The sequence below is a fragment of the Panicum virgatum genome, chromosome 6N (genome assembly GCF_016808335.1).
Source record: "Panicum virgatum strain AP13 chromosome 6N, P.virgatum_v5, whole genome shotgun sequence".
Classification (NCBI taxonomy): domain Eukaryota; kingdom Viridiplantae; phylum Streptophyta; class Magnoliopsida; order Poales; family Poaceae; genus Panicum; species Panicum virgatum.
In genome coordinates, this window is record NC_053150.1 from 41,186,534 (window position 1) to 41,327,089 (window position 140,556).

The following is a 140,556-nucleotide window of genomic DNA, read 5'->3' on the forward strand; positions in this document are numbered from 1 at the left end:
CTCGCCACCTTCGCTCGTCAACGAAGTCCACGTCGTCACGCCGCAGCTGCTCTTGCATGGATTCATCAAAAGCCTGGACCCGTGGTGAGCCCAGGTGAATTCTGGGGGAAGGCATGCTTCAGCCCCGTAGACCAGGAAGAACGGAGTCTCCCCGGTGGCCCGGCTGGGTGTGGTCCGGTAGCCCCATAGTACACATGGAAGCTCATCAACCCATTTGGCACCATGCTTTTCAAGCAGTTGTAGGTGCGGGTCTTGAGTCCCCTGAGGATCTCTGCATTCACTCTCTCAACCTGTCCATTGCTGCGGGGGTGTGCCACGGACGCAAAGCATAGCTGGATGCCGATGTCCTCACAGTACTCTTGGAAGAGTCTGCTTTTGAATTGGGTCCCGTTGTCTGCGATGATGCGGTTTGGGACGCCAAATCTGCACACAATGGACTTGAGGAATGCGACTACTGATTTCTTTGTGATATTCACCACAGGGGTAACCTCCGGTCACTTTGTGAACTTGTCGATGGCGACGTAGAGGAACCGGTACCCGCCGACGGCCCGGGGGAATGGCCCCAGGATATCCACACCCCACACGGCAAATGGCCATGAGGGCGGAATCATTTGCAGAGCTTGAGCCGGTGTGTGTATTTGCTTTGCATGGAACTGGCATGCTTTGCAGGATTTTACCAGCTCAGCCGCATCCTGGAGTGCTGTTGGCCAGTAGAAACCATGCCGAAAGGCCTTGCCAACAAGCGTGCGAGATGAGGAATGACTTCCACACTCGCCCCCATGGATCTCCGCGAGCAGCTCGCGACCCTCTCCCTGGGAGGTGCATCGCATGAGGACACCATTGGCGCCGCGGCGGTAGAGATCCCCTTCTACCACCGCGTAGCGTTTAGCCAATCGGACTATGCGCTCAGCGGACACATCGTCATCAGGGAGGATGTTATCTTTCAGGTAACCCCGGACCTTGGAGATCCATGCATCGGGAGTTCCCTGAGCAGGTGGGGGTGGCTCTATGAGGTCTCCAGGATCCTTAATAGAGCACACAGCCCAGGTCGGGAACCATAGGTGGAATGCCGTCGGGACTGCTAGCTTCGAGGTGCTAGTATGATCCCCTTCACCCAGCTCGGCAGGCTGGGCGGTAGGTCTCAGCAGCCGTCTTTCGAAGACGCCCTCGGGCACGGATGCCCAGGTAAATGCTCTCGCAGAGAGATCATCCGCTGCTGAGTTGAGTTCGCGGGGAATGTGTTGCAGTTCCAAGGCGTCGAAGTCCTTCTCGAGCTTCCTCACCTAGATGAGGTATGCCGCGAGCTGGGGATTGTTGCAGCTGCAATCCCCTCGGACCTGCTTGATGATTAGCTATGAGTCCCCCTCCACCAGAAGCTGCCGGACCCCCAGAGACAGGGCTTGCGTCAGACCAAAGATCAGAGCTTCATACTCCGCCATGTTGTTGGTGGCCTTGAACTCAAGGTGCACCATGTACTTCAGCTGATCTCCGTCTGGGTCAATGAGGACCACACCAGCTCCGGCCCACTTCTCGCGGGCAGACCCGTCGAAGAAGAGTGTCCAGTGGGGCTCGGTGAAGACTGGTGTCCTGATTTCCGGCTCCAGGGGTCCGGCGTTGAAGTCCGGACCCCCAGAATTGCTTGGGGAAGGAGTCCATTCCGCTATGAAGTCTACCAGGATCTGGCTCCTGACTGCGTGGCGAGGCTGGAAGTCCAGTTAGAACTCAGCCAGCTCTGCCGCCCACTTGGCGATATTGCCTGTGGCGTTGGAGTTGTGCAGGATCGCTCTTAGCGGATAAGAGGTCACTACAACAACTCGGTGTGCCTGGAAGTAGTGGCGTAGTTTCCTGGACACAATAAGTATCGCATAGATAAGCTTATGCGTCTCAAGATACCTGGCCTTCGCCTCGTGGAGGACTTCGCTGACGTAGTAGACTGGCTTTTGGATGGTCCGGACCCTGGTGAGCGGGTCCGGTTGGCCTTTATCCTCCACGTCAGGTCCTTGGGCCCCCAGCGGTCCTGGGCTCCCACTGATACGAGGCTCCTCCGGACCCCCTTGTCCGGGTTCCGGAGCTTCAGGCAGAGGTGAGGCTGACGGGCCCCCGTGTCTGGGGTCCGGCTCACCATCCTTGGCCGGGGAGACCCTGGTGTCCCCCCGGCGAGTTTGCTCCGTCCTTTCGGCGACCAGCACCATGCTGACCGCCTCTGCAGACGCAGCAAGATACAGAAACAACGGCTCACTAGGCTCTGGAGCCACTAATACTGGCAGTGAGGTGAGGTGTCGCTTCAGTTCCTGGAAGGCTTGCTCAGCCTCTTCGGTCCAAGAGAATGGACCGGACTTCCTCAATAGTTTGAAGAAGAGGAGGGCCCTCTCAGCCAGCCTCGATATGAAGCTGCTAAGAGCGGCGAGAGATCCAGTAAGCTTCCGGACGTCTTTGATACGGCCGAGAGGCCTCATCGCTTCGATCGCCTTGATCTTGGCTGGGTTTGCCTCGATGCCTCGATGAGAGACCAGGAAACCCAGTAGCTTCCCTGCTGAGACGCCGAAGATGCACTTCTCGGGGTTCAGCTTCGTGCGCGTGGCGCGGAGCCGGTCGAAGACGAGGGACAGGTCCTCCACTAGTGTAGACCCTACCTTGGTCTTGACCACAATGTCATCAACATACACCTCAACAATATCTCTAATTAAATTACAGAAGGTTTTGTTCATAGCTCGTACAAATGTGGGTAAGGCATTCCTTAGACCATACGGCATGACAATGTAGCAATAAAGCCCATCTACTATTACAAAGGCAGTATGCTTCCTATCCTCTCTAGACATCTGAATCTGGTGAAAACTAGAGTATGCATCTAGGAAAGACAAAAGGTCACACCCGGAGGTGGAGTCCATGATCTGATCGATACGTGGAAGAGGATAGGGGTCTCTAGGACATGCCTTGTTGAGGCTGGTGTAGTCGATGCACATCTGAAGCTTCCCATTGGCCTTTGGGACGACGACCGGGTTGGCCAGCCACTCAGGGTGGTGGACCTCCTCGATGAAGCCAGCGTGTAGGAGCTTGTGGACTTCTTCGCGGATGAAGTTCTGCCGCCCCAAAGACTGCTTCCGAGGCTTCTGGCGCACCGGCATGGCGTCGGGGTAGATCCTCAGATTGTGCTCGATCACTTCCCTGGGAATCCTAGGCATCTGCGACGGTTCCCAGGCGAACACGTCGACATTTGCCCGGAGGAAAGCGATGAGCGCATCTTCCTATTTCTCCTCCAGGTTCCCCGCGATGCGGGTGGTCCCGGAGGAGTCCGCCCCGATCTGGACCGTCTTCACGGGGACATCGTCCGGATCGGACGGCTGAACCCTGGGTGTCTTTGCAGGCGCCCTGGGTTGCGAGGGGGATGGGTCCTCCTCGGAACGCGCTACCTCTGCCGCCAGAGCATGCAGTCTCTCGACTGCAGCGACAGCAGCGGTGCGGTCGCCCTGCACGGTGAGGACACTGGCAGGGGAGGGCATCTTCAAGACCAAATACCCGTAATGAGCAATGGCCATGAAGCGGTAGAGTGCCGGCCGGCCAATGATGGCGTTGAACGGGAGGTTCACCTCCGCAACATCGAACAGAACGCTCTCTGTGCGGAAGTTGTCCTCGGTCCCGAACGTGACCGGCAGTGTGATGCTCCCCAGAGGGAACACCGGAGGTGGGCCCACTCTGGAGAATGGGCGAGAGGGAGTCAGCTTGTACTCCGGGATCTGCAGCTGCTTGAACGCTGCATAGCTGATGACGTTGAGGTCAGCCCCCCCCCCCCGTCGATCAGCACGTGATAGAGCCTCACGTTGGATATGACAGGGGCGGTGACTAGAGGTAGTACACCAGCCCCAGCCATATTCTCCGGGCAGTCGGATGGCCCGAAAGAGATGGTGGTGTTCATCCACCTCTGGTGCGGCGCCGCCTTCGGGACCCCTGGCTTCACCGAAAGGACCTCTCGGCGAAGGGTCTTCACGTCCCGCCGGGAGACAAGCTCCCAGCTTCCGCCGTACATTACGTACAGCTTCTTGCGGCAGTCGCCGTTGTCGGAATCGGAGTCGTCGTCGTGGTAGACGCCCTTCAGCTCCCGAGCGGGGGACTGGTACCCCAGCTCCTTCTCCCCAGCAGCGGCTCCGCTGTCGGAGGCCTTCTCCTTGCCAGGACGCTGGCGAGGAGGGGGCGATCCGTCCTTGGAGGACTGCTCACGCCGCCCACTGACCCGCTTCGCGAGCTTCTGGATCTCGCGGCAGTCAGCGGCGTTGTGGCGAGCGGTGGGATGCACTGGGCATGAACCTCCGCTTCCACCTTGTGGGCGAGGGCGTTTACCATGTGCATTCTGGCCCTCGGCCGCTGCTGCAGCCGCCGGCGCCGCCGCTGGTGCAGCCGCTGCAACGACTGGTCCACTAGAATGCGGCTCCCCGCGACTCCGGTTCTTGTTCTTCTTCTTCTTGCCACCGCCCTGAGCGGTAGCACCGGAGCCACCAGCCTTGGTGTCTCCGTCTTGGGGGGCTGAGTGCCATGCACGGCCCTCAGCGGCCCTGGCACACTTATCTGCCAGGGAGAAAAGCGTAGTAATGCTTTCCACCTCGTGCGTCGCCAGCTTCTCGAGCATCTTCTCGTCACGTACCCCCTGGCGGAAAGCAGTGATAATAGATGCATCGGAGATACAAGGAATGGTACCCCGTACCTTGGTGAAGCGCGAGATGAAGGCCCGGAGCGTTTCTCCGGGTTTTTGCCTCACGGCGTGCAGGTGTGCCTCCACACCATGCTGCTGGTATGCACTGGCGAAGTTCGCTGTGAACCTCGCACAGAGCTCCTCCCAGGACTGGATCGTAGCAGGTGTGAGGTTCATGAGCCAAGTCCGGGCTGGCCCAGACAAGGCTACATGAAAGTAGCTCGCCATGACGGCGTCGTTGCCACCAGCTGCGGTGATGGCGGTAACGTACACCTACAGGAATTCTGACGGGTTAGTGGTACCGTCGTACTTCTCCGGCAGGTGCGGGCGGAACTTGGACGGCCATGCCACCGCGCGGAGGTGCTCTGCCAGCGCAGCGCAGCCCACCCCAGCCACCGGGGCGCATGCCTGTATCTGGGCGTTCACTGGAGGCTTGGGTGCTGCCACGTCCAAGTCGGCGTTGAGGTTGCGTCCCTCAATGTTGAGACGGCGCTCTCGCACCCTCTCGACGGAGATGTGGGCATCCTCTCCCACACGCCGGCGGTTGAGCTCCGCCCGCAAGTCTTCTGTTCGTGCACCCCTCACAGTGGGGGAGCGCACAGATGCCGACGCACCGCCCTGGCGCTGGTGGTAGGGTACCACCGCATTGCCGGGCGGAGGTCGTTGCCCAGTCCTTGCAGAACTGGGGGAGGCCTGTGCCAGATGGAGGAGACGATCAACATCGTCCTGCCACTGTCTCAGGACGTCTGGCGAGGCTGCAGCAGCTTGAGGGTTGCGAAACAACTCCCTAGCCGCCGCCAGCGCTCCTCCGCTCGCAGCCTGCGAGGGGGCCTGTGACGGCCGCCCTGTCCCTTGTCGTCGAGCTGCGCGCGCTGTCGCCGACGGTGCCTGCCCCACAGGCACAGTTGCCCCTGGAGCAGGAACTCGAGAGGCGTGTGGCGTGGAGGACGCCACACCCTCTGTCATCTCCACATCGTCCACACGAACCATGGAGATGGGGAAGAGATGAACTGCGACCAACCTCCCCTACCTGGCGCGCCAAATGTCGTGGCGTGGCAAGCCACGACCGGGTGGCGGAAGGCACCCGCCTAAGCCCAAAGGGTGTGTACTCAGGGGTTAGCTAGTCCTAGTTCGATCTTGCTCAAGAACACGATGAACACAGCGGGATTAGAGTGGTTCGGGCCGCCGGAGCGTAATACCCTATGTCCACTGTGTGTTGTATTGCCTTGTCTCGAGAGAGTTCGCGAGAGCTTGTGTGTGTGTTTGGAGAGCCTGTTGTGTACAGCGAGCGTCTCCCTTTTATATCTCAAGGCGGCGCGTACATGGCCGTTGGGTCCCCGACAGGTGGGCCCAACGATGAAGTACAAGATAACGTACTGTTCATAATTATGGCGTTACAGGCGAAGGAGATCCCTCTCTTGGATTCCATGCCTGCTCCTGGAATCCTCCGTCCGGCGTGTCCAGGCGCTGTCTTGTCGGAGTGGTGCCAGGCATAGCTAGCGGCGTTGCCTGCCACGTAGCTGAACGGGTCGCGTAGCTTGCGGCGTAGGAGGCATGATGGAAAAGTGCCGTGCCGTCGTATCCAATTAATGTGGCAGACGGGCTCTGCGCGGGTGCGCCTCAGGCGGCTACACTGTGTACCTTGGTAATACGCGGTGCACAGTGAGGCCTGACAAAGGCTGTCCCGCGTGCCGTGGCGACAGAGCACGCCTCAACCATCTGCATTAAATGCGTTGGGTGGGCGAGTCTTCCAGCGGAAGACTCGCGCACGATCCCGCACCCGTGCCTCCGGGACACGTGGCGGCTCCGGACCCCATGCGGTAATGGGAGGTCCGGATGGACGCAGGAGGTCCCGGACCCCTATGGGGGGTCCGAGGCCTCGGCTGTCAGCTCGGAGCTTCCCTTCCTTAGGGACACATGGCGTCTCCGGACCCATCCCCAGGCGGGGAACGGGTCTGGGGTCGTTGGCCTGGTGAGGAAAGAGCCTGACCCATGGGGCCTGGCTACTTTGCCCTTTGCGCGCAGTTACGGATAACTACGCGGGTCCTGCCTTGCCGCAGTAAGAGTGGGTATCCCTGTTACAGGGTACCGACAGTGAAATGTCGTGGGCTTTTGGGGGTACCCACTGCCGGGTGGCGGAACGCACCCGCCTATTCCCCGAGGGGGAGTACTTGGGGAAGTGCTAAGCTATTAGGCCGATCTAGCTTGGGGGCAAGAACGCAAGAACACACGGATTTAGAGTGGTTCGGGCCGCCGGAGCGTAATACCCTACGTTCACTGAGTTGTGTATTGCACTAAGTATGAATGAGACTATCCTCTGCCCCGTTCGGGCTTGAGTCCTTCCCTAACGGGCGTCTCCCTTTTATAGAGCAAGGGGACGCGTACACAGTCGTTGGACCCCGACAGGTGGGTCTAACGTGGATGTATAGTATACTGCACGGGAAGCTTCAACGGAGCTACAGTGGGTGAGGATCTTTTCTCGGATATGCTTCATCGCCCTGTAGACTCTCTGACCGAGGGGAGTCCTTATTGTTCCATCGGCAAGGCGCCTGTTGGGATGATGTAGCTTGCGGCGTAGACCGCTGGGTCTACCGTGTAGGCGTCATTACGGGCGAAGCCCGAGCCGTCGTGTCCAACTGGCATAGTAGACTGACATACGCGGCGTGGACGGTGCCAGCGACTGTACCATGCGCCTTGGTAACATGCGATCAACAGTGCAACCTGGCAAAAGCCGCCTCGGGCTCTGCTGTGGCAAGGAGCACTTCCGTCTACCGCATTGAATGCGGTAAGTAGGCGAGTCTTCCAGGGGAAGCCAAGCGGTACCGTGCGCGTGCCCACACCTGTGGACACGTGGCGGCTCCGGACCCAGGCGGGGTGTCGGTTCCACCCGCTGAGGGGTCCGGATAGTATATGGGGGTCCGGGACCCGGCTGGGGTCCGGGGCCCCCAGCGGTTCCGGCGGAGGGCTTCTTCTTCCCTGGACACGTGGCGTCACCGGACCCTCCCCGAGCGGGGAGCGGGTCCGGGGCCATTTGCCGGGAGAGTAGGGCTCCGGACCACAGGGGTCTGGCTGCTCGGCTGTCAGGGCGTAGCTAAGGATAACTACGAGACCCTTGCCTAGACATAGCAAGAGGGGGTACCCCAGTCCTGGGGTACCGACAAATTTTTTTGCACAAACGGGTGAACCTAATGAGCCTAACTAATTCTTGATTTCCTACAGTAAATATCCAAGGATTGATTGCTCTCAATATATTCGTCTCGCGAATTAGCTCATGAGTTCTGCAATTAGTCTTGTAATAGATTTATTTAATATCTGTAAAAAATAAGATCCTCTTTAATATGATAGGGCTAAAGTTTAGCTCTCCGAAAGCGAACAACATAGAGAAATAGAAGAATATTTGAAGGCAAACTTGCTGATGCAAGGTTTGTGCTGCAACTTTATCGAGGAGGAAGTGCTATGGCGAACAGCGTCTAACCGAATGTGAACAGACACATGGAATACATGCTCCCTGCATCGGGCCCCGGCCATTGTTTAAGTTGTTTAGCAGGCCGCAGGGAGTACTGCGTCGCCGGGGGGGTTCTAGCATCATCATCACGCGGGACGAAACGCACCGGTACGTACGTACTGGCGCCGTCCCGGCCGGCCCGTTGTTCGCTCGCCGCGCGCGGTTGGCTGGAGAGCGCTGACTACGTCGCGTCTCCATCATCTGCTCCGCAATCCCTAGATTTTGCATCGATCCATCGGTCGAGCTCCTGATCCTATAATTCACAAGCCTGCGCGCATAGGCGGGGAGGGGGTATGAGCGCACGAGCAGCGGAGCAGCCGCAGCCACAACCGTACCTCCTCCGATCCGACGACCTCCATAGCCAGCAGCAGCAAGCGAGGAGGGCTCGGCGAGCATGGGGGCTCCACTGGCTTCCTGGCCATGGGAGAACCTTGGCACCTACAAGGCATGCACGAGGACACGAGTGGCCGCCGCCGCCGCTGCTGCTGCATCTGTCTTTATTATCCGCGTGCACCTTCGATCGATCGTCGCCGTCCCTGATTTGTTTCTGGTCTGGTTGTTCACTCGCCGCAGTACCTGCTGTGCGGGCCGCTGGTCGCCAAGGCCGTGGGCGGCAGGGCGTGGGAGCGCGCGAGCCCGGACCACTGGTGCTTCCTCCTCCTCCTCTTCTTCCTCCGGACGGCGACCTACCGCCTCTGGGGCGTCTTCACCAACATGCTCTTCCTCAACCGCCGCCGCGTCATCGCCCGGGACGGCGTCGACTTCCAGCAGATCGACAAGGAGTGGCACTGGTAAGGATCGAGCTAGCCAAGCTAGAGCTAGAACGCCGTGCGCTCAGCCGCTCACCGCTCATGGTTCTGGATGCCTGGGTGTGTGCGCGCGCACCTGCAGGGACAACTTCCTGATCCTGCAGCTCTGGCTGGCGGCCGCGGCCCTGTACGCCTTCCCTTCCCTGAGGCACCTCCCTCCCTGGGACGCGCGGGGCGCGGCCGTGGCGCTCCTGCTCCACGTTGCGGCCACGGAGCCCCTCTTCTACCTGCTGCACAGGGCCCTGCACGGCGGCCGGCTCTTCGCGGACTACCACTACCTCCACCACTCCAGCAGAATCCTCCAGCCTTACTCGGGTAACCACTGACCGATGGATGCTGCTCAGCAATGCTTATAAATCTCTTGACGATCTCGATCGATCGTGGCAGCTGGGTTCGCGACGCCGCTTGAGATCCTGGCGATCAGCGCGCTCATGGCGGTGCCCGTCGCGGCCGCCTGCGCGGCGGGGCTCGGCTCCGCCTGGCTCGTCTTCGGCTACACGCTGGCGTTCGACTTCCTCAGGGCCATGGGGCACTGCAACGTCGAGGTGATCCCCGGGTGGCTCTTCCAGAACGTCCCGGCTGTCAGATACCTCATCGCCACCCCGACGTGAGCACTCCTCGGAACTGAACTGTCAGAGTTCACACCATTCTCCATCATCGTTAATCTTTCGTGTCGGTTCTTGACTTCTAGAAGGGCTCGATTATTGAGCGTTCATGTCTGGCTAATGCTGTGAGCTGAGCAGAATATTTGGATTAGAATTTTCCAGGTGAATTAAGACACGAACGACACAAATCACGGGTAGAGTGGGTAGACAGATATCAGGTAGTGGGTAAACGAGTCTTTCCGAGAGCTCCTCGTGTTAGCAATTGGCTGCACGCCTGACCGACTAGAGAGGGTATTTGTTGGCATGCAAAAAACAAGAGCAACAAGATGGAGCATGCTTCTGTGCACATGTTTCAGATATAGAAAATAAACCACATATTTATAGTCTGTATTTATTATTCCTATATGTTGTTCTACATCTTAGATGTAGCAGTTTATTCTACATCAATAGCTAAAACTGACAGAATTACTGAACAAGTTTTCAGTAATTTAGTAATCGGCGAGCTATGTGATTTGATAAATTTAGTTTAGTATTTTGATAATTATTTTTTACTAATAATAGAAGGTAGGTGTAGAATAGCATTGCCGTTATTTATTTGTATAGTTCGGACAGTTATATATTTTTTTCAAATCCACACATGCGCATACACAAACTTAGCTTATATAGTTCTCTTTTATTTTTATTTTTTTATTAAAAAAAATAAAAACTCGGTGAATTTGCTACTGATTTTTCTCAGTATATTTTTTTACCTCGTCCAGATACCATACTATTCACCACACCGATAAGGACAGCAACTTCTGTCTCTTTATGCCATTATTTGATCTGCTGGGAGGAACACTGAATGACAAGTCCTGGGAGCTGCAGAAAAGAAACAGCGCAGGTAAGCTGCAAGAACGTGAATAACTGAATCGGTTCATTTTCCAAAATGATTGACTCAATTGGTTTATGAAAGGACGACATAGATTCCTATGAGAAATAGTCGCCTTCATTTACCGCTTGACCTTGAAAGGTCCTTGTTCTCTGCCAATAATATAATGATAGATCTAGTGAAAGTGTTAGAATTTCAGTGTGATAGCAAGTTTCTTTTTTCATGGCATAAAGTGATGATCAAATTCTTTTTTTAACGCCATTGTTGACGTGGGCACTTTAATTTGTGCTCAGTTGCCTTAAAAAAAATCAACACCTTCAGTTGCTATCAGTATATACTGAAACCATATTATGTTTAAAAAAAAGACTAGGCAGAGTAGGTATGCCACATCACAATACAGTTGCATGATGCCTCCATCGACGACTAGTTTTTTTTTCAAAATGTTCATACACATACATTCAGAAGGGATTAGTTTCCCTTCTAGCGCAAGTACTTGTGTTGTCGTTAGAGACTTTTTAGAGAGACACTGTACGCCTTCCTCTTGACTGATCAAACCAGCTTTATTCTCCGGTAGGGGAATTTCCTGAGGACAAATGGCGTGTGTTTGCATGTCTCTCCGTTCAAAAAGAAAACAAATTATTTTAGAATTTAAAATTATTACAAAAAATAAGTGACTTTACCCTATTTAGAAAAGCGCATGTGCATGTAATTATCAACTACAGCAAATATGAGTAATAAATCAGGGCAAATATGGTTATTTTACTTTCTTTTAATTTGTTCTAAAATTTTTAGAATAGCTTGTTTTTGGGACGCATGTAGTATCTAACAATTTGACAACGAGAAGCGACCACTGAACTAGTATGTGTTTAATTTTCAAGATAGAAAAGTTAACTAATATAAGCTCAAGCAGAAGATGAGGAAGCAAATAACGCTAGTTAAATTATTATGGAATAAATGCAGCAAAACGTGAACATCGGTGCTAAGTTGAGAACTCGAACCTGAGTAGGCAGATTTCACTACAAGTCTACAAGTGATCTTAGGATGTGCTTGGTTCGAGAGCGAGGTAGGATGGATTGGCTCCGTGCCAAATTTTAGGAATGAAATAGTTTTAGGAACGAAATGATTCTATAGCTCATGTTTGGTTGGAGGGATGGAGTGGCTCCATTTATTGTTTGGTTGTAGAGATGAGAATCGAATAGCTCCACTTCCGTCACTCTCCGTTTACGTGCGACTCGTCAGTCACCGTTCCTCCTCCTCTTCTCTTCTTCCCCTTCCCTCCCTGTTGCGCCGCCTATCCCTACACCGTGCGGGCTCCGCACCGCCGCCTGCTCGCCTGCGGCCTGCCCCCGCCCACCTCTGTCACGATGCCGAGATCCTCCTCCTCACCTCCGCCGCGCCGCCGAGGCCCTGCCCCCGGTCCGCCGCGCCGCCGAGGCCCTTCTTCCCCGGTCCGCCGAGGCCCTCCCTCCCCGGTCCGCTGCCGCGCCGCCGAGGCCCTCCGCCCGCAGTCCGCCGCGCCGCCGTGGTCCTCCCTCCCCGGTCCGCCGCGCCGCCGCCGAGGGCCTTCCTCCCCTGTCCCGCTGTCCGTCGCGCCGCCGAGGCCCTCCGCCCTCAGTCCGTCGCGCCGCCGAGCTCCTCCCTCCCCGGTACGCTGCGCCGCCGCCAAAGGCCTCCCTCCCCTGTGCCGCTGTCCGCAGCGCCGCCGAGGGCCTCCCTCCCCTGCCTTGCTGCCCCGAGCTCCAGCGGCCGACTCTAGGACGGAGCTGATGGCCGCCCAAGTGGGACGAGTGCGTTCGGTCATTTTTTTTGCGAACGAGCTCGTCCCAGAATCTGAAGGTATATTCTTCCAGCGAGCCGCTCCATCCTAGCAGCTCCTCAACCAAACGCGGAACGGAATGGCTCCATTATAGTCCGCTCTCGAACCAAACGCATCCTTACCGGCTGAGCTATACTCGTCGGTTTCCCACTAGCATTGACATTTCGTAGCGGTCTCTGGAACATTCACCCTTTCTTGAACGAGGAGTATGCACGTTGACCTATGATGTTATGGCACAAGGTTCATCTATAAAAACTGTTCATCTAACAATCTAACATCTATATACGCACATCCACCTTAGGCTTAATTGTTGATTTCTATGCTGCGTTTGATAGAACCTTATTAATCAAGTTGGACCACCCTAACTCAAAATCTTGGATATGCTAAATATACATGGCTGATCTTAAGAAAATGTGCCGGCTCATGCATGGTGTCTCTCGATCGGTCTCGGCTACGCTCGCGCAGGGACCGACGAGATCCCCGGGTTCGTGTTCCTGATCCACGTCGTGGATGTGACGGCGTCCCTGCACAACAGTATGATGAGCAGGAGCTTCGCCTCGCTGCCGTACCGCGGAGCCACGCCGGCGGCCCTGCTGCACTGGCCCATCGCGTTCGCGGTCATGCTCGCGATGTGGGCGTCCTCCAAGACCTTCGTCGCCTACTTCTACAGGCTCCGGGGGCGGCTGTTCCAGACCTGGGTCGTCCCCAGGTACGGCTTCCAGGTATTGCCACGCACTCTCACCTTCTTATTACCCTGCTGCAGCATGCATCCTCGCAGCAATTTTTTTTAATCTCTTCGCTTGCGCCTTGCAGTACTTCTTGCCGTTCGCGAAAGATGGCATCAACAAGCAGATCGAGGCGGCCATCCTGAGGGCCGACAAGATGGGCGTCAAGGTGGTCAGCCTCGCGGCGCTGAACAAGGTCTGTACGTGCAGTCGTCGTCGTCGTCGATCTCACGTCGGCTGACCTCGGTCGTTTTTGAATTGAGAGACATGATCGAGCAGCAGCAAGGTTAGTGATGTTCATCGTCGAGGTGCGTTGTTGCAGAACGAGGGGCTGAACGGCGGGGGCACGCTGTTCGTGGCGAAGCACCCGGGCCTGCGGGTGCGCATCGTCCACGGCAACACGCTCACGGCGGCGGTGATCCTGCGGGAGATCCCTGAGGGCACGGCGGAGGTGTTCCTGACCGGCGCCACCTCCAAGCTCGGCCGCGCCATCGCGCTCTACCTCTGCCGGAAGAGGGTCCGCGTCATGGTATGCAAGTCCGCTCGTGCAGTCAAGCCGGCGGCGAGCGTTTCTGAACTTCTGATGGTGGCGTGGTGGGTGCAGATGCTGACGGCGTCGGAGGAGAGGTTCCAGAAGATCCAGGAGGAGGCGCCGCCGGAGGCCCAGCAGTACCTGGTCCGGGTCACCAAGTGCCAGTCGGCCCAGCACTGCAAGGTGAGTTTGATCCGGCCGGTTCTGGTCTGCTAGATTGATTGGAGCGAGGTCGTGGCCCAACCAAATGCTGATGCGCGCAGACGTGGATCGCCGGGAAGTGGCTGTCGCCGCGGCAGCAGCTGTGGGCGCCGGCGGGCACGCACTTCCACCAGTTCGTGGTGCCGCCCATCCTCCGCTTCCGCCGGGACTGCACCTACGGCGAGCTCGCCGCCATGCGCCTGCCCGACGACGTCCAGGGCCTCGGCGTCTGCGAGGTAAGTAAGACCGGCCGCGGCAGCGCGGCCACCGCCGACCAGCTGCCCCCACGCGTGCTGTGCTGACTGCTGACCGATGGGTTCGTTCTCTTCATTCCTTGTGCCGCGCAGTACACCCTGGGCCGCGGCGTGGTGCACGCGTGCCACGCGGGCGGCGTCGTGCACTTCCTGGAGGGGTACGAGGGCCACGAGGTCGGCGCCATCGACGTCGACCGCATCGACGTCGTGTGGGAGGCCGCGATGCGCCACGGCCTGCGCGCCGCCTGATCGATCGGGAGCCAGCCGGGCACGCCGCTGCTTCAGCGCGAGGCGATCCCTTTCATTCGCATGCCAGTGCAGAGATGTCACGTCTGATCGAATTCAGTGAACAGCCGTTCATAATAAGTACACTATCAGTGCAATAAGTGTAACTAACCCCTTGTTTAGTTGCATAATTCAAAAATCCAAAACTATCACATCGAAGAGGAATCTTACATGCATGGAGTATTAAATTTAAACAAAATAAAAAACTAATTGCATAGTTTGCTTGTAAATTACAAAACGAATCTAATGAGCCTAATTAGACCATGATTAGACACTAAATTGCTACAGTAACCATACACTAAACATGGATTAATTAGACTCCTTAGATTCATCTCGTAGTTTACAGATGAGTTCTATAATTAATTTTATAATTAGTCTATATTTAATACTTCAAATGTGAAAAAGATTTCATTTCAAAAATTCTACACGTGCAACTAAACGAGGGCTAATATATACTATCTTGCAGTTTTTCTAACTTCTAAGGCCAGTATCAGTGCAGATGTCATGTGAGTTTCATCAGCGTTTAATTATATCTGCAAAAATGATGGCTTGGCAAGAAAATTAATAGAAGAGAGGGTGGGGGAGGGATGGGCGTTTCATCTTGCCCAGTTACCAAGTCGCCTGACGCGCCATGAAACTCCCATTGAACCCGATTTCGTTTCATCCAGAATCCGTTATGCTCCCCTCCAAATCCACTGCCTCCCCAACCCTCCCGGCGCGCTCAGATTCGCTGCTGTGCTCGCACGCGCCGCGTGCGCCCAACCCCATGTGCTCCCTGCGCTCGTTGCCCCTGCCTGCTTGCAGGCTGCAGATGCTTTAGACCAGTCTCCGTGGAAATTTCATGGACACAGTTACCTAGACTAAAAATTAGGTAACTATGTCAGATGTGTTTCATGGTGATGAAATTTTCTTCACATTTCATAAAACTTCATCTTTCTCTCTTCTTACCATATCAGCAAAATTAATAATATTTAATGCCATAAAACTCTCCATAAAACCCCATTGAAGCCGGCCGTAGGGCGATTCGGCGCTGCGCCCCCTTCCTCCCCCACTCTCCGCTAGTGCGTCACATCCCCGGATAAGAGGCGTTTTGGGTTACGTGCGATAGTTCTCGATGAGCAATGGGAACCTAGCAACATCGGTTGAGGCCGGTGCCAGAATCCGCACTTGAGTTGCTCGACAAAATGTCCTAGTGGTATGTCAAAGCGCAAGAGCCAAGAACAGAGGATATTTCTCTATGGTAAGCGTTGCTGACTAGATCTTGTAGCTTTTAGCAGCTCGATAGGGGAGTATTTCTTTTACAGAAAGGTTAGTGAGAAAATGTCACTTGAAAATTTCCCTTCCATTCAAAGACACTAGTGTGAGTGTTGTGTGTCCTCTTCAGAAAATGCAGACACGGGAGAACGTGATGAAAAATTGTGTTGAGTGGAAGTTTGGAAGAGCTCGTCAAGAGTCCGTTCTTATTGCCATCATGCCACCAATGCATGGGTCAGGAGAGTAGAACTAGCTTCATGTGATCCTTTAGCAATTACTCTATGTGAATGCTCTGTCAAACAAAATTACTGGAGAAATTTAAATTTGCTCTGGCATGTTATCTTGGTAAATTTACATTTGACTGTTCAAACAGTATGTTCTCACCTTAAAGTTGTACTTAGTTCGGCAATGTTGGTACATTTGACTGTTCCGCTTCAGAGAGTTCTAGGGGAAGATGGTGAAATTCAAGATCGTTCAGCTCATTCAAAGCTTAAAAAGGATTTGATGGAGCATATTTGGAACAAGAACGGGATTTGCTGAAATGTACCTATAATTTGAAATATGTTATAGGCATTCATTTTCATATATACAATTTTATTTTAGGGAAAAGTCCGGTTTACATCTTCAACTATTGCAAAAGTCTGATTTTCAACCTTCAACTACGAAACCGGACAACATAGGCCATCCAGCTGTCAAAACCAGGTAAATTTGGCCCCTGGGGTGGTTTTGAAGGTGGTTTTCCATTTTGTGAGAATTCAAAATATTCAATTTTACACTAAAAAATTTATAAGTAATTCATTTTATGTCAAAAAAATTATAAAATGGGTATCAAAAGTTTTCTAAAAATGTAACCTATCTATTGTCACATGACTTATGAGCTATTCAGATCTAATTTTTTATGTTCATAATATTTGGCTACTTGCAGTTATGCCTATTTTTTAATAACTAAGATTCAAATGGAGCAATAATAGATAGGTTACTTTTTTAGAAAAAATTTGGTACTAGTTTCATATTTTTTTTATTTAAAGTGAATTAGTTTTGATTTTTTAAATCTAAATAGAATTATTTATTTTTTTAGAAAATACAAAACCACCTTCAAAACCACAGTTGGATGGCCTATGTTGTCCGATTTCGTAGTTGAAGGTTGAAAATCAGACTTTTGCGATAGTTCGAGGGTGAAAATTGGATTTTTCCCTTTATTTTAATACCATATGGATATTGAAGTTAAATGAACCATATTCTAATAGGTTGTTTTAGAAATGGTTACATAGTGGTTCTCATGGTATATTTGATAACACTATTATTGCACAATTTAATGCTGTTTCAAGAAGTTTTGGGAAGGAAATCTAGCACTAAATGGACAGAAAACAAAGTAGCCACACATGCACAAGGGAACCGAGCATATGAGAGTGTGTGGGTGATGTGATTGTTATACGAGGAGAGCTGCCACCAAGGCGCGAGATTCCGGCGAACCCTGAGGCTCAAATAAAAGGCAACAATATAGAACAATTCCTATCACAAGAACACATTCAGATAAATTCACATTCAGATAAATTCCGTTGTTGCATTCACGCTAGTACTAGTAGCAAGGCTAAGGCGGCGCATGCAGCGTCCACAATTTAAGGATTACATCTCACAATCGGTGGCGAAGCCGAAATCGGAAGCACGGTAGGAGTAAGTTTCGTGCTCGTCCTCATCATCAACCTCGCGACGGAGGGGAGGAAGCACCAGCGACTTGATCCCGGCGCACCTCGCCCGCAGCGCGTCGTCGGCGACGATGTTGAAGCAGTCGCGCAGGTCGAGACTCTCCAGGCGAGGGCAGCCGTCGAGGACGGACGCGAGCTCGTCGTTGGTGACGGCGCTGCCGACGAGGGCGAGGGTCCGCAGCTCGTGCATCGCCGCAACCCCGAGCGCTTCCCCGGGCCTATCACTACAGCTAGCGAGCAAGGATTCGATCATCCTCGTGCCCAGCCTGAAGCGCTTGAGCCGCGGGCATGCCCTGCCGATAGCCTCGTAGACATCACGGCCGCCGATCCTATGGCAGAAAGCAAGGTGGAGGTCCTCTAGCAGAGGGCACCTGGCGATCAGCTGCGCGAACCCTTGGTTGGAGACGCCGCGGCATGAGAAGAGGCCGACGGTCTTCAGAGCTGGCGACCTGTGTTGACGATGTTGTCAGATGAGTACATCGGATGGCGAGCTTTCAGAGAGTTGGTAGGTGCAAACCTTTCCCCTATGTAGTGCAAGAGCTCGTCGGTCACGAACCGCCTCCCCTTGAACACCTCCAGCCGCCCGCCGGAGCGGTCCACGGCGACCTTCGCCATGGCTCGCAGGACATCGACTCTCTCGGCGTCAACCGCCCTGTGCCATGCCATGTCCACGGACCGCCACAGCTCGGGCAGCATGGCGGCCTGGAGCCAGGAGCGGCACACGAGGCCCGGGCCCATCAGGATCTTGATGGCGCCGAGCTTGACGAAGATCGACGCGAGGGCATCCAGCGGCAGCACCGACCAGTCCCTGGCCGGCACCGGCGGGTCGCCGCCTGTTCCGGTTGGCGGCGCAACGATTCCCTCGACGCACCTGATGAAACAAAACAATAGATAATTTTGCTAGTAATTCAGCATCAGACCCCAATAATCCATGTTGAGACGGCGGCCATCACCGGTACCTTCGGTCGTGAACCGGCGAGGCCATCTTCCACAACCACCGTGCCAGCTGCCGAGGAAGGAGATGGGGAGCTCTGCGTTGTTGTGACAATGGATGGAAGGTTCTTCCTGGTGGCGCCGTAGTTTATAAAGACGACGGGAGAGGCTTTTCAGTCCCGGCCCGACTCGTATCCTGTGAGAATTAAAGCGTCACATTAAGGCCGGCGGCACAGATACAAAAGGGCGTGTTGACCAAAGAAGAAGACGAGAGGTTTTTGAACAAAGAAGAAGACGAGAGGTTTGGCGCTGCTTGCGGAGTGGAGGCGGTTTGGCACTGCTAGCGGAGTATATTTCTGATTTATCCGTGAAGTCCTATAGAATTAAATTACCATCTAAAATATCGATATTTTAAATTTATAGTCCTCTGAACAACCAATCTAAGGCTATCCGCATTCAACAACCTAAGGCTATGCGCATTTGTGGTCCTCTAAAAAGAATATTATGTCCGAAAGGAATCGGGTGTTCGTAGCCTAGGAGGGGAAGGGGTGAATTAGGCAAACTAAAAACCTTAACCTCAAACTCTAATTATTTTGCACAAAAGGTAAACTAGATCATGCTATCTAGATATGCAACTAAGGTTCATCTAGTGAAAACTCTCATCCCAAAAGAATTATGCAATCTATAGTCAATCCTATCAAGATTCTATTCTATAAAAGTAAAGGCAGACAAGATTGCAATAAGTAAATGCGGAAGCTTAAAGGAGGGATGAGAGAAAGCAAACTCCTGTGACACGAGGATTTATCTCGTGGTTCGGTTAGCCACAAAGGCACACCTACATCCACGTTGTTGAATCACTCACAAAGAGTATTCTTTCTCGGCAATCAAGTCTCTCCCGAGGACACCGAGCCCACGGCCACCTTGATCCCGGGTTCCACTAAGGAGCTTCTCCACCAAGGAAGGGGGTCTCCACATCCCCCGCACAAAGCTTGTCGCCGCCGCTCCACACCAAGCCGGAGGGTCGAGGACGTGCCGGCGAGTCACCAAGACTCCAAGGATGGCCGGCTCACCGAGATATACTTTTGTTCACTCAAGAACCAGAGCACAAGGCACACAACCTTGCTCACTCACTCAAGAGCTAAACTAGTGCTAAACCTAAGGATGCAATCACTAAGCACTTTGGTTGGCTTGGAGGTGTTCTTGGATGTGTGTGGAACTTTTCTGAACTCCAGCAAGCTTTAAATGACCGGAGGAACCCATATATATAGCCCTCAAAGTTAACTAGCCATTTTACAGCCGTTAATCTTTTTCTATGTAGGGCTTCGGATAAACCGACCAGGTAGCTTCGGATCATCCGGTCACTCACAGACCAAGGTAGCTGTTGGGTCTTCAAATTCCTGATGCAGCACGGGTCGGATGATCCGGTGTATTAGTCCGACGGGCATCGGATCATCCGGTCCTGAGCACTTTTCTTCTTCTGCGCTTGCCATGTGTTGGCGGTCGATATCAGTGATTTTTGCCGCCAACGCTCCGCCTGATTTCATGAAAGACAAGCCATAATCATGCCAAATTCACTTATATTAACGAGTTCCGCAAGTTTTGGTTAGTATTTGAATGCACGAACAACATGTATGAAATTGGGCAAAAATGGGAGAAAATCCAGGCCGGCCGGCCTATCAACCTGGCAATTCAGGCTCATCTTTGGCCATAGTTCTCATGAGTGCAAATACAAGCAAACCCAATGTGGTTTTATACAACATGCACAAACCAAGACTGAAATGCTTGGGCTATGACAAGTTGGGTCCACCTGCAGTGAGCAAACTCAGAACCAAGTCCTAAACCGACTTGAGGAGAAAAATACAAGCATTGATTGACATGTCGGTGGAATAGAGGGCTGAGAAGGGACAACCCCAGACCGGCCGGCCTAGGCCGGGCCGCCCGGCCCCTAACTGCCTCATTTCAGACCGGCCTCAGAGCAACCGACTTCATCAGGCAATCAGAAGCATCCACAGAAAAGGCGGCACAAATTTAACAGAGATCCTAGGCCGGCCGGCCTAGGGGAGGCCGGCCGGCCTGGCCTTGGCGCGCCACGTGTGCAGCCTTCTAGAGGGAGTTTCAACCGTCATGTGTGCAGCCCACAAGTGGAGGTTACAACCGCCATGCATACGTGGGCAGCTTTGCTTTCAAGACAAGCTAACTATAGCTTAGCTTATAAGCCAAGCAACCTTAGCCTTGCTTACAAGCTAAGCAACCCACCTTGGAGGCCTATAAAAGGGAGCCCCTACCTCTCATTCAGCACACACCATTTGGAGAAGAGAAGAGTCCAAGCAAGATGTAGTCGACTTAGTAGAATAGGGAGAGTGTGAGGTGAGAGTCTTGGCGAAAGCCAAAGTAAAGGAGCGGTGCCGAGTTCTCTCGGCCTTACTCCACTTTGTAAGCCACCTCATAGGAATGGAATATCTTCGGAGTGAAGTTCCTCGTCTCTCATCGGTATCTCGCTAGTCTTTCTCTTTACTTCAGTTACTTGTTTACTTTCTGTCATTGATCTGTGGGATCCCTAGTCTGCGTAAGTAGCAAGCTCTACTTATTTGAGAGTGCTTTCTGTCTTGCCGGGAGGTAGGAGTACGTAACTCGATAATGTTAGGCGTGGTGCCTAGACTTGGTTAGTTACATAGGGTTGTGTTCCACCCCACGGAACCGTTGTGGTAGTCGGCAGGTGGTGACAGCCATGTCCGTCCCTTGTAGTCCACCACGTTCGGGTGTTTTCATAGCAGTAGTTGCAGGTTACCGTTGGACTCCCCTCTCATCTCTTTCTGAAGTCCTTCCTCTTTCAGCCGCCGAAGCAGATCAAGATAGTTTAGTTGCAAGTCTTCCGGATAATAAGTTGGCTAACCGACGTTAGACCCTCTACCCACTTATCTTTCTTCCCCTGGTGGGTCTGGTTGAACTAATTCTAGGATTGGTTGAAACTTTACCGTTTCTTGGATTCGATATCCCAGGTATACTCCCTGGTGAAAACTACATCGGTCTCTGTGCACTTGCGGAGTAATTCGTATAGGCTAAGGAGTGCCAACAAGATTTCTGGCGCTGCTGCCGGGGAACAGTAGCAACACTAGTCTAGAATTCGTTCAGCTGTACACCTTTCCGCCCATCCACATGGAGTTCTACTCCTAGTTATCCAGCAGTTCCATCCCGCGAGTATTTGGAACGGCCACCATTCTACCATCCCCCCTTTTATCTGATGGTTACGAGATCAGTCCCAGTCTCGTAAATCATGGTTCGTGCATAGTCCTTCTCTATGAGAAAGGACAAGAATCCCTGCTGGAATTCAACCATACCCGGTTGGAACCAAAACACCTTACGGTGAAGCTCTCCCCGTTCTCTCTGACGGGCGAAGCGAAAATTTAGTACGACCAGACGGCAGGGAGAGCTGGAGGAGATTGGATCAACTTGAAGGATGAATTTTGCTCCCCTGCTACCAGAGTGTTCCCACTTGGAACAGCATGGGAAAGATCTTTGCTGACCGCAAAATCCGGGACACCTCATCGTATCCCGGAAGATGCTAAAGCAACACCTCGTTGGTTTTTGGAGCCCCGTTTTCCACTCAAACCAACTGAACACCCTATCAGCTGCATCCTCTCACCTCCACCACATATAGTGGAAATTACCGAACCAATCAAGTCCACAAATTATGAGCAATGCATTGATGATACGCCAATGCTCATCATGACCTCGGTCATGTTTCAAACATGCCGAAGGAGCATAAGTGCATATGCTCAAGATCTGAGGCATTCATTCTAGATGCTACATCACAGATTGAGGGTCTTACTGTGATCACTAGCAAGGAATGGATAGAGGAGCAGAATTCGATTCTTGAAAACTCCTCTGCACTATTGGGGACGCTGTACCACAAGAGAACTTCTACAATCCGAAGGAAATCATGTCCTTCTCTCGTAAGCACCCGAAGTGGATCGACGGCCAGATGATGGAAAGTAAGGAGATTTTTCCATGTTATGTCCCTAAAGATGGGGCGTAACAAGATCTTTCCGGATTTCCACATCTTCGATATCCCCGAAGGTGATAAGTTCTCTTGATCGGTCAGCCAATGGAGCCACTTGTCAACTCCTATGGATTCCGAGCTACTCTTCATAGCTCGAGGTTGACAAAAAGAAGATCCCGGTCAGTCTAGTCTATTCAGGCAATACAAAATATTAGACCGGAGCAAGACCCAATGGAGAAGGCAATAAACATCTCTAAAGAAGATGCCTTTCAATTCACTTAGGAAATAGATCTGGGCGGCCACCTCAAGCTCAACGAAGAAGAAAAACCGCAACATTTTCTTCTTGGGCTGAAACCGCTGCCTACTAGGCTGAAGAACGCCTTCCTCCAACATCAACAATAGCATGCCAGTCTTCATCAGCGACAAGCTGATAGAGAGTGAGACTTGGCTGCTCGTTGCAGTCCTAGAGAAGTACCGGTCCGTCATCGGGTATTCTCTCCAGGACTAGAAAGGGGATCAACCCCGATTTGTGCTCCCATTGCATTTTTATGGAACCGGACCATAAGTCATCCTGAGAGCACCAGTGATGGCTGAACAATGCGATGAGGAAGGTAGTGAACCAAGAGGTATTAATACTACTGCACGCGGGCGTCATCAATCCCATGTAAGACAGTGTTTTGGTTAGCCTAGTTCAAGTGGTCCCAAAGAAGGAAGCAATCACCTCTGAGTAGAGCGCTCATATCCCAGAGGGAAGTCATCAAGGACGTGTATCGATAGTCAACAAGACTATCTGAAATGACCACTATCCTCTCCCCATCTTTGACGAGATGCTTGAACGGCTGGCTAAGCACTCATTCTTCCAATACCTTGACAAATATTCTGGTCATCACCAAATTCGTATGACCAAGTAAGACTACCTTCACTTGTCCATACAGCACATTCGCCTACCGGTGAATGTTGTTGGTCTTTGCAACGCACCTGCTTTACTTCAGAGGTGTAAGATGGCGACCTTCTCTGACCAAATTGAGAGCATCATGAAGGGTTTCATGGATGACTTCTCAGTCCTTGGCAAAGATTACCTTGAGAATTTAGACAAAGTTCTCAAAAATTGCCAAGAAACACACTTTGACCTTAATTGGGAGAAGTGTCTCTTTATGGTCAGAGAAAAGCTTGTCCTCGGACATTGAGTGCCATAAGACACTCGTTTCTTCACCCATCATGCATCCTCCCAATTCGAAATTTCCTTTCGAGACCACGTGCGGTGCAAATGACTACGCCGTCGAAATAGTGCCAGGTCCATGCAAGGATAATCAGCATTAGGACAAATCTTATGCAAGTAAGACATTGACCGGAGCTCAGTTATGCAACAATGGAGAAGGAATTTCAGGCATTGGTATTTGCCTTAAGTTCAGATCCTACTTGGTTGGTGCTAAGGAGATAGCATACTCGGATCCTGCTACACTAAAGCACATGTGATCAAGAAGGAAGACAAGCAACGACTCATCCGTTGGATTCTGCTCCTACAAGAATTTGATCTGGAAATCAGAGATAAGGAAGGAGCAGAAAATTGTGTGGCTGCTCATCTCGCAAGAATTCAAGAAACCGATTGACTTCTCAAGAGATGATACTCTTCTGGAGATCACTATATTCAGTCCAAGGTATTAGAACTAAGTGAATTTTATGGAGACTGGATATATATCTCTAGATGAAGACAAGAAGAAGTTATATTCACCTCAGCAAATACCACCCTTGGGAGAACCCCTATCTATTGAAGTCTGTGCTATTGGTTTACTCCAATCGCTGCATCCCGCTTTGTGAGACACGCGAGACTCTTGAGCGTGCTACTTCTTACCATAAGGATGACACTACGGAGTATTCCGTATCCATGCTTAGGTTTGGCAGAATGCATAATTCTAGCCAACCAAGTTTTAAGACGCTAAAGAATTGGTACGGTGCCCAAGATGTCAGATGCTACGCCACTGAAGAGCAACCTTCAGTTGGAAGTAATCGACATATGGGGAGTTCACTTTGTGAGTCTTTCCCTATATCAGAGCACGTGCATCTTGGCAGCCATGGACAATTTGTCCAAATGGATGAAGCACTTCCTGTGTTGCGGCCGACTCGAAGAATTCAAAGAAGATGATACAGGAAATCACATTTCCTTGCTTTGAATTTCCAAGAGTCATGTTTGGTAGTGAAGACTCACACTTCACAAGACAAGACCTGCAAGAAGTGTCTCAGCGAGTTGAGAGTAAAACCATCGGGCTGCTACTCCATACCATCCCTATACCAATGGCCAGGCAGAAACATCTAACAAGAAGACCAGAAACATTCTGCAGAAGATAGTGAATGCCATGGGGAAAGGATGGAATAGCATGATACCCGAGGCACTCTGGACATATTGAACATCCATCAAGACACCAATAGGACAAACATAGAACCAGCTGATCTATGGCAAAACTTGCCATATACCAGTTGACCTTAAGTTCAGATCCCATGGGGCAATTAAGAGGTGAATAATGGATCTCCAATCAGCCAGGGTTAAAAAGAAAATCCAATAGGCTGAATTGGATGAATGGAGGAAGAAGGCCTGCCACAGCTCCAATCTCTACAGGAAGCAGATGAAAAGATGATACGATAAGCGGACTAAGATCAAGCATTTCAAAGTGGAAAATAAGCTATTCTTCTCTATTTCCCGCCTTCATTTGCTCGGTCTAGTAAGCTTAGAAGTAAGTGGAAAGGGCCTTGTCTAGTGAACCCTCCAGGACAATGACGGGAATATTGAAAATGTTCCTCAAGCCCAAACCACCGGAACTCAAAGAAATAGACGTCTTCGAGTTATCCGAGCTAGAGCCCCTGTCTATGGTCATCGCCAGACCTTAAATGTGCCTTACCCTAGTCTAGGATAATGGGTGCCAATTTATTTCTCAAATTTTGTTTCAGTAGCGCCCAGTTATGTTTGAAAAAAAAACTAAAATAAAATGAAATAAATGCTTCATGCTTGTGCTTTGGTTGTTTGGTGCACATTTGTGTGCCAACCAACCTCCCCTATTCTAATATTTTCATCAAGTGCATAGATGAACATCATGAACAACACTGAGACGGACTTCTTGGTAAAGTTGAGCAAAATTTGATGCAACTTAAGATCAGGTAGCTAGATTAGACCTGTGCCTAACCAAAACATCGACATGACAACTCGTCACGGAGGTTTGTGACCCCATATTTCTTTTCCTTCCTGATTTTCATTCAAATTAGTTCTAAATGAAATAAATTAAAATTTGAATGAAACTCTTGGAAAGATGAATTCTCACATGACTTCCAAAGGTGCCTAAGTTTTATTTTTTATGCGAGTACTCGTTACCTTTGGAACTTATTACATGATAGGATCACTTAAATTTTTGTTTATTGACCATCATGATATAATGAAATGAGAGACATGTTCTTTCTAATTCAAAGTCTTGGTGTGTTTCTTTAAAAAGCTAAAAAGAGGCAACTCTCATTCACTTTTAACTATATAAAGTCCTATCCAGAGCCATACACGAATAGAATTGAACCCACATAGCTATCTTTTGACATTTTGAGCTTGATCAAACATCATTGCCTTTCGAGAAATGTCATGGTCATCGAGTACTTTGGTCATCCACTATGCATGTTCATTAATAAAGTCCATCAAAAGTGGTTCACCAAAAGCTCTCCATCCCCTTGAAAAAAAAGAGTGAGCAATAATCTTACTCGAACAAAAAAAAAGAGGACAAAGGGGAAGAATGGAGAGGCCAAAGTCAAACACCACTCAAAAGGACATTCATTCCTCACACACACATGCACATGACCAAGTTCTAAAGGTGACATGATCTCTCAAAGACAAGATCTTTGATCTTGCAAAATAAATGACAAAGATATGCAAGTTTATCCCTACCTTGAGCTACACAAAAGCCTTCTTAAACTTAGTAGAGGTTTTCTCTAAAGACCTTAGTGAGGTTCAAACACAAATTGAGGGACTAAGAGTGAGTTGAAAGAGATGAGAGCCTACCTCCTGTTTTGAAAATCTTGCAAAACCTCCAAATATAGAGAAAAGGAAGTGAATCATGTTCTCCATCGAGTTGTTCTGGGGATCAATATTCGAAGGTGATGGTGTTAGCCACCCGGAATCCAAGGTATGAGGAAAGTTTAGAAATAAATCTTATGCATTCTTTGAGTTCATGAAACCAGGCTTCGCTCTTTTCCGACCTTATTGCTCGTGGCGAGCAAAATCTGGCTATGGGGGTGTGTTGGTGGTCGATATTGGTGATTTTCGCCGCCAACACTCTACCAGATTCATGAAAGACAAGCCATACTCATGCCAAATTATCTTATATTAACAAGTTCTATGAGTTTTGGTGAGTATTTGAATGCAGGAACAACATGTACGAAATTTGGCCAAAATGGGAGAAAACCCAGGCCGGCCGGCCTATCAACCTAGCAATTCAGGCTCATCTTTGGCCAGAGTGCTCATGAGTGCAAATACAAGAAAACCCAATGTGATTTTATACAAAATGCACAAACCAAGACCGAAAGGCTTGAGCCATGACAAGTTGGGTCCACATGCAGTGAGCAAATTCAGAACAAGTCCTAAACCGACTTGAGGAGGAAAATACAAGCGTTGATTGGCATGTCAGTGGAACGGAGGGTCGAGGGGGGACAACCCCAGGCCGGCCGGCCTAGGCCGGGCCGCCCGGCCCCTAACTGCCTCGCTTCGGACCAAGCCAATGCAATTGACTTCATCAGGCAATCAGGAGTGTCCACAGAAAGGCAGCACAAATTTGACGGAGATCCTAGGCCGGTCGGCCTAGGGGAGGCCGGCCGGCCTGGCCTTTTTGCGCCACATGTGCAGCCTTTTAGAGGGAGTTACAACCGTCATGTGTGCATCCCACAAGTGGAAGTTACAACCGCCATGCATGTGTGGACAGCTTTGCTTTCAAGCCAAGCCAACCTTAGCTTAGCTTACAAGCTAAGCAACCTTAGCCTTGCTTACAAGCTAAGCAACCCACCTTGGAGGCCTATAAAAGGGAGCCCCCACCTCTCATTCAGCACACACCATTTGGAGAGGAGAAGAGACCAAGCAAGATGTAGTCCCACTTAGTAGAATAGGGAGAGTGTGAGGTAAGAGTCTTGGGGAAAGTCAAGGTAAAGGAGCGGTGCCGAGTTCTCTCGGCCTTACTCCATTTTGTAAGCCACCTCGGAGGAATGGAATATCTCCGGAGTGAAGTTCCTCGTCTCTCGTCGGTATTTCGCTAGTCGCTCTCTTTACTTCTGTTACTTGTTTACTTTCTGTCATTGATCTGCGGGATCCCTAGTCTGCGTAAGTAGCAAATTCTACTTATTTGAGAGTGCTTTCTGTCTTGCCGGGAGGCAGGAGTACGTGACTCGATAGTGTTAGGCGTGGTGCCAAGACTTGGTTAGTTACACAGGGTTGTGTAACGCCCCATGGAACCATTGTGGTAGGCGGTAGGTGGTGACAGCCCTATCCGTCCCTCGTAATCCACCACGTTCGGGTGTTTTCATAGCAGTAGTTGCAGGTTGCCGTTGGACTCCCCTCTCACCCCTTTCTGAAGTCCTTCCTCTTCCAGCCGCCGAAGCAGATCAAGATAGTTTAGTTGCAAGTCCTCTGGGTAATGAGTTGGCTAACCGCCGTTAGACCCTCTACCCACTTACCTCTCTTCCCCTGGTGGGTCCGGTTGAATTAGTCCTAGGTTTGGTCAAAGCTTTATCGTTCCTTGGATTCGATATCCCAGGTATACTCCCTGGTGAAAGCTACATCGGTCTCTGTGTGCTTGCGGAGTAATTCGTATAGGCTAAGGAGTGCCAACACTTGCAAAAAGAACACCCAAGTGAAGCAGAAAAAATCTTCAATAATTACAAGACCGTATTTGTTACCGCCAATGCTTATATATGTGATGGGTCCAAACAAATCCATGTGTAGAAGCTTTAGAGGCCTTGTCGAAGTGAGGATGTTCTTGGCGGGATGTGGAGCACCAACTTGCTTTCCGGCTTGGCATGCGCTACACAACCTATCTTTCTCAAAGACAACATTTGTTAGTCCTATGATGTGCCCTTCCTTTTGAAGCTTGGGCATGTTCCTCATTCCAACATGGGCGAGTCGGCGGTGCCATAGCCAACCCATGTCGGATTTTGCCACCATACAAGTCTTGGGCTCAACCTTTTCCGTTGAAAAGTCCACAATATAGACTTTGCCCTTAAATTGACCCGTAAAAGCAATAGAGGAATTGTCCATTCTAAAGACGGTCACACCCTCCTTAGTAAAGAGACAATTGTAGCCCATTCCACAAAGTTGTGAGACAGACAATAAATTTTACCCCAAGGTATCAACAAGATAAACATTTGTAATTGAATTCTCATGAGTTAAAACAATCTTACCCAATCCAATTACCTCACCCTTGCTATTATCTCCAAAGACAATTGTTTCCTTTGGAATGTTGTCATATTCAATTGAGGTGAACAAATTCTTCTCCCGGTCACATGATTTGAACATCCACTATCAAGCAACCAAGCGGTGCCACCGGAAGAGTATTCCTACAAAACAAATTATGCTTGGAATTTAGGTACACAAATAGATTTGGGTCCTTTTAGGTTAGATGGATACATTTTGGGAACCCACACACTCCTTAGAATCTTCTTCTTTGTGTTGGCCCCAACATATTTGACCACGATTTTACCATTGTGGTCCATTGTCACCATATAATCCGTAGTGTAGCTTGGTGAAGGCTCATGCACGGTGCTCTTGTGCTTGATGAAAGCTTCTACTTTCTTCTTGGCCAAAGTAGAGATCAAGGGTGTCACTCCATATGCTATATCCATCAATTCACCAAGATTACCACCCTTGGTGAAAGAAAGGACTTCCTTGCCCTTGACCATCTTCCTTTCTTCCTTGCCCTTGACCACTTTTCTCTCATTTACCTTTGCTCCCTTGTAATGACCAAGCCCGTCCTTTATGGTAGGATATCTACCATCCTTGTAGATGACCTTGGGCTTGGGCTTTACATTTTCTTCATAGCCATTCTTGACTATCATGTTTAGCCTCTTGATTTCACAATCTTTGGCTTTGTTCAACTCCTCTAGCTTTACCAAGTTAACAACACAAGCTTGTATATCAAATTTATAGCATTTAGAGCAATCTTCACTTGTGAAGACACTAGAGTTTGGAATTGTCTTAGAATGGGTTTTTGTGCTTTCCCAAAGGACATTATGATTCAATTCAAGGTCTTTGTATTTGACTGTCAAGCTTGATAAGCTATTTCGAAGTTCCTCATTAGTGGCCTTTAGGAAGCTAAAGAATCACTAGCCATGGTGTTCTCCTTTATCAGCCTCTTGTTAGAGTCATTAGCCAAAGACAAGTCAATGGATAATTTCTCTACTTTAGCTCTTTCCTCGGCAAGAGACTTCTCTAAGGCAAGGTTTCTCTCTTTTTCTTGGATGAGCAATTCTTCTTACCTATTGAGTGTCTCTTTCTTTTTCTGCAATTTCTTACCATTTGGAGAGGAGAAGAGACCAAGCAAGATGTAGTCCCACTTAGTAGAATAGGGAGAGTATGAGGTGAGAGTCTTGGCGAAAGTCAAGGTAAAGGAGCGGTGCTGAGTTCTCTCGACCTTACTCCATTTTGTAAGCCATCTCGGAGGAATGGAATATCTCCGGAGTGAAGTTCCTTGTCTCTCGTCGGTATTTCGCTAGTCGTTATCTTTACTTCTATTACTTGTTTACTTTCTGTCATTGATCTGCGGGATCTCTAGTCTGCGCAAGTAGCAAATTCTACTTATTTGAGAGTGCTTTCTGTCTTGCCGGAAGGCAGGAGTACGTGACTCGATAGTGTTAGGCGTGGTGCCAAGACTTGGTTAGTTACACAGGGTTGTGTTTCGCCCCACGGAACTATTGTGATAGTCAGCAGGTGGTGACAGCACTGTCCGTCCTTTGTAGTCCACCACTTTCGGGTGTTTTCATAGTAGTAGTTGAAGGTTGCCGTTGGACTCCCCTCTCATCCCTTTCTGAAATCCTTCCTCTTCCAGCCGCCGAAGCAGATCAAGATAGTTTAGTTGCAAGTCTTCCGGATAATAAGTTGGCTAACCGACGTTAGACCCTCTACCCACTTATCTTTCTTCCCCTGGTGGGTCCGGTTGAACTAGTTCTAGGATTGGTCGAAGTTTTACCATTCTTTGGATTCGATATCCCAGGTATACTCCCTGGTGAAAGCTACATCGGTCTCTGTGCGCTTGCGGAGTAATTCGTATAGGCTAAGGAGTGCCAACACCATGCTGACGTCATTACTCTGGTGCATTTGTCCGACGGTGCGTCGGTTCATCCGATCCTTAAGAGTGTGCCTTGATCCCCCAAACATGCTCTCTGGTACATGATCCGACCATTACTCTGACACTCCTCCCTTGTACACGTCGAATCATCCGGTCACACTTGGTTTTCTTCAACTGAGCTCTGAACCCTGTCATAGTTGCTTCGATGCCTCTTGATTTCACGCATCGTACAGTCCGGCTTCTTCGGTCGGATAATCCGACCCTGTGGTGTCAGTTTATCCGGTGCAACTGAGTTTTCTCCATGTGGCCTTCCCTGAGTACTGCAAATTGCACTGATGCCATTTCATCGGTTTATCCGGTGCCAGCCGGATACTCCGGTGACCCATCACCGGTTCATCCGGTCCTACTTGTTTCTACTGAACTCGTCCATTTCAATCTTTCTTCGAGTTTTTTATTCGTGTTTTGCTTTGCTAGGGCTTTTTTACTTCATTCTTGGGACCTGATGAGATACACTTGACAAATACGTTAGTTCCAATGATTGCGTTGTCACTCGATCACCAAAATCACTCGAAATGGCCTAAATGGGGTCATGTTCGTTACAATCTCCCCTTTTTGGTGATTGATGACAACACAATCAAAGCAAGCATAAATTTGAAAAAAAAGACCAATTGAACCACTTACACTTGGTTGGATGCTTACCACCATCCAATGTCGACTTGAACTCCCCCTAAATTCATGATTTCTCCCTTTTACTTCTCCCCATATTTCTCCACCTTTGGAAGACATTCCTCCCCCTTGGGAGATACTTGCTTTGATCCACATTTCTCCCCATTTGGAGTCAAATCACCTAAAAAGGCCTTGCAAAATAACATAGCTCAAAGGGAAAGATTAGTAGCCTAGGGAGTTAGTTCCATGAATCATGACCCAATTGTATGATATCAATGAAGATACCACTTGAATAATTACTAGGGTGGATCACAAAATATGAAACTTGCATGATATGGACTAAGCTTTTCACAAGTTGTGTGCACAAAAAGATAATGTGAAAATCAAGTGCACAACTAGATATTTAGACCAAGAAAGCTTAGATCATATCATACACGGAGGTAGCTCTAAAGGATAAGGAAATGATAAATATACCAAATGAAAGAGTTTTAGAACCTTGCATACCTCCGGGAGTCACTTAGTTACCTTGGTTGTACCACTTGAAATAAGATGAGCGACAGGCATTTGGGTACACCGAGAAGAACAAATGTATGAGCACATAGCCTATGAACTTAGCTATGGAAATTTTAAGTTCAATAGAGCATGGCTCAATATGCATGAAAGCACACTACTTTATCTAATCACTCTTATAGAGTTGTTAATTCACATTGAGCGTGAATAACATTCTCTTAGAGTGTTAGCTCCAGAAAGAGACTATAAAATATAAACTTTCAAACATTGTTAGTCTCCAAAATCACAAACCATAGGATGAACTCCCCCTAAATGTGTGCATTTAGTGTTTGAATTACGAAACAAAAATATGCACATTGTTTATGACAACAATTGAATGTTTACCCTATAGCTTGTGCTCATGGTACAAAAATGAAATACATACCTCATGAAGTCCATGTACCATGAAGAAGTGATCTTGTGTAGCTTTCTACACACTTATCAAATCATATAGGTTGCTCATGAGTTAGAGCAAGTCATAAGCAACCCACCATAAGTAGCACTAGGAAATACAATGCATGTAGACATCTTAGCAAGAGTAATGGAGCTACATGATGCATGAATTGAAATCTAACTACCATTACCTTATGGGGGACTTGGGTACCAAAATGTCCAAGTTGTGAGTTTAGCTTCTTTGGCTTGAATCTTCTCATCATCTTGTGAGCTAAGCCTCCAAATCCCTCGATGCCATTCTTGGCTTCAAGTCTCCTTTGGAACCCACACCATTTGAGGTCCCTTCATGTTGGTGATGACTTCCTTGGGCACCCAAATGGAGCGGTTCTAACTCCAATCCTTCTTTCCAACCTTGTGAGCAACCACTTTGCCATTGTCCTTCTTCTTGATCATATAGGTGGTGCTTTTGTTCTTGTTCTTCCGGTTGGGCTTGGTGTAGATGAGAGAACTCTTGATTGTGATCTTCTTCTTGTTCTTCTCATCCGGAAGCTTCTTCTTTTGTTGAGAGCACTTGTTGGACTTGTGGCCTTCTTGATGGCACTTGAAGCATGTCATGGTGGAACCCTTCTCAAGCTTCTTCACCATGTCTTCACGGTTATCTTGAGAAGGTTGGACAATGCTCTTGCCCTTCAATCTTGCCAAATCCTTCATGAGTCTTTCCACTTCTTGTTTGAGCTCATCATTCTCCTTGGCAATGAGATCATCACATGGTTCTACAACAACATTCTCATAGCATTTCTCATTGCAAGGGTTAGAGCAAGATTCATCAATTAAATCAATACAAGAAGTTGAAACATCTACCTTAGAAGTTGAGTTTGCACTAGAGGTAGATTGCTTAGTTTCCAAAGAGTCATTAGATTCTATAGTGATGCTCTCAATTTTTAATTTGAGCTCTTTATGCTCCTTGCTAAGCATTTGGAATTTGCACAACAAATTATCATAATTTGTAGCAAAGGTGGCATTAAGATCATTAAGAGCATCACATTTTTTAGATTGTTTCTTAATTGCTCTTTGGTGCTCATGTACTAAATCAAGAAGCTCTTTATAGGAGGGAGAGTCGGAGTCATCATCACTTACATCGCTTTCCATACCTTTAGCCATGAAGCACATGTTGGATGATGAAGCCGTGCCTGTGTTGAAGCGGGTGGTGAAGGTCTTGTTTGACTCATCACTTGAGCTTGTGCTTGATTCTTCACCACCACTTGTCCATTCTCCAAGAACTACAAGTGCTTCTTCCTTGGGCTTCTTCTCCTTCTTCTTCTTCTTGAATCTCCTCTCAACTTTCATGAGTTGATGGTGAGGCCCATCTTTAAGAGAGACCATGTACCCCATCAAATTGATTTTCTTCAAGCTCTTGTTCATGATTTTCACTTGCTTGTAGAGCTTGGGGGACATGACTTCATCTTCATTACTTGAGGAACATTGGCTTTCTTCCTCTTCACTTGAGCTTCCCTTGATTGCCATCTTCTTCAACAACCTTTCTTGCTTGCTTGTGAGAGCGCTATGTGTTGGTGAAGAAGGTGGGGCTCTTGCCTTGATGTCGTTGAGAATCTCATGGGCGATCACCTTGTTGAGAATTTCATTTGGTGTCATTGTTGAGAGCTCTTTCTCATAGAGAATAGTTGTCACCAAATCATATTCCGGCCTTCGGATAGAGTGAAGGATCTTGCGAATGAGCTCCAAATCATCAATCTTATTCACCTCTAAAGAGTTAATCTCATTCACAAGAACATTCAACCGTGAGTACATAGATTCGGCATTCTCATTATCAAGTTGCTTGAAGCTATTAAGTTTATCATTGAGAACATGATATTTTTCATTTGCAACATCTTTTGTGCCCTCATGGTTCTCACTAATAGTTTTCCAAAGATCCTTAGCATTTTCACAAGCAAACACTCGGTTGAAGATGGTGTCACCAAGAGAGGTTAAGATAGCACATTTTGCTATAGCATCAAATTGTTTCTCTTGTTGACCTTTGTTTTTCATGCCTTCACTAGTTACTCTCCAAATGTTTAGGCCCTTAGTTTGGAGATGGGATTCCATTAAAATCTTCCATCATTGGAAGCCCATGCCATCGAACCGTGGAGGAGGTCCTAAAGAATCCATCCCTTCCCCGTTGAGCTAACTCACTAGGCGGTGAAGCCTAATACCGATCCTATGAGCCGGTAACACAAATTGCCAATAGAATTGGCTTCCTTTGTGAGAAGTGTGAGTCCCGGCTCTGATATCAATTGAAAGAAATTGGGTGCTCGTAACCTAAGAGAGGGAGGGGTGAATTAGGCAAACTAAAAACCTTAACCTCAAGCTCCAACTATTTGGCACAAAAAGTAAACTAGATCATGCTATCTAGATGTGCAACTAGGGTTCATCTAGTGAAAACCCTCATCCCAAAAGAGTCATGCAACCTATATCCAATCCTATCAAGACTCTACTTTATAAAAGTAAAAGCACACAAGATTGCAATAAGTAAATGCGGAAGCTTAAAGGAGGGATGACAGAAAGCAAACTCTTATGACACGAGGATTTATCCTGTGGTTCAGTTAGCCACAAAGGCACACCTACATCCATGTTGTTGAAGCACTCACAAAGAGTATTGCTTCTCGGCAATCAAGTCTCTCCTGAGGACACCGAGCCCACGGTCACCTTGATCCCGGGTTCCACTAAGGAGCTTCTCCACCAAGGAAGGGGGTTTCCACGTCCCCCGCACAAAGCTTGTCATCGCCGCTCCACACCAAGCCGGAGGGTCGAGGATGTGCCGGCGAGTCACCAAGACTCCAAGGATGGCCGGCTCATCGAGATACACTTTTGTTCACTCAAGAACCAGAGCACAAGGCACACAACCTTGCTCACTCACTCACTCAAGGGCTAAACTAGTGCTAAACCTAAGGATGTGATCACTAAGCACTTTGGTTGGCTTGGAGGTGTTCTTGGATGTGTGTGGAACTTCTCTGAACTCCAGCAAACTTCAAATGACCAGGGGAACCCATATATATAGCCCTCAAAGTTAACTAGCCGTTTTAGAGCCGTTAATCTTTTTCTGCATAGGGCTTCGGATAAACCGACCAGGTAGCTTCGGATCATCCGGTCACTCACAGACCAAGGTAGCTGTTGGGTCTTCAAATTCCTGATGCAGCACGGGTTAGATGATCCGGTGTATTAGTCCGACGGGCATCGGATCATCCGGTCCTGAGCACTTTTCTTCTTCTGTGCTTGCCATGCTGATGTCATTACTCCGGTGCATTTGTCCGACAGTGCGTCGGTTCATCCGGTCCTTAAGAGTGTGCCTTGATCCCCCAAACATGCTCTCGGGTACATGATCCAACCATTACTCCGATGCTCCTCCCTTGTACACATCGGATCATCCGGTCACACTTGGTTTTCTTCAACTGAGCTCTGAACCCTGTCAGAGTTGCTCCGACGCCTCTTGATTTCACGCGTCGGATAGTCCGGCTTCTTGGGTCGGATAATCCAACCCTGTGGTGTCAGTTTATCTGATGCAACTGAGTTTTCTCCACGTGGCCTTCCCTGAGTACTGCAAATTGCACCGACGCCATTTCATCGGTTTATCCGGTGCCAGCCGGATACTCCGGTGACCCATCACCGGTTCATCCGGTCCTACTTGTTTCTGCTGAACTCGTCCATTTCAATCTTTCTTTGAGTTCTTTCTTCGTGTTTTGCTTTGCTAGGGTTTTTTTACTTCATTCTTGGGACCTGATGAGATACACTTGACAAACACGTTAGTCCCAATGATTGCATTGTCACTCGATCACCAAAATCACTCGAAATGGCCTAAATGGGGCAATATTCGTTACAATATCCCAGTCGTCGAGATTATTTCCTTTATATTCAGTTCATCCGCATCCATAATCCTCTATACATCATTCTTTATCCCAACTACCCATCCATAGGACCCACTCGTCATCCTCCCTCCCTCTTTTTTACCCCCTTCTGTCTCCCACCCCCGCGCCCTCCGAGAAAATTGCATATTTGGGACTCCAAACATTGTGCTTCGCAGTTTTGCCATTCCAAACATCGACTTTGTAAAAACGGGACTCCAAACGTTAGGCACTTGATTATACTGCCATTTGGGATATTTTTCCTCTTCTCTTTTTTCTTTTCATGTATTTGGGAGGGTGAAATGTCTCTCTTGCCCTCTGTATTTGCATCAGGTTCTGGACGATCAAGCCGCTGCTCTCGTCTGCCATCACTGGGGCAGGCACTGCAACCGCCCCTGCCGCACTGCAGTGGTGGCCAGGCACTGTAGCACTGCTGCCGCCCCTGCCTAGCAGGATGGTTGGCCCGCCGCCGCCCATGCAGGCAGGCTGCTGCCGCTGCAGTGGGCGTGCAGCACACCGCCAGGATGAACGCATCACAGGAACCTGTATGCAGGTCGCAGTAACTTTCACATCCTTGTCGTTCTAGTAATGGAGGAGCTTAAAAGTTAGAAGGCAACACAAGCGGCATGATGTGCGATGGCCGCTCGATTCGGACGGGGCAGGCGTGCCCACGCTGGGCCGAGCCATGCCGGATTCGCTCTCATCTGCTAGTGGCATGCTCTACGGTGGCCGGCAGTGGCCGGGTGGCGGCCGGTGGTTGGGTGGCCGGACAATGGTGCGGTGGCCGCTAAAACTGGTATAGGGTTTCAGTCGATCGTATCGCGATACGAGATGAGCGACAAAATGTGCAAATACAGAGGGGCAAGAGAGACATTTCACCCTCCCAAATACATGAAAAGAAAAAAAAAGAAGAGGGAAAATACCCCGAATGGCAGTATAATCAAGTGCCTAACGATTGGAGTCCCGTTTTTACGAAGTCGATGTTTGGAATGGCAAAACTGCAAAGCGCAATGTTTGGAGTCCCAAATATGCAATTTTCTCACGCCCTCCATCCATATTCTCTCTCCAGTCTCCACCGAGCACAACCTTGCTTGCCGGAGCTCCTGCGCGCCGCGGGCCCTCCACGCCCTCCTCCACCTCCGCCGCGACGGTCGGCTGGAGGTTCGGACCTGCCTCGGCTCCTCCGCCGAGCTCAGGGCCCTGGCAGCGGCGGCGAGGCGCCGCTCGGTGGTGCGCAGCCGCGCAGGGGCTTCAGCGAGCCCGGCCCTCCGCCCCGTCCTCCCTCCTCCCGCGCCCTCCCATGGCCGCGGCTTCTGTCCCTCTGCCCTCTCCTCCCGCCCCCTCCCATGGCCGCGACGCGACTGGCGTGCGGCCGGGGCAGCGGTGGCTGCGTGCGCACCTGCATGGCGCGGAGGCGGGCCTCGCAGTGACCCGAGCTAACGCTAGAGACGCGCACCTCTTCGCTGATGCCACTGCGGGTGAGGGTGTGCGCCCCTTCTCCCTCGTGGGCATGGACACCATCTTCCCGAGCTGCTGCCTCGCGCGCTCCCCACCGCCGAAGGAGCCCGCCGTCACCACAGAGGTCGCGGCACTATTCGTTCGCCGGCCCGGCGACCGGCTGGCCCTTCTGGCTCCCGCTCCCGCCGCTGCCGCACCTCTCCCGGCTCCCCGACCGCTTCCGCTGCGGCGAGCCCTAGTGCGGCGACGGCCTCAACACCGCTGCCGCCCCCTGCCAGCGGCGAGCTCGAGCCTCGCAGCGGTCGGGCTAGCAGTGGCCGCGCGCGCCTGCACGACGCGGAGGCGGGCCCTGCGGTGGCCCGAACTCACCGCTGCCTCCTCCAACGCTCCTCACCTCCCTCCCCGGTGGTCTCCTTCCCTAGCGCGCTCCGTCCGCTGTCGCAGCGGCCCCGGCTCGGCTCCGGCGGCGCGTACGCGGGAACATTGTCCTCTCGCGCGGGCCACGACCATGGCGAGGCTCCCATGTGGCGGCGCGTGGTGGATGTAGGCGGCGGCGCGCATCCTCGGCTCGGCGAGCTCCCGACGGTAGGGTGCAGGCGCAGCGGGGCAGCGGCGGACCAGACGTGGACGTGGACGCGCTGCTGGGCGGAGGTCCAGGCGCGCAGCAGTTGCGAGTGGGCCCGGAGACGAGGTAGCACACGCCCTCTATCCCGGTAGATTTGGCGGAAGTGGAGCCATACTCGATTTTACCGTTCGCGATGCAGTACGCCGCTGCGGCGGTTTTCACGCTAAAGCTTTACTTCAGTATCGGATAGATGAAGGGTTAGAGTACCCACTGTGGACATACTAAGGCTTGAATTTTGTTGGGTGCTTCTTACTTTGAGCCTTTCCACCGTTCTTCCTTTCGCGAGGGAGCAGAAACCGTTAAAATAGTGCCCCTTCGCTCTGTTCGACTGGCTTGTCAACCAACCAGTTAGCAGTGCTTTTTTCTCACACTAAATTAGCATCAGCCACTAATCAACCAGTAGTACATTTCTTTCATAACAAATCAGCATCAGCCACTAGCCACAACCAGCCAAACAGAGAGTCAGTTTGGATCCACCTAACTATAGCTAACTAAAATTTCAGAATCAAACTTTAGCCGGTTAAAAGTTTTCGTAGCTAAACTTTAGTTGACGTGTTTGGATCTAGCTAATAGACCCAGCCAAATTTATATGGCTTTAGCTGTGTTGAAATAGCTAAGGTCAGCTAAAGGTTAGCTGTTTTTTTAGCTGGTCCAATTGGATCTCTAGCAACTAAATTTAGCCAGCTAAAGTTTAGTTGGTGGATCCAAGACATGCTCTAATAAGTCTAACTAAAAAAATCTGTAAAAATGCTCTTGATACTAAAAGGTGAATAGCTGAAGTAGTTAAGCTGGTAAAAAGTATGTAAAAATGCTCTTGATACTAAATGATCTGAATATAAGAAAAGAAAAAAGCCCAGACAGACGCCAAAAGGAGGCTGCTCCTTCGGCCCAACCATCCTGGACAAGGCCGTCGAATGCAGTACTGAAGGCCCAATTCCCAACCCGACCGTTGGACCTTCGGCTTCCTCCCCAAAGGCGCCGGCCGCCACGCGTCGCCACGAAGCCCGCAGGAAGCGTCCAGAAAATGCCACGTCGAGCCTCTCCTCCGCCAGCTCCCCCCTCCGGCTCCGCTTCGAGACGCTCCAGCACGGCGCACCGACCGGCCGACCCGATCAGCCGAAGCACGCCGTCCCCGACTCCCCGACGAAACACCAAACCCCCAAATCTCGCGGAGAAGAAACCCCAAGGCGGGCCGACACGATGGAGAAGAGGGATCTGCTCGGCGTCCGCAAGAGGCCGCAGCCGGCGGCGGCGAAGCGGCGGGGCAGGGCGGTCGCGTCGGCAAAGGCCGCCGGCGGCGGGGGTGCTGGGGGCCTCGCGAGGGCGATCGCCGTATACCTCGCGTCAGACTCCTACATGTACGCGCCGCTGGTGTCCGCTCCTCCTTCCCCGCCGCCGCCACCGCCGCGGCCGCAGCCGCAGTCGCATGCCGCGGCGGCGCCCCCTTCGGCGCCTCCAGTTTCCACTCCCGGTACGTTTAAGCCATCAGTTCTTCGTGCGCTCAATTTCCCATCAAATTCAATGAGTACCGCACAAATTGTCCCTGGTTTAGTTTAATTTTACCGTGACAGATTATGTTGCGATTTTGGGGGTAACCTTAGTCGAATTCAACCATGTATTCCCTGTTAACGCTGCAAATCCTGGGGTTGAATTCAACCATTTATTCCCAGAGTTTGCGTTTTTTAGGGAAGGGAAGTGATTAATAGGCTATTTGGGGAGCTGTATGATTCTTGTGAATGTTATTTGAGCGTCGTGTATGTAGCAATTACGTGACAGTGCTTGGAATAGTTACAGACGAACAGACATGATTAAGGAAGTTGTAAAATGCTGAAGTTGTAGATGATGTTGAGAGCACGTTGCTCAATTGAACTTGAAACACACGAATGTGCAATGCCAGGGATGGAACTGTGGGGGAAGACATCCACTGCATTTCCAGAACCAGAATTAAGGGTGTTGTTTAAGGATTCAAACCCAGGACATTACGTATACATACCCTTGGTCATAGCTGTAGAAAACTACATGTTCTTTGCAATTTTGGGACTAATCCAACTATTTATATATCACCATCATCAAATCTTTAGTTGGCAACACATCTTTGTGCAGTCTTCAATGCCTTGGATGGAGTAATTCGAAGGCAATGTCTATGTATTGGATATGTAGCTTACAGGATTATCTCTTCTGGTGCTCATATACACTACACGTCTACTCCACTGATTATTGATTGATGTTAGTTTTTCTTTGTCATGTGAAGTGTTCACATTGCTATATGCTGCCATGGAAATTGTGCAGAGAAAGAAGTCACACTGGTGCAAAAATACAGAAGCTCTTGGCAAGCTACCTTTACTGCCTACTAGAAGAATTTGTGGACATGTTGGAGTTGCTCGTGGAGCTGTGTCCTTTAAGAATAAGTTTTAAGCTCTAGCGTAGTTGTTTACATACTATGTTATGTTAATGTCAAGACACTGTCGGTTAACAATCTACCTTTCTTCTGGAGCTCTCATGTGATCACTCACCATTTTAATACGGATTACATAGTACTGTCCTACCTATTCTTCCTGTTGTTGTTAATTCTGCCTCTCCTTTCTTTCTCCACTGCTGAATTTTGATGTTGTTATATATGGTTGGCATTTATTGTTATGCTGTCCATCTGAGCCGCTGATCTTCCTCTGCTACGTAAATCAAACAGGTATAGAGAATGAACATTTTTAGGAAAAATGAATGCAATACATTCTTTTTTGGGAGTCTTGGATTACAGGCGTTAATCTGTCATCATGCTCTTATTTTACCCCCTTCCCCTTCTCTATGCTTTCTTTTTCTGTTCTCACCTTTTGAGGACAGTAATCTGTCATGTTGTTCTTATTTTACTCCTTTCCTCTTAACATGCTGTCTTTTTTGTTCTCTCCTTGTAAGAAATATTGACTCTAGTGTTTCCACTAACGTTTCCTTAGCTGAGCTTGAAACATCTTTCTAGGGGTTGTTGATGACATGGATTAGAAAAGCATGCATTCTAGCTCTTGGGCCACTTTCATTATTGCTCTCCGACTAACTTTTGTTTGGGTTTAATAAGGTTAGTTGTGTGGAATGATGAGCCCGTGGGGGCAAGGGAAAGGGCAAGCGTGGACAATCATGAGATCTCATCTGATTTAAGCATTGTTGAATATGACCACTTCTTGTGTCGGGCCTTATCAGAGAAGTACATTTCCATGGCCATGCCTGAGATTTTTGTGGTGCTAAATGTGGGGATAAACGATATTTAATCAGTGGTCCGGAACAGCATGAGAAATCCATAGGGAAGGAATGAAGGTGGCCTAGCCTATCTGAATTAGTTGGAACAGAAGAACAGGACCAGCCACATGCGTGCACATGGCTTAGAGACCCCACATCTGCATGGACTTCCAACTGGATTTGGATATGCATGTAGCTGCAAACAAAACTTGATTTGCTGTGTTAAATCTGGTCGAAAAGTAATCTGTACACTGAAAAGGAAATGAAGTTTTTATAGGTGAAGACCTAGTTCCTTTGCTGTGTCTGCATTTTGAATTTTGAGCATCTATAGTTTTTGTTGGTTCTGGTTTCCATTGCTAGAGGTAGAGAGGTTTTGAGTCATTCTGTGTTAACCTTTGCTGTGAAGTATTTGAATCCACCTTTCCTGTGCAGTGGCAGTGTGGCACCCACCCACATCAGAAGTTCAGTGAGAGAATAAAAGGAGATACTTGAACTGATTGCGCTGAAATAGGTCTATTAGCTTTTCCTATCTGCTTGACATGTGAAGTACCGGTTGGTCTAACTGCTTAAGACTCAGGAATAGTCTCCTGATCATTGTGTACTTTTGCTTTCTTCCAGTGAAGCCTCAGCAGTGCAGAAGGCCTGCCCTTTTGTGGTTGTGATAAAGGGTGCTGATCATGTGAAGGGAAGTGCTGACGATGGATATGTTGATGGTTCCAGGTGTGTTCCACCTGCCAATGGTTTAAATGTTAGATGTATATCTTAATCAATTTTCAACAATTCTGATGAAAACCTTGAGGAGTTGCATGATAAATTTCTGCAAGATTCTGTCTGGATGATAAAATTTACATTATGACATTGCTTATGAAAAATGCAATCCCTGCACTTTACATGTGAACGAGATGCAATGAAGACCCACCTCACCATTATTCTATAAAATAAGTCTCATCATCTTCGCCTCCTTTTTGTCTATAAGGAAAATCAAACATGGGGAAATCATACGCATCATGCATCATCTTCAGTTTTTCTTATCTCCTGAGGGGCATTCTTAACATCTTATCAAGGCACATGCACCATGCGTCATATCTCGTGTGATGATTGCCTATTACTTTGAGAGGACATCATTTGTCTTAGGTTCTTAAAAGTCCTACTAAACAACATTGGACAGATCCACTGTATGGCGACTTCTTGTCTTCATGCCATCAGTGGTTGTTGCAATTTGATTTTGCATCATGTAACCTCTTAATGTGAATGATGTGATAATTGAAGCAGTTAAGACTTCATGCTTGTCAAGGCCACATCAAGTTAGCTATATACTGGATTAAGTAAGATTTGGATGCTTTCTTGAAATGACTAGTTCTTGTTGTGTAGCACATACATATTTCTGTGTCCAAGGGTTGTCAGAAAAAAATGGTATTGTACCCCTAATTGGTATTGTGCTCTGTGCTGTGCTTATTATGATCGGTGCTCCATGTAATGCTCCAGCTGCTTCGAAATCTTTGAGCGTTCCATTTGTTATTTGACATATTGGGAGTGTATTGCATGTGCCATTCTACTTTTCACAAAGACAACTTATGCAGTGTCCTAGTTTCAGCCTTCTCCTGTTTAATATGTTGATGATGTAGCATGTGTTATTATTATTCTTGTAATCCTACATGTGTTAAGGTTTTTTGTTGTCTCTGATTCAGTGGACTACAGCCTTGTCACCTCTGGCTCTTACATATATGCTAACCCACCATTGTTTCAATCACCCTAATCCAACGCCTTTCCATTGTACTCTCATTACAGGCTAATGCCAAGCACATGCTACATGGGCTGCGACTTGTCTATGGTGGATAGTCCAAATCATAGCATCGCAGGGACACATGCTCACACATGGATGGGCTCCAGGTGCTGCAATAAAGCCACGCAACCCCTCGGAGCTGTATCATTAAGGTAAAGGTGTCTTGATGCCACTTTATTATGATGGTCATATCATTGTACGCGCACTAAGCGGTTGTGTGTTGATACCAGATTACTTCTGAGATACTTCTAATTTTCGACAAGATTGGTTATCGAGCTTGCAAAAGATAGGGGCAGTACGATTGTCGTCCGTGCCTTTAATCCTGTTTGGCTGCATCTTTAGGCAGCTGTGCGGCTTGATGTTCCCAGGATACATGCTTGCTAAGTAGATGGTTAATCTGAGCCAAGTTGATTTGCTGCCAAGGACCCTAATTTTGGAAGGTTTTAATTTTTTTTGAACGAACCACACAAGATAGTGCGAGTTTCATTGATATAGCAGAGAAAAATACAAGCATACAGCCTTGGGAGGCCATAGCCAGGAAAACAAAAAGAAATTGAAAAAAGAAGAAATCGCCCGGTTGGATTGGGACGTCAACACGGGGATCACAACGCACCTCACCCGGTTGGATTGGGTCATCAACGCGAGGAGAAACTCGAAACGACCTCGAGAGGCCCTAACCGATTGTGGAGCGCGGTCAAGACCACTCCTCTAGGCAATGCTGGCCGAGCTAAGCCAAGCCAAGCCGGTGCGACAATCAACATTCTCCTGCACGTGAAGTCACCACCAAGGCACGATCTAACACCGATAGAAAAACAAGAGAAACAGATAGCCCTGCACCGAGCAGGCCACCGCCATGCAGGACCTGACGCTATAGTGCCGCTGCAACGTAATCCACCGTCCGACGGAGTGGAACTGCCGAATCTGGACCTCTCGCTGGCTGCCTCGCAGTCGCCATCGCGAAAACACAACGCACGGAGGCCTCGCCTTGCCCGCCGTTGGACGCCACCTCTCGTCGCCACGCCGAAGACACCGCACGCGGAGGCCTTGCCACGTCCGCCTCAGTGCTCCATGTCACGGATCCGTCTAAAGAATTACCGTTGGTAAGATGAACAATGTTGCCGTCGGTAAGGTTTTAAATTCTGGTCCCAAGGTCCTGACGTGTCGTACAGTACATGTTAAGTGGATCAAGTTGGATGCTAATAAAATCTTAATATCCACAGACCACCTAATCTGACATGGTAATCTGGCGCCAGGCCTGGGCAACCACCAAGTAGTCATAGCTGCGTTGGCAACCTGCAGGCTGTAGCTGAAATGCCATGGCAGTATCCCACAGCTGGCCTGGCTGTGAACAATAATCCCAAGGGGAATGCCCCACATGGCTGTGCTGTAAAATGCAGAATCTTACTATCGCCTTCAGCTTAGCACACGCTGTTGCAGTGTGTTTTTTTTCCTCGAGTGTCCCGACAGGAAGCCTGGGCGGCTGGGCTCAGTGGAGTGTACTACTTTTTAGCTCCCACGGTTGAATTTAATGTCACCCACTGAGAGACAACTTGCTAGATTCAAATTAATGACCATCTTCTTCCTGAGAGCTGCGTATCTCTGCTTCCTGAAGTTGAAAGGTAGAATTATGTTCAGGTCGTCTGTATAGGAATCAAAGTGCCTGATAAGGAAGTTGATCGCAGTATGGAGCATCTGCATGGATGTTTTGCATCTAAGATTGCTTAAGCCTGGACAAAAAGAGTAAAGAAAACTAGAATGTTCCTTCGATGTTAACATTGGCATGTCCCAAAACCATCTCCCTGCTAGATAAACTATGGCTTGTTTTGTAGGATTGTTTTGACACCCAAAAGGATAAATTGGTGACAAAGAGTGGCAAGAGAGAAGGGACAGCGCTCTCCAATGATGTGGAGCAAAAGGCCAGAGAGCAGTCTTGCATGCACATGCCCTTGCTTGGACGCTTCCTCTGGTAGCCCAGCTGCTATCTATCTGGTCAGCAGTACATTTACGCATGAATTAAATCCCCGCACGTACTATGTGCTCTATCTTCATCATAGCATCCTTTTCAAGTAGGATGATTGTCGATCACCAGTTGATGTGACGTGTTAGCATATATTCTCCTTGGGTAAAAAGGATCAAATCCCACAATATCAACCGTCTGTCTGTCTATCTACCTGAAGAAATGGACTTGACAGAAAGAACTTCCCTTTCAGTGGCAACACTCCTTTTGACGGGGGGAACCCGAGCTACACTAATTGCGTATTTATATAGCATTTCCATCTTATGTTCTTAATTTTATCCACAGGGAGACATGCTAATGCAGCAACGTTTGAAGAATCTTCACTCGCATTATACGGTTCTGGCTGGATAGGGAATATCTTGTGCTACTTGTGGATGTCTCACAATCTTAACAAGATCCAACACTGTAAGTATATTTTAATAATCCAGAGCTTGATCAGTAATCAGTTGATGATTGATCAACTAGTATGGACTGAAAGAAGGATTGTTTCTCAGATATTTTTTTCATTGTCCTTATTGGTTATGGAGAGTCTGATTTTTTTTTTTGGAGCAGAAGTGTCTGATTGGTAGGCACGCACAAGTACATGTCCTTCTAATGAGTAGCCCAATCAGTATTCAGTAATGACTCCATTATTCGTAATATGACAGATGCTGCCATACACATGATCCTGTACCTGTAGGGATCATCAAACTTTATTCTTTTTAAGTTATTTGCGAGATGATGTGGTTGCATGTGTTTGTGCATATAGTCTTAGAAGCCCTGCCAATGACTGGAGGCAGTAAATGGAAGAGCTAGGCAAAAATCTGTTGACACACACCCACACATACAAACAAATGAAATACATGAACCATGCATGCAGACCAGCTAGCGTATTGACAACCACCAGTCAAAGCAATTTCTTGCAATCAGCTGGATAAAGGGGCTGGCTTTTCCAGACAGATTTAACTAATAGACACACTTCCATATGCGACCAACCAATCGCATAGGGAAGGCACAATATGCTACTACTTGGTTGGTGGTAGGGAGGAGTTGAACAGAGGTGGCCATGGCAAGAAATGTAGCTAGGTTCTCTCGTCCCTCTTACATGTGCTGGTGACTGGCATGCAAATCATCGGCTGTCTTCACCAGAGCTGGCTACACACCGTAGATGTTGGAGAGCCTCCGTAGGATGGCCACCTTCAGCTCTAGCGCGCAGATGTACTCGGCGGTTTGCTGGAGCACCGCGTCGACGTCGGCCTTGCGACGAGTGCCCACCGGCACGATCTTCTTGAGCTCCCGGAGACGCCTCAGCACCATGAGCTGGAACGGCTTCCTCCTCCTCAGGGACATCATTCCTCTTCTAATTTTGGTGTTTTTTCCTTGTGTCACCATGGATTCTCTCCCTCTCTCTCTCTCTCTCTCTCTCTCTCTCTCTGTGTGGTTGGAGCAAGTGAAGAGTTGTATTAAGCTTGTAGTGTGTGGTGTGGGGGTGCAGTGAGCGGGGGTGCTTATTTATAGGTGAGAAATCTGAGAGACGAGGCGTGAGAGATTTCACTTGGCCATGTGGGAGAGAACTAGGTTCTAAGCTGTAGACTGAGCTGTAACCTGTAAGGGGGTATACTTGGAGCCATCACAGACCAGTTTTGTGAGCTTGCCCATATCTTATGACTGTGTGCAACTATTATTGGCTAGGAGTAGGGTGGCTCCCTGCTTATAGTTTAATCCAAAGAGGAAAACCTATAAGAACCTCCCAACGCTCATAGTCTTATATAGCGTGGTATAGGTTCTGCCTCCCTCGACACAGTTATTTACTCTTGTTTTTGTTTTCTGTATGGTCAATTGTCATGTCAGCGAGTTGGGCCATTTTGACCTGGTTATTAAGGTAGATATTTAGCTGATTTGGGTGGTGACCAGGTCAACCACAAAGTGCAAATAACAGAAGGTTCATGAGACTGTATCTGGCGCTGATTGCATTTACATGTTATGGATAGGCGCTGATAATGGTTTGCATTTTCTCTTTTGATGTTGCTGCGTCCCAACAGGCCATGAGCCCATGAGAGCGTATCACTCAACTCGCTTGCGATCGCTGTGGATGAGAACATGGAAGCAGCTGCTGGCCTTTTGTAAGGATGAACAGTGGCTTGGCCGGCTGGGGGGGCATGCAGCTGTTGAAGCTAGATGACAGCTCGAGAAATTAGGTAATAATTGCTTGACGTCTCCACGTCTCGTGCACTTGTTTCTTCCTTGCCATGGGGCTCTGTCCTCTCGTGCGGTCTATCTTCAATCCAACCTGATGCCGAAATGGCCACTGCGCAAAATAGCTGCCCATCATTCTGAGATGTAACCACTTCACATGATTGCTAATCGGCTCAACCACATAAAAGGGTCATATAATAGCTCTCATCTCTGGTTTGATTAGCAATAAGTCCGCCAACTAAGTAACATTTTGCTTGTCGGAGAAACAACATTTGGCTGCATCTCTGCTTCAGATCATCATGTGGCTTTTGAAAGCGGTTTCTGGGATAGACTTAGATAATTTTGTGTACGGTAATTATCCGTAGACATATATGATGGCTTAATTGTGTGGAATCATTAAGGACTGCTGGACCAGCTCATGCAGCTCACCGAGTAGATATGTATGCAATTCTATTGTGCAAACAAAATTCTGTGGCCAATTGTTAGCAACCCATTCTTTATAGGCTAGCTTAGCTGCAATGGTTAACTAGCGCAAAACACTATTGTCCAAATCATCATCACAGGATGGTTATCAGTGCCTGCAATCATTGGGAGGTTCCATGTGACCTTTGTCAAGTTGTGGCACAAACGTTGCCAGAAGCTACGGCATCCCATTCCCCTAGCAATGTTTTTACTCTGCAAGTGCCGAAGCAGCAGTAGCCGCCTGCCTGCACACACATGGCCAACTTGTGCTGGAGCAAAATATTCAAATTAAATTGCAGGACAGCTGAAGAACTGGTTTGAGAGAATGCTCACTTTCTGATTTTATAATCCTTATCAGAGAATAGTATAGAAAGACTGAAAAAAAAACAGTTCAATGCCTGAGCTGATCCAGTTTATTAATCGATCAATAAAACCAGCATGGAGATGGGTCTGGCCAGGGGATTCTTGCTCGTTGCCCTTCAGATGAAGCTGCACGTGCTGGTTGTCAGTGGAGTGTTAGGAGGAAAGCAACATTTGTGATCTAGTACCTTACAGAGATGTTCACCAGGATTCCTTTTTTTTTTCTGCGCCTCAATTTGTTCAGAGGATAATTTCATTTCTGTTTTAATCAGTAGGAAAACAGGATTCAAATCAGCTTACTGGGAGTGATTCAAGCAGTAGTGGAGCTGGTGGGAGCCCGGGAACATGTGTGGGTTTTGCTGTTTGCAGGAGGCGAACAGGAGCGAGTTTTCAGATACGTGGGGAGATTACGTCCACCACCGGTTCTCAGATATCATCTGGAAGTTCTGTAGCGGCCATGGTATGTTCTGCAACCCACTTCGCGCCTTATCGGATCCGTCTATGCCTGAGGATATACATGGAACTTGACGAGTCTTTTTTTTTTGGTGACTAGAATTTGACGAGTCAAAGACGGATAATAATGCCAATTTAAACATCACCCGTTTATTAGGAGACGACGATGGTTTCCTGTACTGCGTACTGTGCTGTAGTATGCTGCTTATGTGTTGGCCCTCGCGTGCCGACAGGTGTTTCCCTTTCCCCCCTTCATACATCTCGGCCCCTCTGCTTTCCTTTCATTTCCTTTTCTTTTTGCCCAAAATTCAACCCACAACCTTGCCACTCTTGGCCTCGTATTCCCTCTGTCTTTTATATATTTGTTACTACCCCAGGTATCCCATCAGCTGGGCCTTGTCGGTCTTCTCGGCCCAGAGAGCCAAGCGTGCGTGTGTCGGGCCCGGAGTGGAGCCGGCCCGTGTAAGCAGTGTGTGTGTGCGTGTGTCGCCTGTTGCCTTGAGTACAAGTAGACGGCGACGAGGGGATCAACTTGTCAAGCAAGAACATGAACACTCTGATGAATGAATGAACCTGTCCTCCGACCACCTCCTCCGATCTTCCCCCGTTCCCTGCTTCTTCTCCCGGATCTGTGAGGGTTGCTAACATTCTGGTATCAGATTCACTATCCTGGATCCCTTCCCTCCCCACCACCACTTCACCCGCCTCCAAAAGCGAGCCGGCGCCATGGATCCCGCTGTCAAGATCATCCTCGATGAGATGCAGCAGCGGTTCTCCGACGAGCTCCGCAAGGGCTTCTCCGAGAACGACGAGAAGTGGGACCGCCGATTCCTCGACCTCGAGCACTCTCAGGGCGCCCGACTTGACCGCTTGGAGGGCGCGACTCAGGTGTTCGATGAATGGCGCCCCCGCATCGAGGCCACCGTCGACGACGTGAAGCTCGAGCTCGGCAAGGTCACCCGCTTCTGGGACCGCTCCCTCCGCGAGCGCGTGGTCCCGCGTGGTCCAGGAGCCTCCCATCTTCCCATCTCCGCAGTCGGCGACGGAGCGCCTATCTGCTCCTCCCGGCGCCGACGGCCCCGTTGGGCACCGTGTTGATACGACTACACGGGATGATGGGTACGGGTCGGTACTGATCCATACCCACATCCCGGGCAAGGGTGCGTGTTCTCGATCTACCCCTCCTCCCACCTCATCTGGTTTTTTCCGCGATAATCCCTCACTCAGTAAACTTCCCAAGTTGCATTTCCACCGCTTTGATGGCGATACTCCCAAACTTTGGATTTCTAGATGTGAGGACTACTTCAAGATGTACTCGGTAGATTCCAGTTTCTAGGTCCGATTGGCGCTAAACCAATTGGATGGTCCTGCAGCACGTTGGTCCCAATCAGTGTCCAAGCGTCTGAAACAATCGGGTTGGTCTGAGTTCTATTCTCTGCTCTTAGAGTGCTTCGGCCGTGATCAGCAAGAGTCATTGATTCGCCAACTTTACCACATCAAACAAACCACTACCATTGCCGATTACGTGGATAGTTTCTCTGAATTGGTCGACCAACTCATAGCCTATGAACACACTACTGATCCCATGTACTACACAATTCGTTTCATATATGGTTTACGCCCTGATATCCGTGCTACTGTACTTGTTCAGCGTCCTTCTACACTCGATGCTGCTTGTTCCCTTGCCCTGTTACAGGAAGAGGTGGCTTCCCCTGCACGGTTGCGCGATCCTCGTCGCCCCGAGGCCGGATTTCAGTGGAAACTGCCGCCTCCTCGGACGCCTCTACCTCTCCCGGCGCCGCCCCGCGTCGACAAGCAGCCGTCGTCAGCTCTCGCCGCGCCGGAGGCCAGCAGTCCAACCGAATCGGACAAGCCGGCAGCTGACAAATTCGCGGCGCTCAAGGCATACCGCCGCGCCCGCGGACTCTGCGATCGGTGTGCTGAGCGTTGGCGTCCCGGCCACAAGTGTGCCCCGTCTGTTCAGCTCCACGTGGTGCAGGAACTCATCGAATTGCTCCAGGTATCAAATCCTGACGCTGACCTCTCCCCGCCACATGCAGAGGCTACTTCACATCATGGTGGTTCTCTGGCCGAGGGGCAGTTGTTCGTTGCTTTGTCTGCAGAAGCTTTGGCCGGTTCTGATGGTCCCCGCACAATGCGTTTTGAGGGCACTATTCTGGATATTCCTTTGCTGATTTTAGTGGATTCGGGCAGCTCACTCTCTTTTCTCAGTTCTGCTGTCGCTGATTAGTTGCCGGGGGTTCAAAGGTTATCTGATGCAATTTCAGTTCAAGTGGCCAATGGCAATGTTATGCTCTGTTCCACTCACCTACCTGCTGCTGTTTGGAAGATTCAGAACTATCACTTTTCTTCAGATCTGCGGATCCTCCCGCTCCAACACTTTGATCTGATTTTGGGGATGGATTGGCTCGAATCTTTTAGCCCGATAAAGGTACATTGGAAATTGAAATAGTTATCTATTCCATATTAGAATTCTACCATCCTGCTGCAGGGCATTCTCCATCAGGTTCCCCCTCACACCTTGGTGCAGATCTTCACCGTATCAGTGGCTGATCAGTTGGCAAACATGTCCTCTTCCATTCAGCCTGAGGTGTCCGCGGTTCTGTCTGAATTTGCTTCCGTGTTTGTTCCAGTTGATGGCCTTCCTCCCCAGCGAGCTTGTGATCATGCTATACCCTTGGTTGCGGGTGCCAAGCCGGTTTACATTCTCCCCTATCGTTATCCTCCGGCACTCAAGGATGAAATCGAGCATCAGGTGCAAGATATGCTGGACAAAGGACTCATCCAACCGAGCAGCAGTCTGTTTTCCTCCCCTCTTGTTGGTTAAAAAGAAGGACGGTTCCTGGCGTCCTTGTGTCGACTACCGGCACCTTAACGCCCTGACCATCCGTGGCAAGTTCCCTATACCCATTTTTGATGAACTGGTGGACGAATTAGCTGGCGCTTCCTGGTTTTCACCACTCGACCTTAACTCCGGTTTCCATCAGATTCGCATGAAGGCCGGTGAAGAGTTCAAGACGGCCTTTCAGACACACTTTGGCCATTTCGAGTTCAGGGTCATGTCATTCGGATTATGTGGAGCTCCTGCATCCTTCCAAGAGGCTATGAACTGTACCCTCAAGCCATTGCTTCGTAAATGTGTCTTGGTTTTCTTCGATGATATTCTAGTTTACAGTCACTCATTTGACCAACACCTGGTCCATCTCCGAGAGGTTTTTCAGCGGCTCACTCAGGATCATTGGCATGTCAAGTTATCTAAATGCACTTTTGCCCAGCGTCAGATATCCTACCTGGGCCATATTATCAGCGCAGAGGGCATCTCCACAGATTCTAGGAAGGTGCAGGACATGGTTTCTTGGCCCACTCCAACCAATGTCAAGGACCTTTGCAGTTTTTTTGGGTCTGGCCGGTTATTACCGGAAGTTCGTCCGCCATTTTGCTGTTATTGCCCGTCCCCTCATGGACTTACTCAAGAAACATGTGTTGTATGTTTGGACCCCTGATCACCAAGCAGCTTTTGATGCTCTGAAAGCCGCCTTGAGTTCAGCTCCGGTCTTGGCCGCTCCAGATTTCAATAAACCGTTCGCCCTGGAGACTGATGCTTGTGGCAACGGCGTGGGTGTAGTCCTGTTACAAGCTGGCCACCCCATTGCTTACATTAGCAAACCTCTCGGTCCCAAGTCTGCTGGCCTCTCCACTTACGAAAAGGAATACCTGGCAATTTTACTCGCGGTGGAGCAGTGGCGATCCTTCCTGCAACACGCAAAGTTCACCATCTATACCGACCAGCACAGCTTGATTCATTTATCTGATCAGCGACTGAACACTCCATGGCAGCAGCGGGTTTTCACTAAGTTACTGGGCCTCCAATACAAGATTGTGTACAAGCGGGGCTTTGATAATCGTGCAGCCGACGCTCTATCTCGGCGGCCACATGCTTCTGCCCAGGTCTACCTAGCCGCTTCCTCTGTTGTTCCTTCGTGGACCTCTACAATTGCTCAAGGTTATGACCTGGATTCAGCGTCACAAACCTTACTGTCCAAGCTGACAGTGGATCCGGTATCCGTTCCCCATTTCTCTCTACAAGATGGTCTCCTCCGCTATAAAAAGAGAATTTGGATGGGCAACAACGAGTTACAGCTTCAGATCCTGTCTGCTTTGCATGCCTCCCCATCTGGCGGCCATTCCGGGTTCCCTATGACTTATCGAAGAATCAAACAGCTATTTGCATGGCCAGCAATGAAGTCTGCGGTCAAGTCATTTGTGGCTCAGTGCTCCATCTGCCAACAGGCAAAACCCGATCGTGCTAAGTACCCGGGCCTTCTCCAACCCTTACCAGTTCCTTCTCAGGCATGGCAAATCATATCACTGGATTTCATCGAAGGGCTCCCCAAGTCTCAGGGCCACTCTTGTGTCCTTGTAGTCGTCGACAAGTTCACAAAGTATAGCCACTTCATCGCTCTTTCTCATCCCTTTACAGCTGCCAGCATTGCTAGGATCTTCTTTGATCACATATACAAGCTGCACGGCCTGCCTGAGTCTATTGTCTCTGATCGGGATCGGGACTTTGCCAGTGCGTTTTGGCAAGAGCTTTTCAAGTTGACCCGGGTCTCTCTGCGCATGAGCACAAGTTACCACCCCCAGACCGACGGCCAGACCAAATGGGTCAACCAATGTCTTGAGACTTTCCTTCGTTGTTTTGTTCACTCTTGCCCATCCAAGTGGTGCGATTGACTCAGCTCTGCAGAATTTTGGTACAATACCTCTGCTCACCCCGCCATTGGTTGTTCTCCATTTGAGGCCCTATATGGATACACCCCCTGGAGCTTGGGCTTGACCGTTCCTGGTCAGTCCACATCGCCAGATGTTGCAGATTGGGTTCAGAATCGGCAGCTCATGAACCGTCTCATCCAGCAACACTTGTTCCGCGCGCAGAACCGCATGAAGATACAGGCGGATAAGAACAGGTTTGAACGTTATTTTGCCGTGGGCGATTCAGTGTACCTCAAGCTACAGCCATACGTGCAGTCCTCGTTGGCCCCGCGCGCTAACCAGAAGTTGGCATTCAAGTACTTCGGCCCTTTCTCCATCATCGGCAAAGTCCCTGAACAGATACTCTCCAAGCGTCTCCTCACCAAGGGCGTTCACCAAGTTCAGCAAGCCTTGATCAAATGGTCCGGTTGGCCTCCATCGCTGGCTATATGGGAGGACTTGGAAGCTCTGCGCCAGCGCTTCCCAGCAGCACCCGCTTGGGGACAAGCGGTTTCTCATCAGGGGGGTGTTACTAGCCTAGGTATCCCATCAGCTAGGCCTCGTCGGTCTTCTCGGCCCAGAGAGCCAAGCGTGCGTGTGTCGGGCCCGGAGTGGAGCGGGCCTGTGTAAGCAGCGTGTGTGCGTGTGTCGCCTGTTGCCTTGAGTACAAGTAGACGACGACGAGGGGATCAACTTGCCAAGCAAGAACATGAACACTCTGATGGATGAATGAATGAACCTGTCCTCCGACCATCTCCTCCGATCTTCCCCCGTTCCCTGCTTCTTCTCCCGGATCCGTGAGGGTTGCTAACAATATTTGCCCTAGATTTAATTCATAGTTTGAAGTATTTCATCTGAAACGATCAATGTTCAGGACACCGGCAAGGCGTACGTACGTGCGGGTGCATGCAAGACTCGAATCGAATTCGCTTGTTTCAAAACTCGAAAGTGTTCGTGGCGAGCATCGGCGCGCAGTGGATCCCCGTCGTCAGCACCGTGGCATCCGGCGCCGCTACAGAGGTCGGGGGGTAGTAGGGATCCGAGTTCCTCGATATAGCACGCCGGGGGCACTGTGGTGCCGTCACTCCAGCCGTCCACTCGCAATTTGGCCAGACAGCTCCACGATGCCATCCGCAGGGCCGACGCCCGAGTCTTTTCGAATTCCGCCACCGGGCTAGCTGGCCGCCCCCGGCGCGTAGCCTGTGCCGCTGCAGCCCCCCGCCAAGCTGTCAAAGCCTCGCAGCAGGGAGGAGAGATCACCAGTTCGCCACTAACCTCACGCTGTCGCGCACGCAAGAACCAGGAACCTCGGCTGCTACATCTGCTAATCCACCGTCAGGGCTTGGCGAGTCGAGCTGGTGCTTGCTATACAAAACAGGTTGCTCCGGCACCGGACAGTGTCGGGACATGGCCGTCTCTGGCGTTTCTCTCCGGCTGCCCGGCGGCGGCTTGCGCGGCTGCTCTGTAAGCTTCACGTGCGCCAAGGCAGGCGGCATGGTACGTGTATCCGGACGCTCCGTCCCCAGGTGATGGCACCGTATGATTGGTCGAATGCGACCAAACCGGGTGAAATAATTCCGGCGCTCGATCGATCGGTCGATCGCTCAGGGCGCGTTCGTACGTCGCGCTGTACCGCGCGCAAGGCGCCACGCGCGTGCCGACGTGGGTGCGGCGGAGACGCGGATGGCGACGACGACGGCTGCGGCGGGCCGGGGGAGCGCGTCAACGAGCCTATCGCGCGCGGCAGCTTGCGCAGGTGCTGGCACTGCCCGTGCCCGTGCCCGCGCCCGGGGCTCCGGGAACCGCCAGCTGGGAAGCAGAAGCACGCAGCAGGCCAGCCGTGCGTCGTCAGCTTGTCCCGACGCTGGCACACCTGCCGACCTGCGCCGGGATCCGAGCGCGCGCGCGTACGTGACCCCCGCCGGATCGGACGGTCCACGGCCGATCGGGCGCGCCGTGGTGTCAGCTCGCCCTCCAGGGCCCCGCCGTGTACAACCTCCACGCACACAGGGTGATCTTCCATGGATCCGTGTCGTGAAGCTCGGCCTGGGTCTGGCGCCACGCGCTCATGCAGTACGGGCCACGCACGGCGAAGCGTGGAGGGGCCGGGCGGCGGGTGACTGACCGCCGTTGTGCGTGCAGTGCCGCGCGGGCAGGCGGGGGCGCGCGACGCGAGCATGTGGCGCGGCAGGGGCAGGGGGGCAGGGCGCAGGGGCGCATGTGCGCGTCGCCTTCGCGCGCGCGCGTGGACAGCGTCGAACCCCATGCACGTGCACCCCCGCAGCGCGGACTCCCAGCCCCGTCCCGTCTCTGCCCACGCCCTGCCTGTGATGTGAGAGGCGCGAGTGGGACGGCGCGAGGGCGACGGGTGCTGCTGACGGAGAGCCAGCCCGGCCGGCCGGTCCGGTGAGGAGCCCGGTCGTCGCGACGCTGACACGGTGACACCCCCCTGTGCATCTCTCGAGTCCTCTTGCACGCACGCACGCACACACGAGCTAGAGACAGATACTAATGGTGTCGTGGTGATGTTAGCAGCCTTGTGACTGGAGGGATGAGATTGTCACCGCGCACCGGGTCGAGCGTCTGCCCTAGCGCGACTGTGATTGGGCGTGCCGGGCCGGCGTGGTGCCCCATGCACGCACCGAGAGCAAGCAGCGACCAGGGACCGCCGTGTACGTAGCCGAAGCCGACGACGATCTACCTCTACCCCTAGCCTGCGCTCACCGATCCGGAGAAACGGAGCTGGTGATCGCCGCCGGCAAGCCGCCGTGGGGCGGCCGGCGGCCATCAGCCCATCACTCACTGCGTTCGGCAGGCTGGACCTGCAGGCTGGAGTTGGAATGGTGTGACCGTGTGAGAAAAAAATACTGTTGAGCTGGCTGGAGCTGGAGTGATGTGAGAGGAAAATACTGTTGGGCTGGAGCTGGAGCTGGCTGCCGAACACAGTGACTGACTGTACGAGCCTCTGCGTGCTGCGTGCGCACGCGCTCGACTGCATTTACTGATGGTTTGTGCATGCACCAGGGTTTACAAATCCGACCGATCCGGTCAAACCGGCGGGCTCCGATTCCGGTATACCGGACCGGTTTGACCAGAAACCGGTCCAAACCGGTTGGATTCAAATTTGAATTCAAAAGCCCCAGTGCTACTGGTTTGGACCGGTATACCAGCCAGTTTACCGGCTGATTAGATCGGTTTTCCGACGATTTAACGATTATTTCCGACGTTTAAAAGTGGTTCCCCGGTGTGAAATAAAAGAAAATTTTGGCATGAGCTATGCACATATTAATGTAAATGACCACACCAAAGCAACAAATTTATAATCATGCATACAAATACAATAGTAATAAGCATGCATACAAATACCGAGTCATACACTTATACACATAAAATAAAAGTTTAACGTAGGAATGAGAAGACCCCCATTTGGGACGCGGTTTAGTATTCGGCGGTGGACATCACAGCGATACCTCACAGTCTAAGCAGCTCAGCCTTGTAGTATTGCCAAGTTTGGTCCGTCCACGCCGATGTTGTCTCCCATTTCTGAACTAACATAGTGTAAAAATGGGGGTCTTTCCATTCGTACACCCATTTCATCGGTGGATGCATGCTGATGTCAGGTATGGGGTAGTGAAAAGATTGCGAGAAATCGTTGTAGGACGAAGAAGAGTACTGTGGAGTGTCGTGGTTCGTCGGTCCAACCGTTCTCCTCTGCGATTCCGGTGCTCCATGGTGGGTGTCCTGAGTAGCATGTGTGAACTGAGTCTCCCCTGCAATCAACCATATATCATAATTAGTACTCATAGTCAGAAATATATGTACATATGTAGGTGCAATGTATACCTGTGAAACGAATACCACCACTACCACGACCACCACCACCACTAGCACCACCAGCACCAGCATCAGCACCGTCACTATTATCACCATCATCGGCTGAGCTGCTATCCTTGGACTCCTGATGCGGTGGACTACGCTCACCTTTGCCATCATCAGTCTCGGTGTCGCTGCTCACTGGTTTTGCTGTTGCTTTGCCTTTTCCTTTTTGACGCTTCGGGTCTCCCTTCGTAGGCCCCTTCTAGAACTTCTTCCTACCTAGGTGAGTGTCACCCATATTTTTGCGTGCCCAATCGCTGATGGAATTATCCCCAGTAGCCTCACGCAGATCTGAGATGTTTATTTGATCTCTGACAATATGGGACGGGAGAGGGACGTCGCCCTCATCATCATCCTCGTCCAGAACTGGAGCCCGGTTAGATCTACCATATTCCATCCATTCCCGCACCGGATTATTCTCATCATAGAAAGAAAGATGGGCCAGCTGGTCAATGAAATCACCTTCTTCACGCATCGGTGAGCCTGACACCTCTTGAAGTCGTAGCCGAAGGTTGTAGTTGACATAGACAAGCTTGTTAAGGTTTTTGTGCGACAACCGATTGCGAACCTTTGTATTCAGCAAGGCAAAAGTGCTCCAGTTCCGCTCGCATCCACTGGACGAACAACATTGTGAAACAAGCCGCATGGCAAGGTACTGCAGCTTTGGAGTGCTTGATCCGAACATCATCCACCATGACGCTGCATGTGCAACCGAGTATGTAAGCAATATATTCGAATAGAACAAAAACAATGTCGTACAGAATAGTTTCTTACATGGGGATGTCCTGTGGTCCATCACCATTTTCATTGCCATTTCACTGCCAAACTCGCCAACCTTCTACCGAAATATTTCAAGCTCCTGCAATGCCTGCACGGCACTCTCGAGATCCGTCATGCGCTGAAATGTATCCTTGAGTCCACGAAACATTTATTGAGTTGGATCCATCGTATATGCATACCTCGGATTTAGGACAGCAGCTGCAAAACATAAATCACTTCAAATAAGCATAAGGTCAATAGAGCTTAAAAATAGATGACTCGTATAGTCTTACCTGGACCCACATACGTGCCTATGAACACGTCTCCTAACCTCTCGTCCACCACCTCAACATATTCCTTCAATGTGGAAACATCTGTTCCAAAGAAAGATCGCAGCTCCCGTTTCATAGTCTGGTAGGCCATCACGACTTCGCACATGTTGGGCCTCTTGTCCTGATCAGCGAAGCGAAGGAACTTGTATATTGGTTGAACCGTGTCGATGATATATTTCAATGCATCCCACCACTCCATACTTGAAAACCTGGCATGAGTAAATCTATCATCTTCGATATTTGTCCATTTGCTGTGTTGGAACTCAGTAGATGCCATCCACTGCATGAAACGATCATGTTTCTGATAGATGCTATCTAGGAACATGTAGTTGGTTCCAAATCGAGTGGCATTCTACTTGACCAACTCATCACCGATTGCGTTCCTCATCATTGTATTCAACTGACCATGATTGTGTAATCAATTTGAAATTTGCTTGCACTGCTTGATCATAACACCATGTTCAGGCCTTCGAGCTATATCCTTCAACATCAAATTGACGGTGTGTGCTAGACAAGGTGTCCAAACTATGTGTTCATACACCTCTCTTAATAGTTTCTTGCATGCTTTCTTGTAGTTCGAGCCGTTGTCGGTGACTACTTGCACGACATTCTCTGGTCCAATCTCTTCCACCACCTTTCAAATCTCCTGCAAACAAAGATAGATTGTTTAGTAACATGTCAAAACATACTCAATGTGAATGGAACATGTTTAGGGCCTACCTTGAGCAAATATGCAGTATTTTGAGTTCTTCCACTCGCATCAATAGATTTATGGAATCACATGATCCCATTGCAATATATCAAAAAGTTGATGACACTCATCCTCGTCGGGCCAGTCCATGAATCACACATCAACGTGACGCCAAATAAGAGCCAGTATTTCTGAAACTTTACGTACCTCGTCTTCAAGTCTTGCTCGTTCTGATCAAGGTACTTGCCATCAATATCCCGTCCTGTGGGTGATGCGATACCTTCACCTGCAACCATATGAAAATCATGAGATACAAGAATGTAAGCTCATAGGTGTCATTCCAATGAAACAAAACTTACCCCGTTTCTGTGTCTCCCTGACCGCGCTGACAAAGTATGGACTGTCACCGTGTTTCCATTCAACATCTCTATCTCTGCCTGCCATTGTCTACCTGCATACATGGACAACAAAAGCATATCATCTAATATTCTAACTCCTAAGTCATAGTGTCAAAAATCATCTAATACACCTAAATCAAATCAACCTAAATCCTAGTCATACACCTAAAATCCTACTACATAGTGTAAAAAATCATCTAATACAAATAAATCTTACCTACATTCTAAATACACCTAAGTCATACACCTAAATCCTAAAATAAATCATCTAATACTCTAAATCATAGGGGGGAAACTTACCTGGACGCGGCTTACCGACGCTCGTGGCCGGTTTACTGCCTCTCTGGGCTAGTAAACCGAGCTTCCCAGGCGGCTAACTGGTCGGGGCCGGTAGATCCGCTACAGGCCCGGCTAGCCGCGCGCCGCGGGCGGCTGGCCGGGGTTGAGCGCCGGACGGGGCCTCCTGGCGGCGGACCAGGCGCGGACTGAGGAGGGAGCGGTCTGAGGGCAAGGCGTCGGGGCTGAGGGTTACTGGTGGGGGAGAGGGGGGGTTAAACGGACGCTGCCGCGCGATGGGCCTTAATGGGCTGTCCGTTTTTTTTCTTTTTCTTTTTTGATTTAATTTCAAATTTTCGCCAATTATACTAAATGAACGAATTTTTAAGAAAATTTGACACCATTATATTCGTCGCACCTTGAAGTATTTTTAGATATTTTCATTTTTTTAAATTCAAATTTGAATTTTGAATTTGGACCGAAACCAGGCAACCGGTCAAACCAGACCGGTTCCCACCGTTTTCGTTAACCTTGGCATGCACCTGCCGGTGCCCGGAGCAAGCAGCTAGCTGCCCAGTCCCAGTCGAAGGGATCCACCGTATCACACATGCTAGGACCGGGCGCCACCGGCTTTGCCCGGTCGGAACTGGGAGGTTCATTCGCCCCATTGCATGCCAGTTCATTTCAAGCCTGAGTTCCAGGCTTTGTTTCAGGGGTACTCTTGTTTCAGCGCAGAGACGAAGAAACCCAACGGATGGAGAACTAGCTGCTCATGGAGAGGCGGGGATATATGCTTTTTTTATTCTTTCCTCGTAGCATCTCCAGACCTCCAAATTTTTTAATTCAACTTTAGCTCTCAATTCTAACATATGATAGAGATCTCTCTAGAAATCCCAAAAACAGAGGGTGGAGGGGTAAATTTTGAGACCTTCCCAAAATAGAAGGTCTACCCCAAAAATGACGATGCCATGGTCTTGACGCGCATGACACTTGTTGGCTCTGTGATCAGGAGCCCCAAACGGCCAACCATCTACCGGTCAATTGCAGCTACACCAAAGCAATATTGTGGAACACGCTCTCTTGGATGACTTGCCAGTGTTTCTTCTCAGAACCTCTACAGCTACACTCTTGGTGGAAACACCTAAGAACACTCCAGGAGAGCGACAGGAAATGGGGCTTCAACACTTTTTTCATGCTGATCATCTGGGCATTATGGAAGGAGCGCAACAACCGGCTGTTCCAAAGCGTGAGTACCCATGGACCCGATCTCCAGGAAAAGATCAAGATGGACATCAAGCTGTGGATCGACGCGGGGCAAGACGCTTGGGTTGTCTAAAACAGTAGTAGTACCTCTTGGGTTGGCCCCTCGCGGGCATCTGTTTCTTGTAACAATTGTCAATCTACGTGCAATTGGGGTGTTGTAAAACTCTTACTTTCTTTTTAATACAATGATACGCAGCTCTCCTGTGTTACTCCCTTTTTAATACAATGATATGCAGCTCTCCTGTGTATTCGAGAAAATTTTTTTTTGAGATAGAGAGTTGTTTAGAGAATCTACTAGAGTTGCTCTTAAACGATGGAAACAGTACCTGCGCATAGTGATACGGCCACAGGGTTGCAAAAGACAGGTGGCGGGAGCAATGAACCTGCCGCGAGCAATCGATGTCGATCGAATCCATCGGCGACGTGACGCGCCGAGGGAAACCCTGCAACCGTGTGCACACATGACACACCCATTAGCTAGCCTCGATCGATCGATCGCGAGGAGACTAGACCAGAGACCACCATGGGATCCACATCCACCGGCGGGGAAACACGGCATGACAGGCGCTTAAAGGCTAGCTAATCATGATGTTATGGAGCAACAGTTGACGGAGAACGACGAGCGGGGAACGGGGACACAGTTCAGTTAATGGAAGTCGTTGTTCGGACCCCGGCCGGCGAGCTAGCAGCTGTAGACCGATACGCTAGCTAGTGGTACCTGCTAGGCTCCTCACGCTGATCCTGATCCTGATCCTGATCCTATGCGTCCCCTGCCTGATCCTGATCCTGATCCTATGCGTCCCCTGCCAGATCCTGATCCTGATCCTGTTTGATGGATTGTGTCTTCGCTCTAGTCTTCGGCCGGAGAAGCAGATGCCTGGTGAGCTCTAAAATTCAGACATCAGAGAGCAGTGTGTGTACGAGCACAGATCGAGCAACTTTGTCAGTGAGAAAGTAGCCTTGTTGCATCCTTACCTGCTGATTAGTTGAGCAATCTGGCAGAAAGAGTGTTAGAAGCGACGGCGAACAAAACGATGAAAACGAAAGATCAAACCGTAGAAAGACACGAGGATTTAACGTGGAAAACCCCTCAAATGCGAAGTGTAAAAACCACGGGCACCAGCCAGCAAGAACTTCACTATATCAGGTATTTGTGTACAACGCCTAGCGGCGGCTTACAAGAGGAATAATAGGATTGATATTCTCCGGTGAAGCCTATGGGTTAGATATATAGGAGAGTCACGTGGTCTCCTCAACTTCTACTAGCAATGTGGGATTAAAAGTTTCCACCACATGGGCCTTAATGGGCCAAGCCCAAATTCCAACAATCTCCCATCAGAATTTGGATCACAATATAACATACTCCACCTTGAGACAAATTCCTTCTTGTAGCATATCAAAATCATCACCTGAACACAACAAAGAACAGAACTTCTGGCGCCAAATAGTCTCTTGGGCTAAACTGTCAAACCAACTAAGCTTGAGCAAAGCTCAAACTTAGCTACAGGAACTGGTTTAGTCATCATATCAGCTGGATTATCATGAGTACTGATCTTGCATACCTTCAATTTACCTTGGGAAATAACATCACGAACATAATGATACCTGACATCAATATACTTTGTCCTTTCATGAAACATCTGATCTTTAGTGAGGCAAATAGCACTTTGACTGTCACAGAATAGATCAATGCAAGAATCAACTCCACACAGCTCAGCAAACAAACCTTTCAGCCAAACTGACTCCTTGCACGCTTCAGCAATAGCCATATATTCTGCTTCTGTGGTAGACATAGCAACAACAGGCTGTAAAGTAGCCTTCCAACTCACAGCACAACTGCTAACAGTGAACACATTACCTGTGAGTGACCTGCGCCTATCCAAATCAGCAGCATAATCTGAATCCACATAACCAACGAGTCTCTGATCAGTTCTCCAAAACTTCAAACAAGAATCTGTTTTTCCTCTGAGGTACCTGAAAATCCCCTGAACTGTCTTCCAGTGTTCTTTACCAGGATTAGACATGTATCTGCTAACCAAACTCATAGCATATGATAAATCTGGGCGAGAGCAAACCATGGCATACATCAAAGAACCAACAGCACTAGAATATGGGACTTTTGACATGTATTCAACATCCTCCTCAGAACTAGGGCACTGAGCAGCTGACAATTTAAAGTGAGGTGCAATAGGAGTACTAACTGGCTTTGAATCATGCATATTGAAACGCTGAAGAACCTTGTTAATGTAATTATGCTGACTAAGAAATAATAAACCAGATTTTCTGTCTCTAGTAATCTCTATACCTAGAATTTTCGTAGCAACACCAAGATCCTTCATATCAAATTTACTACTCAACAATTTCTTTACTGTAGTGATTTCTTTTCTGCTCTTGGCAGCAATAACCATGTCATCAACATATAACAGCAAGTATATAGGTGATTCCTCAACAATCTTAATGTAAACACAGCTATCATATTCAGATCTTTTAAAACCATGTAACAACATAAATGAATTAAACCTCTTATACCACTGACGAGGAGACTGTTTCAAACCATACAAGGACTTCTTTAATTTGCAAACATAATTCTCTTTGCTTGGCACTATGAATCCTTCTGGCTGATCCATGTAAATTTCCTCCTCAAGCTCTCCATGCAAAAATGCAGTCTTCACATCTAACTGCTCAAGCTCAAGATCATGCATAGCAACAATACTAAAGAAAGTCCGAATTGAGCTATGCTTCACAACTGGTGAGAACACATCATTATAGTCAACACCAGGAATCTGACTGAAACCCTTTGCAACTAACCTTGCCTTAAATCTTGGACGCTCACTAGAAGACAAACCCTCCTTTCTTTTGAAGACCCATTTGCAGCGAACAGTCTTCTTTTTCTCAGGCAAGCTTACAATCTCACATGTGTCATTCTTCTCAAGAGACTGCATCTCCTCCTGCATAGCTGAGATCCACTTCTCCTTATCAACAAAATCAATGGCTTCAGAATATGTTGCTGGCTCACTAGCATCCTCCACCTGTTCAGCACAACTCAAAGCATAATAAGTCAGATTACACTCCTCAATTAAACGGTTTGGAGGTCCACAACTCCTTTTTGATCTGCGAAGAGCAATAGGTAAATCTACATCCTCCTCATGCTGCAAATCAGACTGTGAAACTGGAGGTGAGTGCTGAACAGTATCAGGAACACTATTATGAAACATCATTACCAACAACTTCATTTTCCCGGTCATCCATAAGCTCCACCTGCACACTAACTTGTGACTGCAATTTCTCAACTAAAGCATCATCTGTGGACAAACTGTCAGTAAACATAACAGATTTATTGAAAACAACACTTTTGCTCATGAAAGTCTTTCTAGTTTCAGGATTCCACAATTTATATCCTTTGACTCCCGAACCATAACCAAGAAATAGACATTTAATAGCTCTAGGCTCTAATTTTCCATTATCAACATGAGCATAAGCAGTGCAGCCAAAAACTCTCAAGTGTGAATAATCTGCAGGTGTACCAGACCATACCTCAATAGGAGTCTTCTTGTTGAGTGGAATAGAAGGCGATCTGTTGATCAAATAACATGCTGTATTAGCAACCTCAGCTCAAAAACGCTTGTTCATATGGGCATTGGACAGCACGCAACGAGCCTTCGAGATGATAGTCCTGTTCATACGCTCGGCCACACCATTCTGCTGAGGAGTGTATGGTATGATGTGATGCCTAACAATGCCTTCTTTTCTGCAATAATCATCAAAAGCATCCGAACAGAACTCTCCACCATTATCAGTTCGAAGCTACTTGACCTTCTTCTCAGTTTGCCTTTCTATCATATTTATTTTTCTTCTTCTCCTTATTCTGCAATTTCCAGCAATCCTCAATCATATGAGATTTCTTCTTGCAATACTTACAGAATTTCTTCTTGGGACCTTTGGACTGGGAGCGGCCTCTACCATCATTGCTCTTGCCACGATCGTTGTTATCACTTGAGGATCTTTGCTCTGATCTGCCTCTGACATGCAAAGCGTCGCCCCTAGAGGACGAGCCATCTGTCTGCACCATGCCTTTCATCTTCTCCTTAGATTGGAGTGCCTCACAAACTTCCGCAAGGGTTAGTTCATCACGGCTTAATAGTATGGTGTCACGGAAACTTGCATAAGAACTTGGCAAAGAGCATAATAAAAGAAGATCTAAGTCCTCATCTTCATACTTAACCTCCATCGACCCTAGGTCAGCAACGATCTCCTTGAAGACAGATAGGTGACCCATCACCGAATCACCCTCCTGCATTTTAAGCGTGTACAGCTTCAACTTCATATGCAATTTACTGGTAAGATCCTTCGACATACAGATCGATTCCAGTTTTAGCCACAATTCTGCAGCAGTCTTTTTCTGCAGCACTTCTTGTAGAATATCATTAGATAGATGAAGCTGAATAAGAGAAAGAGCCTTACGGTCCTTGCGTTTCTCCTCATCGGTCCACTCATCCTTCTTTTTCTTCCCGAATTTTTCCAGCGCCTCATCAAGATCATTGGTTTGCGCCAGAATAGCTCTAATCTGGACTTGCCACAGCGAGAACCTTGTCTTGTAGTCCAACATCGGTAGATCATACTTCATCGACGCCATCACGAAACCCTAACTTGAAACCACGGCTCTGATACCACTTGTTAGAAGCGACGGCGAACAAAACGATGAAAAAGAAAGATCAAACCGTAGAAAGACACGAGGATTTAACGTGGAAAACCCCTCCAATGCGAAGGGTAAAAACCACGGGCGCCAGCCAGCAAGAACTTCACTATATCGGGTGTTTGTGTACAACGCCTAGCGGCGGCTTACAAGAGGAATAATAGGATTGATATTCTCCGGTGAAGCCTATGGGTTAGATATATAGGAGAGTCACGTGGTCTCCTCAACTTCTACTAGCAATGTGGGATTAAAAGTTTCCACCACATGGGCCTTAATGGGCCAAGCCCAAATTTCAACAACCTCCCATCAAAATTTGGATCACAATATAATAAAGAGGTCTGATGGTAGTATAGTACTGAAGAGAGAAGAGGAGAAGAGGAGTCGGCGTGCATACAGTTTCTACACTAAAAACACGCATGCCTATTAGCTGCCTAGGTACCCTGTCGACACTGCCCCTCGCGCTGTTCCAGCTGACTCCTGCCGATCCATTTAATGTGCTCCAGCTGTTTCTGCACGAACAGCTCCGTCAATGATTGGCCAGTGAGTGGTCATGTAATGTGCACCGGAAGTTAGCCGTAGACTTTCAGCGCCTGATCAAACACCAAAGGCATTGTTCTGTCGGCTTGGGAGGAAAAAAAATGTTCTGCCTTCAGCATGCATATTACTACGTGCGGTGCAGCGAGCCAATTTGACCGAGCGCGCAAACAAGGCGGCAGCTGATTAAAAGTTAGATCGCACGTTCCGGTTGATCATCAGGAGGATACGGCCCTGTTTGGATCCCAGCTTTTTTCAGAAGTCCCTATCACATCAAAAGAAATCTTACTATTTTATAGTATTAAATAAAATCTGTTTATAAATGTTTTTTGACAGTTGAGTGCTTTTTCGCGAGACGAATCTAATGAGCCTAATTAATTCATAATTTGCTACAGTGATGCTACAGTAACCATTCGCTAATCATGGATTAAGATGTCTCATTAGATTCGTCTCGTAGTTTAGCCCCAGAGTTCTGCAGTTAATTTTATAATTAACATTTATTTAATACTTCTAAATACTAAAAAGTCCCTGGGACTTTTTTGAAGATTCTATTCCAAAACACCCCCATATAATGCATATAATGCATGTGACTGAAGAAACAGCTGACCACACAGCATCCAACTCTCTGCCGTAAAAGCAGAAGGAAAGTGCAGTCTCAAGCAGTGCAGGCTAGGTGCGATGCAGACGCAGGTGCAGCAGGTAATGCCGTTAAGATATTTCAGCAGCCTTGCAACCACGGTAAAGTTGAAATGTTTTGACTTTCCCGCATCATCCCACAGAAATGGTTTATCATGTGTTCGTACTAGTTCACTATTTCCATGTTCCATATGATCTTCTAGTTTAGACATTTTGGTATTCACTAGTAGGTAAGGTGTCCCCATGTTTCATCTTGGTATTACCCCAGTGCATAAGCGCCGCTATTCATATTTTAAAAATATGTTATGTTTTATTTAGTTGAGAGAGGCAAGGAAAAATATGTCTCGCGTTATTGGGGTGCAGGGCAGTAGTTGCTCAAGAAAGGAAGAGGAGAGAGGAGGGGAGTGGGTCAATCTGTGCTCAGGCCCATTTTGTTTGAGTTCTCTTTGCACGAGGCCCAAATACAATATAGGCCTCCATAAAGAAATCCGTTTTGAGCTATTGAACGTTTGAAGCAACAGCCCACGGGCCGTCTCAGGGACCGTCGTTATGGGCCTAAAATGAACGGCCCTCGAACCCGAAAGGTTCCATTCAAACAGGGGCAGAACTGGAAAAAGGGAGTCCGACCCGGCGACATGTCGGAGCTTCCATTCAAACTCCATGGAAGTGCAGAGGCAGATACAGATAGGCCGTAACCGAAGCCGGAAGCTCCCACCCATGAGGCCATGACCTTTTGTTGTACGCGAGGTTGCTACACGATACGTAGCGTACGTACGCGCGTAGCACTGAACCGGCCGGCGTGCAGTGTGCGTACGTAAGTCCGGCCTCCGGCGCGACGCGACCGCCTGAGTTGGGCCGTCCGCACCTTCGGTCACCTGGAAGGCTGCAAAAAGGTTGCGGAGTAGGTAACGTGCCGGGCTGCCGGCCATGCCAGCCGCAGCCACCACCGCGACGCGGCAGGAGCACCTGGCCGCGGCCGGCCTGCCACGCCCCAATCTGCGCGCCAGGCCGCCCAGCACCGAGGCGTGGTGCGGTGAGGTAGTGACCCGACAGTCGTAAGTGAGGCGGCCCTGGATAAGGCGTGGTTCGCGGCTGGCTGGTGGCTGCTGGGCGCCGGGCTGGACGGTCGACCTCGCGACTCGCCCAATGGAGCACGTACGTGCTAGCTCTTCTTGCTCTTTGTAGTCGTTGCTGAGTGTCCCTACATTAGGCACGTGCTGGCAGCCGACAACTTTGCATCAGTTTTTGTTGGGTGCTACGTCTCAACTGCCACTCATCCTTGGTCGGGGCAAGTATAAAGTTTGGCATGGCTGGCCGCCCTAGTTTGAACACGCTATCCATCTCGAAAGTAGACAGCGAAGCTGTGCTGTGGGAGTGGGAAGCCTGACTTTATAATGTTACCAACATGGATGACTTGGGTGATCAGCATATGGCTTCTGTCTCTCCTGTTTACCATCTCATCAGTATAGTAGTGGTAGGTCGTTAACCGGCCTAAACATTCATTTCTCGTGACCATTACCAACAACTCCCACCAAGCCGCAGTTTCAAGGGTGTTGACGATGTTCCGAAGACCGGATTTAGGCCCAACCGAATCGCACAGTGGATCGCCGGCCACGGCATTTTGATGACGGATCCAAGACAAGAAAGCCCGGCTGCCAGCGCGGCGCCGGCCCACCGCCCGCCAAGTCGTCCTCACGACCTCACCTCGACTCCCGAGGCCGTCAGCCTCGCCTCGTCACCCAGGGAAGGACCACGGGCGTCGCGGCTTGATTGGGAGCAGGCAGCACCGCACCCATCTCGGGACACGCCGCGCGGTAGAGGGACGACGCGTAGGGTCCGTGGGTAGCACCGTATCCGGGCATGCCACTACCGACATGCGAGTACGTACCGGCCGGCCTGCTGGGTTCGATAGACCGAGCCCGAGCTGTTGGATCAGTGGCCGCCCGAAGCAGCAGGCTGCCTGCATCTTCGACGGTCTCCGGGCACGGATGATCCTTGGGTGCTTGAACGACAAGTAACGGCAAGTGGAGTCACAACTCACAACTCACAGGCCACCGCCGCGCATGCAGCTGGTCATCGACGAGCAAGGGATCATGGCAAAAGGCCAACAAAACCACACCGGACTCCGAGGATGTTGCGTGCCCTACTCGTAGGCCAAGCCCCCATCGGCCGCCGCCCCACTGCCACGACGAGGCCGAAAGGCCCGCGAGAACGAACCTACCACTAGGGCGCAAACCGGAATGACCGACGGCGAAAGGCTGCCGTGGAACAGAGGCGGCGCCGCGCTCCCCTGCTACTGCTGGGTGCCATGCCAGAGTGCGTGGGTGGGAATCGGGAAAAGCGCGCAGCCTTTCCTGATGAGGACCCGTCGCGCGCCCGGAAAGCCCCGCTCTCGGCGCGGCTCCCCGCTCGACCGGCAACGGCATGGTGCATGGACTGTGGGGGATGCCGAGCGCGACACCACGGGACGCCCGCGCCGATCCGAGGAACGACAAGACCCCCGCGATCGCGTGCACGTCGCTGCTCGTGGAAAGACGGCAGGTGCCGAGGTGATCAGCTACCAGGCCCAATTTTTAAAGCAGGTCGCCGCCCCTTTGGTAACGAAAAAAAAAAGGAAAAGTGAGTGGTCTATCGGGGGAACTTGGGATGCGAGTTCTTGTTGGTCTGCGAACGAGCGTGTAGCTCGGTGGTAGCGCTGGCAGTGGCCAGCCTGCCCACCCGCGTTCGATCCCCGGCTGGGACGACGTGCGGTGTCGCACTAGGGATTAATTCCCCTGAGAGGACCGGGCACTGTGTAGGTAGAGTGTGTGTGGGGTTGCGTGAGTGCGTGTGTGTGCCGCGGTAGACACGTTCCGAGACTTCTCGGGCAGTCTCATCTGTGTGTGAGCGTGCGGTCAGCACAGATGCCTATACGAATCTTATATGATGGGCCAGTGCTCCTGGCAACTTTCAAAAAAAAAAATTCCTTGTTGGTCTTCGGCCCCGCCCACTTCCTAAAACAATTGCTACAGTAATCATCACATTAAATTTTCGAACACATACATGAAGCATTAATTGTAATTGAAAAAATAACTAATTACACAGTCTAACTGATTAGCACGAGATGAATCTTTTCAATCTAATTAGTCCATAATTAGATATTATTTATCAAGTAGCAACGAACTGTGCTACGGTAACTTTTCATCCCAATATCGCGAAATGGACTGGCCCTCGCCGTCCTCCCGTCACATGATCTGTAGTGATGGACGTCACTGAGGTCCCGGCTCTTGAGGCGACGGTTCCACGGGTAGGAGCTGGACCGCCGCTGCGGTACGGGGCTGCGTCCACACTCCACGCCACAGACGTAGTACTACGCGCACGACCTCGATCCAGCCAGGGTCGCGCACCGACGCTCCGGCCGGTCTGCCGGTACACGGCTACACGCTGTCCGCGGTGCCGCCACGGGATCCCCCCATTGAATTCGGGAGTTGGGGGTCACATTTATGTGTGACAACGAGGCCTAAGCTACTCCGGCCGCGAGAGAGGTGCCATATCAACACCTTTTTCCTGTCAGCTGGCCGACCCCCTTCTTCATCATGAGTTCATAACTCGTTTCTGGTTGACACGTCCATGTTTCACGATTCTCCGATGGCATGTACAGCTTCTGGGATAGTATAAAGTCAAAATGGTTTGGAGGAATTTGTCTAGTTCGAAAATAATAACCATGTTTTTCAAAAAGAAAAGAAAATAAAATAGTAGCCAGATTACTCAATGAAATACTTGGGCTATGGAAATTCTTGGGCTGGCTCCCTATGCATTCAGCCGATTTAAAAGTGGGCTACGCATTCACCCGATTGAAAGTTGGCTAGCTTGGTTTAACTGTCTAGTATTTGCAGGTATAGTAATTTTTAGCTATATTTCAACCATGCATTCCGTGGAATTAGTAGTTTCAACCTGTGATGAAAATGACTGTTTGGTTCAAGGGTGCTTATTATAAGTCTCTCCAAATAAACCCTAAATAAGTCTTTTGGCCCCCAAACACCAGATATATTAGAGGGGTTTATTTTAAGTACCCATAAACCTATTATTTGCTAGTGGGATCCACCAGATTCTAACACTCACCTCCATTTCTGATGTACTTATTGTGTTTATTTGCTTATTGTCGAACATGTCCAAGACTTATTTTAAACCCATTTTAGTAGGGTGCTTATTAGCTTAAATTAAACCCCAACTTTCCAAACAGGCTTTAGATCCACCGCATTGTCCTTTTTTTTTGCGACTCACCGCATTGTCCTTTTGTACGCAGAACTACTCCCCCAGGCCTCAACAAAGATTTCGAACCATGTTCTGGTTCTACACTTGACACTTCCACTGCTACGGACTCTAGCAAGTTGACCTATGCACCTAGTGGCATTCACTCACAGTGTGGGCCCGTGTCAGGATCCCCCCTCTCTGGCTCTCTCTATCTCTGGGGCCATTACGTGGGCCCACTAGCAGTGGTTTCAGTAGTAATTTGGCCCAGCTGCCCAGCATGATTATAAAACGTGAGGAGGGATTTAATTGGGCTTTGAGCCGCTTGCTGATAGGTGCTCTTGCAAAGTCAAAATTAGGTTACCAAAGATCCAACCAACCATGTCTTCTCCTCACTCGGTGTTGGTGCTACGTGCTTCTAATCTCTCTTCTCTTTTGTCCGTAGTTAAAAAGTCCACACACTAGCTATCTCAGTTAGGAGTCGCACTTGCACTAGTTTATAGCTCCCAAGGCAGTGGTTTTGTTTCGAAAGGATGAACAAATGTACACTTGACACGAGTGATTTTTTTTCTTAAGATGCAACTTCTATCTAACGATCCATGCGACCATGCCAATATGTTCCCAGACATTACTAGCTACATGTGTACGCGTAGTACAGGCGTACTAATTACCCAAACCTACCCTCTGGTTCAGCCATGCGTCTCCATTAAACTCTAACAGGTTTTGAAATGAACTCCCTCCCCTCCATGATGGATCTGGAATGTAAACTTGATGGTCCCGTTTTAGATGGTCGCATACTGTCTCTGAGATTTACTGCAATGAGTTTCCTTAGAAGAAGATTTACTCCAATAAGAGTAAAAGATATGACTAGTTCCAATGAGTAATGAGTTCCAACCTTGATTTTTGTTGTTCCTCGGCGCACATTAATCCATAGTTGAGGTTATGGTTCGGCGTTCCGAATTAGTGTTTGGGTGTGTTTTCATAGTAGTCGAGCAAATTTGGATGGTAACTCAGCCGCAATAAATCAAGTAGTTTACTCGCAAAAAAAAACAAATCACGTAGTTGATAGTGGGTGGTGTTTTTGGGATAATAGTGGGAAATGGGTTATTGGGGGGGGGGGGTAGGAAAAATCATAGGGTAATGACAACGATATGTTAACGAGATCATGGTCGAGTATAGGTCTAGAGAAAGAAAGGCACTGGACCTGGGCAAGGAGGGAGATGGCATAGGATGGATAAGAGAGAAAGGCGGGGTGTTTGTGTTTTAAAGCTCATGATGAGCAAATGTATAGCGGTAAGGAGTTGAGTATCATACCTAGTATTCTATAACTTCAATTTAATTTCATCAAATTCACCATGAAATATGTATTGATATTGCATTTGTTTGGTATTGTAAGCAGTGGCGGATCCAGACTAGAAAGGGAGGGGGGCTCAACTACACACTGTTCATCTTCAACCTTGAGCTTTCTTCAATGGCAGAGGAAAAAATCAAGGGGGGGGGCTCAGGGGGGCTCCAATGGAGTTTCCGAGGGCAGGGGGGCTCGAGCCCCCCGCCCCCAGCCCCCTGCTGGATCCGCCCCTGATTGTAAGTGTAATATTCTATAAACTTGATGAAAATAGAAAACCTCGATTTGGCTGAAATCCGAACGTCCTTAAATACTGGAGTGTTTTGAAAACACGAAAGTTTTGTTTGGGATCTTTTCGTTTTCTTTTAATTAGTGCTGACAAAGAAATTCATTTTCGTTTTCTACTATTCACCATCACCATCCTTCTCCGGTTCTCCCCTCCATTTTTTTCTCCCCACATTAAGGATCCATCTCTTTCCCATACATTGACCTCCCTCCCTCTCTCTCTCTCTCTCTCTCTCTCTCTCTCCAAACGGGCGCCTGTTCAAGCTGTGTCACAATTAACTCCGCCTTTGTTTGAGAAATTTCTCCTTTGTTCCTCTGTTCCTTCCTTCTCTACAACACAAAGATCGAACACAAGATTCCCAGTGATGACCCCCTCTTCCTCCTTGGCTTCTGTCTCCATCGCAAGAAGAGGCGACAGACAAGAAGACGACACGCGATTCAGGCGGCACTCCCACCATTGCTGCTGACCTCCTCCAAATTGTCTTCTTTCCCCCGCTACCTGGCTCCCCAGATCGAATCACGTCCTCACGGGTCAGGCGCTCCACCCTGACCCGACGCCATGAGCCACTACACCATGCATGCAACCATCAACTACGCCGCGCTGCCGCCCACGTCGCCACAGGAGCTCCCTCTCCCGTACCTCCCGCCGCCTCCGCCGCCGCCGTTATCGCTCCCGCCGTTGCTGTCGCCGCCGCCGCCACCACCGGCGGCGGCGTCCACTGATGCGGGCTTTCAGAGCAGGATCAGCCCCAGCGTCCTCCTCATCATCTTGATCTTGGCCGTCATCTTCTTCATCTCCGGCCTGCTGCACCTCCTCGTCCGGTTCCTTCTCCGCCCGGCGCCGCGGGACGCCGGCGACGCGTACGGGGGCGACGCGAACGCCACCGCGTTCCAGGGGCAGCTCCAGCAGCTGTTCCACCTCCACGACGCCGGCGTCGACCAGTCCTTCATCGACGCGCTGCCGGTGTTCCTCTACGGCGCCGTGGTCGGCGGCGGCGGGAAGGACCCCTTCGACTGCGCGGTCTGCCTCTGCGAGTTCGAGGACGACGACCGCCTCCGCCTCCTCCCCAAGTGCAGCCACGCGTTCCACGTCGACTGCATCGACACGTGGCTGCTGTCGCACTCCACCTGCCCGCTCTGCCGCCGCAGCCTCCTCGCCGACTTCTCCCCCTGCGGCGGCGGCTGCAGCCCGCTGGTGTTCGTCCTCGAGTCCGGCTCCGAGGGCTCCGTCTCCGATCGCCTCGACGCGGCGTCCTCTGCGCGCCTCAGCTTCGTCATGGAGCAGGAGGAGGCAGGGCAGGACCGGAAGCACGCCGCCGCAGAGGCCGCGGAGAAGAAGGACGAGGTGGTCGTCCCCGTCAAGCTCGGCAAGTTCAGAAGCCAGGCCCCCGAAGGAGCCGGCGGCAGCGCCAACCTTGGCGGCCAGCACGTGAGGCGCTGCTTCTCCATGGGGACCTACGAGTACGTCATGGACGACAGCTCCGTGCTCCGCGTGGCCGTGAAGCCGCCGGAGAAGAAGCGCCCCGCGACGCGCATGCCGGGGCACCGCGTCGCCATGTCGGAGTGCGACTGCCACTCCAAGCGGGAAGGCTTCCGCGGCTTCGACGCGCCGCTCAAGCAGCAGCAGCAGCAGGCGTCCAAGGCCGCGGTGGACAAGCGGGAGAGCTTCTCGATCTCCAAGATATGGATGCGCGGCGGGCCGAGGCGGAAGGACGCGTCCTCCGGCGCCGCGATCGCCGCCGGGTCGTGCTCGACCTCGCGCCGCGCGTCCTCGTTTCGGCTCTCCTCGGCGCTCCAGCGCACGGCGAGCGACGTCGGGGCGGCGGCGGCGCCGAAGCGCCGGGGCGACGCGGTGAGCCCCGTGACGGAGTCGGAGTACAACGTGTCGACGTGGGACAAGAGCGCCAGCGGCAGCGTCGTGGACTGGGACCTCGAGTCCGCGGGCGGCGGCCGCGGCCTGAGCTCCAGGGCCGACGAGGCGCCTTCGTTCGCTCGGCGGACGCTGCTCTGGATCAGAGGCCACCTGTGAAGCGAAGCGGAGATCTGGGCTTCTTCCATCACCAGCCGGTTCTTCCTCCTCCTCTGCTCCCCTGTGTAACCGTGCACGCATGCATGCCTGCATCTCCTTCTGCAAGCCAACATTGCATCGCAGGAACTGGTGGATATGAGTTCGAATTCAGAAGGATTACAGATTGGGATTCCCAGATGTTCCCACCGGGCATTTCATCTCACACTTGTGTGTAGTAGATTAGCAGTACTTGCTTTGGTTTTTACTGTACATTCAAACATTTGTTCAGTAGGCAGGGTGATTTCTGAACTGAAGATGTGAGCTCTGTTTAGTTCCCAAAAAATTTTATATAGTATCCGTCACATCGGATTTCCGGACACATACATGAAGCATTAAATGCAGTTGAAAAAATAACTAATTACAGTCTAACTGATTAGCACGAGCTGAGTCTAACTGATTAGCACGAGCTGAATTTTTTAAATCTAATTAGTTCATAATTGGATATTACTGGAGTCCACTGCATACTTAGCTGGAAACATGACCTAAACAAGAAAAGCACCAGACGTAACAAATATTTGATTCAAACAGAATCTTTTTAAGGGGGTGTTTAGTTGGTGAAAAAGTTTGAGTTGGCTACTGTAGCACATTTTGTTGTTATTTTATAATTAATGTCTAATTATGGATTAATTAGCATTATTAGATTCATTTCGTAGGAATCAGTTAGACTATGTAATTAGTTATTTTTTCAACTGCATTTAATGTTCCATATATGTGTCCAAAAATTCGATGTGATAGGTAATACGCAATTTTTTTGAGAACTAAATGCAGCCTAAGTTTTTATACAAGACAAGTCAACAGAACATGAACTCGAATACAGTCTATACAGAGTAGAGCAATTCGAGCAATTTCCCAGTCACGATAGCATTTAGGTCCTGTTTGTTTCGTACTACTCAAACGTGTGCTATTAGAGAATCTTGTATGTATGGAGCACTAAACGAAGTTTAATTGTAGAATTTTTTTATGGATAGGTGCAATTTTTCGCGACGAATCTAATGATGGTAATTAATTGATAATTGGCTATAGTGACACTACAATAACCATCTTCTAATCGTATAGTCAAAAGTCTCATTAGATTCGTCTCGCGAAGTAGCGCAGAGGTTGTGAAGTTAGTTTTGTAAACTACTTTTATTTAATATCTTTAATTATTAGTCAAATTTTGTACTAATTGTGCTACTCATCAAACCAAACAGAACCTTACTAATCTCAAACCAAACAGAGCCTTAGGGTTTTTGAAAAAAAACAGGGGCAGGAATTTTGAAAACCACAGTCGAGCCGCCCGCATCCCGTCTCATTTACTCCTTGCCTTGTTCAATTGAGCGACACGCTGCCGCCATCATTGCAGCCTTGAATGCCGGAGCCAGTTAGTTGGTGCTCCACTTTTATTTCGCGCCTCCGTAGCGTCTTGACTCGCGACGAGTAGTAAACACGGACGCTGTTTCGATCGCTGTTCGTCAGGCCGTTTCAAAAGATGGCATAGTTCTTGAAAAAGAATATCGTATAGATTTTTTCATAAAAAATGGTACTGAAAAGACAAAAGACTAAGGGAGAGTTTAGTTCCTAAAAATTTTTAGGTGAAAAGTTTTAGACAACGTTTGACCACTAATTAAAAGTATTAAACATAGATTAATTATAAAACTAATTACATGGATGGACTGGAAATCACGAGACGGATCTATTAAGACTAATTAATTTGTCATTAGAGGTTGATTACTGTAGCACGACATTGTCCAATCATGGTCCGATTATGCTTAAAAGATTCGTCTCGCAATTTCACCCGGGGTTGTAGAATGGGTTTTATCAGTTATCTACATTTAATACTTCTAGTTAGTGATCAAATGTTGTCAGTTACTGTAGCACTCAAAATTTTTTGGAAACTAAACGGGCTAAGAGGTGATGAAAAGTTGCTGCCGGAGCAAGTCGCCTCGTACTTTATTACCGTCCACAGTGGAAGGAGGAAATGAAGGAGCAAATACACTGTTTGGCACTGTAGATGCACTGTTTGACACTGTAGACAGAGAGAGCGTGGAAAACGAGGAGGGAGCAAATTTGCTCTTGCTCCCTCCGCTGTGGTCAGCCTTATGGTATCCTGCCGTTCAGATGATTAGACCGCGGGTCAATGCGTGCATCATAAGAAAAATATTGTGGTTGACCTGGATACCACGGAAAGCATAAACAAACTTTCGAGCCGTTTACTTGATGATGGAGCCGTTTGGTTGTCGTGTTGCTTAGTTTTTGTTGGTAGTCGGCATGTGCTGATTGGGGAACCATAGATATTTGGATGATTCTACTCTTGGAGTCTTGTCCCAATACTCGTTGTTTGACTGTGGCTGATGGCTACTGCTGATTTGTATTTTTGTTTCTGAAATTTTACTCAAATCTAGACTGCACCATCTAGTAATGCTACTATGTTGTCAAACTGCACAAAATTTTATATGTTTATGGCTAAAGATAAAGAAAAGCTGGCTTAATTAGTTCCAAAAAAGAAAAAGAAAAACTGAACACAGAAGGGCAATATCGCGGTGGCGAGGCAGGGCAATGCTCGTTGAACCGAGCGAGGGTAAGGTGGAGAATGAGCACGGAAGTGTGAGAGGGCAAGTGCGACCTCCTACATTACTAGTACATGTGAATGTGAGGGGCTGAGGAAATGAGGGACAGCGGTCGGTTGAAGAGTGAAGACAAGTCATCACCTCACTGCACAATCACATCGTACCGATAAATGGTACAATCAGGGGTTCCTAATTTACGGTCGCCCGGAAACCGAAACTTACGGTCAATTCTCCGACAACAGGGGTGCGGCCGCCGCAGGCAGGTGTCATACCATTTTTTTTTCTTTTCCTATAACTTTTTTGTCGTTTTCTCAAAAAAAATTCAAGAGAAAAATTTGGAGAAAAACGGAATAATTTTTTATGATAAAAATTTGAAAGATAAAGCTTTTGAAAAAAATTGAAGAAAATTTTTTTGCATCTAAAACGAAACAAATTGGGCAAAAAAATTTGAAAAAGAGAATTCCTCAGGAAAAAATTTCTAGAAAATTTTTTCAATAGAAAATTTGTGGAGAAAATGGAATAAAATTTTGATGAGAAAAAATTGAAAGATAAAGCTTTTAGAAAAAAATTTGAAGAAAAAAATTGCATCTACAACCAAAAAATGCGAGTAAAAAATTTTTGCAACAAAAAAAAAGCCAGAGCTACCCTGCCACCGCCGGCCGGCCCGACGCACCGCGCCTCCTCGCCATCGACCCGGCGCGCCGCTCGTCCCCCAGCACGCCGCGCCGCCGCCGCGCCTCCGTCCCCGACCCCGCACCGCCCAGCTGCGCCGCTCCGCCCATCCGCGCCGACCCCCGCCCCCCACGCCGTGCCCCTAAGGGGCAGAGCTCGCCGCCGCGCTGGCCCGCCGCCCGCTGTGCCTCCCGCCGCCGGCCTTCCACGCCGCTCGCCATGGGGAGCGGAGCCTCCCACGGCCGGAGCCGAGATCCAGGAGAAAAAGGAAGAGAGAGAAAAGAGAGAGCTCAGCAGAGAGAGGGCTGGCTGGGATATTCACATGAGCGAGTGGGGTCCACGTCGACCGCGAGTTCGCATAGGGACGAGCGATCGTAAAGCCAGCATTGGGGGTACAATCACAGGCTATTGCTATCCAATCGGCCTCGTGATGGGTTCAAGCGAACGGGCTCCTGCCGGCATCAATCACAGAACTCACCGGTGATCAACAACAGTGCCCATAACGGCGTGCCCTCACGCATGGCTGCGCCTAGACGAGACGTGGAAGACTTAAAAAGGCCTAGAGCTAGCTGGGCCTGCGCTAGTAGTGACTTAAAAAGGCCTAGAGCTAGCTGGGCCTCTCTCCAACTGCACTAGCGCTGGTGGGCCACACACAAAACACACTTGCGTCACTACTGTTCATGGGCCCGGGCCACGTCACGTGGAAGGCCCTCGTCTAAGGCTGGTGGGCCATTTACTATTCTCATGGGTCACGAGATATCCCTCTCTGCTTGAACAGAGAAGCCGTACAAGAACCCCAACTGGTACTGCTGTACATTTTTGGGGAGAGAGGTAGGTATTGGGCCGAAAGTCTCTCTTGCTATGCGGCCCCTTCTGTAACTGTGGTCCAATCGAACACTTCCGGACGCAGGCCGGCCCAGATATTAAGCCTCCCCGATCATCATCCATCTCTCCCCTTTCCCATCGTCACCCAACCCAAGCGAAAGCAGCCGCCGTCTTGCTTGAAGAACCAGTGATTTAACATTTCATTTCATCGGAAGAACCAGTGATTTGCAGCGTTTTCCGGCCCCGATAACGTGCAATGCATGTTATTATGTCCACAGAAATTGAGCTGAAATATGCTTGTTCAGGAGCAACTTGAATCTTGACAGAACAATGCTTCTTGTTCCTAGTCATCAGTTTGTTTGGCTTCTTACCTTCCTCGTGATCTCAATCTTCTAATTCCTAGTGCTGGACATTTTTTTTTGTTCTTGTCTTTTCCCAACTAAGAAAATTCTCCCACAAAGGAACAACCCAGCACATCAACGTCATATTCACTTGTAGAAGTAGTAGAAACAGAGAAGCTCGGAGCTCTGCCTGACTGAATCTTTCCTCAAGCAGGGTCAAGAGCCATGGACGCGCCCCGGGGTGCAGTTGCCGTTCTAAGCGAGGCTCTGTGCCTTGCACGCCGGAGCAAGAAGCACATGCTCCCTTGCCTCATGCTCGCGCTGATCCCGAGCTCCCTCCAGCTGGTCGGCGGCCATGTCTCCGCGTACTCTCTTCTCCTGGGTTTCATCGCCAGGCTGCACTCCCTCGCCCGGGAGCACCCCGTCACGCCGCGGTTCTACGACCTGCTCCTCCGCCTCAGGGGCGACGCGGACTCCCTCTCGCACGCCAACGTCGCCCTCGTCGCGGCCTCCCACCTCGGCTACCTCGCGTCCACGGTGGTCATCGTGCACGCCGCCTCGGCGGCCTGCGCCGGCAGGCACCTGGCGGTGAAGGACCTGCTCACGAAGCTGGCCGCGTCGTGGAAGGGGCCCCTGGTGACTTATCTCTACTCCACCCTCCTCTCCGTGGGCTACACCGCGCTGTCGGTCTCCCTCATCGCCGTCCCGGCCCTGAACGCGGCCGCGGCCGGCGGGCCGCCGTTCGTCCGGCTCGCCATCGTCGCCACCGCAGCCGTCGCCGCCGCGGCGCGGCTCTTGTATATCTACCTGGCCATGGTGTGGGCCGTCGGGGTGGTGGTCTCGGTCGTCGAGGACGGCTGCCGCGGCCTGGAGGCGCTGCACCGGGCCGGGGAGGCCGTGAGGGCGCGGCGGGCGCAGGGGTTCCTGATCGCGCTGGCGCTGGCCGCCGCCAACGCCTTCCTCGGCTCCGGCGGCAGCGGCCGGGGGTGGAGGGACGCGCTCGCGTGCGCCCCGCGCGTCCTGCTCGGGATGTTCTCCCCCATGGTGTACACCGTGTTCTACCACGAGTGCAAGAGGAGCCACGGCGACGGTGCGCCGCAGGAGCTGGCGCATCGCACCAAGGCGGACCATGATCACGGCGCAAGCAGTGGGGGAGTGGTTTGAGATTTGAGGAAGACTCTCAGATAACCTTTTCGAGTTTTGTGTGTTCTTGTTTGATGATCTTTACACCCCCGGTCGGCCGAAGGCTACGGGCGTTTCTGTTTCAGCGTTGAGAATAATTTTAGACGTCAGATAAGCCGCAAATCTTGCTGGTCTTTGATGTAGTACTTCGTGGAAACGTTAGTGTTCAGAAGTTTCCCTGGGTCTGTGGATTTTTCTGGTTCAGATGAAGCTTTATTTTGCTGAAATATTTTCAGGGGTAATTACATTTGTTATGCATGAGTTCATTTTCACCTCCCCGGCCTTGCATTCTCCGTCAGCCTATGAACTTCAAGCGCTACGGTTGTGCTGCTTTAACTGAACTTCGCTCTTCACCTCTATAGTTGTCCAACGGGCCCAGCCCGACCCGCCCCGGCACGGGCCCGGCACGATTAGGCCCGGCACGATTAGGCCGGATAACTAATTGTGCCGGGCCGGGCCGGCCCACGTGCCGAGGCACTGTGCACGAGCACGGCCCGAGGCCAATTTGGCGTGCCGAGCCGGCCCGACCGGCCTGTTAAGCGCTGCACGGCCCGAGCGGCCGGCGCGGAGTCGCCGCCGCGCGGAGGAGCGGCCGGCGCAGAGGAGCCGCCGCGCGGAGGAGCGGCCGGCGCAGAGGAGCCGCCGCGCGGAGGAGCTGCCGGCACGGAGGAGAGGAGGTGGCCCGCGCGGTCGCGATGCGGGGGAGGAGGTGGCACGGCCTGGAGGAGGAGGACGCAAAGCCGGCGGCCGCGGCCTGGAGGAGGAGGAGGCGGCGGCGGCCGCAGCCTGGATCTGCTGCATCGCTGGCCGGAGGCGGAGGGCCGGGCGGCGGCGCCGCCGCCCAGCGGAGGAAGAGAGGGGAGGAGGCGCGAGGGAGGACAAGGGTGGGGGCGGGCAGCGTGAGGCCGTGAGCCACGTGAGGGAGGGAGGGTGGGCCCTTGGGGTGGCATATGTGGGCTGTGGCCTGCTAGATTTAGGATTTGGGACATGGACTTTGTATTTTTATGTGGGCTGAATACATATTCGTGCCGAGCCAGGCCGGCCCAGGCACGGCACGATGTCCGTGCCGGGCCGGGCCTTGTATCAGGCCGAAAACTCGTGCCTTTGGCCGGCCCACGGACCTCGGGCCTAATGGAAGACTATATTCACCTCAGTATCTGCCACACATAATTCTGCGGACAGGAGATAATGTTGACCCAACAACGGTCTTGTTCACTTTGGCACCGATTGGCACGGCCTCAGTTCCCGTCGTTCTTGCAAAGGGAGACCTGTGCTTTTCACCGTTATATTTTTCCACCCTGAAAATCCCCCTCGGTTCATTCATTCTCGCTACCTGAACATGACTGGCCTTTTGCTTTGTCACAACGACGCAGCGGCGGTCACATCAAAGCATGTCTAGCTCTCACTCAAAAACAAACGGCCGGTTAGCACTTAGCATCGGCATTTGCTGAGAAAAACTGCCGGCCGAAACAGCTGTTTTGGCATGCACTCGAGCACTTCTCGCTGCGGCCACCTGGAAGCACAACTGCACAAGCGACGAAGGAACAAAAGAAAATAAGAGGAATTATTCCTTGAAGAAATCAGCACGGCCTGTCTTTTGGTGTCATCAGGCTTGTCCAAACGCCGGTTCCTTCGATGCTCGATTACGTGCGATGCAAACCGATGCGTGCAGTTGCTCAGCTTTGTATCGGCCTGCGAGGTTCGAAATTGCGAGTCGAATTTCTTCAAAAAAAAAATTGCGAGCTGACCTTTGTTTTTTTAAAGGAATTTTATCCCGCCAATCCTATCCATCTTCCACTAGATTTTTTCTTCTCCACCTTCTAGTATTTGAAATTCGTGCAAACAACAACTCTTGACCTATTCCCAACCCTAGCTCTCTCCCCAATATTCTCTCTCCCCGCCACCATCACCACGGGCCACCCTCGCCGTTCGGTGCGCCCGCAGATCCCGCTGCCCCATGCTCCCTGCGCAAGGGCCTCCAGCCACCGCATACTGCTGCATGCCGCCGCCGCTTGCCGCTGCTGCCTAGCGCGCGCCGCGCGCCTGCCGATGCACAGCCGCAGCGTGCCGCCCGCGCTCCCGCTCTAATGCACTGCCGCGCCGTCGCTCGCGCCCGCGCTGCTGCGCCGCCGCGCGTGTGAGAAGAAGCTTGCCTCATCGCGGTTCAACATTTAAAATTTAACATTTCAACATTTAGTAATTCATATTTCAACATTTTATCTATACAATTCAACATTTTCATTGTTAAATGTTGAACTGATTCAATAAAATATTAAATTAATCATATCAAAGTGTTGAATATAATTGTAGAAATTTATACAGAATAATTGGGCTAAATGAGCTTTAAAGATAAATTACTTATTTATCTTCCACAAGATACATATAGCCCCCATTTTATCGTCCATCGAGGTTTTGAGTTCCCGACTCAAAATATTTTCAATTAATCATTCATTTAGTGAGCAACGGCGCAGGGCCAAATGTTAACGTACCAAAAAAATTGCAGGCCCGCTTTGCAAGATGGGCTACGTAGGGGATAGAAGCCTGCAGGCTTAGCGGTTGGGCCCTTTTTCTTATATACAAGATGGAGCGAGAGGCCCATGTTAGTCAACGCATGTTCCACTTCCACCTAGTACACCTCTTGTACCATGCCGAGTAGAAAAAAAAAACCTGCAGCACCATCAGGAAAAGAAAAGATTTTTTGTTTTGTTTTTTGGAACACCAGCATCGAACTTGCGGGGCACCTAGAAGGCTAGCCAGCGCTCTGTGTCTTGGACCTGCGGTCCTGCGGCGCACGTGCTGACATGCATGGAGCTAGCACGCCGTGGGTCTGCCCTTGGCACACCGGCCCCTTCCGTACTACCTCCCAAAATATAAATATTTATTATTTTCTATCAATCCTGTTTGATCATTCATTTTATTTAAAGAATTTGTAAAAATATTATTTATTTTGTTTTGACATATTTTATCATCGTATATATTTGAACAGGGGCGAAGCTAATATAAAAACTGAGGTGGTGCACCCATTAAGTAACAAACAAATTTTTCTTGTGTTATACGGTAAATATTTGTAGATTTAGTGGTAAAAGTTATTTTTACCCTGGTGCCTGTTCACCAGGCTAGCATGTCGTGGCTTCGCCCTTGTATTTGAAGTATATCTTAATTGTTTTTATTTTTTCTTAATTTTTTTTAAATAAAACGAATGGTCAAATATGATCAGCAAAAATCAACAAATACTTATATTTTGGGACGGAGGTAGTATCTCGTAAGAGGACGAGATGTCCGAGACTCACACTCACCAATCGGCAGCCAACGGTTTCCAGGTACCCTCCGGCCTCCGACGAGTATCCTGCCTGAGCTGAACCTGCCAAGATATCGGCCCGATCCCCACCTGAAACAAAGATTTCGCGCAGGGAATATGATCCTTGCATCTCGGTGTGGCTTGGCTGGCCTGTCCTGAACTTGCGTTGCCTGGACACTTGGGCAGTGGCCAGTGGGGGCAGGGATGAGAGCCTTCGGTTGCTCCAGTTCTTCCGGTGGGCTCTGCAAGGCCATGTGTATACCGAGCTGCAAGCTGAAATCTTTGCTTTGGCGCAGCGACAAGTGAGAAGATGAACTGGGTGTGATTCCTTTATTTTTGCTATGGAAACTTGCAACGGCGTAAGGAAAAGTCTCCGGAACACAAGATCCTCGCTCATAGTCATGTGCCCGCGCGTTTACAAACCCATGGAAACGCGGGTGTTGGCAGAGCAGTGACGGATCCTTTGCAAGAACTCATACGAAGCGCGAGGTTTTGTGCCTGTTGACGGATCTCATGAGCAGCGATTGAACTCTTGTCCTGGTCTCCTGGACGCGGACGGTCACCCACTCACCCCAAATCCGAATCCTTGTGAGGAGTACGGAGTTCCACCCCCGACTGTAGGACACTAGGTAGGATGGCACCCCCTGCCGTAGACTGGCGCATACGTGTATACTACATTGTAAGGTTGCAGTGGTGATGAAATTAGAATAAGTACTCTCTGTTCTTAAACACTGGATGTCATTACGGCCAGTCTCAGTGCACAGTTTCATAGTACAGTTATCTAGACTAGAAACTAATAAGTAACTGTGCCAAATGAGTTTCATGGTGATGAAATTTTCCTCACATCCTATGAAACTTCATCATTCTCTTTCCTTGTCATGTTATAATATTTAATATCATGAAATCCTCCATGACATCCCATTAAGACTAGCATAAGGGTGTTGCCTAAATCTGGATAGAAACGAGCGAGCTGAGGTTGCACAAATCATGCACAGATCCAGCGAGTAAGTCTCAATTCTAGAAGCCTAAGTGTAGACGTACTGTGTGTGTATGAGTACTGCCCCAAGCCGAAAGAGAGAGAGAGAATACTGTTGTTGTACAATGTTTGGCAAAAACACAAAAAAAAAAAACAAGAAGAGAATAGAGAATGGATCGGGTGCGCAACCAGCAAAACGTATTCTCCCAACTGATCCGCTCCAAGTAATATATATACAGAACCAAAAATACCCTAAAATCCCCAGACAGGCGGATCTGCCTGGTGCCTTCCCGACTGTTCCAGTGAACAGTAGAGATAGGCGATTTCTCTCTCCACCAAAATCTTCTCGAGGAGACCAAGATTTTGGCTGTGAGTTCTTCTGTGCGCCCGTGATTCCTTCTTGCGACGCACTCCAGTTGCTCTCCCTTCGCTCCTTCGGAACCGGTTTGCTTTCCTGCTGCTCCAGACTTCCATCTTCTGCGGCTCGGGGCGACCAAGGGGTGAACCTTGCTTCACTGCCCGCCCTTGGCTGCTCTTGCTGGGGTCCTGGATGCGCTAGGATTAGTGGAACGGCTGGGGAAGGGAGAGATCTTCAGACCTCAGGTGCTAGTAGAGCTTCAATCGAGGAACAATGGCGGGGAAGAATGACTTGCCTACAGGGGTGTTCAAACAGGGAGCAGGAAAGGAGACAGGAGGTCGACCTTCAGAGGATAAAATGGCTGAAATGATAAGCCATTTGCACCTCACTGCGGAAGAAAGCGATGCTCTAGAGGTCGCAGATGATATAGAAGAGGGATTGGCAACATCAGATTCTGCGATTATTGGCAAGGTTCTTTCGCAAGGAGTTCTGCACATCCAAACAATCATGTCAGCTTTGAAACCAGCATGGGGAAATCCGAAGGGACTGACGATGAAATCAGTTGGGGATAATTTGTTTATAGCTGAATTTGGCCTAAAGAGGGATAGGGATAGAGTTTTGGAAGGTTCACCATGGACTGTTGGTAAGCAAGCTGTTCTTACTCAAGAGTTTGATGCTTCTATGAGACCAGGAGACATTCACTTTGAGGAAATGTCTATTTGGGTAAGAATTAAAAACCTCCCTTTTGGTCTGATGAATGGGAAGTGGGGATATGAGATAGCAAACAAAGTGGGGACTGTAGAGAAACTTGATTTGGATGATCAAAACCGTGCTTGGGGGCCTTATCTCAGAGCAAAGGTGAGGATCAATATTACAAAGCCGCTTCGAAGAGGTGTTTCGATTTTCTCAACCAAAAGACAAAGGCCAGAGTGGTATGAGGTGTGCTACGAAAGATTACCAAATTATTGTTATGCATGTGGAATCATTGGGCATTCTTCAATAGAGTGCCCTACACCAGCTGATCGAGATGAGAATGGTCTTCTTCCTTACAGTACCGACTTACGAGCTCAGGTTGATAGAAAGAAAAACTTTTTTGTTGACATGAACAGCCAAGGCTCTACTTCAATAGGGAAAAACAACACAGATAATGGGCAGGGATCAGAGCCAACACGTTCAATTACAAAATCATCTTACAACCAGACTTTTGGTACTGGTGTTCCAAGAGAACAGAATGAAAGTCATAGTAATGATGATAAAGGGGGCGAGGATACACTTCCCAGCAGAATAAATAACATAGAGGGGGCAATCTTGAATGATAGTCCAAAGCACGATATCCCAATTTGCATAAGAAAAGAAATATCTCAGGAAAATAGCTGTAACTCTTCAGGCCAAGGGAAAAAAAGAAAGCCTTTTCAAAGTTCTGAACAAGGGGAGAAAGATTTAATAATGGAAGATACTAATGGTGCTGGCTATATGGAAATGGCCTTAGTGGCGGTCCAGCCAACTGGACCACCTTATACTAGAGCGGCTTACGCAGATGATGAACCATATGAAGTAGTGAATGAACAAGTTAAGAGGCAGAGGAAGGAGTATGGACCCACACTGAGTATATCGGCGGTGGCTGGGACCCAGCCCCGCCGAAAGCCATGAATCTCTTATGTTGGAACTGTCGAGGTTTAGGGACGGACTCGACAGTTGGTGAGCTTCGTCATTTGGTGAAGCGATATCGTCCCTCCCTCCTGTTTTTATCGGAAACTAAAATGAGGGATACCAAAGTGAGGAAATTTATGTGGTCTCTGGGGTTCCATGGCTGTTTTGCAGTTAGTAGTGAAGGGAAAAGTGGAGGTTTGGCTTTATTTTGGGTTCAGGAATGTATAGTTTCTCTGAAGCATTATTCTCCAAATATTATAAATGTTACTATAGGTTCAGAAGCAAATCAATTATGGAGAGCTTCTTTTGTCTATGGTGAGCCGAGGTCTGAATTGTGCCATAATTTTTGGGATCTTTTGCGCTTTGTTCGTTCCCAGTGGTCTGGACCTTGGCTCTGTGCCGGGGATTTTAATGAAGTCCTGAGCAGCGATGAACATCTGAGCAGAGGGGAAAGAGGGGAGCAGCAAATGAGGTTATTTAGGGATTGCCTTGAAGACTGTGAATTATCTGATTTAGGCTTTTCTGGGCCAAAGTACACCTAGAATAATAGGCAGGTTGGAAGTGACAATGTGAAAGTATGCTTAGACAGAGCAGTGGCAAATGGTCATTTTATCCAACTCTTTGAAGATTATCATGTTGAAAATGTCATCACATCAACTTCAGATCATTATGCCATTCTTGTATCAATTAATCGAGATTCTCAGTATAATGATAGGAGTTCCTTTGATAACAATTTCAAATATGAAGCAATGTGGGCAAGAGCACCAGATTATAATGATATTGTTGAAAATAAATGGAAAGAGGATTTTGAGGGGCCTAGAAATCTCCAATCATTTTGGTCAAACCTAAGCAGAATGGCGACATCTTTAAAACACTGGAGCTCAAGAACTTTTGGGTCTATCCGGAAGGAAATAAAAAAACTTGAACGACAGTTGGCGATGCTTCGTTCCTCAAGTGCCACACCAGCTTTTTCAGTTGAAGAGAGGAGAATTGAACGAAAGCTATGTGAAGAAATTATGGCTCGCCAACGTTCTAGAGTGGATTGGCTCCAAGCGGGTGACCGAAACACTTCATTTTTTCATGCCAGAGCCTCTGTCAGAAGAAAAACTAATAGAATTTCATATCTATTGAGAGAAGATGGTACAAGGTGTGAAGACAGAGAGGAGCTTAAAGGTATGGTCCGTGATTTCTATACAACTTTATTTTCTGCAGAACGTTGTGACCATATAGATGATATTCTTGAGGCCATCCCGTGCAAAATAGACCAAAGCATCAATGAAATGTTATGTAAACCCTATACAGATGAGGAGATACATGAAGCTCTGTTCCAGATGGGACCGACCAAGGCGCCTAGTCCTGATGGCTTCCCGGCGTTGTTTTACCAACGCCATTGGGATTTTTTACAGGCTGATATCTGCACAGCTGTTAGGGATTTTCTACAAGGTGATGCTATCCCAGATGGTCTCTGTGACACAACTATTGTTTTAATTCCTAAAATATCAAAACCTGAGAGGTTGAATAATTTTCGTCCAATTAGTCTATGCAATGTGCTTTATAAAATTGCATCAAAGGTCCTTGCTAATAGACTAAAAAATTTCCTTCCATTTATTATTTCTGAAGAGCAAAGTGCTTTTGTCCCAGACAGGCTTATTACAGACAATGTTTTAGTTGCTTATGAATGCATGCATACCATTCGTAAACAAAAGGCCAACACCCCTTTCTTTGCTTTGAAAATAGATATGATGAAGGCTTATGACCGGGTCGAATGGAAATATCTTCAGGGAGTTTTAAGTAAGATGGGTTTTGCTGATGGATGGATCCAAACTGTAATGAAATGTGTGACAAAGGTGCGATATGCCATACGAGTTAATGGTGAACTCTCAGAGCATTTTATTCCAACAAGGGGATTGAGGCAAGGAGATCCCATCAGTCCATACCTTTTTCTCTTATGTGCGGAAGGCCTATCTTGCTTAATGAAAAAAAAGAAGCTGAAGGTAAAATAAACGGTGTAAAAAATGGGAGAACTGGACCAGCAATATCTCACCTCCTTTTTGCAGACGATAGTATTTTTTCATTAGAGGTGATATGAAGGACCTTCAAGCTCTTAATGAGGTGTTGCACTTGTACAGTGAAGGAACAGGCCAACGGATTAATTTTCAGAAATCATCACTTTTCTTTGGTGACAAATGTCCGGAACAAGTTAAGGATAGAGTTAAATCATATATCAATGTCCGTAATGTAGTTGTGCAAGCAAATTATTTGGGCATGCCGTCTTGGGTGGGGAGATCTCCTACAAGCACTTTCAATTTCTTACCTGAACGTATGTGGAGGAAAATAAGAGGCTGGAATGATCGCCCCCTTTCAAGGGCTGGTAAGGAGGTTGTAAGCATCTAGGCCCTCAAGGTATGTTTCGGTGATTAATGACAACCATTATTGTGACTAATGAGTTTGTGCAGCTTAATAGATCATTATCGCTCATTTGGTCATATGTCAAAAGAGGCCCCTCAATTTCATTATTCAAAAAGGCGATCTCGGTATTCAACTCAATTTTATGTCAAGACTAAGGATCTTTCTAGTCCTAAGTGTCATAAGGTTGAGAAGGACACTTAGGTTAGTATAGGTTTTATAGTTTTGTAGTGATCGCACTATTAAGAGGGGTTAAGGCTAAGTAACTTGAGCATGGACATGGTCATTTGAAAATGGATGCACACTATGGTCACTCAGGTTTCTAGAAGTTCAAATAAGTGGTTCTCAAACTATATCTCAAGAATATTTGGATTTCATTCAAGACTCAAATCAGAAAAGACAAAATCAGAAAAAAGTCTATACACCGGTTTAACCGACGCTCTCAATTTTCTATACGTCGGTTGAACGAAGTCAGCAGAGTCTGGACAAATTCAATACACCGGTTAAACCGACGTGTTTGAATTTAACGTCGGTGCATTGGTCCAGAGTTGGTTTTTCCAGGGAAATTCAAGTTCTATTCACCGGATTAACCGACGCTATTTGAATCAAGACGTCGGTGCAATTGACCAGTGAGATGGTTTTTCAGAGGAATTTAAAAGTTGTACTCACCGGTTAAACCGACGATAGGTTTGAGTTAACGTCGGTGCAGTTGTCCAGAGACTTGATTTTTCAGTGGTTCAGTGGACAACTACACTCACCGGTTAAACCGATGCTACGTCGGTTAATCTGCCCCAGTTGTAACGGCTAGTTTTCAGAAGAGGCAGTTTACATTCACCGGTTAAACCGACGATGACAATGGGGGGTACGTCGGATTAACCGGCGCTACGCAGTTTTCTGGCAGCTTTTCTCCAACGGCTCTATTTGTGTGAGCTGCCTATATATACCCCTCCAATGGGTCATTTCGCCCACTCTTGACACCAGGCAACATCCATACACTCATACTATAGTCAAGAGCCACATTGAGCTTCATCATTCACATACTTGTGCATTCAATCAATCAAGAAGCAAGATTAAGGACTTGAGTAGAGAGAAGCTAGTGTGCATCCGTTCTTGGTGATCGGTTCTTGCTCAAGTGAAGGCCTTAGCTTGTTACTCTTGGTGATTGGCATCACCTAGGCGATCTTGGTGATCAAGGTGTTTCTCGCGGAGCTTGCCAAGGATTGTGGGAGCCCGGAGAAGAAGATTGTACGTGGCTTGATCTCCACCACGCCGGGATGGTGAACAGAGACTCTTAGTGAGCGCCCTCGTCTCGGTGACTTGGGAGGTGACAATACTCTTTGTGAGTGTCACAACGTGGATTAGGGGTGTGTGCCAACACATCGATACCACGGGAAAAAATCCGGTTGTCTCTTGTCCATTCCTTTTATTCAAACATTTTCTTTCATGCAATTTACTCATGTGCTTGACTTAGAGATCATAACTTAGCTCTACCTTGCTAGGCTTTAATTTGTTTTAGCTCTCTTAGCTTGTGTTAGAAGCTTAGTTATCCGGTTGGTGAATTGGTGCACTCGTGCAAAGTTAGAGCTTGCCCACTCCGATTTGCTTGGCAAGTACAATGACTTGCTCAAAAAGCACAATGAGTCACTTGTACTTGCTAAGCAAGTTGAAGAAAGCCACAAAAAGCTTAAACAAGAGCATAGGGAGTTGGCTCACAAGTATCAAGAACTTGAATTTGCCTATGAAGCAATTGACCCAAGTCTTGAGAACTTTGCTCATGAAACTATTGAGAAGGTCAATGCTTCTACTTCATGTGATGACCTACTCATTAATGCAAATGCTACTAATGCTTTGCCCGAGCTTGCACCTTCTAGGGAAAAGGAATTGATGGATCAAGTTGCAAGCCTCAAGAGTAGTGTGGAGAAGCTCTCAAGAGGAGAATACATCCACAAGGAGATTCTCTTCAACAATGCCCGTGACTATGGCAAGAGAGGTCTTGGTTCATTTCCGGAGCCAAACATAGCTACTACTCCTTCTCCGGAGATCAAGATTAGCTTCATCAAGGAAGTTGGATCATATTGCCAACATTGCCAAGTCACCGGGCACCACACTAGGGAGTGCACTTCACCATCACGTCCTCTTCCTAAATTACCCAAGAATTACTCTTCAATGTTTGAAAATAACCATTTTCTCTTGAGTAAAGTGAAGGGCAAGGTGAAGACCAAATTCATTGGCAAACTCACTAAGGAGTCAAAGAAAAAGCTCCCCAAGCAACTTTGGGTCCCAAAAGCTCTTGTCACACATGTGCAAGGCCCAAAGCTTGTTTGGGTTCCTAAAACTCGAAAGTGAATTCTCATGTGTGTAGGTGAACTACAAAGCTGGTGGAAAACATTGGGTACTAGATAACGGTTGCTCTCAACATATGACCGGCAATGATAGCATGTTCACCTCCCTTGAAGACCCCGGCGATCATGAACATGTCACCTATGGTGATAACTCAAGGGGAAAGGTTTTAGGTTTGGGTAGAATAGCAATCTCTAAAGATTTATCTATTTCTAATGTCTTGTTTGTAGAAGCACTTAGTTTTAATCTCATTTCTATTGCTCAATTGTGTGATCTTGGACTAACGTGTACCTTTGACAAGAATGGTGTTGTAGTAACTCTTGAAGAAGACAAGTCAATGGTATTCACGGGGTTTAGGCATGGCAACATCTATTTAGTGGATTTCTCTTCAAAGCAAACAAGCACCATGACATGCCTCTTCACCAAGTCTTCTCTTGGATGGCTTTGGCATAGAAGAATTGCTCATATTGGCATGAGCAACCTCAAGAAAGCCCACAAGAGAGGGATGATCACCGGCTTGAAGGACGTCACCTTTGACAAGAACAAGCTATGTAAAGCATGTCAAGCCGGGAAGCAAGTTGCAACACATCATCCCATCAAGACGATGTTGTCTACCTCCAAGCCGCTCGAGCTACTACACATGGATCTCTTTGGTCCAACTACATACAAGAGCATTGGTGGTAACCTCTATTGCCTAGTAATCGTTGATGATTTTTCACGTTACACTTGGGTTATGTTTCTAGGCGATAAGGGTGAAACTCCGGAACTCTTCAAGACATTTGCAAGAAGAGCTCAAAGGGAGTACAACTCCCCAATTGTGAAGATCCGGAGTGACAACGGCACCGAGTTCAAGAACATGAAGATTGAAGAATGGTGCGATGAAGAGGGCATCAAGCATGAGTTTTCCGCCACCTACACGCCTCAACAAAATGGAGTGGTGGAAAGAAAGAACAAGACTCTCATCACCCTAGCTAGAGCAATGTTGGATGATTATGGCACGTCCGAGAAGTTTTGGGCGGAAGCAATCAACACGGCGTGTCATGCATCCAACCGAGTATATCCTCACCGACTCCTCAAGAAAACTCCATATGAGCTCATCACCGGGAAGAAATCAAATATATCATACTTTCGGGTCTTTGGTTGCAAATGCTTCATCTATAAGAAGAAAAGGCTCGGTAAGTTTGAAAGTAGATGTGATGAAGGTTTCTTTCTTGGTTATGCATCAAACTCCAAAGCATATAGAGTATTCAATCAAACCTCCGGGTTAGTTGAAGAAACATGTGATGTGGAGTTTGATGAATCTAATGGCTCCCAAGAGGAGGTTGTTGGCTATGAGAATGTAGGTGATGAGGAGATTGACGAAGCTTTGAAGAATATGTCTATTGGGGATATCAAGCCGGAAGAGGTGCATGAAGACAATGATCAAGGGGGAGGACCTTCCTCATCTACACCAAGCACCTCCACGGCGCCCCAAGTGGATGAAGATCAAGAAAAAGATGATACACAACCTCAAGAAGATGTGCCAACGCCAACACCCCAAGTTCAAGAACAAGAAGAGCAAAGTGTTCCACCACAAGCACAAGTCACTCATGATCCACCCCAACAAGCATCCACGCAAGTACCGCTAGTGAAGCATGGTCGCATCTCCAAGGATCATCCAATTGGTCAAATCATTGGTAGTCCATCAAAGGGAGTAAGAACTCGCTCTAAACATGCTTCATTTTGCGAATATCACTCGTTTGTTTCTTGTATTGAACCCACTAGCATAGAGGAAGCGCTTGAGGACTCGGATTGGGTGATGGCCATGCAAGAAGAATTGAACAACTTCACCCGCAATGAAGTTTGGGTCCTCGAAGCTCCTCCAAAAGACAAGAACATCATCGGCACCAAGTGGGTCTTTTGGAACAAGCAAGATGAACATGGGGTAGTGGTACGCAACAAAGCAAGACTTGTGGCAAAAGGGTTCTCTCAAGTCGAAGGTTTGGATTTTGGTGAAACTTTTGCTCCGGTCGCAAGACTTGAAGCTATCCGTATCCTTCTTGCTTACTCTTCACATCATAACATTAAGTTGTATCAAATGGATGTGAAAAGTGCATTCTTAAATGGCGTTATTAACGAACTTGTTTATGTTGAGCAACCTCCCGGGTTTGAAGATCCGAGGAATCCTAACCATGTTTATAGGTTGCACAAGGCACTCTATGGGCTCAAACAAGCTCCAAGGGCTTGGTATGAGAGGCTTCGTGACTTCCTAATCATGCAAGGCTTCAAGATCGGGAGGGTGGACACCACGTTGTTCACAAAAGACGTCAACGGGGATCTTTTCATTTGTCAAATTTATGTTGACGATATTATCTTTGGCTCAACTAATGATTTACTAAGCCATGAGTTTGCTACCATGATGTCTAGGGAATTCGAGATGTCCATGATTGGCGAATTGACCTTCTTCCTTGGTTTTCAAGTCAAACAAATGAAGGAAGGGATATTCATCCATCAAGAAAAATATACTAAAGATATCTTGAAGAAGTTCAAGATGGATGAGTGCAAGCCAATCAAGACACCCATGGCAACCAATGGGCATCTCGACTTGGATGTGGACGGTAAACCGGTTGATCAATCCCTCTATCGTTCTATGATAGGGTCTTTGCTTTACCTTACCGCATCTAGGCCCGATATAATGTTTAGTGTGTGCTTGTGTGCCCGCTTTCAAGCTAACCCAAAGGAGTCACACCTTTCGGCTGTGAATAGGATCCTTCGGTATCTCAAGCACACTCCTAGCATAGGCTTGTGGTACCCCAAAGGCGCTAGTTTAGATCTCTTGGGATACTCGGATTCGGATTTTGCCGGAAGCCGTGTGGATCGCAAGAGTACCTCCGGGGGTTGCCACTTGCTTGGGCGTTCTCTAGTTTCTTGGTCAAGTAAGAAGCAAAATTCCGTGGCTTTGTCCACCGCGGAAGCGGAATATATAGCGGCCGGTGCATGTTGTGCCCAAATCCTATATATGAAGCAAACCCTTTTGGACTTTGGTGTGAAACTAGATAGGATCCCACTCCTTTGTGACAATGAAAGTGCCGTAAAAATTACCAAGAATCCGGTTCAACACTCTCGCACAAAGCACATTGATATTCACCATCACTTCTTGCGTGATCACGAAGCCAAGGGGGACATTTCCCTTCAAGGTGTGAGATCCGAGGAGCAATTGGCGGATATATTCACAAAACCTTTAGACGAGAGTACCTTTGTTAGGCTAAGGAATGAGCTTAATGTGTTAGATGCGGCAAACGTCATGTAAGTTGCCATGTCATATAGAAAAATGCATACATATAGGACACTTGTCTAACCACGGTAAGATAGTGATGAGCAAGGGTTTAGCTAGAGGTGGTGGTCCACTTGTTTTCCTCTAGGCTTGTAGAAAGGCTCATCATGAAGAAGCTTCCCGTGGGTTCAAACTTGACAAGTAGATCTTAATTTCTTGTTATGCATTTCTTGTCATATAGATGTGCACTTCATGTTTACTATACTTTCGCATGTGGTTGTAGCTTGCATTATCATTGCATGCGTAAGGGTCACAAAGGAGATCACTTGATGAAAATGAGACTTGTTTTCATATACAAGATCTTAATTCATAAAAAGTGAAAAGAGCAAAGTGTTAGGTGCGTTATTGCCTAGTGAGCAATGTCATGATGAGTTTGAAGCTTTCTATCTTCAATATTCCTATGACATAGCTCATACATTTTATTTGGCGCTTTGTCTCTCTTGCGGCTTTTCCTTGTGTTTGAAAAGAAATTTATTTAAGCAAGTGTGCTATCCTATTTATTTTGAGGGGTAAAGTCGCCTATGCAAGTCCATTAACTTGAGTTTATTTGAATCTTATAAGTTTATTGGACTTAGCATAGAAGAGTGAGCTGAGAGAGGGTTTTCGGGTTCACCGGTTAAACCGACGTTCAATGGAGCATCATCATCGGTTTAACCGGCGTTACTAAGTTTTGTCTCAGCTCAGTCAAGTTTCAGGCGTTCAACCGGCGTATACAAAAGTCAGAGCATCGGATCAACCGGTGATAGTAAATGCAAATCAGACCTAGCAATCAACCGATGTTTTGATCTATCAACCGACGAGTACACTCTTGACATCATCGGTTCAACCGGCGTTCAGTTTCAGATCTGCAGAAGCCTCGGGTGAACTACACCGACGCAATCAACCGGTGATCAAAACCTAGGCGTCGGATCGACCGGCGTTAAGAAAAATCGTGGGCCCGCCTGTCATATATGTCTCTTGCCCGCGCTGCCGGCCCCTGTTTCTCTTCTCTCTTCACGCCGCCGCCGCCCGACTCGTTCCCCTCGCGCCGCCGCCTTCCCTCCGCGCCGCCCGCTTGCCCTCAACCTCGCGCCGCCGTTTGTCTACGCAGCCGCCACCACTCCCGTGCTCGCCTGCACGCTCACCGCGCCGCCCGCGCAACCACTTGCGCCGCCTACGCGCGTAGCTGCTGCTCCTCACCCGCGCCCGCGCCGCCATCACGCCAGCCGCGCTCGCCTCAGTGCTCCAAGCGCCGCCCGCTCAACCTTGCCAAGCGCCGCCGTGCTCCACGCCTCCACGCCGCAGCCGCAGCCCCACGCCGCAGCCGCAGTCCCACGCCGCAACAGCACCCGATCAGCGCTCACCAGGTGCTCGACAATTTGCTTGTTCGAGATGGGTCGCGAAAAGAGAAAGGGAAAAGAAGTTGTGGTCGAGAAGCCCGCTCGCAAGCGGACTCGTGCAGAGAAGGAGGCCGAGAGGGCCGAGATGGTGGCCAAGGCCGCCGAGGAGCAGGCATCAGGTCGCGCTCGTCCGTTTCAGATCAGGGAGGACCCCAGAGGCAGAGGCAGAGGCAGAGGCAGGGGCATGGGTAGAGTCAGAGGTGCCAGGGCCACCAGAGCCGCGACGGCAGCAGCAGCAGAGTCAGATCAGTCAGATACAGCTGCAGATTCAGATTTAGAGGCAGAGCAGTCCGAGCAGTCTCAGGGGCAGAGCACACAGGAGTCACCGACTCTACGACGGTCTGGCCGCACTCGGCAGACATCCCCAGCAGCAAAGACTTCACCAGCGACCGAGCGTCGCACTGGACCGAGGACGCGAGGAGGTCACCAGCCACAGGAGCCTCGCAGGTCCACAGCTGCAGCAGCAGCAGCTCGTAGAGCCGAGGCCCTAGAGGCCGAGCGCGCAGTGTTCCGTATGGACACTGTTGTGCGTCTGGAGCCAGGTGTGCTGCTCCAGAACTTGACCAAGGCCAATGCGGCGAAGGTCAAGAGGCTCAGGTGGAGTGTTCAGGAGGAGGACTGGTTCCCCGTGACAGCCGAGTCGACCGTAGGTTCTGGACGCTTCTTCAGGCCAGTTTCTACGAGACCTACCAGAGGCGGGGTCACAGGATCTTCCCGCACAGAGTGCTTGACTGGGTGTCTCTGAGGACAGCCGCAGGGGGAGCAGATGTCAGAGAGCACTTCGCTCACTTCAGGGGCCTGCCCAGGTTACTCCAGATTGAGCAGAACAGATATATTGAGGACTGGGTCAGAGTCTTCTATGCCACGGCCTGGATTGCTCCCGAGCGTCGAGCAGTACACTTTGTTTATGGAGGCCAGGTCTTTGGTTTGTCGAGAGCGACGATAGCAGGGATTCTCGGAGTTGACTTAGTTGACGTCTCCCTGCACGAGATGGTTTACGGAGATGCAGATCCACCGCGCAGAGCGATGATTGGCGGGATTGCACCTTCTCATGAGGCGATCTCTCAGTGTTTCCGCCAGCCGTTCCCTGCCTCCTACGCCAGAGTTCCCAGCCTGCTGACCCCAGAGGCATACGCAGTACACATGGCACTCCGGAGGACTTTGCTACCGAGGAGTGGCTACCCAGAGGGGTTTACAGGACTGCAGCAGCTCCTGCTTCTACACATCCTCACTCACGAGCCGTTTGACATAGTTGACTTTATTCTGGCTGAGATAGAGGATGTGATCACAGACGGGATGGGTGTGGTGCGACAGTTTCCCTTTGCACACTGGATCAGCTATATATGTTCTATGATTGTGCCAGCAGAGTCACCCATCAGCGCTCCCTACCGTCACGACGAGGCTCCCCGGTTCCCAGTTTACCGACCGACAGCTCCACAGGACCGGAGGAGGGGCAGACAGGCAGAGAGAGCTGCTATGGCACAGTTGTCACCAGAGGCACAGGCCCGTGTGGCACAGGAGGACGAGGCACTGCTTGCCGCCGAGGCACAGCTTCCCGGAGGAGAGGATGAGATACACTGGTCTGAGCTTGAGTCAGACTCCTCCGAGGACGTTGAGTACTTTCCTTCAGCTGCCCCAGCCAGTCACGATCACGAGGCAGGAGGTTCAGGAGAGCCAGCACCTCCGACTTCAGCAGCTGCTACAGTCTCTGAGTCTCAGGTGACTCAGCCGTCCGAGCTCACTTCACTACTACAGCAGCTCGTGACCCAGCAGAGGGAGGACAGACTTGCTCAGGAGGAGGCCAGGAGAGCCCATGAGGCCCAGATTGCTGCTATACAGAGAGAGGCCGCCCGAGAGCGGGCTGTGACCGAGGAGCGTTTTGTCGGCCTCATTGACAGAGTTTCACAGAGGACAGACGCTCAGTTTCAGCAGATGCAGCAGGGGATGATGGCGATGTTCGGGATGATCTCACAGCTTTACTCTCACACCGGACTCGCCCCGCAGCAGCCAGGACAGCCAGGCCTTCAGGGTGTTGAAGCACCTCAGCTTGCCGTCACACCAGCTCCTCCTCCTCCAGCTCCTACTGCAGCCCCAGCTACTACAGCGACACCGGAGACCACGTTCTCGATGTCAGCACTCTTTGGGTCTGCCGGTCGTCCGCTCTTTTCACCACTGCCGGCGACCACACTCTTTCAGGACTCACCGTCAGCGGTTCAGTCGGTCGCCCTCCCTTCCTCACTTCAGGCAGCACCTTCAGGGGGAGGAGCAGTAGAGGAGTCCCTGCTTCCACAGTCGACGCAGCCGGCAGCCTCAGCAGTCACCTCTTCAGATATTGATACTTCTTCTGCTGACCCGGTTACAACTTCTACGGATCCTCTACCAGGCAGTGCCAGCACGAGAGCCTCCACGACAGTCACCCCCCCAGTGAGCTCAGACCCAGACCAGCAGCTTCCGTCTGTCACCGAGGGTGAGAGTTCTCCGTCCGACGACGACGACCCGGACCGCTTCGTCGCCGTACCACGACAGCACGACCCGTAGCTCGCCTTTTGGTGCTTTGATGCCAAAGGGGGAGAGGTGTTAGGGGGAGCACCAGAGTTAGGGGGAGGGTAGAGCTAGAGAGAGCTCGTAGTTATCAGGACTTTGATTCTTTGTATCACATTTGGTGTTAGTTCATGGATATGTACTTTTGTCGCTTGAGTATGCCGTGCTTTGAGACATATCTATGAATTTCGTTTGAGCCGTTGAGCTCTTTGGTCCTTCTTTTCGAGTTCGCTTGTGTTTATCCTGCTTTATCTTTCTCGCTCTCTCGTCATTTATGTTTGTGTTGTCATCAATCACCAAAAAGGGGGAGATTGTAAGCATCTAGGCCCTCAAGGTATGTTTCGGTGATTAATGACAACCATTATTGTGACTAATGAGTTTGTGCAGCTTAATAGATCATTATCGCTCATTTGGTCATATGTCAAAAGAGGCCCCTCAATTTCATTATTCAAAAAGGCGATCTCGGTATTCAACTCAATTTTATGTCAAGACTAAGGATCTTTCTAGTCCTAAGTGTCATAAGGTTGAGAAGGACACTTAGGTTAGTATAGGTTTTATAGTTTTGTAGTGATCGCACTATTAAGAGGGGTTAAGGCTAAGTAACTTGAGCATGGACATGGTCATTTGAAAATGGATGCACACTATGGTCACTCAGGTTTCTAGAAGTTCAAATAAGTGGTTCTCAAACTATATCTCAAGAATATTTGGATTTCATTCAAGACTCAAATCAGAAAAGACAAAATCAGAAAAAAGTCTATACACCGGTTTAACCGACGCTCTCAATTTTCTATACGTCGGTTGAACGAAGTCAGCAGAGTCTGGACAAATTCAATACACCGGTTAAACCGACGTGTTTGAATTTAACATCGGTGCATTGGTCCAGAGTTGGTTTTTCCAGGGAAATTCAAGTTCTATTCACCGGATTAACCGACGCTGTTTGAATCAAGACGTCGGTGCAATTGACCAGTGAGATGGTTTTTCAGAGGAATTTAAAAGTTGTACTCACCGGTTAAACCGACGATAGGTTTGAGTTAACGTCGGTGCAGTTGTCCAGAGACTTGATTTTTTAGTGGTTCAGTGGACAACTACACTCACCGGTTAAACCGATGCTACGTCGGTTAATCTGCCCCAGTTGTAACGGCTAGTTTTCAGAAGAGGCAGTTTACATTCACCGGTTAAACCGGCGATGACAATGGGGGGTACGTCGGATTAACCGGCGCTACGCAGTTTTCTGGCAGCTTTTCTCCAACGGCTCTATTTGTGTGAGCTGCCTATATATACCCCTCCAATGGGTCATTTCGCCCACTCTTGACACCAGGCAACATCCATACACTCATACTATAGTCAAGAGCCACATTGAGCTTCATCATTCACATACTTGTGCATTCAATCAATCAAGAAGCAAGATTAAGGACTTGAGTAGAGAGAAGCTAGTGTGCATCCGTTCTTGGTGATCGGTTCTTGCTCAAGTGAAGGCCTTAGCTTGTTACTCTTGGTGATTGGCATCACCTAGGCGATCTTGGTGATCAAGGTGTTTCTCGCGGAGCTTGCCAAGGATTGTGGGAGCCCGGAGAAGAAGATTGTACGTGGCTTGATCTCCACCACGCCGGGATGGTGAACAGAGACTCTTAGTGAGCGCCCTCGTCTCGGTGACTTGGGAGGTGACAATACTCTTTGTGAGTGTCACAACGTGGATTAGGGGTGTGTGCCAACACATCGATACCACGGGAAAAAATCCGGTTGTCTCTTGTCCATTCCTTTTATTCAAGCATTTTCTTTCATGCAATTTACTCATGTGCTTGACTTAGAGATCATAACTTAGCTCTACCTTGCTAGGCTTTAATTTGTTTTAGCTCTCTTAGCTTGTGTTAGAAGCTTAGTTATCCGGTTGGTGAATTGGTGCCCTACTAGCATTGCATAGGTTAAGATTGCTTTACTTTGTTTTAGAATTTGAAAAAGGCCCAATTCACCCCCCTCTTGGTCCATCGATCCTTACAGAGGTTATGTTTAAATCAGTCATTCAAGCAATCCCAATATATGTTAGGAGCTGTTTCCGCCTGCCAGCTGCAATTTGTGATAAGATGAGGACAACAATCTCGAATCATTGGTGGGGCATTGAAGAGGGTAAGAAAAAGATGCACTGGCGTTCATGGGAATGGCTGACCGCCCCTAAAGCCATGGGTGGCATGGGGTTTTGAGATATGCAAATTTTTAATCAAGCTATGTTGGGCAAACAAGCTTGGAGAATTCTAACTGTTCCTAATTCGCTTTGTGCGAGAGTGCTCAAAGGGCGCTACTTTTCTTGTTGTTCTTTTTGGGATGCGTCTCAGCCCCGAAGTTCATCTTTCACATGGCGCAGCATCATGTATGGTAAGGAACTTTTAATGAAGGGTATCATATGGAGAGTTGGAGATGGGAGAACAATTCGAATAACTAGAGACTACTGGGTTAATGATTCCAGCATGCTTAAACTAATTGTCTCCATATCTGATAATTCAAATGTGTATTCTCTTATAGATGGAGCAGCTGGCAGCTGGAATGAAGAGATGGTTCGAGCTTGTTTCAATGAAGATGATGCTGAAAAGATTTTGCAGATACCTCTGTGCCATACTCCTTGTGAGGATTTCCCAGCTTGGCTACACACTAAGTCAGGTATCTACACGGTTAAATCAGCTTACTTTTTAGCAATGCTAGAAAGCTTCCATGTCTTTTTGGGTGAAAATGGTAGAGGTGAAACATCTGATCAAAGTAAAATCTCTAAGTCCTGGAAATGTCTATGGGCAATTCAAGCACCACTTAAAATGAAAATAGTATTATGGAGAATGGCTCATGACTGTCTGCCAACCGGGTCGCAACTTAAAAAAAGACATATCCTTGATTTTGATGCGTGCTGCTTTTGTGGGCGAGAAGAAACCGTGGAACATGTGTTTTTTATGTGTCATTTTGCTTCTGAGATATGGCGCCAAGTACGAAAGTGTTTCAATATAAATTATAAGATGCATGCTTCTGCTAATATTAGACATTGGCTTTTTGATTTTTTAGAGGCCGCAGAGGATCATGAAGCAACAGTTTTTGCAATCACAGTATGGCACATTTGGGAGTCAAGAAATGCAGTTAGAAATGGTGAGAATATGATGCATCCCCAATCCATTGCACAACGAGCAGTAGCTTACATAGAGATGTTTCTGTTACACGTGACACAACCAAAAAATCAAAGGTGTGAGTCTAATTTCTCTGTATCTAGATGGACTCCACCGCCGATTGGTTGGTTGATGCTCAATGTGGATGCTGCTCTTTTTAAAAATCCATCTCGTATTGGCGTGGGTGTAGTAATCCGCGATCACGATGGGGATTTCAAAATGGCCTTTTGCAAGGTGATGGATAGGATTAAAGATCCTGAGATGGCTGAAGCTATGGCAGTCCGATGTGCTGTTATTTTTGCGAAGGAAAAAAATCTTCAACATATTGTTGTTGCATCAGACTGTCATAATATCATCAAGAAGTTACAATCACAAAATCTAGACAGATCTGAAGTTGGTGCTATCATATGTGATATAAAAAACTTAGTAAGAGAGGTTACATTCTCTTTTATGTATATTCGTCGAAGTTGCAATGAGGCAGCTTATGTAATGGCTAGGCTAGCAGATCAATTTTCTGAATCTGTTTGGTGTAATGAAGCTCCGGATGCAATCCGGGCTATCCTTTGTAATGACCTTTATAGTAATTAGTATGAAGCTGCCTTTTCAAAAAATACCCCAAAATGAATCCATCGTTAACGGCCAGTAGTACGGTCTCCGCAGAGCGCACAGAACGGCCCGGTTGCGTAGGATCCGAGATCCTGCACGCGATCTTCTCCCCTCCCCCAAATGCAGCGTGGCGAGTGGCGACGTGGTCTGGCGCATGCGCATAGCACGACGCCAAGAGCACGGGGGTCCAGCGCGCGACACCGGTCGGCTGCGGCTGGCCGGCCGGCCGGGCCGGGCCGCTCGCAGTGGTTACTCAGTGGCCGCTGCGTCCACACCGGCCGCCGCAGGCCCGCGGCGTCCAAACCGCGTCCGCATGGAACCTCAGACGAACAAACGGACGGACACGGACGGATCGGAGACGCCACGGTACTCCCTCCGTGCGCGGCCGGACGGCACGCGTTGCGTGCAGCAAGTCGTCGTTCGTCCGCTCGCTCGTGCAGCGCGGCCTGCCATGCCCATGCCAATCGCAAAGTTGGCAACCCGTACGCGCCGAGGGCCCAGTGGCTGCAAGACTTGCAAGCAAGCGTCCACTCGTGGAAGCACAGCATGAAACACGGGTTTTGAGGAGGTTCTTAGATTTGGTCCGCAAGTTTTTCGGCTACAAGTGAACATGCATGCAACAAATGAACTTTTATAGGCACGGCCATCTTTCTTTACTGAAACCTGGTCGCGCTCGCGGCCAGGGAAAGGGGCCACGTGGGCTCCGAAAACATCGGCCGTCGGATCGCGATCCGATGGTCAGAAATAGATAGAAATGTAAATTTTGCAAAAAAAAACCCCGAGCTTTGTTAAAATGAACATGGAGTCCATCAATTTAACGGAAAACCCCTCGGACTTCGTGGAGCCTTACTTTAAAAAAAAACCCTGAACTTTTAGTAATCGTGCCATACTCCGTGAATTTTGTAAAAAAACCCTAGACTTTGTTAAAATTATTATGAAGTCCATCAATTTTATAAAAACCCCCTTGAACTTTTCAGTAATCGACCGGTACTCCGTCGACACCAAATATACCAAATAACCCCGCAGTCTACCAATTTTACGAAAATCCCTCCGGACTTTTTGCAGTTCAATTTTTTAAAATAAACCTGAACTGGAGGGTATATTTCTGCGCGGCAACGCCGCGCAATGTTCTAGTTTTTAATGGCCTTTAATGGGTGATCCACTGCACCACAACACCAGGAGTACCATCGAACATCAGTCGGTAAAAATAGCCAGTCATCGTAAAACCGTCCGTTGGTAAATTTTTCCCGCGAGCGTTAGCCATGGCGAGATAAGCAGTATTGCATACATATTGCATCCCTTTTATCCATTATATGTTGTTGATGTTATGATGCATAAACGCCAATTATAAATCATATTGTATTGCATGTTGATGTAAGGATCAAATTGTAAATTATAATGTACCATTAGAAAATGGAATAAATCGTATCTCTAAGATGCATCTGAGGCAAATATATCACGCACACATGGCAGCGGTAAATGGTAATGGTCGGATCGGAAAATAGCGAAGGGGTCCATGAGGGTTGAGGGATAACCCAAGGTCCCCGAACCCCCATGGTTTCTCCTCTCTCACCAAAACTCAAAATCTCGAGAAAAAAAACATGGATAGTTGGGTAAGGTTCATAGCACTAGCACATACTATCTCCGCTGGACGGCACAGATCATGCAGCAGCTCCTCTTGACCTCTACGCTGCTTATGGATGTCCATGTCCGTTGGCCCGGCCCAAGCACGGCAAGGCCCGCTCTTCACCGTGCCCAGGCTGGCCCGGCCCGTTCACCGTGCTCAGGCATGTGCCGGCACCCCAGCCCGTGGGCTGACACGGCCCGGCACGGAGTTAGCGGGCCTATTTCGGGCCCGCTAACTCCAAAAGCATAGCCCAGCCAGCCAGCCCACAACAGAGCACACACGCCAGTGCCCCGCCGCCCCACCCCCCACTTGCGCAGCCCCCCCGGCCCCACTCCCCCGAGGCCCCGACCCCCAACTCCTCGTCTTCGTCTCCGCGAGACCGCGTCCGCGAGTCGGTGCCCTCCCCTGTCACCTCCTCGTCGGTGCATCGTGCTCCGCCACCTCCTTCACTCCTCGTCTCCGCCCGCGCCTCCGCCCCCTCCTCGTCTCCACCTCGCCGGCCGCCACCTCTTCGGCTCCGCGGCGCCGGCCGCCGCCTCCTTGTCTCCGCCCCGCGCCTCCTCGGCTCCGCCTCGCCGGTTGCCGCCTCCTCGACGCCGCCCCCGAGCCTCCTCCCGCAACCCTAGCCGGCTAACCCTAGATCTCCTCTCGCCTCTCCGCCGCCTCTCCGCCGAGCGCCGAGCTCCTCCCGCGACCCGCGCCGCCGGCCGCGCCTTGCCGCACTTCTTCTCCTCTCGCCTCTCCTCCCGCGTGGCCGCGCCTCGCCGTCGCCGGTTCCCCCATCGTGGGCCACGGGTGGCCCGAGCCCAACAAGCAGACTGGGCTCCGCGGGCTAGCCCGGCACGAAACAGGCCCGTGGGCCCGTGCCTGGGCCATCGACAGAGCCCGTAGGCTGACGGGGCACAGCCCGCTAAGGAATAGGGCCAGGCCAGGCACGACCTGGAAGTGACCGGGCTAGGGCGGGCCCGGGCGGCCCGGATGGACATCTATAGCGTTGCTGCAAAGGATTGGATCCCACGCACAATCTTCTCTGCTGCGTGCTCTCGCGCTTTCGAGCCGGGCCTAGCGCACCGACCGAGGCGGCGCCGTGCCTTCGTGCGGCCTTGCCAGGCGCAGAGGTGGGCCAGCCCCTCCCTCCTCTAGCCAGCCGGGGCCAGGCCTGCAGTGAAGTGGGCTGTACTCGTGAAATTGGCTGGCGCTGCTCGAACAGTTGGGCTTTATTTGAGCCTGTACCGTGGTACAGATCGCGGAGCTGCTGCGATTCGCGTTCGTGTCCGCACGACGCGCCCACCGAAAATTAGGTAGCTGGCCCAACCTCGGGGATACCTGCTGCTGACGAATCGTCAAACCCGCATTTTCTCAAAGTTGTCGTCCTCGAACGCCGCTTGCCCGCTTCAACGCGAAGCGCCGGCGGGTACGCGGCGCGCCACGGGCCGATGCGGCCGCCATGAGTCACTGAATCGGACGCACGGCACGGCGGCCGTGAAAGCGAGAAGCCCGGGGCCGCCGGAAGAGGCAGATCGCCACGGGATGCTGCGCCAGCCCCCGCCCGATCGGCGTGGACGCGGAGCGCCGGTGCCGCGACGCCGACCCGCGCTTGGCGTGCGGCGCCGCGACCCGCCCAACATGACCCTCTGCCTCCGCTTCGGCCGCGTGGCCGCGGCGGCGAAAAGTGCCCCTGCTTTTGCTTGGGCAGCCGCTCCGACTCCGAGTTCGAAGCGTGGACGATCGCAGACCACGCGCGCAGCCGCCGCCGCCGCCGCCGGCCGCCGAGCTGAGCGGCAAAAGTGTTGAGCTGGGCCGGCTGGGATCTGCGGAGGCCGACCGAGCGAAGGGTGCGCGGGTCGCAGAGCCGCCAGCCGCCGCGTCTGGGAACTCCCAGCTCCAGTGCGTGGTGTCGGCCTGCGCCCCGCCCCGGCTGGGTTGGGTCCAGTCCAACCCCAAGTCTCCAGCAGGATAATGTGGTTTGACTCCTGCGCGGTCGGGGTGGGGTTGGTTGCCGAAACGTTGCCGTTGACGCCTGCCTGCCTGCCTACACGCGGCTCGTTCCGAGCCCTGCTGTTTCTTGGAAGCCGGCACGTTGGGCGAGATGTTTCTTCGGTTGTTTACTTGCTTGCCAGATGCATGCGTTTTGCTCTGGATGTGCATCGGCTTCGCACATCGTTCGCTTTGACAAGATATCCAACGCGGAACGGTCGTCGCTACTACTAGTAGTACTAGGTTCCTTGGCGTTTGGCAAAACGTTTCTTGATCACGTAGGGGGCGCTTGGGTCTGCATTGTCCACGGAACGGTGCAAGTCGTACCTCCTCCTTTTCACCCGGCCCCGTTGGTTCATCATCACGTCGTGCGTACGTGCTAACTGCCTCCTCTTACCGTGCCCTTTTTTCCCCTAAAACTTATCAACCTGCGTTCCTATCCGCTTATTAATCTCCCATTAACGCGGGCCCCGCACGTTTTCTGGGCGTCAAATCAACCCGATCCCCATCCCCTTCGCATTATCCGTTTCCTATCTGCCTGCCGAGTTGCCGTCTCAGAAAGAAACTTGAGAGAGCAACGTTGCCGCTTCATGACAGGCAGGCCAGCGCTGCTCCAAAAATAGACGGGGGGCAAGATCAGGTCAATCATTCCCATCCAAGACCCGGCGAAATGGCGCCACAAAGAAATTTCCCTTTTGAGGGAACAGTAGCCAGAAGCCTAGAACGACCACTCGTTTAGGCATCGATGGCGTGTGTGCCCGTCCCTTTTACCTTTGACGTTTCCAAATATGCCCAGACAAACATGAGCCATTCGCGAAAGATGCAAATCACCCGGAGAGAATTACCACACGGAAATTAACACCCCATTAACATCTCCTTCTATAATAACCGTACGGAAATTTGTACCTCCTCCTGGACGAGACACGCAGCGCACCCCTTAAGACTCGGGTCGATGACCTACCCAGTTTACTGAGATCTTTCGTTACCGGATAAACTGCCGTACAACGATCATCGCGAGATTTAACTCTCCCCAAGTACGCACCGAGAGATTTACCTGTTTATCTTTACTGCGCTTTACCTTTTTTTTTTCTGGCAGAGGAAGGGAAGGAGCTCTCTTGCGTGCGAACTGAATCACCGTGGACCATATAGATCCCAGGACTTCCGTAGTGCTAAAGCATAGTAGTTGCAGAAGGAAACAGAAAGAATCAGAAAACTGATTTATGGAAGGCAAAACAGGGTAACAGTAAACAGTATCTGTTGCTGAACATGTTGCGGGGTTGGAGGGGCAATTACGTAAATCCATTTTCTGTTGCGGATAAGCCAGCGCACCCTCTGGAGATGATTACATGGCCACCCCTGCAGCTATTGCGAAATTTGAAGTTGATCCTTACATTTTTTGTGTAGCACTTTGCTCCGTGTGTGAACTTTCTCAAAATAATCTTGTGAATATCAATTTTAACACTTGAAGGTCGTGCCACCTTTTACATTTCACATACCAGGAAAACACATGTGTACTTAAAATGATTTGATAAATTATGAGTGTTCTAGGTTAAAACTTGAATTGATAATGGTGGATTTGTTTTTTTTTGTTTGCCTAAAGACATTGCCACATAGGGAGGCACTTGAAATCAAGAATATTAGTAGTTTCTTGCCCAGAAATGTGTTAAATTATGTATCCATAACAAACTATGAACCATAGATAGGATCAATAAAAACTTATATGCACAAAGTCACAAACGTAACCCGTGAAAAGTCACAAACTTATCAGAAAAATTTGTCCGTGTTGATTGTGCATCATAAATCACGTTGCGCCAGCGGAAAAAGATTCATAACGAATGCATTGGACACGTAAAAGTTAAGTAAACATTTCCTCTATTAGAACCTCCTTTACTTATAAACTTTAGTATGATAAAAAGGACACACACATCTATCGTACTTATTTGCTTGATTCATTTTCGAGACAGTTTCTAGAAACAAAAGAAACGCTCGCACGGCATCATATTGGCACGCAGCACGCAGCCCCCGTTTGATTTTTGAAAATGCAACAAACTGGAGGGCCAGGCTGGAAAAGTCTATTGCCATCTGGCCATCCAGCGCGACCTCCCTCGAGGTCGAGGCGTCGTTGGCTGCCCGGCTGTCAAATACCCAGGCGGCCGGCCCCATCCCCTCCAAATTCCCACGAGAACCCAAACCAAACGGCCGCACCGCCGCAGCAATGTCCTCCCCCTCCTCCTCCGACGGCGAGCGCCCGCCGTCTCCGGTGGAGGCGCGCCGCGTCGTCGTCACCCACCGCCTCCCCCTCCGCGCCGAGCCCAATCCCGACGCGCCGCACGGCTTCGATTTTTTCCTCGACACCGACGCGCTCCCGCTCCAGCTCTCCCGCGGCCTCCCGCGCCCCGTGGTCTTCGTCGGCGCGCTCCCCTCCGCCGCCTTGTCGATCCCGGCGTCCGAGGAGCTCGCGGCCGATCTCCTCGAGCGCTTCTCCTGCAGCCCGGTGTTCCTGGGTACCGGCCTCCACAAGGACTTCTACGACGGATTCTGCAAGCACTACCTGTGGCCGATGCTCCACTACCTCCTCCCGCTCGGGCCCTTCAGCGGCGGCGGCGGCGGCCTCAACTTCAAGGCGGAGCTCTACCGCGCCTACCTCACCGCCAACACGCAGTACGCCGACCGCGTCTACGAGCTCCTCAACCCCGACGAGGATCTCGTCTTCATCCACGACTACCATCTCTGGGCGCTCCCCACCGTCCTCCGCCACAAGTCGCCGCGCGCCCGGATAGGCTTCTTCCTCCATTCGCCCTTCCCCTCCTCGGAGCTCTTCCGCGCCATCCCCGCCCGCGAGGAGTTCCTCCGCGCCCTCCTCAACGCCGACCTCGTGGGCTTCCACACCTACGATTACGCCCGCCACTTCCTCTCCGCCTGCTGCAGGCTGCTCGGCGTCAACAGCCACACCCGCCACGGCAACATCGGCATCGACTACTTTGGGCGCGTGGTTGTCATGAAGATCCTCTCCGTTGGCGTCGACATGAGCCAGCTCCGCGGGGTGTTGTCGTCGCCGGTGACCGCCGCAAAGGCCAAGGAGATCGCCACCAAGTTCGCGGGCCGTAAGGTGTTGCTCGGCGTGGACGATATTGATCTGTTCAAGGGGATTGACCTCAAGCTCTCGGCCATGGAGAAACTGCTGGAGTCGCAGAGGGAGCTGCGCGGCCGGGTGGTGCTCGTGCAGATCAACAACCCGGCGAGGAGCCCTGGGCGCGACATCGACGCAGTTCGCGCAGAGGTGAAGGCGATGCGTGACCGGATCAATGGCCGCTTCAGCTTGCCGGGGTATGACCCGATCGTGATGATCGATGACCCCTTGACGATGCACGAGAAGCTGGCGTTCTACACCTCGGCGGACATCTGCATCGTCACCGCCGTGCGCGACGGCCTCAACAGGATACCGTACATCTACACCGCGTGCCGGCAGGAGGGTCCGCTCGCCAGCGGCGTGGCGGGCGCGCCGAGGGAGAGCGCCATCGTCCTGTCCGAGTTCGTCGGGTGCTCGCCGTCCCTGAGCGGCGCGGTTCGCGTCAACCCATGGAACGTGGACGACGTGGCCGATGGGATGGAGTCGGCGCTGCTGCTGGATAAGCGCGACCGGCAGATGCGGCAAGAGAAGCACTACAAGTATGTGATCACGCACGATATTGCCTACTGGGGGCGGTCGCTCGACCAGGACCTGCTGAGGGCGAGCGAGGACCACGCGTCCATGAACATCCTGAGTGTTGGGTTCGCCATGAACTTCCGCATCGTCGTGCTTGGGCCCAACTTCCATAAGCTCTCGCCTGGGGACATCAACCCATCGTACCACCGGACCGGCAACAGGCTCATCTTACTGGACTATGATGGCACAGTGATGCCGGAGGGGGTGACCATCAGATATCCTAGCCAGGAATTGATTCGCGTCCTGAACGAATTGTGCTCAGATCCAAAGAATACAGTATTCGTAGTCAGCGGGCGGGGGAAGGATGAACTGGCTGAATGGCTTGCGCCCTGTGAAAGACTGGGGATCTCTGCAGAGCATGGCTACTTCACAAGGTAAACAGTAAACACTACTGTTTCTTTATCATGGCATGTCCTTGTTTGCTCTGTGAAATTAAACTTGCTGCATTGCTCTTGGCATTTGATAAGTGACAAGTGGATAAGATGGCCTAGTTATGGGGACTTTTTTGGTGGCTGATGTTTGGATCCATACAAATAGCTTGTAGAGCAATGGGATTGCTGATACTTTTGGTGTCAGGCAAATATACTGTTCTGTTTGACTAACTGCAGACTTAAATTGTGTTGTTGATGGAATTGATGGTGTTGAATTAGCTCATCCAATGTATTTCCTGCCATAAGTGTTTGAGAGTACAACAGTTCTTGAAAAGAAATAAAATCTGATTATGCACAAACAGAAGTTTTTTTTTTGAAGAACTGCACAAACAGAAGTTGCCTTTTCTATTATACCGGAACGGTTGTTAGTGAGGTTGTGTTGACTTGGGCCACCGGTGGGGTTGCTCTGTCAAGTAGTATAGTTGCAGAGTTTTATATAAGTCCAAACTTCTACACAGTAGAGCTAATATAGTATGACGAGTGCGTCCTATACGATGATACTTGCATTTCTTTTCTCTGTATTCTACTACTACTTAATGATTACGTGCATGTGACTGAGGAGATTAAGGAATGAGATTGGCTGCTTCTTGAAGTAACTCTGTTTTGTTTATCAGGTGGAGCAGGGATTCTCCATGGGAGTCACCCAACTTGGTGATAGGCTTGGATTGGAAAAACCTTGTTGAGCCTGTAATGAAGCATTACACTGATGTGACCGACGGGTCATACATTGAGGCTAAAGAAACAGCACTAGTCTGGCACTACGAGGAAGCTGATCCGGATTTCGGATCATGTCAGGCTAAAGACCTCCAGGACCACCTGCTCAGTGTGCTCGCCAAGGAGCCCGTGTGTGTGAAAAGCGGCCATAAGATTGTGGAGGTTAATCCTCAGGTATGGAAGCATCTAAAAATCTCACGTGCTAGCTTTTTAGATAGCTACTGCTATGCCACTCTTCATCATTCGGAAAAAGGGATTACAATCCTATATATCTTGGTCTGCACTCTCTCTGTGGGTAGCCATTTCACTTTCCAGTATGCACAGGCCAAGACGAAAAGAACAAGTCTCAAAATTCCACCGGTAGATGTCATGATCAATCAAGTGTAGCTTTCAGACTAAAACACATTTAGATTAGGCTGACTCTAAGAAGATTTATCCAGCTCATGTTCAGCTACCATATCTCTTTTGCACATAGTTTAACATTTAATCTGAGCTGGTGGATAACATTTTCGTCGGCCATGCCTACTTATATTGCCTCTATTGCTGCCTATGTTTTACTACTGCCAAGTTATCTGCATTTACGGATCTCGTCAAGTTATCTGCATGAATAATATATTACTTCTTTTTACACTGCCACTTTGCTCCTTTTTGCCTAACGATAAATTATATTGTTCTGAAGGATGTGGGCAAAGGAATCGCAGTGCGGAATCTGATTGCAACCATGGGCGCTCGCGGAAGCTTGCCAGATTTCATCCTATGCGTCGGCGACGACAGGTCCGACGAAGACATGTTTGCGGCAATCACCACGCCCTCGAGCAACTTTGCGTTCCCGGAGTCTGCTGAGATCTTTGCTTGCACCCTCGGCAACAAGCCAAGCCTGGCCAAGTACTACCTGGAAGACTCGGACGATGTCCTGAAGATGCTAAAGGGCCTGATGGACTCGTCGCGTCCCGGAGGAGCGTTGCAGACTCAGGTGTTCGAAGGACCCCTTCGAGTGAGCCAAGAGTGGCCCGGGTCTTGGTAGAGCAATTTTGTTCGTGATTCCATTTTGTAACCAGGGTGGAGGAAATGGTTGGGGCAGAGGCAAAATTCAGTAGACTGACAAGTGACCGATCCATCGGTCGTTAGCGTAGATGACATCGTCTTTCTTGGTCATGTTTGCCTGGCTATAGTAGTTTCTGTAGAATCGGCGGAAGTTTTCCTATTTTTGCTCCTAGAGATCGCAAGGAAAACGAAGTAATCAATCAATCATGGTTCGTTGATCCATCTCTGGTGCTGATTGTTCTTTACTCTGGATAGCTACAGTTTCCCTCTTTTTGCTCCTTGAGTTCGGGATTTACTGTACATAGCAGCAGTGGCAGGCTAGCAGTGCAACTGTTGCATGTCCTGCAGGGTATATTTGCTCACTGCTTTTGATTTTGCTTCCAGCCAATCGATTTCCCCAATCTTTCCACTGTGAGCAACTCCCACTGCACACCGGCTTCCAGACCCCCGGCTGCGCCTGCGCAGCGCAGTCGCCACCCCGTCGCGTCACAGTATTGATTCCGCTTCTCGATCCTCACCACCAACTGTACTACAACAACAACTCCATGGATAGAACGTAGATCAGGTACGCACGTGTGACGACTTGCTTTGCTGGCAGCCGGTCATCGTGGTCTAGGCATTTTTTAACCTGCTGTGTCCGGTGCGCTCGCCCCGTTTTGACAGGGGCCAGTTTCTTCGAAGGACACGGCGAATCCGAGAAGAACCGCGCGGGGCGCAGTTGACGGAAGCGCCGCTGGCGCGTCAACGGCGGGCTCCCCGCGCGTGGTCGTCCGTGGCCCGCGTCCCTGCTCGTCCGCCCCTACCGCGAGGTCCGCGGAGCCCGGCGACGACGGCCGCACCCGCGCGCTCTCGCGGTCGTTGTCCGTCGATCGCCGTCGGTGACTCCCACCGGGGAGCTTGCTCCCCCGCTTCCGTGCCGTGCCCTGCGGCGCTTGCTCCTTCCCCGTCACGTGCCGGATGGACGGCACGGAAGGTCGCCCGCCCCGATCCCCCCCCAAGATTCTCCGTTTCCTCCATCGGCATGCACCTGTTTCTTTCGAGCCTTCCAGGTTGCCGAATTCTCGGAGAATTCCAAGTCTCCTCGCCACACTGACCGGACGCGCCAGCTCGGACGTTCTTCTCCCCGCCAAAGGGGTGGTTGGCCCAAAGTCTAAAGTCCGAACGCGAGCGAGTTCCAGTCACACACTCGGACTTGTATCACTGGTGCCATACACTGCATCCCGACATTTTCCCGACGCGTTTGGGGTCGAAAAGGCAGCTAAGCGATGGGAGCGTGTGTGGATAGGATCATAGGACGACCGACCGAGATGCCTGCAGGAGAGCCGTGGGAGACCAGATCGTGGCAAGGGGGAGGTTTCTTGCTGCGCTAGCTTTGCAAGAACAAGGCACAGGCCGCCTCGTAACAGTGCTGCATCAGTAGCACGCAGTTGGTGGACTAGGAATAATGTGTGCGGGATTGGGAGGAACAAGTGAGCAGCAACCCTTTTGGCATGCGACTGCCGTGTGTCTCTCCTCTCGATGATGGCCGGCGGCATCGCGAGGTGAATTGCAATCAGGCTAACGACGGAAAGGGGGGGGGGGGGGGGGGGGGGAGAGAGAGAGAGAGAGAGAGAGAGAGAGAGAGAGAGAATACGAGGCCGGGCAAAGGGTCGCTTTCCGGGTGCAGATCTTCTCTTTCCGATCGAAAGCGACGGCACCAAAAGCGAACATGGGCGCGCGCTACGGGCGAGGCGTGTGTGCTGATGGAGTGGATAACCTTTGCTGCTGCTGCTGCTGCTTTTGTCTGTTTGCGTATGAACTGTCGCTGGCTAACTTTCCATGCAATTAAGCCGCACGCGAACAACTGACTGTGATGATGTATCTCTCGTAGTAATCTTCTTTTTTAGGCTATTTCCATGTACTTTCTTTTCTAAAAAAAATAGAAAACTGAACGGGCGTCGCTTTCAGTTGTGAGCTGTATGATCTATATCTCTCCACCTCGTCCATGCTTGAAACGCAAGGTCCGATCCGTTTTCTGTTTTTAAATAGAAGTAGTGTGTCCACAACAAGAAAGGGACGCGTACCATTTTTTATGAGACCGGATTGGGAGCTTCCCTACCCCATTTTCCACTGTATTTTTCCCTTTCTAAGAGAAGGAAGAGCGAGCTAACTCTGATCAATAGCACTCCAAGTTAGGTATAGCATGGAGCACGTGCTAAATTGTGCGCATGGTCCAAATTTGGGTTTGGAACGAGGGAGTCGTACGTTGTGCGGTTGAGGACTTGAGGTTGACCTAAGCAAGTTAAATAAAGCAGATTTGCTCCTTTTAAGTTGACTGAAATCTTGTTTTGGCGTAAGTCACCGCTGTGAATCGTCAGATTACTGTTCACCGCTTTAGATGCTCATAGTCTTATCGGGGCCGCTCTGTTGTGTCGTCGCCCATTTTGATGGCTTGCGAGTCCACTTTCATTTATCTTCCTGTCTCCCCCTCTCATTTCCTCTATCGCTCTTCTCTCTCCAGTCTGTTCCTTGTGTGACTCTCTGACTCCTCTCATTTCCCCTCTCTCTCTGCTCTCTCCAGTCTCTTCCTTGCTCTCACGCGCACGACAGCAGGAGGGAGTGTTGCTTCATCCATCACCGAATCGGGCGCCGCCTGCTCACATTGGAAGCAGGGGATGGCCCTGGACATTGCCGACTGTTCCTGGTATTTTCGGGTGATTTTTAAGTGCCTTTTGTTCCTCAGATTCAAGTGCGATTTGAGGAAAATTTCTTGGGGAAATCGGTGTTATGATATTTGTGATTATCGCCAGGGAGATCCCCTAGCAAATTCTCCACTTAAGCTTCACAAATTTATTTCCCCCCTGATTTGTTAATCACCCAGGGTTTGATGAAATTCACAAAACTGATGGTGGATTCATGATCCTTTGAAGTTCTTCTTCCTGGATCTGTTTTCCCTAGATGAGAGGAGCTTGTAGTTTAAATTAGGTGCGAATCAGAGTTGTTTAGATTGAGATTTGGCATATTGATGTGGAGCACAGACCTATTGTTCGTGAATTGATTCTGTTCATGGCCTGCAGCTCAGTATTTGTTACCCACTGATTCTTCAGGTACACTAAAATTGTAACTCTTAGTCATATGCATCTGATTGAAACTAGCACTTCTAGGTACAACGAGAATTATCTATAGTGTGTTTGTTAGAATCATGCATGACTTTATTTGTATAACACCCATGAGAGGCATTAATGGGTCTGAGAGTGTTAAATGGATTTTTACATTTTGGCACGGGAATGAACAATATGTTGGCCTACTAGTATATGACTCTGTCAGTTATAATATTCCCCCCTGTTGTGGCCAGTAAGTGTTAAATTACTCTGTTCCCTGCCAAAAATTCAGGGTAGACTTGCTGGTGTAGCTTTGTGAAATTTGAGAGTTCTACTGTATCTTGGTAGGAGTGGTAGGATTGTCATTGGCCTGGCCAACCTTTTTTTTAACCAAATCATGTGTGATCGTGTCATATAAATGTACAATTCTTGCATGTCGAGGTCTTGCTTGCCTATACAAATATCTTTCTGTATCATGGACAACTCCTTTTTCTGGGTGCATCTTCTCCAGTTTACTAGTTCTTATGGGGATGAACGGATGATGCAGTAATCAATTACTCCTTGGGAGGTACGAGGCACACAACCAAGTGCAGCTGAACACCAACATTGCAAGTGTTGATTCAGAGAGGTAGTGTTTTTGTTGCTGTCATCATGCCAGTTTGTTTGGTGTTCCTATTAACACTAGCACTGTTGTTGTTTTAATCTTTGCTGCTAGTGACTCACTTTTCAAATAGGTTAATTATTTTAGAAAAACTGGATGGCACTAGTAGTGTTTAAGCTGCATATCTCTCTATGAGTATCAAAACTTAGAGCTTATTGCACATTCTTTTAATGTTCTTGGTGTCAACATATTTAATGTCCCACCCAACCCATCCTCCAATTTCTTGAAATTATTTCATTTCTTTAGTTACTAGTCCACAACACATTATACTGTGACGTTTCGTGTAAGTATTTTTTTTGTTCCTCTTATGTGCTACCTCTCCTTGTATTTGTGCATGTTACGCCCACTTGACCAAGCATAGTGATTTTTCTATTTCCTTTTACCTGTAGTTGTATGGAAAAAATTGTTTACAAACAACCATTAGTTCTTTGTCAAGTGTAACTTTTTATTGTTTTTCATTATTATGCTAATTGTAAAAAAGACTTATGTGAGTGGTATATTTGTATGGGTTTACGAAATCACAACTTTAATATTAGAAAGCTACATAAAGTTTTCTTTGTATCTTGTAATTGTGTTTTTTAGTGGTTAATAAATCTTGTAATTGTCATGGCCTATTAGGTTGGATTTGTGGTCTATTAGTGTTGGATTTGGGTATTCTAGGTTGGGATATGGTCTTTTTTTTTTCTACAGGTTGTTGGGTTTTTTTGTTGCTAATGGTTTGATTTGTGGCCTGTTAGTGTATGATTTGTCTAATTCCAGTTGGTTTGTGTCCGATTCATGGCCAATTAGGTTGGATTTGTGGTGTGTTAGTGTTGTATTTGGGGATTCTAGGTTGGGATATGGTCTATTTTTTTACAGGTTCTTGGATTTTCTTTTTGGTTGCTAATGGTTTTCAATTCATTTTAATTTGCGTGGTGCGTTTGGCAGTTCCTATTGGAAAAATTGCATGCTCATTGTTCTAAATTTACATCTGGAGAAGTTTGTGTAATTTCCATATTTCTCCTATGTATTTTGCATTTATGATTCTTTTGGCTTTAGAAATGCACATTGACAAGGTTGATCGTGAACTAATGACAAGTGGAAGTCCATGTCTGGTGCTGTGATTTCTTTTTGCTTCCCGTGCCCCCCTTAACCATTCATATGTAATTAGTTTTTTATGTGCTTTGCTGCTTGGCCTCATGATGAATGCTCTGCTATAATTTTGTCACAGTTTTGCGGTCTCTGTGGGTGCTGAAATTATATATTTTTCGAAAATGAAAATTTTATTGTTTCTTCAATTGAAACTTAGGATGGTTTTTCTCTTGATTATAATTAAAACTTCACCATGTGTCATGTTTCTAGTATAAGTTACTTTTAATTTCCATTCATGTTTCTGATCTATACATTCTTGTAGCCAGGATTCTTGTAGTAAAGGGTTTAACCTATCTATATGTGCTAACCTAACTATGTGTGCAATACCCCTTTTTTCCCCATGAATCTGATGACAAATGACAATGTTGCTTTAATTTGTTCAAGCACTATATGAGTGAGTTATCCTCTGGATGTACCCAGTCTGTTTTTTTATGTTTGATATTTTCTATGAATTTGTTAATATGATGTCCTAGCAGACTTTTCTTTATTCCTCTTTTGTGTGTGTTTTAATTCTTCACACACCCTTTTTATATATTTATAGCACACTAAATTGAAGATGCTCAAGAGGAAGCTTGCAAGTTCACTGAAACACAATGCCATCATCCTATATTTTTTAAGTAGCATTTTCAACCTAATGAATATCTGTTTATCCTACATTTTTATTTTTGGAATATATAGTTTTATTTACATACAAAACACACTACGACGACAATATGCGTGACACTGTAATTGATGTACAAATGAACTGTAATTCCTATTTCCTTTGTGTGCCCTTTGTGTCAAGGTATAGATTACTAATTATAATGACAATTGTTTATTTCATATTTATAGATTATGTATATTTTCTGCGCCCTTTGTGTCATAAGGTTGTAGTGCTTAGTAATTAATATTTTCTGTCTGATGCATTTGCAGAATAGCCAACCCATTAATGTTCTTTTATTACTTTTGTGTCTACCTAGTGCATGATTCTTGTATTTCTGCCAAATATATACCTACTCTTTGAGTCTTTGTTGAATATTGCATGTAAATATGCTGAAAATTTCTTCAAATGTGCTTCACTTTAAATTAGCTATTTGTCATATTTAGTTTATCTGTAGTGTTCCATCTTACCTTAATTTTTTAATGTCTAGTTCTAGCTGACTTATTACATACAAAGCATACTATAATGACATTGTGTGGTACACCGTAACTATTATGTAAATGAACTGTAATCCATATTTCTTTTGTACCGTAACGACACATTTGTAAAACATTTGTTGTCTTCTTTCTTTGTTTGGAGCTAATTATTTAATACATATTTTTGTAGTTGTTGAAAGGCATTCCCATCGTAGTGCTGCTGTCAACTTCTAAATGGAGAACCAATCAACTTGTCTCCATGTTCTTGTTTTGATGCTCTTGGGATCCGAGGTGGTGCGCAAGTGAGATTTATGCTTGCTTATGGTTGATTTCTTCATACTATATGAATTCTGTACATATAAACTTATTCTATATTGTTTTCTGCTTACTTTATACTTGTTTCCTAGAAGATATTTTTGAAGATTATAACTAGAACATAATAGATAAGATGAGGTTGTTAAGGTTATTTAGTTCTGTTTTTTATACTACCGACCATTCTTGCATACGATTTTGTGATTACTGTACTTTCACTAGTGTCAGCTTTTTTTAGTGCTGCTTCCTTGATCTGTTTTTCCCCATTCCCCACCGGTTGGATACATTAGAAATTTTAATATATACAATTGACATGCTGCTTAGTGTTAGGTTGTATTAAATTTTCCTATCCTATATTTTGTCTCTTTGAGTTATGCATGTTGCTATTTTGCTCTTTGTTACATTCAGGCTACACTAGGCAACAGGATCGTATACTACTTCTAATAGGATCAATAGCTCTAATTTGATGTGCAATGTATTAATAAATTTGAGCTATGACTTGCTTACACTTTTCAATTCTCTGCCCTCCTTTTACCTTCCACTTTTATTTATTCCCCTGCCACTGCCTATGGAATTTGTATCCTATATGTACTTTGTGCCATTTCTAAGTGGTAGAGAAGAGGTTTGTCCTGAGCGTTCTCACTTTTGTCTTTCTTCCTTTTACTATTTCTAGTCCTTTTTTAATTATATTTTTTTATAGTTTCCAAACATGCACTCATGCAGTCTACTCGTTTTCATTTTAGTGATATATGTTCATCAACTGCATAATCAAATGAATGAAATTTTATTGGTAACCTAGTGCATTCTATATAAGTTTGTTCACCTTATATTATATTGCAATCTATTACTGTTCATTTTAACTCTTGAATTTGAGTTACATGTACCTTTTGCTGGAATTACAGTTTAAATACTTCTAAATTTCAGTTCATATCCTGGTGTAAATCTTGAAGAATTATCATGTAAGTAGAGTGATACATCTATATTGTTTTAATTCCTATTCTATTTTTAATATTTGGCTACATGCCTACATGTTCAAAATCTTTCTTTTAATTGATCGACTAAGAGTTTAAAAATGCATTTATGTATATGAAAGGTGATTTATTTCTAGTTTTTCTTTATGTTCCCTTCAACCAATTACGCTTTTAGAAATTTTCTGCTGATATATATTATTATGGTTTCATTTCTTATCAGTTCCAGTTTATAATATCTAAAGTTACGGTGGTGATTGTACCGTGAGATGTATGTCAACAATGTGTAAATGATGCAATATTTCAAAAATTTCCATTGAACACATTTATTTGGGAGAGTGCATTTGTTCCTGGTATTTTGCATTATGTCCAATTTGGGAGAGTGCATTTGTTCCTGGTATTTTGCATTATGTCCAATTTGCATCTGACTGGGTTCCTCAGGCACCATTGAAAATTTTGCATCTTACTGACTATAGATAAAACCTGTGAAGTTGAAGTTTGCTTTTGCTTTTGTTTTTTTATTCTGAATTGATTTAGCTTCTTGTGAGTGGGATCTTATGTTTTGGTTGTTTTCTTTAGGTTGTCTTTAGACATGCCGACTCGAGCTCTTCAACCCAATGCTTCTTTACGGGAGGACATTCCAGTTGCTCGAGACATTTTCACCTATCTTTATTGAAGAAGGTCCTCAGTCTTCTCTGATTTTAGGGTGGTAACCTTCTAAAGATTTGAGCATTCTTTTCATGTTGTCTATTTGTGCTTCGGGACGGTTGGTGGGATCTGCTAATGTTCCAGATTACCGTATTGTTGTTGACCAGCTCGCAGTTATGCATTCATCCAATGCCCTAATGATGTTGCTGCTTAGTCTTTGAGGGCTACGAATGTTACTGTTGGCAGCTTTCAAGTTCTTCTTTGACTTGGTTAAAAGTGTTGAGATGATGCCTTTCTATGATGACATCAACCAACACCCAAGAGTCTGCATATGGATTGAAGATCAGGGTGGCTCTTCTTCTATTTTGGATGGCAATTTGCTTGGTGGTGAAATTCTGGTCACTTTCTGTTGACATCTTTTGATGGGCTTTGTCATATGAACATGCTTGACATTCTCATGTTTTCTTATCTTTTCTTGTATGAAACAGTAAGGCGAGAGCAGCACCTAAGGGCTTTGTCATATTTGGGTTGTTAATATATGTTTGGGCTTTGCTCCTTGTAATTTGAATTCAACACTTACAAAACATAGCGAAGCCCACTTATAATTAGGCTCCCTAGGATGGACATTCAATGGTCCAGGGCATTGACTTATACATTAGCAAAAAATAAGTTACCCAAAAAATACAGTGACTTACACATAATAAAAACTCAGTCACTTTACACGGAGGCAGACCCTAAATAAAGGGCATTACAGGTTAAAGTACTAGAGGTATGAACAAACCGGGAGAGTTGGAACCTTGAAGGTTTCTTCTCTAGCATTTATTTTCTAAGTTTATACATCCATACGTGATTAATTAAAAAAAAAGACTACGTGGAGGCCAGGAGCTGGCCTGTTGCTCTGATAGACCGCCGTTGTAAATTCGCAAGAAGACTCGACACATGTGCGGTGCGTCGGGAGGTCACCGATTCCAGTCCCAGCAGAAAGTACGTGTACGTAGCTCGTAGCACGTGCTGTTCCCCGTACTCGGACCTCTCTACTCTCAAAGACTCGAACCGTACCACCAGGCGCACCAACCTCTCCATAGTTTCCACCACACACGTGGTCCACGCGGACAAGTCGTCGTGTCGCCGCCATGCACGGCTAGCTAGAGCTAGCGCTAGACCCCATAGGCCTCCTGCCTCCAAGAACAGCTACACGGGGGGCTCCGGCAGACGGGGGTGCTCGCTTTCGGCTTTCTTATCCGTTGTGGATAAGTTCAAGCTATTCCGTGATCGCTGAGACCTGACGTCGTCGTCGTCGTCGTCTATAATTGGGCAGGTTTGCTGCGCCAAGTCCGGACCAGGGCGCAGACGGCGACGGCCGCGGGAATGGGGTGCTGGGTGCACCTGCACTGACCCGGCAGCCCATCCAGGTCCCTGAATCCCCTGCAACTCTTGACAGACCCACCCAACGTCCCAACCAGCCAGGCCGGGAGGGGACACACGAGAAGACGCCGGCTCAGCCGCTCAGGGACCGGCATGGGAACTGGCACCTGGCAAGTGGCAAGTGTAATCTGGTCAGTCAGTCAGTCAGTCACCTTTCCCTACGAGCTGCGGCGGCGCAGAGACGGTCAGGCGCGGCGGACGGAGGGGAATCAGCAGCTGGCGGCCCCGGCGAGGGGGAGCGCCGCGCCGCGCCGCGCCGCGCCGGGCACTCCTGGCCCTGGGTTCGTGGTTCCTCGTCGGCTCCGTCCCACACGTCGCCAGCGCGCCGTGGCGTGAGCCCACCGGCCACTGGGCCGATCGCCGCCTGCGGTCTGCGGATCGGACGCTCTCCACCGGGGGCCGTGGTGATCGTGTCACCCGTCTCCCGTCTGGTGTGTGATGTGTGAGCAGGGGGACGAGCCGGACGGCGCAGCTTTAGTTGGGCCACGGTGATGCGATCGGCCTCGTCTCCCAGACTCCTCACGTGACGAGAAGACAACAAGATCGACCAACCGGCTTGGCAGTTTTATGTTGCGAGCTCGTGTCAACTGTGTGTATGCATGCAATGCACATGGGATGCACCAAGATACTATAGCACGAGGCAAGTTTTTTTTATTTGTGTCACCTGCTGAAAGGCCTGAACCTAATCCATATCGTCCATCATCTGGGAGGAGGATGGTGGTCCAGCTGGCTTGAGAGGAGCCGCTCTCTGCGCCTCTGCCTGCTTGCTGATTTACCCTTTTTTTCCTCCGCAAAAGGTATGGTCCTTGTTCATTTGGATCACTTTTGTATTGCATACGGTTCTTGCTACGTTCTGTTAGGTTAGAGCATCTCCATAAACGTCCAAAAAATAGAGTTTTAAAAAAGTGGTTTTAAGACCTTACCAAAAACGTAATTTATTTTTTTAGAGGTCTAAATGTGAAATTTTTTCGTAAAAAGATCTAAAATGCAAAAAGTACTCATGATGGCAGCACGCCTTCGGTTCGGGATAATGTTGTTCATTTATTTTTGTTTAACGCTTTTGGTTGAAATCACTTAGGGCATGCTTCTCATTGCTCGATACCAAATCGTCCCTAAAGGTCTCGAGTTGAATCACTTTTTGATAAAAAATATGCCAGCTCTTGCCTCTTCATGTCTATGATTTTTTTTTGTCTCGTGCTAAGATGGGGCCCCACGTATGGATTATGTCCAATCTGAACCCGTCTTAGTTTGCTGTACGTCATTGTAATGAATATGGCACCATTTATGCCATTTTGAGTGATTTTGGTGATAGTATGACAACGCAATCAATGAGACTAATGGTTTTGTTAAGTGAACATTTCTAGATCCCAGGGATGAAGTAAAAAGGTCATACAAAGCAAAACATGAAGAAAGAACTCAAAGAAACGCTTAATTGGATGAGTTCTGCAGAAAACAGGAGCACCGGAAGAACCGATACCTGCAGCATCGGTGCATTCGATGGTTGTCGGAAGTTCCGACGCCCTGGCATCGGTGCAAGTCTGAGCACCAAATGGAGATCAAGCGAAGACCAAGTCAAGATTGCCAGGTCACCGGTTGAACCGACGGCGTAAAGCTAGGCATCGGTGCATTGGATGTACTATGTTCCAGAGACGATGTCAAGCATGCAAGAGCCAAGCCTTCAGCACCGGTTCAACCGATGGTGCACCGGAGTATGGCGTCGGTGCAATGACGTCAGCAGAAGTGGGAGGTCCAACGGCTAGTCCTGGCGCTGTGTGTGACTGGTTTGACCGACGCCCTATGCATCGGTTCAACCGGTGGTCCCTGCAGGCACTGCAACTGTGTTAGGAAGCCAACGGATATTTCAGTTGCTGTAGGTGACCGGAAGTTCCGACGTCCCTGCACCGGAAGTTCCAATGCCTACGCAGAAAACTGGCCAACGGCTAGTAACGGCTCTCTTGAGTTGGTGGCCTATATATATGCCTCACCCCGGCCATTTGAAGTTTGCTGGAGTCTCAAGACATCTCATACACATCCAAGAACACCTCTAAGCCATCCAAGAGCATAAAGATCAAATTCTTAGTCCTTAACACAAGCTTTGTTAGTGTTAGTGCAAGGTTAGCTCTTGAGTGAGTGATAAAGTAAGGTTTAGATCCTTGTGCTGTGGTTTTAGAGTGAACCAAAGTTGTATCTCGGTGCGCCGGCTTCCTTGGAGCTTTGGTGGCTCGCCGGCAAGTCAACGACCCTCCGGTTTGGTGTGGAGCGGCGTCGACGACATTGTGCGGGGGATGAAGACCCTTCCTTCGTGGGCAATCTCCCTTAGTGAAGATTGGGATCAAGGTGACCATGATTGTGTTCACGTAAGAGACTTGATTGCCGGGAAGCGATACTCTTCGTGAGTGCTTCAACAACATGGACGTAGAGGCGCCTCTGTGGCAATCCGAACCACAGGATAAATCCTCGTGTCGAGAGTTCGCTTCCTCTCATCCCTCTCTTTAAGCTTTCGCATTTTATATTGCAACTTGTATGTCTTTACTTTCTTAGTGTAGCATTTTGTTAGGATTGGCTATAAGTTGTAAAACTCTTTTGGGATGAGGATTTCACACTAATATGAACCGTAGTTGCACATCTTGATAGCTTGATTTAATTTAATTTTTGTGCAAATTAATTGGAGCCATAGATTAAAGTTTTAATAATGCCTAATTCACCCGATCCCTCTTTAAACTAGAGCAGCCGATCACTTTCGGTCATGTACCAACGCTTCCGCAAAGAGTAACCCCGACGAAACCGGCCACGGGAGATTTCCCCGGATCACCTGGCGGCTGGCGCGCTCTGGTGGATAAACGTGAAACACAGGGGTGCGTGCGGCCAAGGCGACCGGAATTCAGAAAAAAGCTGAGCATCATTTGGGCCCCGGGAGATCTTTGCCGGGCGACCGAAAATACCACAACGGCCACACCGAACCGAATGTCGGGCCCCGGGGCCTACAGATCCGCCCGCCGCCGTACCATCGCTGCCATGCGGAGACGGGAGGCCACCGGCCACGGCGTGCTGCCGGCAGGTAGGACCGGTCGATCGCTTGCCTGCTTGCGGGGCGCGCCATTTCTCTCTCCTTTGCCGGCCGCCGCCGGCGTCGCGTCGGCTGCCGACCGCCGAGGAGCGCGCGCGACGTCGGCACCGGCCATCGATAGATCGGATACCCTGCCCACAGGGTTCGCGACGAGTCAGGAATGGCGTGTGGATACGTGGGAGCGTGTGATCAGCTACGGGCAAACCACGAGTGCCAAAAGCATCGGACGGAAGTCGGCAGGCAGCAGCGATGTAGCTAACTCCTGACGCAGGCGTGCCACGTCCTGATCCACCAATGGATCGGCGAGGTCTCTCGGTCGGGAAAACCGATGGCGGAAGGGTCCCCGTCCCGCCGAGCGGCACGCGTGTTCGGCCGGCGAGAGCTCCGGACGTGGGTGCAGCGGTCAACTCCGGCCACGCGGCGTTGCGGGGGACACGGCACAGATGCTAACTGAACCGTGCGCCTGGGCGCAGGTAGGCTCTGCGCGACGGCCGACGGCGTCCGAGGCTGTGAGGCGTGGCTGTCGAGCTGGTCGACGAAGTTGCGGGCGTTCGTGGCACAGGGAGTTTAACTGTTTAAGGCCGCCCCAGGTCTGGTCGCGCGTGTGTAAGAAAAGAAAAGCACGCGGTGGTGCTAGTCTGCTACTCCGTCCCAAAATAATTATAAATTTATCCCACAAAAAAATAAAAACTTTGACCTACCTGCCTCAAACGACAAAACAATTTTCGAAATATTCTCAACTAATAGCACATCCACTCATCACAAAAGACAAGAAATATTTTTATAATTTTATATATAGTGTTGGTTTGCGTGTTTGGTTCTAAAATTATATTAATTTTGAGATGGAGGGAGTAGTTTCAATCATGTCGGTTTGCCGCTGACTCTCCCTGCCATTGCCATGAGAGAGGAGGAAGTGAAGTCTGCTTCTTCTTCCTTTTTTTTTAAGTGGGAAGAGAGGTCTGCTGCGCAGGAGTGTCCAGCAGATAGAGTCCCGCATTCCTGCGGGAGCCTAGCCTAGTTGATACCCTAGTGGGCTGGCCAAGTACCCGCAAACCGTCGCCCACCCATAGCGGTAAACTGATCTGGTTTGACCGGTTACCAGTAAAAACCGGTCAAATTCAAAATCTAAATCAAAGACCTCTGTTCAACCGGTTCCTATCAGTAAGCCGACCGGTTAGACTGGTATACCGGTCCGGTTTGAGCGGTAACCGATCGGTTTGAGCGGTAACTGGCCAAATTCAAATTTTTTTCTTTTTTTGGTTTAAATTTAAATGCCCGCAAAGTATACCAAATGAATATTTGTATAACATATTTTAGCCTAAATGAATCCTTCAACCCTCTTTTGTACTACTTTTACATTAATACAATGTATTTGTATACTTCACATGCCCGCAAAGTATACTAAATGAATGAATATTTAAAAAAATTGACACTATTAAATTCGTTGCAACTTGAAGTATTTTTATGAATTTTTCATTTTTAAGAATTCAAATTTGAATTTTAAATTTGGACCGGTTTGAAACCGGCCAGAACCGGAACCGGTCTGGTCCGATTTGACCGGTTACCGGTAAAACCGGACCGGTTCCGGTCGGGATTTTTAATCCTGGCCGCGACACACCACTGGGTCTCCTTGCCCAAAGGCATCTGATCCGCCTGGCCCATGCGCAACAATGGGCCTGCAGCCACTGCCCGCTTTCTCCCTGCGGGCCAACAGGCCAAGTGTGGGGCTAATGCTCTACAATTGTCACCATTTTTTTAAAATCCTTTTTACCTCCCCCAATTTTGAGCCGAATTTACTTTTCGTCCCTGGACAACAAAACCGTCAGTCCAGTCTCCTCATACTCACAAAACCATTTACATAACCTCCTTGAGCGGTTTGAGGATGAGGTGACAGCGGTTTTTCTCCTTTTATTTTATTTTTTATTTTGACTAAATCTTTGTAAAATCATAGTAAATCATAAAAAATAAAAAATTCATAAAATTTGCTTTTTGTGATTTATTGTGATTTTTCAAATTTTTTGTCAAAATAAAAAATAAAAGAAAAAGAGAAAAACCGCTGCCACCTCACCCTTAAACTGCTCAGGAGGTTATGTGAATGGTTTTGTGGGTCTGAGGAGGTTGGACGGACGGTTTTGTTGTTTAGTGAGAAAAAATAGATTCGGCCCAAAATTGAGGGAGGCAAAAAAGACTTTTTTCTTTTTCTTTTTCCTGCAAGCTGGTGCCCGCAGCCCTTGCCGCACTTTTAAAGCTGGGCCATTCCTGGGCCCAAACTACCGCAAGCTAAGAACCTGCCTAACACCAATCTCGTCCTACATATAGGGGTGGTAAAGAGCCCAACATTTTAAACTAGAAAATCTAAAGGCCGGACCCTAAAAGAACCGGACTCTAATCTTATACAATTTTAAACTAAAAAAATCTAAAGGCCTTGTTGGGCTGTGAAGAGGCCACTAAAGCCATGGCCCATTACCACCCCTACCTACATACACAAGTGTTATCGTGAAGATTCAGCACAAGAACACAGCGCGCGGCGTAGAATGGGAGGCCACGATCAAGCAACAGGTTTCAGAAGAACAAGCAGCTTCAGACACTAGCCCAGCATATCCCCACACCACCACCACCACACACAAGCATCTCGCTGTCTGGGGGATGGATGGATCCACATCCGTTTCAATCAAAATAGGCCGTTGTCAGCCTCGTCCTCCACCCAGGGTTTTGTTTCCCGACCGGTAACCGGTAACCGCCGGGCTCCGGTTCCGGTTTACCGGACCGGTTTGACCGGTTACCGGTCGGAACCGGTTGAATTCAAATCCAAATTCAAATAAATTCAAAAGCTTTCGTGCAACCGGTTCCGACCGGTTTACCGGCCGGTTTGATCGGTTTGAATTCAAATCCAAATTCAAAAGCTCCTGTGCAACCGGTTTACCGGCCGGTTTGACCGGTTTGAATTCAAATCCAAATTCAAAAGCTCCCGTGCAACTGGTTTACCGGCCGGTTTGACCGGTGGGCCTTAATGAGCCGGCCCATTTTTTCTTTTTCTTTTTTGATTTAACTTTAAATCCCCGCAAACTATACTAAATGAACGAATTTTTGAGAAAATTTGATACCATTAGATTCATCACAACTTGAAGTATTTTTAGGAATTTTTTAAGAATTTTTCATTTTTTAATTTAAATTTAAATTTTGACTGGTTGGGTATTGGCCGAAACCGGAACCGGTCCGGACCGGTTTGACCGGACCGGTTCCCACCGGTAAGGTTAACCCTGCCTCCACCTCGATCAATCATGGATGCACACCCAAGAACAGAACCAAGCGAGGGAACAAACAAACGCTTCACTGGAGAGCAGAAACTACAACTACAGGCTACAGCTTGGCTGAATCAGAAATCCTACTGTGAGTACGAGCTGCTGTGGGACTGGGACCCCGGCCTCGGTTTCCCCTGCTTCTTGGACAACGACCGGCCGGCGGCGGGTCTCACGCCCGTCAGCTCCTTCACGACGGCGGCCATGGACGGCCTCTGGCTCGCCTCCCTGGCCGCGCACCGGAGCGCGAGCGACAGGACCTTGCGCACCTCCTCCATCTCCACCGTGCCGTAGACTTCCTCCATGAGCGCAGGGTCGCAGACGGCCTCGATCTTGTCGGTGCCGTTCAGCGCGGAGGACACCCAGCCCACTATGTCCGTGTTGTCGGGGAACGAGAGGTCCACCGCCGTCTTCCTGGTGAGCAGCTCCAGCAGCACCACGCCGTAGCTGTACACGTCGGACTCCATGCTGCTCTTGGTGGAAAACGCCAGTTCTGAAAGGCAGCGCACGGCCATTAGGTATGCATACTGATGTGTAATCTGAAGATTAAACTTCATAGCAGCAAGATGGCAAGTTCATCAGCGAATCTTATAACATATATAAGGGCGCGTTTAGTTGCAAAACCAAAAATTTTTGATTGTCACATCATCCCTTTGACCAGATGTTGGGAGGATTTTTCGGACACTAATTAAAAAACTAATTTCAGAACTCACTTGGAAACCGCGAGACGAATCTTTTGAAGCCTTTGACCGCATCATTAGCACATGTTGGTTACTGTAGCACTTATGGCTAATCATACACTAATTAGGCTTAAAAGATTCGTCTCGTCATGTACATCCAAACTGTGTAATTAGTTTTGTTATTTAATTACATTTAGTGCTTCATATATATGTTTAAAGGGGAGGTGAAAATTTTTGGGTGAAAATTTTTGGGAACTAAACGCGCCCTAAATGATGACATGACAGTATCTGGCAAACTGAATTTCCAGAATTCGAATACTGAATAACCACTAATCACACAGATTTTGTTGCTCTAGAGCAAATCTGTGCATGCAAGATGACGGAAAATCCTTCAAGATTAGCTTATTTCACAGTCCCATCAACTAAACAGAAAAGTTCCAGTCATTTCCATGTGCAAAGGGATTAACTGTTTCTAAGATGGCGTTTGTGTGCTATTAAAACCATGAGATGCAGCTGGTAATATGTATGTTTGCACTGAGAGTTTTCTACAAAATGCTTCAGAAACATTTTACAATCCTAATTTTCCAATCAATCATATATGCTAATGAGGAAAAAGAAACAGTTACATCTGCTCTGTTTCAAGTTTCAACCATACCTGGTGCCATATATCCAACGGTGCCAACGATTCCAGTGGTCTGTGGAGCTGAAGGCTGATCCATGAGCTTTGCAATGCCAAAATCTGATATGTGTGGCACCATGTCCTTGTCTAGCAATATATTACTTGGCTTGATATCACGGTGAATTATTGCAGGGCGGCAGTCATCATGAAGATACGCTAAACCATGGGCAGTACCCAGTGCTATTTCATACCGCACACACCAGTCTAAAACTGGTGCTGGCTGAATTACATGCAAAACATCATGAAGGCTGCCTTTGTCCATAAAATCATATAGTATGAACCCATTATTGCTTCTCAACCAAAACTCTTTTAGCTTTACCAGGTTCCTATGCTTAATTTTGTATATTGTCTTCAGTTCTCTTATCATGCTTTTGTATGAACCTTTGTGTGCAGAAATCACAAGCTTCTTTATAGCATACACATCCCCTGACCTCAGTGTAGCCTTGTAAACGGTTCCATGAGCACCTGTGCCGATTATATACTTGTCATCAAAATTTTCAGTCGCCTCTATAACCTCATTTAATTTAGAGGAGGAACCTTCAAACATAGTACTCACTGATTCCTCACTTTTCTTTTTCTGATCTCGAGATTTCAGAAGGATGCAAGCAAGTGCAAGTACCAAAAGTGCTCCCACAAACAATGAACCGAGAACTATGAGAGCAAGCCTGAATCGGCCGTGTACTCTTTTCTTAGATCCTCCACAGGGTTTCAAGACATTAGTTCCCTTACAATAAGAATTATTGGTACTGCAAGAGATACAGAGGCCTGGATTTCCATTAAAGGAACTCGGTGTGAAATTCAGAAACACTAGAAGATTATCTGGGAGTGGTCCACTAAATTCGTTGTAAGAAACATTCAAGGCATGCAAAATATGTAGACTTCCAAATGTAGCAAGGCCTCCTGTGATATTATTAAATGACAAATCTAAACTTTCGAGTGCCACCAAATTACCCAGTCGTGGTGGAATATCCCCCACTAGACCATTGTCACTGAGATTCAAGGCACCCAGGTTTAGCAACCTTCCTAATGCTGAAGGGATACTACCCCCAAGAATATTGCCACCAAGTTGCAGCACAATAAGCATATCCAAGTCCGAGAGAGAATCAGGCAAGCCTCCACTGAATTTATTCTCCTGCAACCGTAGCTCCAACAGAGACTTCAGATTGCTTACTGTACTAAGTGCCGAACCATTCAAAGAGTTAGAACTCAAATCAAGTGAATTCAACTTAGAGCATTTGGCAATTTGCACAGGGAGTGAACCATGTAGAATGTTGTGTGAGAGGTTAAGTTTCCCCAGCTTCACTAAATATCCAATTTCTGGTGGTATTCTGCCAGAAAGCTTGTTTTCTGACCAGTTAATGACAGTAATATTTACACATCTGCTGAAGCTTGCTGGAATGCTACCACTCAAGGAATTGTGACTCAGATCCATATAGTCTAGATTCCTACAGTTTCCAAATTGCGGAATAGTCCCATCAAGATTATTGTTTTGGAGAATGACTCGCTCCAAACTTGGGCAGTCCACAATACTGGATGGGATGCTTCCATTAAGATGATTCAACCCCAAGTCCAAAATTCTCAATCTTTTTCCTGAACAAATATTTGGAGGAATCCCACCAACAAATCTGTTATTTGTGAAATCTATCTGGACCAAAGGGCTATTAAGACCCAGCTTCGGTGGTATGACCCCAGTGAAGAAATTATCAAATAGTGTAATGTTCTGGAGTGACTTCAGCTCAGCTAATACTGCAGGTAGCTTTCCCGTGAAACTGTTACTGTAAATAAGGACACTCTCAAGGGTTGGGATACTCCAAATATTCTCAGGGAACTCTCCTACGAGGCGATTCTCGAACAGAAAGAGCTTTGACAAGATCCGTAAATTTGCATACTCTTTAGGAACAGTGCCCTCAAGCTGGTTTGCATCTAACTCTAGCCACTCAAGCAACCGACAGTTACCGATCTCTGGAGGAATTGGTCCATACAGGGAGTTCTGAGAAAGTAGAAGATATGTGAGGTTGCTCAATAAACCAAGAGAAGTCGGAATTTTGCCAGACATACTATTATTGACAAATCCAAGTTGTGTCAAGCTCCTGCAATTCCCCAGCCATGATGGAATTTCACCCTTTATATTGTTGAATGACAAACTGAATATTTCTAACTTGCAGTTCTCAAATCTGAAAGTGATCTCTCCTGTGAAGCCATTGGTTGTGGCATCAAAATTTCTAAGGCCTTTGATCCTACTCAAGGTTTCTGGAAGACTACCACTCAGTTGATTCTCGTATAGACTGAGGTCCTCTAACTTGGTGCAGTTGCCAATTGAAGCAGGCAAAACTCCAGACAACATATTCCCATACAGCCACAAGACCGTGAGGCTTGTCATCTCACCAACCGAGAGGGGGATCGAACCACTGAGCTGATTGTAATGGAGGTACACGTGCTCCATAAACTGGTTCTTGAACAATTCCTCTGGTATAGTTCCAGTGAGAGAGTTGTCATGTAGTGAGAGTGATACCAATTTCTTGAGGTTGCCCATTGATGCTGGTATCTTGCCGGAAAGGAAGTTTTGGGACAGATCCAATTGTTCAAGCATACTGCAGTTGCCCAATTCAGGAGGGATCAAACCAGATATATTGTTAGCAGATAAGTTGAGGACATGCAGGTATTTTAGAAGCCCGATTTCAGATCCTATGGAACCTGAAACTTCCGATGATGATAGGTCAAGGGAAACCACTCTATTCCTTTTATCGCAACCAACTCCATACCATTTACAAGGAGTTGCATTAAAAGCATTCCAACTGGAGGTTATATTACTTGGTAGTATGAGGTTTTTGGACAGAGCGAGAAGAGCCAGGCCATCCGAACTCAAACTCCATGATGACGAAACTAAGGCAAAGAATAGAAAGAACCAATACCATACAGCCAGCCTCATTGTCCCTGAAAAGGTTTGCATACAGGTCAGTAGATGGTTAAATTTCCTATATGCAAATTTCGGTCAACTTTTAAATAGAATATGGTCTCACTGTGGGGAACTCCCTCACAAATTTCGGTCAAAAGAAGTGAAATCTACTCACAAATCAGTAGGATTTCAGTGAACCAAAACTGCACGCATCCACCATGAAGCAAACCTACTGGAGTTCAGATAATTAAACTAGTAGGGAAGCAAAATGCAGGATGGCAGAACCAAAGCCCGACCTTCATTTCCCCCTCTCACTAGAGGGGTGGTAGAACGAACAATTTTTTTATCAGAAAGCACAGATTATTCCCTGAAGACATTGCAAAGTAGTACCAAAAGGGTCCTCCGAGTCCCAAATAGTGGTTTACACTTCACAGTCTATTCGGAACTTTTTCCATTTGTGAGGGGTTTGAAGCCGGAACTTTTTTTCACTATAAAAAGAATGTACCCAGTGCCGTAGGCTCCTGCACTGTGCAGGTCTGAGGGAGGTTATTAACGGGAGGCCTTTTCCACACACCGTGCAATGTGTAGAGGCCACCGCTCGAACCTGTGACCTCTCGGTTCATAGGCGGCAAGCACTACCACAAACTTTTTTTTCACTATCTTAAATAAAAAAACCAAAAGGGAGCCTGAAACTGTGACGACTAACAAGAAAGATACACAAAGCGGATCCTCTGCTCGACATTAAGGCCCCGTTTGGTTGGGTAGCACAAAACACTGTAGCTCACTTTGACCAATAATTAGAAGTACTAAATAAAAGTATTTTATAAAACTAACTCCACAATCCCTGCGCTACTTCGTGAGACGAATCTAATGAGACCTTTGACCGCACGATTAGAGAATAGTTATTGTAGCATTACTGTAGCCAATCATGTATTAATTACCAGCATTAGATTCGTCGTGAAAAGTTACACACATCCATGAAAAGGTTTTACAAATAAACTTCATTTAATGGCTAATGCATTGAAGATTCTTTTCTTAGCACGTTTTGTGCTATGCATCCAAACGGGGCCTAATTCGCGAGATGGGATCGGGCATCGGAGGTGGTGGAGCGTGGAAGCATTCTCCTTTTCTAATCCGAAGATAAACGCGCACACGTGACACGTGCAAACGCCACCACATGGGCACCTTGATTAGTCGCGCTCCACCTACAACCCCAAGAACCAGAAGCTTCGTCCCTACCCCGCAGATGCGTTTCCCAGGTGAAATTGGCACCCAGGGGAAGCTTGTTTCAGCGAGCTGCAAAGGATACCACTAGCGAATCCGCCGCGCCCTTGGACATTTCCCTGAAACCTAGCAAACAAGCGTCGAATTGGGAGAGGCCGTGCAGCCAAGAACCCAGGAACTTAGCGAGGCCAATGCAGGCCGGCAATGGCGCAACGCGAACGCGAGAGGAGCGGCGGCTCTCCGCTTCAAGAACAAGCAAGCTGTGACCGCGCACACGAGCACATGGGGAGGGCGAGAGAGAGCAGCGCGTACCGGAGTGACTCGGTGCCCGCAGATGAAGCTCCCGTCCTGGGGAACGAATGGGGCCGGGAGACGGTGCCGCGCTAATAATCCGTAGCAGCAGCAGCAACCATGGCGGAAGAGAGAGAGAGAGAGAGAGAGAGAGAGTTTGGGGTCGGGGTGGCCGTTCTAGAGTGGGGAGGGCAGCGCCGGCTGCCTTTGTGGGCGAGTGCGGACAGCGGCGGTGGTTGCAGGTCGCAGTTGCCAGTTGCCGTAACCATGGGTGCGGGTCGGGTGGTTCGCTTCACAGTTCACACCTCACACGCACACGCACACGCACACGCACACGCAGCGCGTCGATACGGAGGAGTGCTGCGGGCTCGTGTCGCGTGGGGGCGCGCTCACACGGGAAGCGAGCGAGTTCAGACTCCAGACTCCTGACGAGAGAGAGAGCACGGCGCTCATCCGAAGTCAGAAAAGAAACCATGGGCGGCCGCAGAGGCAGAGGCAGGTTCACGCGGGACGCGAGCCTGCGAATCTTGCCTTATTTGGGATTATTACTCAAATTACAACCGTGGATTTTTGGCATGGATACACACGCAACTCCATTTTCATCCGGTTGGTCTTGGGAGTTATTTTCCGGTCACCTTTTATTTCAATTTTTTTTCGGTCGCCAACCTGGCACATGTACGTATCATAGCATGAAATAGTTCTGAAGTATGAATCTAGTATATTGTACTGCTTAAAATCCTTATATACTGAGTACAAAACAAATAAGCCTTGAATTTTTTCTAACGTACTAGTGAGTAGTAAATATGCTGGTTCTAGCAGCACGTAGCTAGTAGAAGGTTGAAGTCAAACTCAAATCATGTTTTAACAACCAAACCCAACCCTAATAAGTGTTGTTTAATGGGTTGTTAATGAACTACTAATCGACAGCAGCATCTGTTAGAGATCATTAATTATTCCAATAGCGACGATTCTGTGAGCGGACAACTTTGTCTCTCTTCGTACGTAACCAACTTTGTGTATGTACTTGCATCAACCGACAGCGATAATAAGCACTAAACAAAGCCCCCACAGGGCACACTGCTGAGTCATAGAAAACGACACTATTTGTATATGCGCGAGGAGGGAAACTCGATAGCATTTGCCCTCGTGGTTTTCTTAGCTAAACGCAAAGCTTATCAGTAGTTCAGATGCTAAGTGCCAACCAATCTAACAACTCCTTTACCTACACAAGAGTTTTTCTTTTCTTTCGTTTCTTTTTACGAACGCAAGAGGCTGTTGTTAACAAGGACCTGTTGAGGAGAGCTTTTTGCGGCTTCGGCTTCACCTAATTTGCACAAAATCGAAACACTATTGCGTGAAAACTATTTTGTAATCATAGGCTAAAATGAACAAGAAGCTGCTTCATCGACTTTGGCTTCCCTGATGAAACCGTTTTGGAAGAAGTACTTCCAAATAACCCCTATGTGCGGGAACCAACTGAAACCATCCTTGCGACGGGCTTCTTGTGGGCGATGGCTATTTTATGGTCGACCGTACGGGAGGAGTCCGGTCGATTTCCCGGCAGCTACTTTTTTTTCTTCCATTTTTAGTATTTTTTTTTGTCGTTTTCTGAAAAAAAGTTCATAATTTTTTTAAAGAGACAGATAATTTTTCAAGTAAAAATTTAGTGGAGTAGAAAAAATTTCAAGAAAAATTTTGGTGAGATAAAAAAAAATTACGAGAAAAATTTGACAGAGAGATATTTATGAAATAAAATGAAGAAACTGAAGAAAAAAATTGTACATCCAAATAAAAAACTCGGGTAACATTTTTTCTAAAAAATTTTGTACAAAAAGAAGAAAAAAAAGAAAAAGTAAAAAAAAACAGATCTGGCCGAGGCAGGCGCTGGGGGCGAGCGTCGCCACACCTCCCGCCGCTGGCCCGTCTTCGCAGCGCCTCCCGCCGGCCCCGCCGGGATCCATCTGGAGCAGAGGAATGGGAGGGGGGCCGGGAGAGAGGAAGAAAATCCAACCTAAACTGACCCGACCAGTGTATGGACCAGGCTCAGGCCGAAATCACATGCTGAAATTTTTGATCCAAAAAATCCATCCCGACGTGAAAAATTATACATAAAAAGTCATGTGTTACCCAACCAGGCTCGAACCCAACCACGTGCCGGGCCAAGAAAAATCTGGCCGATGATGGTTGGGTCGGGCCAAGCTCGGTGCCGGGCCAAGAAAAATCTGGCCGATGATGGTTGGGTCGGGCCAAGCTCGGGCCGAAGGGAAATAAACAACAGGTTTCATTTGACCCAACCCTATCGATGATCGGACCTATTCTAAAAAAACATTTTTTAGAACTCTCCTAAAATCCATCTGAAAAGTTACATGAGAATTTATGCACTAAATCTGTGCGAATAAATTGTTACTTATTACTATCCAAAAAATGGGAATAAAAAGATTCAAGAAAGGGAAATCACTAGCATAGTTATTAGGACGAGCTGGATAAACAGAACCAGATTCCTCTTCGGTCTATTTGAAATAAAAGACTAGTGCTCATCCAAACATGACGTACAATCTGGTTAAACTTTTTTTTTTTGCCAAAATCACCCGGTTTACATTGAAGCCCTTCGCTTCCGTTCAGGTTCTACCTCTTGGCCACAATTTCACAATTCGATTTTTGCTGTACTCGCTAAGCCTATCCCAATCCATCGTCAGCACCGCCGGAATCTTGGCACCAGAGTACGGACACAAAGAAACCCCTTCGCGAGGGAGGTGAAGCCGTGAAGGTGGAATGAGCAGGCGGGGGGAATCGGTTTCCCGAACAAAAGGAAAAGTCTGGCAGCAAGGTGGTCTATCACGGGCCCAGTAACTAGTGAAGTAGCGAGCCCAACACTATTATGTAGCGAGCGGACACGCTGTTCAATCAACGCGATACCGTGAGGCATCTTCACAGTACGTGCGTACATGAAGAAATGGACAAGTGGAATTCGAAGCGAGCAGATTATGATTCGATATCTGGGCGCCAACTCAAAGCCGACCGCTCGACCGCTAGCTGCAGGGCGCATGCATGAGGCTGTCCACAATGGCAAGAGCAAGAGCAAATTTGCTCTTGCCTCGTTTCCCACGCCCTCTCTGTCTATAGTGCCAAACAATACATCTACAGTGCCAAACAGTAGATTTACTCCTCCATTTCCTCCTATCGCTGTGGACGGTCTGACAACACCAATTCTGTAGCGTTCCCTTTTCCTCGGTCTTCTTGTCCTAGTCGGGCGCTGTCCGGACCTGCACACCAAGCTACCCTGTGTCTGCTGTGTCGCCAAAGTGAGCACATCCTTATAGGCCGGCCCGAGCCAGTAGTGTCAACCCTTCCACGTACATGCGCGCCGCCGGTTCGCTCGCCTCCGCGCGCCAGGCAGGGCAGCGCATAAGTAATGGCCCGTCCGTGCGCAAGCTCTCGGCAGGATGGAGCTTCATCGACTTCGGCCATTTTGGAAAAAGTACTTCCAAATAACCCCTCTGCATATAGTCATAGCATACAGGTATGGGAACCAACTGAAAGCCGTCCTTGCGACGGGCTTCTTGTGGGCGATGGCTATTTTATAGTTGACTGTTCGATTTTCCGGCAGCTACTTTTTTTCCATTTTTAGTAATTTTTTTGTCGTTTTCTAAAGAAAAAAAAAGTTCATTTTTTTTTTGAAGAGACAGATAATTTTTCAAGTAAAAATTTAGTGGGGTAGAAAAAATTTCAAGAAAAATTTTGGTGAGATAAAAAAAAATTTACGAGAAAATTTTGACAGAGAGATATTTATGAAATAAAATGAAAAAATTGAAGAAAAAAATTGTACATCCAAATAAAAAAACTCGGGTAACATTTTTTTCTAAAAATTTTTGTATGAAAAGAAGAAAAAAAAAGAAAAAGTGAAAAAAAAACGGATCTGGCCGGGGCCGGCGCTGGAGTGAGCGCCGCCGCGCCTCCCGCCGCCGGCCCGTCTCTGCAACGCCTCCCGCCGGCCCGCAGCACCTCCCGCTGCGGCCGGCCCACAGCGCCTCCCGCCGCCGGCCCGTCGGCTCCGCCGCGCCTCCTGCCGGCCCCGTCGGGATCCATCTGGAGCAGAGGAATGGGAGGGGACCGGGAGAGAGGAAGGAAAGGGAGGCCGGGAGCATGGAGATCCAGATGTATCTAGAGCAGATGGGAAGAAAAAAAAGTGAATAGAAAAAGGACAATAGAGGCGAAGTATTGGGCCCATACATGTGACAGTGATGAAAAAAATCGACGGCTCGCTCCAAAACTTACAGTCGAGTGCAAAATCATCTTTGAGCCCAAAATCATCTTTGAGCTTCTTGTGTCCGTGATCGACTGATCGTGCCGAACTGCCTCCTATCAAGCTCTTGGGCTGCGAGCACGTCAAAGATGGTCCTGCAGTCCTGCTGCTCTTCTGACCTTCGGACCCCTGGCACTTGACAATGCTGGTGGCTGGCTTGCCCACTTGTACAAGTCCAGTCAATAGGCAGTCCAGTCCAGTCATCAAGTTACGGGTTGACTCGAGGAGTCTGTTGAATCTTTTTTTCCTTAAAAAAAGCCAACTAAATCAAGAGTGACTAACGTTCAAAAATACTAAATCAAGTGACTGCAACAGCGTGACGACCCTTTCCGGCGTATGCCTGCTGCTGTTTCTGCTAAAGCTGCACACAATTTTTGCCGACGTTCTAACGGACCGAGTCTTTTTTTTTCATGCGCTACGGTAACTTCGAACGCTTGATCACTATTTAGAAGTATTAAATTTGGATAACCGACTAAATCCATTCCATAACCCCCGGGTGAAATCACGAGACGAATGTAATGAATCTAATTATGCAATGATTAGATAATGTCGTGCTACAGTTAACAACCTCTAATGATGGATTAATTAGGCTTAATAGATTCGTCTCGTGATTTCTCATCCATCCATGTAATTAGTTTTATAATTAGTCTATGTTTAATACTTCTAATTTGTAACACCCCGGGTATCATGCAACCCTGAGATATTACACTCTACACTACCAAATGCTGAAAATTAAAGTTTCAACAATAAATACCTATAAACAAGCATGACACGGAAGCAACAATATATAGATATATATGAAAATCGTGATTATCCAACAAGGTAACTCTACATCATGTACAAATATGATTTAAGTTACTATAAGATCTAACAAACTCAGAATTATGCACTAAAACATTATGAGATCCTGGAGAAGTGCATGGCGTGCAACTAACCCACTTTCCTTCATGCTAGCTTTAAGGATGACTTGGGTAGGGATAAACAAGGTGAGATTGAATAATCTCAGCAAGTGAACTATTTTAACAAGCTATTTAAACTGCAATAGATTAGTTAACCATTTTACAAAGTAGCTAGTATCAAAATATAGTTCCACCATTCTCAGATGTACCAAGAGCATAGCAAGGATAAAATGATATTATTTTGATACAGAGCTACTAATAATGAACAATGCAAGATCCAAATACGGTGGTGGTGGTAAACCTCAACACAAACCATAACATATAGGGCTCCGTAGCAACTGTAAATGCCTAATAAATGATGTTGTACCGGTACGGTCACAACCATAGGTTCGCGACATAACTCCAAATGTCATGTAATGGAGTGCAATGCAAATGCAATGCAACACGATTCCAAAGCCAAATATCATATACTCCAAATTCAAATTCTCTGTACTCCATGATGGAAGAATAAAAATAATCCATGATAGTTAATACTAGAGATGCAAACAATATTCTCTCAATATAAACATCACCAACCTGATTGAATAATCATATGTTTCAAACATTAACCAACCACGTTTGAATAACCATATATTCCAAACATCAACCAACCACGTTTGAATAACCATATATTCCAAACATCAACCAACCATGACTGAACAATTATTTGTTGCAAACATCAACCAAATTGTTATTCATATTATTATATCTATAGATATCCTTAATATTAATAAAATAGCGTGTAGCCATTATCAATTTAAATGTCTAAAAGACTAACTCCATATTCCAAACAACAAAAATATCTATCATAAAAAACTTTTCTAAGTAGAGCAAGTCAACCCAAGATTCAGTTCCATATATTTGAACATATATACCAAACAATAGTAAGAAACTACTTCGAACCTTCCTCGTAATCCAAACTCTAATTTATCCACACATGATAGCACTAGGTGACATAAAGTAGCGTAAATGCCACAGAGGTTTTCATACACCAAAGTTAATATACCTCTACTAAACAAGCCCACTCACTAGTAAACTGTCAAGGATTTCATAGATTTTAGTCCCAGAGAATATGTCATAGGATAAATTACTAAGTATATGTCATATGTAAATACACTTTTATCTCCAACCATAAATTCAAAATCCATTACATATAGATCATGTCATTTATCTATTCACCCATGTTGAAGTAAAAAGCCATGTTATCTCTAGATTTATATCAGCACAACGTTTCATACTTCACCCGATCATTATGAGTCATGTCCATATTTGTTATATTATCACATATAAGTATGTGTGATGTATTTTATAAATGGAGGCAGTAAAAATAGAATGTTAAAGTTGTAGCAAGGCAACAACTATGTTCACTTGCCTTTACCGACCATGTAGACATGGCATAGATGCCTCGTAGCAACACCACCTGCTAAATGTTGGCGGTTGATATCGATGATTTTCACCGCAACACTCCACCTGATTTCATGAAATATAGGCCATAACCATGCCATAACCATTATTACTAATGAGTTCCACAAGTTTTGGTGCATATTTGATTTCAGGAACAACATATCCAAAATTGACCCAAAACGGACACTGTTTGGACTGGAAGGCCCGAATCCGATCGACCGGCATACTTTCTGTGGAATCTTGGCATGAGATTTTACCAGTATCATCTAGAGGGAGAAATCAAGCCATTCCAATGTGTAGTTTTCCAGAATGCACGAGTTGGAATAGGGAGGCTTGAACCCTTAGACAAAACGGAGGAATTATATGCCATGATCAGAGCACAAGATATCTACCCATCCAGGAGTGATCTCCAGCTGTTGAGGAGTGTGTCGGTACAATGGAGGGCCAAAATGCCTCCAGAGCCAGGCCGCCTGGCCCAAACTACGTCGGTTTGATGAACGGCCTTTTGCACCGACCTCCAGATAGCATCAGGAGTGTCGAATCGAAGGCGGTGGACAGGTGGCGTGACTCCTAGGCCGACTGGCCTAAGGGAGGCCGCTGGGCCTGACTTTGTCACGCCACGTGTCCAGCCTTTGTGTGGAAGTTACGACGCCGACCTCCTTGCGTG

The 140,556-nt window shown here is 48.6% G+C and overlaps 9 protein-coding genes and 2 long non-coding RNA genes across 23 annotated transcripts; 8 read left to right on the forward strand and 3 right to left on the reverse strand.

Annotated features, from left to right (window-relative positions):
• The first annotated feature begins 8,304 nt into the window (after nt 1-8,304).
• Nucleotides 8,305-14,474, forward strand: LOC120677269 (very-long-chain aldehyde decarbonylase GL1-1-like). Its single transcript, XM_039958417.1, has 10 exons — nt 8,305-8,980; nt 9,081-9,313; nt 9,386-9,605; nt 10,362-10,483; nt 12,753-13,009; nt 13,101-13,208; nt 13,335-13,541; nt 13,617-13,727; nt 13,808-13,981; nt 14,093-14,474. The coding sequence occupies exons 1-10, from the start codon at nt 8,904-8,906 to the stop codon at nt 14,246-14,248; spliced, it is 1,665 nt and encodes a 554-aa protein (XP_039814351.1). The 5' UTR covers nt 8,305-8,903; the 3' UTR covers nt 14,249-14,474.
• Nucleotides 14,475-17,066: 2,592 nt separating this feature from the next.
• On the reverse strand, nt 17,067-18,284 carry LOC120680140 (F-box protein SKIP19-like). The gene is made up of 2 exons (XM_039961758.1): nt 18,204-18,284; nt 17,067-18,115 (listed from the first exon to the last, which is right to left on the reverse strand). The coding sequence occupies exons 1-2, from the start codon at nt 18,227-18,229 to the stop codon at nt 17,680-17,682; spliced, it is 462 nt and encodes a 153-aa protein (XP_039817692.1). The 5' UTR covers nt 18,230-18,284; the 3' UTR covers nt 17,067-17,679.
• Nucleotides 18,285-20,472: 2,188 nt separating this feature from the next.
• Nucleotides 20,473-48,241, forward strand: LOC120678378 (forkhead box protein L2-like). Of its 5 annotated transcripts, XR_005676509.1 has the most exons (6): nt 39,539-41,797; nt 41,905-42,006; nt 43,075-43,221; nt 45,372-45,491; nt 47,108-47,263; nt 48,161-48,241. XR_005676509.1 is itself a non-coding variant. In XM_039959539.1 (3 exons), the coding sequence occupies exons 1-3, from the start codon at nt 39,262-39,264 to the stop codon at nt 40,413-40,415; spliced, it is 414 nt and encodes a 137-aa protein (XP_039815473.1). In that variant the 5' UTR covers nt 39,049-39,261; the 3' UTR covers nt 40,416-40,823. The 5 variants fall into 5 exon arrangements, 1 of the variants encoding a protein (XP_039815473.1); XR_005676512.1 differs by lacking the exons at nt 45,372-45,491; nt 47,108-47,263; nt 48,161-48,241 and adding an exon at nt 20,473-27,439 and having other exon boundaries at nt 40,351-41,797; nt 43,075-43,491; XR_005676510.1 differs by lacking the exons at nt 45,372-45,491; nt 47,108-47,263; nt 48,161-48,241 and adding an exon at nt 43,300-43,491.
• LOC120678380 (transcription factor UPBEAT1-like) lies at nt 45,810-46,548 on the reverse strand. The gene has a single exon (XM_039959540.1). The coding sequence runs from the start codon at nt 46,455-46,457 to the stop codon at nt 46,221-46,223; it is 237 nt and encodes a 78-aa protein (XP_039815474.1). The 5' UTR covers nt 46,458-46,548; the 3' UTR covers nt 45,810-46,220.
• Nucleotides 48,242-72,826: 24,585 nt separating the features above from the next.
• Nucleotides 72,827-75,014, forward strand: LOC120678381 (RING-H2 finger protein ATL13-like). The gene has a single exon (XM_039959541.1). It carries the CDS (start codon nt 73,187-73,189, stop codon nt 74,654-74,656), a length of 1,470 nt encoding a protein of 489 aa, XP_039815475.1. The 5' UTR covers nt 72,827-73,186; the 3' UTR covers nt 74,657-75,014.
• Nucleotides 75,015-79,304: 4,290 nt separating this feature from the next.
• On the forward strand, nt 79,305-80,503 carry LOC120678167. The gene is made up of 2 exons (XM_039959320.1): nt 79,305-80,033; nt 80,498-80,503. The coding sequence occupies exons 1-2, from the start codon at nt 79,305-79,307 to the stop codon at nt 80,501-80,503; spliced, it is 735 nt and encodes a 244-aa protein (XP_039815254.1).
• Nucleotides 80,504-87,884: 7,381 nt separating this feature from the next.
• On the forward strand, nt 87,885-100,808 carry LOC120677283. Its single transcript, XR_005676245.1, has 3 exons — nt 87,885-87,986; nt 88,281-88,922; nt 100,523-100,808. It is a non-coding gene; the product is annotated as an uncharacterized LOC120677283 (long non-coding RNA).
• A 6-nt stretch (nt 100,809-100,814) lies between these two features.
• Nucleotides 100,815-102,139, forward strand: LOC120677281. Of its 6 annotated transcripts, none has more exons than XM_039958428.1 (4): nt 100,815-100,892; nt 101,040-101,174; nt 101,565-101,739; nt 101,853-102,139. In XM_039958428.1, exons 1-4 carry the CDS (start codon nt 100,886-100,888, stop codon nt 101,905-101,907), a joined length of 372 nt encoding a protein of 123 aa, XP_039814362.1. In that variant the 5' UTR covers nt 100,815-100,885; the 3' UTR covers nt 101,908-102,139. The 6 variants fall into 6 exon arrangements, with proteins under 6 accessions (XP_039814362.1, XP_039814367.1, XP_039814366.1 ...); XM_039958433.1 differs by having other exon boundaries at nt 101,565-101,645; nt 101,767-102,139; XM_039958432.1 differs by having other exon boundaries at nt 101,565-101,645.
• Nucleotides 102,140-108,015: 5,876 nt separating this feature from the next.
• Nucleotides 108,016-111,989, forward strand: LOC120679932 (probable alpha,alpha-trehalose-phosphate synthase [UDP-forming] 10). Its single transcript, XM_039961592.1, has 3 exons — nt 108,016-109,952; nt 110,624-110,897; nt 111,403-111,989. Exons 1-3 carry the CDS (start codon nt 108,088-108,090, stop codon nt 111,745-111,747), a joined length of 2,484 nt encoding a protein of 827 aa, XP_039817526.1. The 5' UTR covers nt 108,016-108,087; the 3' UTR covers nt 111,748-111,989.
• A 2,370-nt stretch (nt 111,990-114,359) lies between these two features.
• Nucleotides 114,360-120,245, forward strand: LOC120680016. Of its 3 annotated transcripts, XR_005677430.1 has the most exons (4): nt 114,360-114,450; nt 115,395-115,475; nt 117,946-118,057; nt 119,615-120,245. It is a non-coding gene; the product is annotated as an uncharacterized LOC120680016 (long non-coding RNA). The 3 variants fall into 3 exon arrangements; XR_005677428.1 differs by lacking the exon at nt 119,615-120,245 and having other exon boundaries at nt 117,946-118,319; XR_005677429.1 differs by lacking the exon at nt 119,615-120,245 and having other exon boundaries at nt 114,389-114,460; nt 117,946-118,319.
• A 6,465-nt stretch (nt 120,246-126,710) lies between these two features.
• LOC120678954 (receptor-like protein kinase) lies at nt 126,711-133,520 on the reverse strand. Of its 2 annotated transcripts, none has more exons than XM_039960424.1 (3): nt 128,810-131,762; nt 127,440-127,967; nt 126,711-126,873 (listed from the first exon to the last, which is right to left on the reverse strand). In XM_039960424.1, exons 1-2 carry the CDS (start codon nt 131,760-131,762, stop codon nt 127,561-127,563), a joined length of 3,360 nt encoding a protein of 1,119 aa, XP_039816358.1. In that variant the 3' UTR covers nt 126,711-126,873; nt 127,440-127,560. The 2 variants fall into 2 exon arrangements, with proteins under 2 accessions (XP_039816358.1, XP_039816357.1); XM_039960423.1 differs by lacking the exon at nt 126,711-126,873 and adding an exon at nt 133,266-133,520 and having other exon boundaries at nt 127,561-127,967; nt 128,810-131,767.
• Between the last annotated feature and the right edge of the window lie 7,036 nt (nt 133,521-140,556).

Bases quoted from the DNA above. Each gene is read 5' to 3' on its own strand.
- LOC120678380 (XM_039959540.1), bottom strand. From the start codon at position 46,457: ATGGTGACACAAGGAAAAAACACCAAAATTAGAAGAGGAATGATGTCC.
- LOC120678381 (XM_039959541.1), top strand. From the start codon at position 73,187: ATGAGCCACTACACCATGCATGCAACCATCAACTACGCCGCGCTGCCG.
- LOC120678167 (XM_039959320.1), top strand. From the start codon at position 79,305: ATGGACGCGCCCCGGGGTGCAGTTGCCGTTCTAAGCGAGGCTCTGTGC.
- LOC120678378 (XM_039959539.1), top strand. From the start codon at position 39,262: ATGGAGAAGAGGGATCTGCTCGGCGTCCGCAAGAGGCCGCAGCCGGCG. The intron at 39,533-40,164 runs GTACGTTTAAGC...ATCTTTGTGCAG, and splicing joins GCCTCCAGTTTCCACTCCCG to TCTTCAATGCCTTGGATGGA. The intron at 40,243-40,350 runs GTGCTCATATAC...GAAATTGTGCAG, and splicing joins TTACAGGATTATCTCTTCTG to AGAAAGAAGTCACACTGGTG.
- LOC120678954 (XM_039960424.1), bottom strand. From the start codon at position 131,762: ATGAGGCTGGCTGTATGGTATTGGTTCTTTCTATTCTTTGCCTTAGTT. The intron at 127,968-128,809 runs GTATGGTTGAAA...GCTGCCTTTCAG, and splicing joins CGTTGGATATATGGCACCAG to AACTGGCGTTTTCCACCAAG.
- LOC120677269 (XM_039958417.1), top strand. From the start codon at position 8,904: ATGCTCTTCCTCAACCGCCGCCGCGTCATCGCCCGGGACGGCGTCGAC. The intron at 13,010-13,100 runs GTATTGCCACGC...TGCGCCTTGCAG, and splicing joins TCCCCAGGTACGGCTTCCAG to TACTTCTTGCCGTTCGCGAA. The intron at 13,982-14,092 runs GTAAGTAAGACC...TGTGCCGCGCAG, and splicing joins AGGGCCTCGGCGTCTGCGAG to TACACCCTGGGCCGCGGCGT.
- LOC120680140 (XM_039961758.1), bottom strand. From the start codon at position 18,229: ATGGCCTCGCCGGTTCACGACCGAAG. The intron at 18,116-18,203 runs GTACCGGTGATG...TTGTTTCATCAG, and splicing joins TCGCCGGTTCACGACCGAAG to GTGCGTCGAGGGAATCGTTG.
- LOC120679932 (XM_039961592.1), top strand. From the start codon at position 108,088: ATGTCCTCCCCCTCCTCCTCCGACGGCGAGCGCCCGCCGTCTCCGGTG. The intron at 109,953-110,623 runs GTAAACAGTAAA...TTTGTTTATCAG, and splicing joins GAGCATGGCTACTTCACAAG to GTGGAGCAGGGATTCTCCAT. The intron at 110,898-111,402 runs GTATGGAAGCAT...ATTGTTCTGAAG, and splicing joins TTGTGGAGGTTAATCCTCAG to GATGTGGGCAAAGGAATCGC.
- LOC120677281 (XM_039958427.1), top strand. From the start codon at position 100,842: ATGCGTCTCAGCCCCGAAGTTCATCTTTCACATGGCGCAGCATCATGT. The intron at 101,170-101,564 runs GTCAGGTATCTA...TTGATTTTTTAG, and splicing joins CCAGCTTGGCTACACACTAA to AGGCCGCAGAGGATCATGAA. The intron at 101,740-101,852 runs GTGTGAGTCTAA...GCGTGGGTGTAG, and splicing joins ACACAACCAAAAAATCAAAG to TAATCCGCGATCACGATGGG.